This window comes from Pteropus medius, unplaced genomic scaffold (genome assembly GCF_902729225.1).
Source record: "Pteropus medius unplaced genomic scaffold, Ma_sr-lr_union100, whole genome shotgun sequence".
NCBI classification, from domain to species: domain Eukaryota; kingdom Metazoa; phylum Chordata; class Mammalia; order Chiroptera; family Pteropodidae; genus Pteropus; species Pteropus medius.
This window is the reverse complement of record NW_024344377.1, coordinates 3,252,957-3,373,624: the sequence shown is the minus strand read 5'-3', so window position 1 is coordinate 3,373,624 and position 120,668 is coordinate 3,252,957. Positions and strand designations below refer to the sequence as shown.

Here is a 120,668-nt window from a genome sequence, read left to right as displayed (position 1 = left end):
TCTCTCTCTTTCTTTCTTTCTTTCTTCCTTTCTTTCTCTTTCTTTTCTCTTTCTTTCCTCTTTTTTTTTTGCTTAAGCCAGCTTAAGTTGGTTGCTCTTCCTTGTAACCAAGGAATTCAAATCATATCCAACCTATACATCATTCTCAACTTCTAGTACATAGAGGAAGCTCAAAACTAGGGACTTTTTATTACTAACTGAATTTCCGCTAGTAATATTTTTGTGCTGCTTTTCAAAATTAAAATTGTAGGATGCTGGCATAAAAAGAACCCTGGATCCAGAGTGGAGAAAAAATTTTAATTTGACTTTCTGTAGACCACATATCTAATTCAATCAGCATTTATTAGACAAAGTGCACTGAGCACTAATGATGTGTCAAGAACTGTACGGACTGTGGGGACGAGACATTGGATAAAATTTGGTCTCATTCTAGTTAATGGAAAACATTGTCTTTCCTCTGTTGATTTTAAGTACTTGTTTGACCTATGACCTAAATGTTGGTTATTATTAGATTGTGCTCATGAGGGAAATCAATGAGTAAACCATATTTTTGAGTTGTATAATTTCACTTCCTTTTTTCTTAACACTTTTACTGTTGGTAATACTGTATCAAAATTTCCCTTTTTTTCTTATTTTCCTTATATTTCTCTTTTTTGAAAAATTAAATAATAATGTCACATTTCTCAAACTTTTATGAAATCTTCTACCCAGGAGGGAATGATTCTCAAAAATTTAAAGTACCAGAAAAACTTTTCTAAATCTATACTTGATGACCCTGAGCCTATGATTTTACATAATTGCACAGCACAGAGATCAGTAAACATGGCAGGGATATAAGAATATTTATATAAATGTCGAATTAGTTTTAAAGAAAGAATTGGTGCTGTGTCGAGGTAATCAAGACACTTGGGATCTAGCGCTGGGTCCTCTCACAAATTAAGCAAATTCCTTAAATTCTCTAGACCTTAACCTTTCATCCGGGACAATTAGGAAACTGGAGAAAGAAATGAGAAAATAAAGGAAGAGAAAAATTCCAAAGACAGAGAAGGCAATATAAAATAATTTGAAACAGCAGAAAGTGAAGGAGTAATGTAAAACAAGGTAAAAAGGGGGAAATGGAAGGTTAAATCGTTTCTTGAAATTGCAGTGATAACTCATATGAAATTTTATTTTTAAGCCTAAAGAGAAAGAAGAAATCTGGTTATTTATATTTCTATTGCATTAAGGTGAAATCTTCAGAAGTTATTACGACTTGCCTCTCTAGGATTTAGCAATTCTAGAGAAAAAAAAAGAGCTGATATCTAGAAGATACTTTGAGCTATCAGCTTGTTAAAGCTAGTATATAGTCATTTTTGAGTAAATAAAATGCTTTTAAAGGAGAAAGTGGACAAAGGGTGTTGTGGGTATGATGAGACAATGTGGGGTCACCCACGAACAAATCATTCAACTTCATTGGTTCTCCTCCAGGCTCAGAAAGAATGATTACATTTCATGACTTTCTCCAGCCTCCCAACAAAGCAGGCCGCAGATGTGGAGAATAGTGCTTAGCTCATGACCACTTGACTCACATGACAATGGGCCTCTGTTGTAGGGTGGCTTATTCTGATTCTGTTGGTTGGTCAGAGGCAACATTGCACAAACAGAAAGAGCAGCTCCCCAACAAACCACTGCTTGGTGTAGAAGGGAGGAAGTTTCTATTCTAGGCCTTTCCCACCCCATCCTGTCTCCTCTCTAGTCCCGATTGTCTGGCTCTTGGGGTCAGAAGTAGGGTACATCTGTATGTCGGTTACTCTCTAACCTCTTAGGGCCTATGAGACCTTGGCAAGTTCCTGTGTGCTCTGTCTTTCATCTTCCATATCCCTAAATGGGGACGATCGTGAAGTGTGTTTGTGTTTGTGTTTGTGTGTGTGTGTGTGTGTGTGTGTGTGTGTGTGTGTGTGTGTGATGGGGAGAACGAGCTTGGGTTTCTACAAATTAGGGGGGGAGTGGGGCACCTTGCTTGCTTCCAGAGAATTCTTTGACCAGAAATGGTTGTGGCTAGGTTCCTTCTGAATCACCCAAGGGCGAGCACACCTTATCACATGGAATGGTACATTTCTTCCAAAGACAGCCTAGTCTTATATCGCATGATGAAAATAGTCTCTTCCTATTAATAGTACTTTTGAATCCACTCCTGAAAAATCCATAACCCTAGCGTTATTGAATAAAAGAATTCTTCCTAGCTCTATTTTCACTACAGGGCTCCACACTGACTCGGAATAGCTCTCTCTGAGTCACTTGGGATGAATGGTGCTATCCTTGAACACACTGTTTCCGATCTCTAAATTTATCTCTTGATAGACGTGAGTGAGTGTGTGTGTGTGTGTGTGCGTGCTCATCCAGCTACATGATTGTTAATGAATTAGAGAATTGGAGGAAAGCAGAAAGTATATCTGAGCTTAGAAAGGGAGAAGGGACTAAAATGATACAAGAGAATGATCCAAGAAGGAAGGACATATCGAGAGAAGACAAAAGAGCAGGCTCCAAATTTTCCTAGAATGTGGAAGCACAGAATATTCTTTTATGCTACTGTTGGGAGCAAGGTCTGTGGTGCCTGAAGCTTTTTAAAATATGGAGGGTCTTCGTCTGAAAGAATATGAATAAAGAATGCAGAATTAAATCCAGAGCTTTGGATAAAATGGGAAAGTCCCAAAGCTTAAGCTTCATGTATATAATTTGTTGGGAATCTATAATATATATAATGTTAGGAATCTGTCAAATAACCTGAGATCTAGAGGTGAAAACATAAAGTAGGTTTTTAAAAAATTATAAAATGTAAAATATCTAGAATTTTTTATATTTCTATAACAGTTTATAGTTTAGGACACCCATTCAAAGACTTTATTTCATTTAATCCTGACGAGAACCTTGTGAAGAAATTTTATATTTTATCCCCATTTTACATAAAGGAAACCGACTTTGAAGAGTTAGTGAGATTTGCCCAAGTACCTACCACCTAGGTTAATACAGGAAGTGGTCTAGCACCCAGGGCTCGACACTAGCCAGCACCAAACACTATGGGCAAGCACTTCTGCCTACCAAGGGTGGGGGAGGAGGAAGGGAGGGGACGAGGAGGGGAGCACAGGCCAAGAGAATTCATCTAAACTGCCCGCCTCTTGACACTGATCCCTCCGACCTGTCTTTCTCCATCCCTTTGGATTTCTCAACTCCAAACGTGACAGGCAGAATAGTAAGTAATTTGCTCCAAATAGGCCAGGTTGGCAGAAAACAAAGGACTGGTGACACTTTGGGGAATGCCTTCAGATGCAGAGCTTGTCTGTCTCTGCAGGTGATTACCTGTTTCCAAGCTTACTGTTCTCTGAGCCAGACGCATGAGTTTCAATCATGAAATCACAAGGAAAGAAGAATCCAGATACTAGTCTGTGGCCTTTAGATGTAAGGGCCCCAAATAAATTGTTTACAGGCCACATTTTTTTCCCATTCAAAAATGATCATGATTTTACTGAATCCCAAGGGAGAAACAGGATCCTGCTGAAGTGATGAGGTAGACTTGTTACTGTCTGATTGTTTCCGGCCTGTCCCCTTGTCCCCACAGCTGGAGAGCTTTCTGGCTTTAGCCTCCTGCTATTTCTTCCCTCCCTCCCAGCCTCCAAGGAGGGCAAGGCCTCTCCAAGAGAAATAGCTCTAAGAGGTCACATTTCACAGCAAAGAGTTGGAAAAAAGAAAGGAGGCTGGAGGCCATTTGGAGAGGAGAGGTATGGGCGTATCTGTGCTCTATAAGGACAGTGGTGGGAAGAAAAATAAGATTTTTTTTAAAGCTTAGAGAGCTTTATAGTATTTGAGAAATGCACACAAAAGACTTGCATTTTCTCAAATTAGTTTTCATTGTATAGAATGAATCTTTTTAACACGTCCATGCTGCCCTGGACCAAACCCTTTGGATTGTGGCTTTATACGCATCGCCCTTACAACCTAGAACCTTGGCTTGATTAAATCATAGAACAGCAATAAGAAAAACCATAAGAAATGATACGCCGATGGCAGGCAATTTAAATGTTAGTATCTCACCATATTCGAGAAGCAGCAACAGTGCTCTAATCCTAAAATGAGAGTGAGGGCCAACTTCTGAAAATAAGTGTGTCACCTTTCTGGTTGGTTGCCCATTATGGGCCTTGCTGAAAAAACTGTCTTGGAGACTTTGCAAATGACATTCCACTCTTCACTCCCTCCACCTATGTTCCCCCACTTCCTTTGTCCATCCGGCCCAGAGCAATCCAAACAATCTTCCCCCAGCACCCCCTCTTCCCTGTGCTTCCTTAGCCTCATTAAAGAATTACTGTAAAGTCGAGGGAAAAGGATGGAACAGTATTAGGACAATCCAAACCCTATATTTCCTTGTCACTTAGGGCTGCTCTTATGACATGGTAAAACACTGTGAGCTGTTATTATTTTTCTTTAACCGGGAGAAAAAACAATGGGTTTAAAATCTGGGCAGCTTTTCCAAGGATGTATTAAGTTTCTATTGGAGTAATTCCCCTTCTTTGTTTTTTAGTGCAATATAAACCATTCTTTAAAACATTTCTAACATAATTATCTAATAGAAGGCATTTTGGCCGCTGTTATTGGTTTGCAATGGTACCGACCTCAGCAGGCCATCAGCCTGAGAATTACAATTGGCAGAGAGGAAGAACGAGCTACAGCTACTGCTGTGGTTTAGAAAAGGTGCTAAAGAAAAAAAAAACACTCTGTTCCTTACACTCCATTTAAGAGAGTATACAGTGCAGAAAAATGGCTTTTATACTTAACCTTGACAGTGTTTAAGGTGTTAGGAAAGCTCAAAAATATTAAGCAGCATATGAAGAATGAAAAGAGCTATGCCTTGGACTCCTGAGTTGTCAAGGCAAAAGGTTTTACGTCCTTAGGTAATAAATTACCTAGGAAGACGTTTTTTGTGTGTGGTAGAAGAATGAGTTTTACATACAAACATACAGATACACACACACATACAACTAGATTTTTTCTTTTTTTTTAATTTAAAGCATGGAAAGCACATGGTTATGAAAATAGAAACAGTGTACAGGAACATATAGTGAAATGGAAGTTTCTGCTCTCCTTGGGTTCCTGATTCCCTCCTGCTTCCACATCGCCCTTCCACGTCCGTTCCTCAGAGGTCACCACGTTTCTTTGCATTTTGTTTCAGAATGTTCTGGGCTTATAAAAACATAATATCTCTCTCATTCTCTCCTTTTACAAGTGCAAATGGAATACTTTAAAATACTATTCTCCAGTATGAATTTTTTTCTATTTAACCATATACATTGGACTTTTTCCCCCCAAATTAACTTATTTAGAACTATATAATTTTTTTAACTGTCTTTGTTTTTTTAATTGAAAAGTAAGTGCATAATAGAAAGGAAGTGAGAGACAGCTGGCTTTAGACAAATATGAAATTATCACTGTAAAAGGCTAATTATCTTCCCTCTGGAATGAGATTAGATGCAGAAAACACATTCCATTTTCTCTCCCTCTCTCCTCCCCACCCACACACACAAGAATTATTATCGCTGGTTTAAACAATAACTTAGGTCCTTGACAAATGTATCAGGCCATATAACTGAAAAGCCAGTACTTTTTAACTTCCCAAAGTGTGGAAATCGTTATTAACAAATGTTATCCCAATAAATTTTTCAAAAGGATAAAATGACTAAAAAAAAGTATGCAAATGAGAACAAAGCCATCTCTTTCCTTTAGACCAATGTGATGGTCTCCTGAGTGAGGGACTTTCCCTTTTTGTTCTATGGTGTTTCTCAAATAAATGCTACATAGGTCGAAGTGCTCCAAGGTGGTCATTACAATTTCCAGTTTTCCTTGATGAACTTACTGGCAGACAGATCCATGAGAAATTGGCTAATGATTGGTCAAATGTAAAAATTCGGCTTGTGAGTGTGTCTTGGGCCCCAGCCACTGACCTAGGAAATTAGCAGCCTCCTGGCAGGCAGAATATGTAAAAAACAAAACCAAACAAAACCAAACCTGTCCTTTGGGAGATTTCTCATACACAAGCAAAACTGAAGAAAGTTCTCATAGACAAACAATATACAATACTGTGGTCAACTGTGACCAGAGATGTTAAAACTCAAATTTCACTGGAGGACACTAGAGTCTAACAGACTCCAAAATCTCGGAGATAAATAATAAACTTGACACTGAAGGCCAACTGATAACCAGAGTTGCGTCATTTACTATTATTATTTGTGTAGGTTTAACTATGTGGACTCATTTTCTCACATTCACTGATTTCAGGGCTGGAAGAACCATTACTGATCATGTCTCTTAATAAAGAAACAGACTAAAAGGCTGGGGGACATGATATCCGCCAAGGACAGAATATTTACTTTCGCTCATTCTGCTCAGCCAGAATGAAGCCAGGTGTGCATTTAGAAGGAGAAGGAGAGAGTGTGCATCTGGTCAGATGGATTCCAGGAGCATCTTCAGGTCTTTTCTCTCCTAAAGACTCTGCTCGTTCACTCTGGATTTACCGGTAACCAACACCTCCCCCGCCCCATGGTATTAGTTAATGATTGATTGCTGTTTTCTGCTAAGCTGCTGTCAGGCAGATTTTTCCAATTAATTTCATTTAAAACAATGTCACCTACCCTAGCTGCACAGTAGAATCTCCTGGGGAGCTTTGGGAAAAAAAAAATATATATATATACTGATACCAGAGCCCACCACAATTAAATTCTGGTTTAACCGGTTTGAGATCCAAGAATTGGTAGTTTTGAAAAACTTCCCAGCCCCAGATGATTCTAAAAGGTAGCCAGGGTTGTAACCACTGATTTAAAACATCAGGGAGAGTTTCAATCAACTAATGGATTGTTTCAAAACAATTACAATAACATTGTTTTCTTCACATCTGGCAGTGATTCATTAAAAAGTAATGAAATAATTTGCAGAACACCGTCTTCACAAGACTTTCTCTTTATTCATTTTTTGCTAAGGAAAGTCAACATACGGCCGAATTCAACAAGTCTGAAACGGATAGTTCTCTGAACCTTCTTATCGTCTTTATCTTTTGTGTCCGAGTCACATCACAAAGATTTCACATAGTAATCATTCCTCTAGACCTTTTATGTTGAGGTGTCTGTGTAGCCCAGAAGGCCTGATACTTATCAGGAGATTCCAGGACATTTTTGTCATCATGGTAATACAGTAAAGAGGAACAAGAACTACACAAATTGGACCCTCTCAAGGACCTTCTCTGCAGGCCTAAGGCTTGAGTCTCCAGTCCTGTATCAATGAGACTTTCTGTCTGGAAATTCCAGAGAAAGCAGTGTGGGCTGGAATAATTTATAATTAGACAGCTCAAAGATACCGGGTAGAGCTTCCTCCTTCCACAACAGGTAGTCTAGCCATTCTACCCTTGTCAAACTGTCTTCTCAAACTGATCCGACTTAACTTGGGGCACAATAGCTTCTGAACTTTGCTCCTTCCTCCCACTATTTAGAGCCCTGTGCCGCTAATACTTGGGTATTTCCTATTGTTACACGCTCTATCTTGATGTGCACTTATTGAATGCCTGCTGCTGTGGAACGTCACAAGGTTCTAATTGGAAATACCATTACAGAAGACAGCCCCGCTGGGTGGAGAGCCTGGCTGCGGCCTGACTACCTCCTCCCACAAACAAACAAACAAACAAACAAACAAAAAAACAGCTCCCTGTTTGGGTCTCTGCGGGCAGCTCCTGCCCCCGAGGAGGGAGAGTTTCGAGCTGGATTTAGGGAGTCGGCCTGCATCTTCTCAGGACTGGTGAAAGGAACGAATAACCCCCCGGGATGGGGGAGGGGGAGGCCCCAAGAGTGGGCTTCTGTTCCAGAGGCCACAGGAGAAGGCAGCGGCCAGCCGGGCCCAGCCATGCCGGGGTTCTGCCGGGTTCTGCCCGCGTTCGTCACGGGCAGGAAGGCGGGCCGGCCGGAGGAGGGGCCTGGGAAGAGCAGGAGGAGGGACCGCGGGGACAGAAAAAGGCGGAAGAAGAGCCCAGGAGAAGAGGAGCCTGGAAAGAAACCGCAGAGAAGCTGGGGGAGAAGCCGGCGGGAAAGAGCTGAAAAGAGAAAGAGGGGGAGGGGAGGAGCCTGGGAGTGGTCGGGGGGAGGAGCCAGAGGGGCGGGGCCGGGAGGAGCGGGGCGGAGCCGGACGAGGGGAGGAGCCAGCCGGGGGAGAGGCCTCTAAGGCCACTGCAGCCGTCGCCGCCGCCACCACCGCCTCCGGGCGCGCTCCCCTCCCGCGGGTCCGCAGCCGGGGCGCTCCCTCAGCCGCCGCTCCCCGGGCGCGGGCTCTGGCGGCCCAGTCGACGAGGACGCCCCACGCGCCCCCCTCGGGCCGCCGCCGCCCGGGCTGGGGGGCCGCCGCCTCCCTCGGCGCCCGGGGCCGGCATGGAGCTCTTCCAAGCTAAGGACCACTACATCCTGCAGCAGGGCGAGCGCGCGCTGTGGTGCAGTCGCCGCGATGGCAGCCTCCAGCTCCGACCCGGTGAGGCTGGCGGCGCGGGGTCACGCTGGGCCCGGCCGGGCGGGGCGGGGGGCGAAGAGGGGGCGCGGCCTGGCCCCTCAGTGCGCGGCAGGCGTGCCCGAGCCGCCTGCGCCCCCCGCGGGCGGGCACGAGCGAGGCCGCGCGAGCTGTCAGTCATTATCTCCTGACGGAGGGCGCGCTCGCCTCGCCCCTGCCCCTCCGCGGGGACAAAGGGCCAGCGACCCTCGTCCCTCGAGATCTGCACCGCTGCCCAGGAGAGCAGACCCGAGCTGCCAGCAGTCGAGGTCGGGCCGGCTCCCACCAGAAAGTTCGAGCGAGGTACCCTTGGCCTTAAAGGCCTCTTCCACTCTGGGGTGGCCTCTTACACGTCCTTCGCGACAAGTTCTGGGTTCGAATCCCAAAATCCGGCCATAAGCGACCGGGCTCGTTCCGTAGAATGTCCTGCCGGAGCTTCACTCCCTGTTGACATCTATGTTTCTGGTCACCTTTTAAAGGCGGGACTTCATTCTGGTTACCTCATAGGCACCCGATTTAAAGCACCCTTTCTTTGATGTTCGTATTGCAGTTGAACTCTATTTGTTAAATGTTAAACTTTAAAAAATTTTGTGGGATTCAATATTGTGCGATAACAGAACATATTGTGGACCATGTTTGGGAGTCAGGAAAGCTGTTATGAGATGCCTAAGTGTACCAAGATCAGTTTGTCTTGGGAAAACTGGTTCACAGTGGTGAATTAAACAGAGCTGTTCCTGCCCTCAGAGCGCTGACAGTCCAGGGGGCAGTTTCCGTTATGAGGGGACTCATAACAGCTCTGTCTTTGAAGTTATCAGTCTTTTTTCCTAATGACTTTGGAGATCTTTCACTTTAGAAGTGAGTGAATAGAGTTTTTTAAAAAAGAAATAGAACATTTCAGATTTACTTATAATTCTGGTATGTAATCTAGACAGGAATTACATGGTATGAATTGAAAAGTATAAAAGGTCCAAATGAGCTTTTCATATCACAGTGGCTAACCATTTACAGGATGGTTTCCAAGGGCCTGGTGCTTAATGTATTTATCTCCACAACATCCTTATAAAGCAGGTAGTGGTAGCCTCTTTTTCAGGTGAGGAGGCAGGTGTGAAAGGTTGAGTAACTCACATGAGGTCAACAGAGTAGAGCTGGCCCTCAGAAAACTTTCTGGCAGGTCTCACCTATCTCTTCGAAGGCCTGCTATTTGATTTGCTAGAGCAGTGAAGGAGAACTTATTAATTTTTCCTAGACTCTGGGTGTATTTTCTTGCCATTACATAGTGTTTCCTCTCTTCAGAATGCAGGAGAAACTACAGCACCCAGATAAGGTTCTTGATCTTGGGACAGAAGTTGTTGCAAATAGGCTAATTTTGGCTAGTCTCCAGCCATTCTCATCTGTTTCCTGATTTGACCATTCGCCTGGTTCAACCCCATTCTCCACCCCCAAAGTTTGAGTAAGGCTTCAAGTTTAGCTTGAAGGAAGGTAGGTTGCAAAATCCTCCAGGCTGTCAGAGATGACTTTTTAGATTGACTATTTACAGCTGGATGGAATGTGAGATCATCTCCAACTCATTGGACAGAACACTTTTCTGTGCTTCGTTAATTAAATATGAAGTGAAGGTTGGGCTTTTTGGTCCTTTTACATAATGAAGATTTTTTAAAACAATGCCCGTTTGTTCAGTGTTTGTTCAGTGTACATCTTGGAGGATAGGAATCGACATCGATGTGTTTCATGAAAAACACTCAGGAAATCTCTAGGTAGTCGTATATTTATTTGGGCATTGAATTGAGGTGTGTATAAATAGGGTGAACTGGTTTGTCTCCATTTCAAGGGCCACTCTCTTCTTTCTCTTAGCCTCTAAGATTGACAGATGAACCAAGCTGGTGGAATTACATGGAACAAGGTACAGCACAGGAGTCCTTAATAGGAGGGGTTTTAAGTGAATTTTTCGTCATTCTTTTTGGTTTGTGTTCAGTTCTTGTACATAGGCTCCCCAGTCCTAATAGTTGCTTTGGGGATAAATTACTTTCCTCAGATGAGGTAAGTCAACTCTTCTAGGATGCTGGCTAGTGTCTTACTTTTCTGTGGAAGGATACTTAAACCTATACTTCTGAGCTGGAGAGTCTCAGATGAGCCTCAGGTGTAAGCCTTTAACCCTTTTCTCATTTACAAAAAAAAAAGGGCAGCTCACTGCCAGCATTAATTTAACATCACGCAAAGGAATGCTGCGTTTTCTAGAATTTGATGTTTTCAGCGATCGAGAATTACTATATTTTGTAAGTGGAAATACCACTACTAAAACCAGGGTGCTTTAAATAGAATGATGTCATTTGTTTCCAAAGACTATCGATATACTAGAGCGATGCGAAAATAATAAAAAAGTGAGATATTTCGCGGCAAACTTTGGGGGTAATGTTAGGACTGTAATCCACGAGTCGTCTCGGGGTAAACGCTGCAGCCACAAGTGCTACCAGGCCTTTGAGTATTCCCCTGGCAAACAGGAAATGGTTTAAGGATTATCCACAAGGTATCCTGGGCCTACATTTTGATTAAGCCATGTGGTTTGAGTTAATGTTTATATATCCAAAGTCCACTTCAGAAGGCAAATTAAAAATTTTTTTTCTGGATAAAATGGCTGTAGTCTTTGCTATTACATTTATCTCACTTCTGAGGAGACAGCAGACCACAGACTGAAGTAGACCAAAAATCTAGAGGAAGGAAGAGGCCATTATGCTTCAGAAGTAACAGCCTGTTTTGATCTTGAGGTATTCTAGTATAGTCAGTTAGTAAAGAATCCCATGCACTTGACTTTGCCAAATAGTTTGTCCTATCTAGTACTCAGATTCTTTCTAAAGAATGGCTATGAATAATAGTATTTTAATTTTAATTGGGTAAGTGCTTTTCAGATCTTTTTCTACAGAATCATTTAAAATTCTCTTCATTTTGTTGGACCTTTTCCCTCTGCTTTAATGGCCAGTTTTGCTCTGGTTCCTAACGAAAGCATTTAAAATCTTTCATTGTTCCCTATCAGTTATTCAACCGAATAGATTACTGACCAAGTCCTTTTCTTTCCCAAAGGGCAGTAATATAGGACCTGGTGTCATTGCAGTTTTTGTTTATGGCTATTGAAAAACCTGAAGCCAGATTTTTCATTTTCCTGAAGCTATCAGAAGAATCAATATTAGTATAAAAGGTTAAAACAACCATTTCCTTAGCCCGGAATATTTGTTACTCTCAGCCACTTTTCCTGCCTCATTTGTGCTGTAAGACCCAGCTCGGATGCTACTTTTACCTTGAGCTCACCCTAGCCCATATTCCTGGGGCAGAATTATTGTCACAGTAAGCACATTATCGTGCTTCTGGGTGCTATACACTTAGTACACACTTTGGTTATAGCTCTTACTGTGTCGTGTAATAAGTTTCTTTCTTTTTCCTCAGGGGACAGTGCAATCCCCAAGGAAAGGACCATACTGCACTCATCTTGATATCTCTGGACTTTAGAGTGCTTAGGAGGCAGAAGACATTTTTGGTTGAGTTGAGCTGAGTTAAATTTAAGTCCACGTTTTCTCTTAGTAATATCACTGCCATAAAAATAAGCATGTCGTGTTATGCTTATTACTCATTTTAGGCCCGGTTTAAAATATCTTCTAATTGGGGCGGAAAATCTCTGTCCAGCTGGGTGAGGATCACTTAGCATCACTTTTTTTTTTTTTAAAATCTTTAGGTATATTCCTTATTTTCTTGTTAAAATTTCAATTTTTCTTCTAGCTAAACAGCTGAGTATTGTTTTTTCTATTTTTTTTTTAAATTTATTTTTTAGATGAGGCAATCTTCGGTTGACCTCACAGATTGCAAGGACCTTTCAACCTACAATCCCTTATTTTTTTTTTTTTTAGACCTACAGCACCTGGTCTTCCTAGGTGGTCTCCCATCCAAGTACTAACTAGGCCCGACCCTGCTTAGCGTCCGAGATCAGGATCAGGCTTGTTCAGGGTGGCATGGCTGTAGACATGTTTCCATTTTTTTTTTAGGGATAGTGAGTAGTCTGTAGCACCGCTTTTCTGCAAGGTAATGACCACCGGAGAAAAAAATGTAGATTGTTTTATTTTCTACCAGGGAAAATGACAAAGCACTGTATAAACATTTAATAATCTCCTGAGAGTGGAGTTTTACTGTCTGAGAATAAAGGTTGTAATTTAAAGACTTAAAAAAGAATATAATATGATGTTAAGTCTTAGTCTTAAAATTGCTTCTACTAGTCTTTCTGATATGGTGTTATATAATGGACTGCTGCCTATTGCTTCATTCTATTTGGAGACTGACCACGAAAAGATAAGGCATCTGTCATACATATAACATTAGTAAGCATGCAAACTATATATAGAGAGATGATACTCTGATGAATACCAGTGAACATTTTTTGGAGGGGATACTAGCTATCAGAATTCACAGAAACATAAAAATATTTCTATTCTTACAGCTATTTTTGATAATGAAATTATTTTTAGTATGTCATATGAAGTTAACTTTTTTGAATGAGAAATTATAGTTATGGAATTGAAATCCACATAAAACTTTTCTCTTTTAGGAACATATTTTATGAAACTATTCAGTGTATTTAAAGTTTTGTCATTTAATACTTACTTTGAAAAAAAATTTTAAACTTAAAAAATGTTTGTTATATTCACAAATCTCCATGACAAAATAGTACTTTTTAGTAGTGCTTTAATTTAAAAATTAATTATTAAGTATATTGTAAAAAATCTTTGTTTTTGTTATTGAATAACCTTTTTTTCCTAGTATTTTTAGCCTTCAGTTTTTTAAAATGGTTTACTACTTTTATACCCTGAGCTACTTTTTACCCCATATTTCTAACTCTAGTGGTTGAACAGGTGTGTACGTTTATTTTTATAAACTTTTTTATGCATGCAAAATAGAAGAGACTCATCTTTCCAAAGTTCTTTCCTCCCTTTGGCTTTAAAAGAGGAAGAAAGACAGAGTCTAAGGGGGCTGATAAAAATTTTTGGAATCAGGTTTACAGATCGAGGGAAGTTTTTGTACATATTTTGTTGTCTGTGTCGTCAACTGAGATTAATAGTAGCTAAATAGAGCTTTCATTTATTGAGCATTTTTCTCAACCAGACACTGTTCTAAGCCCTTTGTATGTACTATTGCATGTCTTCTCACAATAAACCTCAGGAGGAGGATTTTATTATTATCCTCATTTTACTGGTAAGGAGACTGAGACACAGAGAATTTGTCCAAGTTCACAGAGTAAGGAGGAGACAGGCTTCTAACCCAGTATGTGACTCCAAAGCCAGATTTTCTTCAATATTGACAAAATGTTTTATAAACCTTTCTGCCTTTTTGACTACAAAGTTGTAGGATTTATATTTTTAAGGATAATATCTGAAATGTTCTTTAGTTATCATAATCATTATAATATAGCCTATGTAGAGAATAAAATAGCCTCTCAAATGTGAAAGCACATACACTGAGGAAGAATCTATATAGAATGAAAAGGTTTTTACTGGGACTACTGGTCGGTTCTTTGACCCTACACCTGCCTTGACCACTTTTTGCAAAATTAGTTTATCTAGTTACAGGCAATGCTTTTGTATAATAGATTGATTAGTTGTTTTTCCAGTTACAGTCAGTTTCTCAGGTTTCTTTTCTTAAGTTTTTAGAACATCTGCAGTTTGGGAAGGGAATAGATATAGGCTAGATCTTTGTGCAGAAACATTGATATGCACTGGATGAGAACTATATCAGCCATGACGATAGCAACCTGAAGCCTTTCTCAGTGTACCTTTGCAAGAGTCCTAGGTCCAATTTCACAGGCAACCTTTCAGAGCATATATAGCAGAGAGGGAATAGTGGAGAAAAGGTCTGGAGGGCAACTACCTTCGAAGAGGGGAGGAACCTTTATAGAATCGCTGCTTTCCAGATGCTGTGCTCTGACCCCGGCATAGCCAGCAGAGGCCAGGACTTGCCAGAGGCTCTTTGGAAGAGAGGTGGTGTCAAGGCCTTTTAGAATAGAGCATGCAGGTGCCAGAAACCAGGGTGCCCTGACAGCTTGGCTGCATTGGTGCTGCTCCAGGGGCCCAGCAGCATGGCTTCTCCTTGTCCTACCTGCCCAGCCTAACTCATCCCAAGCAAGGAGGAGGAGATGTAGATTCATCACCATATCCCCAGCACGTAGCCCATAGCAGGTCATCTGTAAAAATTGTGTTGAATGAATTGAAATAATTCTAGACCTTGGTCAACCTGCTGTACTTTGAGCAGCAAAGAGGTCGTTGGGAGGATTCAATGGAGAATATAAGAACAGAAGGCTAGAACACTGCCTCTCTTGCCAACTGAAAAAAAAAAGTGCTAATTTCTTATTGCCATTTTATTCACTAAAGGCAGGACTCTAACTTTTTAAGTCTGGAGTGCAATAAATTTGTTCTCTTTTTCAATCAAATAAAGGGGACCCAAAGACATTTTTATTTTTCTCAAATTGGCCCTTATGCAAGAAAAAGGTTGCTTGTTGCTGATTTTAGTCCTTGTGATTTATGACAAAATGAACTGTTGTTTTCAGATAGATACTAGACTATTGGAAAAATCAAACTAGCTCTGATATTGGTTCAGTGAATTCTGAGAGCCATAGTCTAACCTTGGTGTGGTTTTACGGTGATTTAAATGTGTTAGATCTTTATAAGTTGTATTACGATCTCTGTATCTTTTTGTAAACTGTTCTATTCCTGTTCAAATGTGTTTTAAAATATCACCTTTTAAAATCTAGTCTTGCAAACACAAGTCTAGGAAGTAACGGCACTGACATAGAACCTCTAACAAATAATTACTCGTTAGCTGGTCTGTCATAATCATTATGTGTCAACTGACCATAAACGAGCTGAGAAAAAGATTTACATTAGAATATGTTTAACTAACTAGAGGAATGATATTTTTTTGTTATCAGTAGCTGTTGATAATCAGTTAAGTAAAAATGTATAAAGAGTATTTTAAAAGTGATGATAAACACTGAACATTTAGTATCATAGTACTCTCACAGCATGTACTGCTTGCATCTTAATGAAATCCCATGCTCTGTTCTGATGACTCACTTTCTGGTTGCTGTGAGACCCTTAAAGGAACTGCTCTCATTCACAAAAAAAAGAGCATCCTCTCCTGCCCACTCTCTTTGGTTAGGCTGGTTGAGTGCAATGCAGATTGATTTTAAGTCAGTGTCCTATGGTAGTTTTTCTTTTAAGTTACTGCATTTTAATTTCAAGTTCTTTCAAGTTTAACCTTGCATTTCGTTAACTTGACAGTGGGAGATTTCAAAGTCATTCGTTTTCTTTATAAATCTTATTCTTCGACGCAGCTTGTTTACTTCCATTGAACTTCAAATTCCACAGTTTCTGCAATGGTCAATATATACAATTCGAAACAATGGTAACATCTAATTGAAATGTTAGGAAATTTTAAACATGCCATAATGCTTTTAATTTTAGTAGTTTGCATGGGTAATACTGATTCTTCACAGTATCATTCATTATGTGATACAATGCTCAGTGCTCTTATGCCATTTATAAACACTCTTTTCCCCTGATGAACAGCTGTGGCGGGCAGACCAGAGCTCAGCAGTCAAGTTTGCTCATCTCCCTGCTGGGCAGCTGTGCTTCTTCTGGCATTTGTCTCTTCTCTGTTGCATTTGTACCCCTGTGCCCCTTTCAAATACTCCCTCCCTTTTTTCAAAGAAGCAGCCCCACCCCCTCCATTTAACTAATTTAGTATTCTATTTCTCCTTCCAATATTAAGTCTGAGTTTCTGCGAAGTCATTTATTCTTTCAACAAACATTTATTAAAGGCCCGTCTGCTGGGCATTGTGCAAAAGTGAAAAAAGATGGATCAAACACTGCCTCTGCCCTAGCCGAGGATGTGGTCCAATGGGGGAGTGACATACACAGGATTCTAGAGGGACAGATACTGTGATAGAGCTAGAAGAGAGTTTTGTAGGAGATTTGAGCTGGGTCTTGAAGTTCGAAGTTTGTTTTTTTCAAGCTGGTGGAAAGCTATATTTCTTTGTAATGAAGAAAACGGGGAGAAAAGTACTCTTTCATTTGATTCTGTGAAGTTTCTTCCAGCTCTAAGTAGTCTGTAATTGTTTCTGTAAGAGTGGAAAGCCCTGGAAGAAACTGCTTCTATGCACTTATGGACTTCTATGGACTTTTTTTTTTTTGTCTTGCAGGAAATAACTCTTTACATGCACAATGCCTTTGTTCTAATTAGATACTAAAAAAGAAAAGTTTTGTGAGACTGAATAGTGCTTAACTGGCCAGAACTGAAATAGTACAGGTTCTCCCCCTGCCCCCACCCCACAAGACACTCCCCAGTGGGCCTTGTCCTTTGATCTAGAAGTAGTTCTTCAATTGAGGCCAATTAAAATGCAAATCCTGGACCTGCCTGATGGTAGGTTTGAAGGTACAGCAGCAGAATAACTATACAAACAATCCTAGATGGAAAAGAGCAAGTTATTTTTGAACAAAGTTTTCAGGAAAAGCTAGGAAATTATTTAAACACCAGCTGCGAGAAAAGTTGCATCTATTTAATGTTCAAAGTACTAATTTTATGCATCTTGTTTTGAGAGCTCTAAAACGAGGAAAGGAAAATGCCAATTGCTAGTTCACCTATGCTCTGATTTATCTCTTAAATCCCTATTTCTGAAAGTTATATCAAAGGACAGCTTTCGGGAGAGCAGAAAATGAGAGGTATGTCCCAACACATTGCTATGTCTCTTGGGTGATGCATTATGAATTTATTACTCAAGGATTTATGTAATCCTTTGAACTGGTTGTATTTTCAGCCACTTTAGGTCATGTTTGAAGGTTGTGATTTAAGCTGTACTTCCTTTCATTTATTTTAAAACCATGTCTTTTAAACATGTGTCTCCTTTTCTGGTATTCAGAATGTACTATGAAATCCACACATCTCATAATTTCATACATATCCATCACATTTTCCCAGGACCTAACATTGTCGACCTTTCATGCAACTTTAATTGTCGTCTTCTTTTTTGAGTTGCATTGGGTCTTTATTGAAATAACAATTAGGACTTTATGCTTCAGATAGAGAATCAACAGTTTTTCGTGTGGCTGTTGTGGAGTTTAAAAACCAATTTCTAATCTCTTTCATGATCATGATCAAAACTCTCTGTCCCCCTTGCTGCATTGTAATTAGATCCCTTTTTTAAAATAGAAAAGTCTAGAAATTCTTAAGATCCTTTTCCTCGATAGTATCTCTCATCTTTTAAGTATTCTTAGGGTTATTTTTTGAAATGTATATCTTTATACTAGCTTAGACCAGCTTTTATGCCAACTCACTATAGTATGAGATCTTTATGCAATTTGTGGTACTTTACTACACGGAAGAGTATAAAGTTATACATGACACAGGCATGGTCTTTGAATCAGACTGATAGGATAACACTAAGCTGCTTATACAGGTTCCACCCACTAACCAGCAATCACTTACATCAATACAGAGGTCTCCCCTCACCTGAGATTTTGTTTTCCAGTTTCAGTTATCTGCAGTCAAATGGAAAATTCCAGAAATAAACAATTCCTAGGTTTTAAACTGCATGCCATTGAGTAGCATGATGAACGCTCATGCTGTCCCGCCTGGTCCCTCTCGGGAGTGGATTGTCCTCTGTCCAGTGTCTCCACAGTGTATACGCTCCCCGCCCGTTAGTCTCTACCTAGCCCTCTTGGTTATCAGATCGACTGTGTTGGTATGACGGTGGTTATGTTTAGATAACCCTTATTTTACTTAATGGCCACAAAGCACGGGAGTAGTGATCCTGGGAATTCAGATATGCTAAAGAAGCTGTAAGTAGCTTGCTTTAAGGGAAAAAGGTAAAAGTTCACCTAATAAGAAAAAAATTCATATGCTGAGGTTGCTGAGATCTGTGGTAAGAACACATCTTCTGTGTATAAATTGCCTAATTTATAAATTAAACTTTATCATAAGTATGTATGTGTAAGAAAAATATAGTAAATATAGGGTTCAATACTATCTGTGGTTTCAGGCATCCACTGGGGGGTCTTCCAGCCTTCCCATCCCCCACCCCACCTCGCAGGTAAGGGGAGACTACTGTAATTTTCAACCTGGCTGTACATTAGAATCATCTGGAGGAGCTTTACAAAAGACCCGTGTCAGAGCCCCACCCTAAGCACCTGAGTCAGACTGTCTGCAGGGAGGGCCGGGCATCAGGATTTTATACGGCTACGGGATGATGATGGTGAGCAGCCAGGGTGAGCAACCACGGAGCTGGAGTTCACACTGGGGCATCACCAGCTGCTAGAATTTCTTAGCTGGATTAGCTCTTCAGCTTGCCAAATGCTCAAAAATCATCATTAGATAGTTCAAAGAAACGTGTATCAAATTTTTGCATTTGAACAATCAAATTGTTCCTTAACCTGTTTTCCTGGCCTGATCCTGAGAACTGAAGCATAGATGAGCTAACAATTGGAACTTTTCGGTTCTTCTTTTTAGAACACTTTTCCTCATGTTTAACTGGTGATTGTCTTTTCAGACCTTTGTTCTTAGCAGGAAATGAAACTTAGGTCTGATGATTTCTGCATACCCTGGCACCTTTTTTTTTTTTTTCTTTTGAGACAACTGAAACTGCCCATAAACTTCAGCAGCCGTGTAAAACGCAGGCTTGTTCTTGGCCTGAGGGAGTGCCCGTCACTCTGGGCTGTTGCAGTGAGTGACTCATGCTCTCTCCAGGCACATGTACTTAATCACTTGTTTTCTGTGTACCAGGAAGAGGAGGGCGTATGAAAATAGAAGCCATGTACTGCCAAATGGATCTGAAATAAGGGGGGAAATGTTGACCTAATGGGTCAGACAATTGAACTTATAACAAAATACTTATGTCTTTTGGTGTATATTTAATTATTTCACTGGTTAAAATTTGGCATTTCTTAAATGCTATACTTTTGTAATTTGTAAGCAACTCTACTCTTTACTAGATAACATTGGTAGTCCTAAATTTTAAAACTTCTATGCACATTTCAAATGTTTCTCTTTTGAATTTTCTGCCACATTGGATTAAACTTGTTGAAAGGAAGATTAGAAAGCAATAAATTGTTGGAGCAGATTGATTACATGGCTGTTCTTTGCAGAAGGGTGGTATAAGCCCATGGGCCATTTTCTTTGCCATCCCAGTGTCCTCTGCCTCCAGAGTAGCCACTAATATTGGTGACAGTGTCCATTACTGAGTATAGTTGTTGCATGCACTTAGACTGATACTATCTACACATGTCCTCTGTACACTCAGGTTCTGCTAATGCCAACTTTTTTTATTTCCTTAGTAAAAAAGTCACAGATTAAAAACTACACTCCCGTCCCCCACATCCCCTTCTCTCCCACCCCCACATATATTTTGAAGCGTCTGCTGTGTGCCAGGCAACAAAGTCATAGCAGTTCAAAAAGACCCACTGAGCTGCTCATCTCGTGTCAGTTACATCGCCTGCTGCAGGCCTTCCTCTGTCGTCTTGTGTCTCTCGTCTCTGTGTTGGTGTGAGAAACCATGGGTACCAACTAGACATTTTAAGGTAGTTTCCCCAAACGTTTAGGTAAGTCTTTCATTGTGAGAAATCACATGTTTTTCATTTATTATATTTATTGAAAAATAAGTGTTTTTATTAAAAGTGCTCGTATAGCAAAGACTGGTGTTTTGGGGCTTCCTTTAAAAACAATAACAACTTAAGATGTTAGTCTTATTAAAAGTTAATGAAAATAAGCGATTGGTAGGAGGAATCCATTTTCTGATTCGTTCTTTCACACTTGCTTTTACTCATTTATTCATTCATTTGGTTCACTTACTATTGAATGAGTGCCTGCTATGCATCAAACGCTGTGCTAGGCCACAGGTATACAGTGGTAAACAAAATAGGAATAGAATTAAATAAATTGATGGAGGGGTTGAGGCTTAATAGTCTTTTAACTGGTTAGCTGAAACTTTACATTTATTATAATTAATATATTAGAAGTTATTTCTACCTTTTATTCATGTTTTCCATTTACTGTGTTTTTTCTTTTTTTCCTACCACCTTTTTCTATCTTCCATTGGAATTTTTGTCAGGTGTCGGTTGATGATGAAAAGTTACACATTTTATTTATATTCTTCTATGGTTTCTCAAGATTCAGGACCCAGTATTTATTCTCACATATATTACTAAAATTTACCAATATTCATGTCTTTTTCCCAAGCATAATTTTACTTCCCTTTAGACTCTGTCTCTTCTAGATGGGCCTTCTTTCCCATGTGGCGGGGAGGGGAGATCGCTGGCAGTCATGCTTGACTTGCCATGTGGACTTGCACTGGGTTGCTGGGGCTGAGACTGGATGCCGAGTTTTGAGCTGCATTGAGCTGTAGATCTGTTTCATATTATGAAAAAGAAAATTCTGGGGGCATATCTATGCTCTGAGATTTTCATAAAACATTTATTACCCTGAGAAGGCTTTCAAGAATTACACCCCTACCATAATACTTAATAAGTAAAAAAATCTCGAAGTTGGTTTTTTTTCTTCTTTATACTTTCCTTTTTTAAAAAGCCACATGTATACTCTTGAAATAAAAATCTATGGAGAGATTTATTGAGCGGTAGGAACCTGGAATTTTAAATACATATACATTTCCCGCTTGAGCTAAAAGTTATTGAACATTTATGTACCAGACATTGTGCTGGATACTTTTATATAATTCTCTCACTTAATCCTCATAAAACCCCTTATAAAAATAAGTTACATAGAATTCCCATTTACAAAAGATGAAATGGAAGCTGAGAGGGGTTCAGAGCCTGTAGTAGAGCGGGGACTCTTCACCAGGGACACGAAACACAAGCTGTGCCCACATCACGCCTGCACCTCTAGACTCTGTCCAGGCTTCCAGTTCCACAGTCAGCTCCAGGCTGCCCCTGTACACACCCTTGTCTGGATCTCTGCCCCCTCGTGTCCATCCTCCACACACTCGCCCTCATGTTCAGTCTCAAATGCAGATCTGCCCTGTCTGGAGGAAACTGCTCCTGACTTCACTCTCCGTCATCTTCTCGAGTTGTTGGTCCCCGTGTAGTTCTTCAGCCTCGTTCTCAGCTCCCTGCCTTCTGCTTTAGGGCCCACGGAACCAAACAGTCTAGAGTCCTGCTTACATTCAATAAATACTTGAGGGTCTGTTACGTGTTAAGCAGCCTGCTAGATACAGAGCTGACAAGAGCTTTTTTAGTGATCCAGATCGGAGTGGTCTTGGCTCTGGGCAAAAATAGTGACAGAGGAATGGAGAGAGAGAAGCATTCATCAGATGTTGAGGAGATAGAATCAATAGGACTTGTGAGGAAGAAAAGCATTTTGGGTGTCTCCCAGGTTCTGGCTTGTGCTGCTGGAATGATGGCCGTGAGCTGAAAGCCCCCCACAAAACTGAAATGAATATCATGCCCGAGAACATTTGGTAGGGAAACTCATGGTGTTGGAGATGTTAGAAAAATCCCTGGGCTGACAGTGGGAAATGGCGTTTTGATTTTGACAAGCTGTGTAGTCGTAGACAGTCACTTTGTCAGCCCTGCTGCCTTTATCTGAAATAGACTAGATGACTTTAACTTTGCCACTTTAAATAGTCAACCCTTCTAACGTAATTCACTGTAAATTATCTGATTTCACCAGTGCCTTTGCATTCTGTGTCATACTTTGTTCCTGTAGCATTTTGGAGCCTGCTGTGTGTCATGCCCTGGGGACCAGCTCTTAATGAGCTTCCTGTTCTTGATGAGCTTCCTGCTCAGTCAAGGAGACAGGCAAGTCAATAATTAGGTACATTATACTAAAATAAGGTGTCATGATGGATATATGACCAGGGTTGGGAGGGAGGGGTCACAAAAGAGGTCCTGATCGGTTCTCCTGGGTGGGTGGAGTGGGGAATGTGTCAGGGAACTCCAGTGACCCTTGTTCTGAGTCTGGAATGAAGAACAGGCAGAAGTGGGTGGGGAGCAGCATTCCATGCCCAGTCTGTGTACATTTCTGGGTGATTGGAGGAAGACCAGGATGCTTGGGGTGGGCAGGTGGGAGGCAGGAGGAGGGTGGACGGGACGAGCCCATGCAGGGCCCTACAAGCCTTTCCAAGGAATTTGGACTTGTTTCTAAAGTTCTGGGGAGAAGTGATACGATTGATTCGCAGTTCATATTTATCCTTCTTTTGCCTAATGTATTTCCAATACTAATGTTAGACAAGTCAGACTTTAGGGCAAAGAGCATTTGAAATAAAGGCAGTCATTACATCCTGATAAACAGAGTTCACAAGGAAGAACATAATAATCCAGAATCTGTATATACCTGACAACATAGTCTCAAAAAATATATAGTAAAAATTAAGGAAAAATGGAAAAAATACTAAGTGCGAGATTGAAAAAAAAAATAAGCCCTCTCTCAATAACTATTAGATTAAGCAGTCAGAAAATTAGCATAGACAGAGGGGAGTTGAACAAAATAATCAATAAAGTTGATATAATGAGCCCTAGCCCCAAAGTTTAAGTGTGTTCAAATGTTTGAGATCTTAGTAAGAAATATTTTTAAAATCATGAGCTGGTGAACACACATACATATTTATATACCAGAAACAGAAATTTCATGAAATGTTCTCCTCTCACGGTGCAACTGTTCTGTTTTCTGTTATATTCTGTTTCATTGCTGTTAATGCTGATCTCATTATACAAAATTGATTTCTTGACCTACTAATGGATTGATACCCTTTTTCTTGAAAACACTAAGTTAAAACTATATGTGCTTTTCAAGCACACATAGAACATTTACAGATTGACTTGCTGGACCCCCTTCATGCCAAGCCTGCGCTGCCCCTCTCTCCCTCTGTCCTTCCCCCCGCTAAAGCAAAGGTGACTTGGACTCCTGTTTTTACTGCGTCAGGGCCATCCAATACATTCATCTGCTTCTCCATTTCTATTTTTAGCCTTTTATCTTTGCTTTCAGACATAGAAAAAAGTAGTATCCTTCCTTTTCAAGGTTAACTTTTATACCTGTGCTTTTAATATCATCTTCTCTTTTCCTCCTTTAAAATCTCTCCTTCTTACATCTCGACATTTCTCCTTCATTCCACCATGAACTCAATCTTAACGGGTTTAACTCGTTCTCTCTCTGGACCTCAGATTATCGGTAACTTTATTTTTGTCTTTAGACCACAAAACGTGGTCATCTTTTCTAGTTTTATAAAGCTAAATTTTTATTTTGTTGGATGGCTGATGTGTTTACATGGTTCAAAATGCCAAAGATGCAAAAGGATATGGAGTCAGGAGGTTCGCTCCCAGCTTTCCTCCCAGGGCCGTGTACCCTGTCCTTTCGGTCCTGTTCCCTCTTACTCTTCTCGTCCATGTCCTCATCTTCTCCCCCCTCAGGAGAGAACAGATGTCTCAATGTCATCTTCGATTTATTCTCTTCCTGTCCTTCATACAGCCTCCTCTGAGATGTTTTATGTTAACCTCCTTTGCATTTTCACCTATTCTTCACCGCTAAGGTAGCTCTGTGTCTTTTCAAGCCAAGACTTACAATAACCTTCTAGCTCAGAGGTCCCCAATCCCCAGGCTGTGGACCGGTACTGGTCTGTGGCCTGTTAGGAACCAGGATGCACAGCAGGAAGTGAGCTGTCGGTGAGCAAGCAAAGCTTCATCTGTATTTGCAGCCACTCCCCAGCTCTAGCATCACCGCCTCAGCTCTACCTCAGGTCATCAGGCGTTAGATTCTCATAGGAGCACCTGTCCCTGGTGCCAAAAAGGTTGGGGACCACTGTTCTAGCTCCTTTCCCTACTCTCAGCCTCCACCCCCTTTCAATGCTGTCGGCTAACTGCTGGCTACAATCTTGTTTTACTTATATTATCTGCCTGCCCTGGTCTCCAGGAAACGCAGGCTCATTAGTCTTTTATTCAAGCCTCTCCACAATTGGCCTCAGATTACTTTTTCCAGTCTTATCAGTTCACATCTCCACCATACCCATTGGTTTCCTGTTCTAGACTGTTTGCTCCTTTATATCTTTTTAGTCTGGTTCCTGGCAGGTACCTACCTGATAAGTGTTTTCCCAATGAAGGGGACACGTTCTGAAACAAAACTTGCATTTTCTTTCCTCTGTATTTTTCTTGCTGCTTTCCTTATGCTTGAAGTTCCACTTCTTCTGTACCACGGTTCTGGACTGCTTTAGTTCTAACTTTTCTTCCTCCTCTATATCCCTAGAGCCCATTTGGTACTCAAGGGCTCTCTATATAACTGTAGTCTGTTTATCTGAGGTCCGAGTGCAGGGTAATGGGTGACTGGAGCTCTTTCCTTAGCCAGGAGCATTTGTGTTGGAAGATGTCACTTGGTCTGCCCGATACAGGGATTCTGGCTCACAATTTGAAAAGAAATCAGTATTTTTAGTCTGTATACCAACATGAATTCCAGTAGAGTTAGATTTTTTTAAATTAACAGATAAAAGTAATAAATATTTAATCGATACTGGGGAAGGAACAACTTTCAAGCATTAAAGATAATGAAAAGATGATAGATTAAAAACTGAAAATATTTGCAAACATGTCAAAGTGGATGTCCTTACAAAAAACTCAATAAGGAATATAAATAAAATATCGTTAGAGGATATGAACAAGAAAATCATAGTGGAAGAAACATAAACAGTCCATTTTGTAATGTTTCACCTACCAGCAATGACAAGAAAATAAACATGTTAGGCAACGGATACCATCAAATCAGCAAAATTAAAAAAGATATTCTAAATAATAGAGTATTTTAAAACAAGCATTTTTATATGTTTCTGGCATAAATCTAACTTGGTATGTAACCTTTTTAGAAAGCAATTTGATTTGAAAGCTTTAAATTTTTGTGTTTTTACCTACTAATTTCATTCCTAGGAATCTGTCCTGAACCTATTGATTATAGAGGCAAATAAAATGTTTGCATACCACTCATCATTTATCACAAAATTTTTTATAATAGAGAAAAGCTGGAAATCACTTAAATGTCCAAGAGTGAGGAAGTGCTTCCTTAAGTGGAAAATTATGCAGGCATTGAAATTATAATTTTGAAGGAGATTTTAAAGACGTGAGACAATACTCATGAAATGTCATAAGAAAAAATTAGTATGTAGTGCTGTATTCACAGTATTGCAGTTAGACGTACACACAAACGTATGACTTGAAGTGCAGCAAAATAATAAATTATCTCTGGGTGATGGGATAGGAGTGATAAAATATTTTTTCTAACTTTATGCAGTATCACTTTTATAATAAGAATGCACGTTATTTAAAATGTAAATATTGTCTTATTGATTAGATCCACGAATAGGTTCTGAGGAAGGCAAGATGGTCAAGAGCTTAGGCCATGAGTTATACAGATTGGGCTTTGAAGTACAGCTCTGCCCTTGACCCGTTGTGTAATGTGGCCAGGTGACTTTTCTAAGGTTCCATTTCCTCATCTGTAAAATGGGACTCCTAATCCCTAACTCACAGAGTTGTTGGGATTAGAAGCGATAATGTATATAACAACCTTTAAAAAATTAATTCCTTATTTTACTTTAATTCTTGAATAAAAACAGAGAAGTCAACTTTCTTGCTTCCCATCGAATATGTCATTAACAAGATGTTCAAGATACAGTAGTCAAAACTCAAAAGAATTTGGAGACTAAACTAAGCATGTAGTTATCCCTGACTGATTATAAATTTCACTAAAATAAAATTTAAATGGTAATTAGTAAAATGTAATTCTAATCTTCTGCCAAGAGGAGTATCGTTTTCATTCTTGCTAATCTTTTCCAGCAATTGAACTACCACTAATGTTACATTTACCTCCGTGTATATAATGGCCTTTTGCAACCTGGGCTCCACGAAAATTAAGCTCTATTATCCTCAGGCAGTCATCGTGTGCAATGAATTAGCTTCTGTCCTCTGCGTCTAGAATGGCACCAGTTATTTGCCATTTTGGGGAGAATTGAGAAAACAGTCACCCAAATCATTGTTTTGTTGCCGAGATGAGGAGCCCTGATTGGGATGTCTGTCACACAGTAGGCACTCAATAAATGGAAGCAGTTCCTATTGTTTTTGCTCTCGAAGTCACATAAGAGAGCGCTGGCCTTTGGGATTTCTTTGCTTGGTGTAAGCTTCTTTGGGAAAGTGTGTTTTCCAGACTGTGATCCAGTAAGTGGCCATCTCTATGGTGGCGTCTCAGGCCTTGCCTTCGGATCTGAGACTGGCTACGGACTGCGGACAACTCCTTTCTTTGCTGTCTTGTGATGTATCAGCCTCTTTCCTCCACTGCAGGGCGCCAGAGTACTGCTTCTCATCTGAGCAGTTTCAGAATGTCAGTTCTTTGCCATAACTGTCCTTATATCAGGCCTTGGGTTTAATGCTTTTTCAAAAATTGTTTGATAGTAATGTATTCAGTTCTGGGTGTTCGTAACTGTTCTTTCGGGATGTTTGTCATTTTTTAATATACTGCAAAGATACAGTTTTAATATGTTTTCTGATGAATATTCTCTCATGACTGTTTCTTATTTTTTTTTAAGCTACCGATCTACTTCTTGCCTGGAATCCCATCTGTTTGGGGTTAGTCGAAGGTGTTATTGGAAAAATTCAGCTTCATACAGGTATGTTTCTGTAAACAACTTAAACTAGTTAAATTTAATATGGCATTCTATGACGTTTTCTTCTTTGATGATAAATGTGGATTCTGTTATGGCTTTGATTCCTTTGCCTTTATTTTGGGTCTGCCCAAAGTGGGTGTATTTCTATATAAGTTCCATGAAATAAAGTTTTAGAGAAATGGAGGCGTAATATTGCAATCTTTTCTTCATCTTAAAAAAAACATCCAATTTATCAAATGCCTACTATGTGTCAGGAATTGTGCTAGTTGGTAAACACTATAGTAAGCAAAAACTGACCCACTTCCCACCCTCATGAACTTAGAGTTCAAGAGAGAAGACAAACACCAGAGAGTAAACACTGAAATCAGTGTATAATTACTTGATAATTGTGGTAGGCGCTCTGATGGAAAGATAAACCAACTGCACTGATTTCAAGGGAGATGATAATAGGAATAAGGCTGAGAGGCAGGCAGGTGGCAGACCATGACTGCTGGCTTTGGGTCAGCTGTCCATTCCTGATACAGTCAACTCCGGCCAGGAAAGAGTGTGAGTCTCTTAATATGGAGTGTAGTCCTTTGCAGGAGCCCTACCCAGGTCAGGCAAATTGATGGAAAGTCTAGGTCAGTCACCGGGTCCTCTCTTGAAAGGACAGGTACCTGTGTCCTGGATTCAGAGGGAATTTTGTTCATGAGAAAATAGATGTTATATAGGTGGGTCCCAAAAAGTCTTGAAAAATACTATATGAAATATTTTAAGTACTAAATTTAAATATCTAGTTTTCCTTTGGTGTCGATTTTTATGAGCTATTGGAGGCTTTACCGTTCTTCCTGTGTCATTGGGACTATAGCTACCTCTGTAGTATGCCTTTTCTTTATTGTAAAATAAAATGATTGAGTACTTGGGACCTCGGTTGATTTCTGGGTATTATAAAGCACATACTGCCAGAGAATCTAATTTTCCTTCGGTAGAGTCTTTGGTTGTTTTTAAAAATTTGTTTTCATTATGAAACATATTTTAGATACAAAAGCTGTTTATCATAGGCATATGGCATAAGTTGTTGTAAAACAAACAGATTTATCAGCCACCCAGCTTAAGAAATGAAACATGACCACTGTCTGTGGAGCCCTCACCGTGCCCCCTCCAAGGATATCCTGCTTCCTTCCCTGCCAAAAACCTGCCGTTTTGAATTTTGTACTTATTCCCTTGATTTTCATTATTGCTTTTATGTAGTATCCTTGAACAATATTTTGCCAAGGTTCGTATTTTGGGGATTTTTTATTAAATGGTATTAGGCCACTTGTGTTCTTTCATTTCTTTTTTTCCCCCACTCAACTTTATATTTTTTAGATTTATCCATGTCGATGTATGAGACTTTAGCTCCTTGTTTATACTGTTGTATGAATATACCATGATTTGTCTTTTTTCCTGTCGCTGGGTAACTGTTTTTTTTTCTTTTTTCTTTTTGCAATTAGAAATAATATTGCTATGAACATTGTTGTATATTCTGCCTTTTGTAGTTGTTTAATTCTTTCTATACAGAAGAAAAAAGTATTTAGACATTGTGTAACCATGCTCAGTATTTTAGTAACACTCTCCTACCTATCCGCATTTACATACATATATTTTTAATTCATTTATATGCTGACAGGATAATTTCACAGCTGAGTGTTCTGAGCCTAAAATTCATTTTCTATTGTTTAAATGAAGTGTTTGAAACTTTTGAGTTATTTTTCTTCAATTTGAGTCACATCCTGGAGCAATGAATAAATCACTGAAATCAATCAGAAGACCTGGATTCAAGCTTTATTTTTTAGCTTTGAGATGTAAGAGAAGTTACTTAGCATCCATCCATTTCATTTATCCATTGCTGTGTAATAAGCCACCCCAAAGTTAATGCCCTAAAACAGCGGGGTATAATATCTCATGAGTCTATGGATTGACCAAGAAGCTCTTCTGCTCTTTGGCTGGGGTCATTCACACGGAAGCATTGAGTGGAGGGTTTTTCTGTGGTGTCTCAGTTTTCCTTCACGTGGCATCTCTTTTCGCATATCTTGTCTCACATGGCCTCTCTGTGGGTCTTCTCTCTGCTGGATACCCGGATAGCCTTTCAGAGCGGCTAGAAGTGGCTAGAAGACAGATTCCCATGTGCAAGGGCTTATCGATATCCCTGAGCATGCTAATATCCCATTGGCCAAAGAAGGGCACATAGCCAAGCCCAGAGCCAGCGTGGGAGGAGATGTCACAAGGGTGAGAATCCCAGGAGGCCAGTTTATTGTGGCTATAACATCCCTGAGCCTCTCCTTCATCAACAGTAAAATAAGAATAAAAATAACTGCCCTCTTTTCACCTAGGGTATTATGAGTGTCCAGTGAGATAACAACCTGAAGGTGCTTAATAAATTATAAATCACTATTTCAGCAAGACTCTTTCGGTTGCGAATCCAAGCCCATTAGCTTATGCAAAAAAAAAAATAAGTAAAAAGAAAAAAGGAAAACAGAAAGAAAAGAAAACCCCACAGATTTTTATAAGGAACCTAAGGGATCAAAACCAAGAAGTGGGCGTTCTATAAGATCCAAGATTACTTTTTTCCGGGGTACGTGGTCTCTGACCATCGCTTCCCCTCTCCCTCTCATTCGTCGTTCTCTTCCTCTGGCTTTCTCTGTGTCTGTGTATGCAGGACACAAAATGTGTGCCTTACATGGTACACAAACCAACCTCATCCCTTCAACCAACCAACATCTGATGCTTCCTACAACCACTGGAGACTGACAAGCCATCAAGGATCGAGTAGGGAGTCTAGTTCAGACCCGTTCAGACTCTGTTTGGCTTACTAGGACAAGGGCCACAAAATTCAGACGTGCTCCAGATGTCCACTCCTCTAGGCAGGAGGGGTATTCAGAGCAGAGGGGTTTGGACTTGGCAGGCAAACCAAACCCTTATCTCCTGTAAGCAATGTACAGATGTGTTAATGGTTGATGAGTTTATGATGCTGCGAAGTGTGGTGATTAGGAGGTGGTGAGGTATGGCCATCTCCTGTGGTCAGCCCCTATTTACATGTACCTCCCCTCCTTGTACCACTTGCCTTTCTTTGGACCAAAGACAAATGGTTGGTAGGCAGTGGAGGAGCCTGTTACGTAGGATATTTTGGAAGAGGGAGAGATGGGGGAATAGGGTGAACTGGAGAAAAAATATTTAAAACAAAGACAGAAACTGTCTCAATTTTTCACTTTCCTAATCTCTGCCTTTTATTTTTTCTAGTCACATCACTTTCAGGGTTTGGCTGTTAAGAAAGGGAGTGGGGAGGAAACAAAGGAGAATCTTTCCTGGCCGCCCTGCTGCTCTTCTCCCACGAGAGAATTGCAGCCCCACCCTGTGTGTCATTCCACCCCCAGCTCCTCGCTTTTAAGCCTTCACCTCACTCTTTTCTTCTCTTTCCTCATCCTCTCTGGGGTTCCTCACCCCTCCTTTCCCCTCCCCATGCCCCGCTGAATCCCTTGCTCTGGCCACCGTCAGCTTGGCCAATGGGAGGGGTGCCTCTGATACGTGTTAGAACCAAGATAACCACTGGGGGTGCGTTCTCCCAGGAGAGCATCTTACCTCCCAGGGGGAGAGGATGCGGAGAATAAAACATCTGTACTTAAACTCTTTCTCCTGTTTTCCTCCTACTTAACTCTCTACATATTAATGCACGAATTTTTGTTCTTGCCTGCTGAGATGCAGATGTCACTGACAGTCTAAAAACAGCGTGGGTGAGCCATGCCGCTGTTCGTGACTGTCACTGAACTCTGAGCTCTGTGCAGTGTCAGCAGGCATGGCTTAGGAACCGTGGTAGTTTGCTTGGGCTGCCGTAGCAAAGTTCTGCAAACTTGGTGGCTTAAATAACAAATTTCCTCACAATTCCGGAGGCTGGAAGTCTGAGATCAAGTTGTCATCAGGGTTGGTTTCTTCTGAGGCTGCTCTCCTTGGCTTGTAGGTGACCGTGTCTTCACATCTTCTTTGCGCATTTGTGTCCAGATTTCCTCTTATAAGTACACCAGTCGTATTGGATCAGGGTCGACCCTAATGACTTAATTTGAACATTAACTTAATTACCTCTTTAAAGATCCTATTTCTTTCCAGTGGGGTCATATTCTGAGGTACTAGAGGTTAGGACTCCAGCATAAGAATTTCGAAGGGACATAGTTCAGCCCCTAACAGGAAACTGATGTCCACTGGAATGCTTGTTACGAAAGCACATCAGAGAGAATTGCCCTGTATTTCACAGTGAGATAGGCTGTTCCCCCAGATGGCTTTGACTGGGCACTTGCCCCAGAGGTGGAGTAATCTCGGAGGTCACACTGTGGCCTTGGGTCAGGTTATTTCATCTGAGCCTCAGTGGCTGACTCTAAGACAAGGACGATCACACCTCCTTGATACAGATATTATAAGATTTAATAAAACATGGTTTTATTTAATTAAAGCATGGTTCCTGATAATGGTAAGCATTTGATAGAGTTAGGCTATTATTTTTTCCCTTAGTTTTAAAGGTGACTTAGAAATGTCACATATTCTACTAGAGAACATCTTAAGTTCTAGCTATATAGTTTTGAACAAATTTTAAACTTGAACTGTTTTTTTTCCCCAATAATGTTATTTGCTGAAATTACAATGATATTAACATGTCTCTACTACATGGAGATTATAAAAAGTAATGTATTTAGTAGTAAAATATTAGTAGCATTGGTGAAGGTTCTATTTCATGTGCCCCTTTTAAAAAATGTATGGCGAAAGAATTTTAAAGTATTATTTGGTTGTGGTATCCTTTGCTGCTAATTGCTGTTTCTTTTAGCCAGCTCTGCCAGAAACGTCGTTCTGTTAACCTTGGTGCCTAGAAACTACCTATTTAGAACTGCTCCTCTTTCTTCAGTCTGGAAAGGCTCTTCCCCAGACATTTGCAGGCAGGTGGCCTTTCAGCCTGGGTGCCGTGTGGTCTGTCTCTGACAAGTTGAACGTCTCTAACTTTGGTTGGATCAGCCGGGATTTATTAATATGAGGAACAGTAAGTAGAAGGGACATGCTAAAGAGATGAAAGAAAAGTAAAGCTTCATGAAAAATCAACATTTTTTAATTCCTTGTAGTGTCCAGGAGAAAGTAAGAATGATAGTTAAATTCTTAGCATAGTGGTAGTTACACATGGATTTTTGGATTTCTTTTTTGTCTGCCCCTGCTGGAGGATCAGCTACAAGACAGGGGCTGTGTCTGTTTTGTTCAGTGCAGTCTCTTCCTGTACAGGGACTATTCAAAAATATTCAGCAAATATTTACTGAGTGCCAAGGCCTGCAGTCGGTGCTGGGGCTGCAGGGTGAAAAAACTCAAACTTCCGGGAGCGTAGACTTGAATCCAAGAGATGGACATTAATTACCTGACCACACAGTTTTATCGTTAGACTTAAACTTCTGAAGAAAAAACCTGGGATATTGTGAAACTCGGGCCTGACTGGTGGGTCTGGGGGTCCTGGGTGGAGGTCATCCCCAAAGAAGGGATGTCTAAGTCGCTGCCTGAAAAATGAGTCTGATGAACTGGACAGGGCCACGTGAGGGGTGGGGTTTGAGAGGAGACATGGTTCTTGGCAGAGTAAGCAGCTGGGCAAAAGGCCCACATGGTCTTTCTGTATGTTTTCTCTCTTCATTTTCTGTGTAATGTCTGGGAGATAGCTCTATCTTCACACAGATATCCATGGAAAGATTGCTTTAGGTTGCAGACTTTAAATGGATCCCAAAAGCTTTTTAAATCAAAATCTCTTTTGCAGATCGAGACTAGGATAAGCTCAGTTAGGGTAACAAATATCAGAATATAGAGAGCAAAAATATATAGACAATGTGGATATTGACAGTTCTTAGGAATGAGCCTTCCTAGTGCTGTGAGACCACATTATCTGACCAAAAGGTTGGTCATTGATGCATTCTTGGATTGATTTATGACCAAAAGGGGAAACCGTGGCTTCCCAAAAAGGGGTTCTATGAAAAGTAACCTCACAGGGTGATCTGATCATAAATTCCCATCTGGGCAAGTCATGAGAGGTAGTCACACCCCAGGCCTACAACTTCTTCAGTGAGAGGTTCTAAGCCAGCCCTGTCCATTGTTCTTGTGTGTCTAGATTAACTCACCTAGATGATTTTGACCCTCAAGAGAGCACATAACCTTAACTGTCCTGTAATCCAATCCCTGCCTCGCTTTCTCCAATCTTCTTTACATATTGTCCTTAAGTTCAAATGCTTAAAAGAAGCTGCAAATCTGTTGTCCTCGAGAGCATTTGAGATCTTGCTCCCCGACATGTGTCATCAGTTTGGCTCAAGAAAGCTTTTATAAAAATTCTCAAACAAACAAAAAAAAGGTGCAAGAGTATATATTCCATGCTATATTCAGGAATAGTCTGAAGAGAGAAGTGTCAGGAACCTTGATTCATTTGGCGATAGAGGATCTCGGTTTAGCAATGACGTGCCTTGCTACTCGTATTGAACGCCGCAGACAGTTGACCCAAGTGGCCCTCAGTCACCAGTGCAGTGCTCGCCATCTGCTCTTCCTCCACTTTCGAAGCGGTGAAGATGTCTCCATCAGTAAAATGGTAAAATGTATATACATAGGATTTTAAGTGCGTGATTTTAGTCCGCTGCTGTCTATGGACACGTTCATGCTACGACACTAACGACGTGAAATATTTTATATATTTTACCGATGAATGAATGGAGTGTCACTGGCATTGCTCTGGTACTTTCCTAAAGAGCCAGTAGCAGACCCACTCCTTGAGGGCACTGGGGGAAAGCGAGAGGAGCCTGGCGGGGCCCTACAGAGCTCTCGGCCTCCGCGCGAGGCCCGATCTCGGCTCGTGCCTTCGGATGCTGCTGCTGTGTAAATCCGAGTCATGTTGTCTGTGTACAGGTGCATTGTGAGAGGAGATCATCTTATTGTCTGCTGACAGCTCACATTATTAAAAACATTTAAGGATTGCGATGGTGATTGTACAACTCTATACATTTATTAAAATCATTGAGTTGTATACTTACAGTGGGTTGAATTTTATGGGATAAGACACCATTATGCTACATGGTATATGAAGCTGTTAAAAACATTTTAAGTCAGAAGATAACTTGTGGTAGCCTATTGTTTTTACTTCTGATTTTATCTTAATTAAAAATATATTGATCTTTTGGTAACGGATAGATGATTTTTTTCATGTACTGAAGTTGCTTTGAGGGAAGTATCCTAAAGAAATAGCATTGAAATGACATAACATTTCTACCAAAATAGGAATGATTTAAAATGTAATTCAGACACAGTCATTTTATATTCATTTTGTCATTCATGAGGATCTCAGAATTTTTGTTTTGGAGATAAGATTTTCATTGGTGACTAGGTTCCTGGTCAAATTGCTCTTTAAGAGATTGGTTAATTATAGTTTAGTGGACCTATTTGATTCATGGCTTTGGGTCTCAGAAGCAGGCTGCTAAGTGGCGTGAGAGAGTCCTTTGTTAGGCATCTTCTCATCGCTCTTTCTTGCTTCCTTCCTCTTTTACTTCTCCCCTCGGTGCTGAATGGCCCTTACCTCTCCTCTTTGCTCCCCTCATCCTGTTTCATCACTTTATGCTTTAGAGTTTTCCATCACCTCCCTTGTCCCTAATCTGAGCTCTAGTCTCCTTGGTGCAGATGGTCCCACCTCCCTGGTATCAGCAGTGCTTGAACTAGACGCGCGAATGTGACCCACAGCTCTCAGTTCTCCCAAGGGTCTTCAGATAAGCATGCTTCGTATTTCTGAGCGCATCTTTAAGTTTAAGGGACAGATTTTTATATTTTCAGGCAGAGAGATATTTAGAGGTAGGCCAGCTTGATTCTTATGTTATTCTTATGTTATTCTGCTATCATTCCCTTTTCTAGTTATCAGCCCATTTGTTGTAAAATTTTAGTTGTTTTCCTCAGTGATTCCTCTGCAGTGGTAGTAAAAGTTCTTAGCTTCATAAAGAGGAGAGGATTGTTAAGAGTGACTGTATGTACGGGCCACCTACAAAGGCGCTGTCCATATCTTCTCATTTATAGCCTTGAGCTTTTCATTTTATTGAACATTTTGAAGTGATTACAATCAAATTGTCAGGTCTAATTGTGTTTAAAAGAGAAGATTCTTGATCAATATAGCATGTTTTCACTTGCTTAGACGTGGCCAGCCAGTATCAGCCATCCAGAGCAGAAGGCGAAGGTTATTCATTTGATTGATTTGTCTATCAGGTCTGTTACAGCTCGTGGGCTTGAGTCCCTCCACGCAGGGGCCAATCACCTCTACCCTTAAAATGTACTTATGTCATGCCTCAAAGCAGTAATTTATGTTCATGACGATAAACCTTTCTCATGAATAAGAATCCCAAATTATATGTAGTATGCTGGGGTTTAAGAGGTAGGAGAGTATGTAATATAAAAGTTTAAAATAAACATGTAAGAAAACATCTTGGCACTTTAGGGAGGATAAGCTATAGTCATCTGGAAAATATACTCATATAGAAATTTATTTGGCCCATTTATACTTTATAAGTTTGAGTTTCTAGTTTATTATAGATAGAGAAAACTTTATATTTTTATAGAGTATAATATAGATTGCTTTACTTTATGGCAAGTCATTATTAGGGATTTTATTATTAGAATGAATTTAAATTCATTGTAGGCTTCATAGGCTAAGCTGAATATGCTCCTGATTGCAAATTCTATTTGGTACTTTTGGTACTTTTAATGGAGCCTATTAAGAGGGCCTCTTGCCCTAGATGCTCTCCTTATGAGTCACTGTCGATGTCTATAAACCCAGACTTAGGAAACCTTAGTAGGCTACAGAGCGTCAGTTAAGAAACATTGAGTAGCTTCTGTATTTGGAAGATGAACAAATTAATAATTGGCTCTTGAGTCCCTGAGAGTACTAGAAGCCCAATATGTTGTACTTTTGACTACGGGTATCTGACAGGGAAAATAACAGTGCTGGTGTGGTGGTAGTAGTATTTGTAATTCCACTTACTTGATGCATGATGCTCCCCGAAGTCTAATTTAGGGACGTATTAGTGCTCTGTTTCCAGTAGGAAAACAAGCATTTTTCTTAATTTGTTTAAAAAAAAATGGACATGGCTTTAAATATAAAGCAAAAAGTTAAACATACCAGGAATTAATAGCTTTCGTAGAAATTTAAATTTTTGTTTGTATAAAACCTACTTTATGGACTTATGCTCATGGCCATTTAAAAGTGCTAAATGGCCAATTGATAGCTTATGCAGTGGGTATCAATAAAGTAGATTTTATGCATACGTTGAACTGAATTTAAATTCCTACCAAATATTTGTTTAAAAACAGGATTCTTTTAATTGGAACATACTTTATCTTGAGATATAAACCATTAAGATATTATCCCAATTATTGGATTCTCTTAAACTATATAACGTATTAGTATATAATAGATCATTTAAAGATAATTCATACATTTGAGAAAATGAGATCAAGAGAAACTGTTTTAGTATATAATAGATCATTTAAAGATAATTCATACATTTGAGAAAATGAGATCAAGAGAAACTAGTCAGAAATTTTGTTTCTGACAGCAGCAGACTAGCAGTATTTTAAGAGATAATAGCCAAGAATTTTCCAAAACCTACTATATATACAAGTGACAGTTTGAACAAGTACTTTGAACCACAGGGGAAAAAATATATAAAGAAAACCACACTTTGGTAACTCATAGTAAAACTGATGAGAAAACATCCCGAAGCAGCCAAAGAAAAAATATACATTAAATTCAAAGGCATGCAGTAAGCCTTGATAGAAAAAATGGAATCCAGAAGATAATAGGATATCTTCAAAGTGCCCCTCTAGAATCTTATACCTTCAGAAATTAAGGGAAATACGTTTTGAAACAAACAGAAATGGAGAGAATTCATCACTCGCAGTATCTGCACTAAGAGAAACACGAAAGTTCTTCAGGCAAAAAGAAAATGAAAGTGTGGAGACGTAAGAAGGAAGGAAGGTCACAGGAAAGGGTCAATAATGTTGGTAAATTTAAATGAGTTTGACTTCGTATATGGTTTAAAATTAATGTAGAATTAAAAGATACAACAGTAACAACAAAGAGTTACAAGGGCTGGTATTCTAAGGTCCTTTCTGTCCTTACTGCCCAATAGCTGGTAAAAGTACTAGTTTTCATTAGGTTTTCGTAAGTTAGGGATCATGTTATTCCCTGTGATATACCCACCCAATGCATAGAATAATAAAAGACTGTAAAAATTAATAAAGGGGGGAATGGGAATAATATGAATTTAAAAACGACCTGAAAGATGGAAAGAAAAGAAAGGTATAATAGAACAGGTGGGACAAATAGTTAAGATGGTAGACTGGTTCCCAAATACAACAGTAATTACATTACATATGAATGGACTTAATACTGAATAAAATAACGCTTTTTATCCTGGTAAAACAATAAAATCTTTCTACAAGCTGCTTCCAAGACAGACACCTTAGGTATATGTATACAGAGCAACCAAAAGTAAAGGGATAGAAGATAAACCATGCAAATGCTGACCTCCCGCAAACCGATGCCACTATCCTAACACCAACGCTGACTTTAAGGCAAGAAGCATAGAGAGATGTACATTTAAAAATTAACAAAAGGTTTAAGTCACCAGAAACAACAATTTTAAACTTGGATGCATCTCTTGTACTTCATAACCTCAAAATATATAAATAGCAGTGATTCATTTGGCTTAAGTTTATTAGTTCAGACTGTCGATTTGAAATGACAGAGAAACATAATTATTCTTATTGTTAGCCTGACAGAAGAAAGGAAAGGTGAGCCAACTACAATCCCCTTTTTTCTTTTTCCTTTACCAACACATCTACATCTTCTGACATAACCGGTACAAATGCAGACTCTTCTGTGGCTGTTTGGGGCATAATCTACACAAGCCCTTCAAGACTTTAAATATTTGCATTTGAATATTATGTCACAAATAACTTTGGAGTCCACAGTATCCACTTGGGTTGGTATAACTGGCATGCGCGTGTGATTATGAATTCTGCTGTGCCGGCTCCTCCATTCACAGTGGTTGTGGGCGTTCAGGCAGCCGATGCCTCCGCTGTTCCCCGGCCCCTCCTCCATGGATGCTCCAGGAGCTGTGGACCTAGGAGAGGTGAAGAGAGTGCTTTGTCCTCAGGAACGTGGTCTATAGGATTGGGACAAGCTAAAGGAGGCAAACGAGTGAGAGTCGTTAGTGGACCCACTTTCTCTTTTTATTTTTACCTTTGGTCATCACATGAATGTTTATAGAGAGATACAGAGAAACTGCAAAGTGTCTCAAAAAGCAGTAAATGCAGAATCTACAAAATGAGTTTTGACAGTAGCTACAAAAATACGTTTTTTCTTAAAAGAAATTCTGTTGAACCAGTTCAAATCGTTCAAATTCCAGTCTTTGGAAAAAGTGAGCCAGAAAAAAACCATCAGAAAAGCAAAATCATTTCCACACAAATATTTCATTCACTTCAAGTGTCTGGCACATAAGAATATGTACTGCATATGTATTTCTGTCAGTTGGAGCTCTTTTAATTGAATCTTACGCAACTGATTTCCCAGCTTAACCCGCAAGCCCCACTGACTCTGCAAAGCCTTTAGCTGGCTGCATTCGATACTCTGAGGGCTGGCAGAGGCTGGGTAGGAAGCACACTCTCATTCTGGGGATCATGGGTTGTGTTTGTTCCTGAGCCTGTTTCTACCTGTTTTATTCACTACTGTAATTACATAATTAAATATTAAATATTAAATAAGCCCATCAACTATAAGTGCAAAACAAAAGACTTCTTGTTTCTATAAAAGCTAAATTGAATGCTTTGGAAAGACTAGATAAAGCTATGTTGCCTTAAAAGATAACACCGAATACCCATCAGTGGCTCATTTTCAATGGAAAATTTCTAATCAATGTATGTTTGAATGTTTCATATGAAAAATAAAAATATGTGTTTTTTAAGAAATTCATTTTTAGGCTCTCAAGTAAGAGTAAAAGGACTAATGCCAAGAATGGTAGGCTCTCCATCTCTGGTAGTCTCCTTACAGGAGAAAACTCACAGTGTATTTTGGGTTAGATTTGAATAATTTCTATGGGGTAGGGAATAATGGTCGAAGGGAACTTTAGTTTTATCTGTAATATTTACATTTGTAAACAAATGGAATATATTCATATATTCCCTATATAATTAACATTAATAAAAATAAAAAGGATTGCCAGATACTTGTTGAATGAAATGCTTATCTTTTCTATAAGTTGGTAGATGCATAGCTATGTCAAGAAATATGTAGATGCAATACTTCTTAGAGGAGAGGTCATGAATAGAAAACATTTTTTTCTAAAATTAGATGAAAAATTTTTTTAAAAAACAATGTTTATTGCCGCGGTCCAGCCACGACAGGATCCAGGGGGCCCCGAAGGTGGGCAAGGCGTCGGCGCGGGAGACAGTCGACTACACAACTCAGAGGCGGTGTGACACTGTTCCGTTTTATTGTGATTTGAGTACAACTTTTATACTTTTTATTTTGGCATTTGATTATTCTTTGTGGTTAAGGTAGCACGGAGTTAAATTTCTGTGGTTAGGCGAAGCAGAAAATCTTATAGAGTATATTATTATTAATATTCATGATTAACTAGTACATTTTTCTCTCAATCATAAGAACAGAACTACCTGATGGAACAATCTAAACTTTTAATTCTTATATCTATTACGTAAGATACAGTTTGATTTAAGTAAAGGTGATATAGATAGATGTATTCACAACAGCAAGCATTGGCTTGTGGGCAGACATTGTTCTTCTTTCTGCCTGAAGAAATCTTTTAAATGCTCTTTGATTTATGCTATATCTAAAGTTCAAGCTGAACCTTTCTCATAGCTGTTCAAAAGTTTCCTTGGTGCAGTACTAAGGAAAATATTTATAAAAATCAGTTTTACAAAGCTGCTTTCATAAGCTAAGTTTCTGTTCCTTTGTTTTTTAAGCACCAAGGAGGTCCTGACCTTGCTAGCCTTTCTATGAAACTTAAGCTACTATAAGGCACATGAATTCCATCTTTATTCACTATACGTATACTATCTTTATTATAAGCTCCTGTATAAGGCAAAAGAAGATCAGGTAATCTTTTCATATTATTAGCCCCGCTAGGTGGATACCAGAGTTTTCCATTTATCCAGTAGGCCACAAAAGGAGGCCCTTCCATAGTAGGCACAGGTTTATGAGTAAATTTCTTATCCTTTACTAATTTTTCTACTAACTGCGTGGGAACAGGAGTATAAACTGGTTCTAGTAATTCAGCTTGTTATAATTTATTCGTAACATCTTTAAGAGGCACGTCAAAAGGAATTTCTCTTAATAATTGTTCAAATAAAGGGTTTACGCATTCTGGACACGTCAGGGTGACTAGAGCTGATTCCATACGCGGGGAATTTACTATGTTTTCCTCAGAGCCAATTTTGAGGAAATCCATTTGTTCAGCGTTTACACTTACTAGAATTTGTGCTACTCAAATTCCCCATATTAATAGGATCATTTCTAAAAAACCAGTTATCCCTAAACACATGCCATGTCCTCGTTCTTGATGATGCATTCTTTGAAGCCTCTGTCCCCATCTCTGGACCTTGTCACGCAGTAGGGTAGAAAGAGGACGCGGCAGTTTATCCCACAATTGCTTATCCCCCTTGAAAAGGGCAAGCAATTGAACATTTTCCAGGACTATTGTTTTAGCTTGCCCTGCTGGTCATGCTTTTCAAAATAATCACATCCTAATCAGTTTTCTTATCTTGCTGGGGAAGTCAGATTTCCTTGTCTGACTTTTCTTGGAGAGCCAGAATTGCAAAATTGATGTTTTCCTCATTTTAATATGTTTAAAATATTGAAAAAAAATTTCTTTATGTTAAAGGATGTTGCTAGACTAAATTTTCTTTGACTTTTGGTTACACCGCATATCCAGATCTCAATGTGGAAGCTTTAACGGAGCCAAGTTTCTTTTCTTGGTGAGTGATCTAAATTAATACAATAGCCTGCATTGGTGCTTTCAAAAATTATTACAAAATTATACCTGATGTTGTACAGCAAAGGAACCATCAACAAAATAAAAAGACAACCGACCATTTGAGAGAAGATATTCGCTAATGATACATCTAAATAAGGGATTAATATCCAAAATTTATAAAGAACTTATACAACTCAACAACAAACAAACATTCCAATTAAAAAAAATGGGCAGAAGACCTGAACTTCTCCAAAGAGGAAATACAGATGGCTAACAGACATGAAAAGATACTCAAGGTCGCTAATCATCAGAGAAATGCAAATTAAAACCACAATGAGATATTACCTCACACCTGTCAGAATGGTTATCATCAATAAATCAAAAAACAGCAAGTGTTGGCGAGGATGCGGAGAAAAGGGAACTCTCATACATTGTTGGTGGGATTGCAAATTGGTACAGCAGCTATGGAAAACAGTATGGAGGTTCCTCAAAAAATTAAAAATAGATATACCTTTTGACCTAGCAGTTGCACTTCTGGGTATTTATCCAAAGAAAACCAAAACAATAATTCATAAAGATCTATGCTCTCCAATATTCATGGCAGCACAATTTACAATAGCCAAGATATGGAAGCAACCTAAATGCCCATCAACAGATGATTGGATAAAGAAATCATAGTTTATATATACAGTGGAATATTAGCCATTAAAAAAAGTGAAATTCTACTATTTGCAATGACATGGATGGACCTAGAGGTTACTATGCTGAGTGAAATAAATCAGAGAAAGAAAAATACCATATGATTTCACTTACATGTGGTATCTAAGGAACAAAAAGAACAAACTAATAAAAAACAGACTCACAAATATAGTGGACAGTTTGGTGACTGACAGAGGGGAGGGGGTTTGGGGAGCTGAGAGAATGGGGCAAAAGGTTAAAGAAGTACAAATTAGTAGTTGATAGTTGGGCACGGGGATGGGGAGCACCCAGAAGGAATGCAGTTAGCATTAATATGATGGCCAGGGGAGGGAGGGAGCAATTGGGGGGATCGTTTTATGAACAATATAGATGTCTAACCAATGTACTGTGTACTTGAAACTAACTTAAATAAATAAATTATATAATTAAAAAAAGGAAAAAAATGGTTTGGATGGACATATAGACAGATGGGTTGATGGACAGGTGGTTGAAAGAATGAACAGAAGAATAGACAGATGGGTTTCCCCTCCTCCCCCAAAATAAAATAAGAAATAAATGTAAAAAAATATATATATATACCTGATAGATACTGGGATTGCTAAACAATAATGATGCTATACTTCCACATTTTTCTTGTCCTAAATCTCAAATTATAAAAATTGTATTTAGACCATTTAACCTTGTAACTGCCATGCTCATTTTTGAAGGACTTTTCAGACTTTTGGATGTTTTGTTTCACCTAAGGCTAAATAATTACAGAAAGAGAGATCGCTGTTATTTCCTGCAAGGCTTTTTGTTTTGCTTTGTTTTTAAGATCAGTGATTTTGCCTGGAAATATCTCAGTGTTCAATTCAAAATTTTCATTTTCTTACTGTTGTGATAATTTATTCTTTCCAATGCTAATCCAAACAGCTACATCTTTTTAGTAATGTCGATGCATTTCAAGAATTAATAGGCCATCCTAGCTTAACCTGTCTTTGGCAGAAAATACCCTTTTTAGTTTTTCCTTCTCTGCTCTGATTGGTGAGATTTCTAACAACTGTCTTTTGTTCTTTAGAAGGAGCTTTTTTTTTTTTTAATTGAGATGTAACTAACATATCATAAAAGAACCTTTTAAAAGTATACAATTCAGTTTTCAGTATATTGGCAGGATTGTGCAACCATCACTACTATGTAATTTCAGAACATTTTCATCTTCTCAACTTAGGATGTAACTGGTAGATATCTATTTCCTTATCAATTTTACTGTTAAGTTTTTCTTTTTGATAGATGTGTGAGACTGAAAACAGTAAAACAGGAAACTATAGATTAAAAGACTTGAGACATATCAGCCCAATGTAATTTGTAGATCCGATCAGAAGTGAGGTATAAAAAGCCATTTTTTATTCATGGGCTCCATCCTCCCAGCTGCTAAATTATTTCAAAGCAGATTCCAGATAACATATTTATCTGCAAACACGTGTGTATTTCAACACCATTTATTGATACCATTCTTTCTCCTTCTTTATTATCATTTGCTAGAGGCCCATATTTATATGGGTCTGTGTCTGCTCTCTTCTGTTCTAATATTCATTTGTCCAATTCTCTACCGGGTCCACATTTGTTTTATTTACTATAGCTATGTAATATGTTTTGCTGTCTGGCAAACATTAGCTGTTAGTATTAATAACATGAATTATAAAAATCATCATGGCTACTCTCTGAAGTAGGCAGTTTTACCCCATTCCATGGATGAGAAAACAAGGAATTGGAGCAGTTAAATATTGTGCGACAGAGTATATGGGGCAAATAAGCGATGGGCTAAAGTTGGAGTCCGAGCTCCGACCTCACAGTCTGGAACATTGATGCCTCCTTGTAAAGAGAAGGCTGCTACTTACAAAATTCCTTCTCTGTTGTTTGAGATTATTTATATATTCTTCGATTTAATCTTTATCATTACTCCCCAAGTGTACTGAATTTTGGTCTGTAATAGTTTTTAAAAGAAGCACCTTAATTTTTCAGATTTATGCTGTATGAGTAGCTAACTAAACTCTAAAAATATGCATATTTTATTTTAAAATGTATTTGAGTTTATAAGTTGAATTTCAGTATTGGGAATACCGATGCTTTTGTGGCAAAGGAATGCCTTTTGGTTTCTCGAGTTTATGTATGGGGTAAAACCTCTGTGTTCGAAAGTTAATATTTTTCTCTTTTAGCATTATACCATTAGATGGTTTATTCAAAAGACATCTCTTATATTTGATTATGCACATGGTGTTTGTCATTGCCGTAATTTACTAAGATCACAATTTACAATGTTAACATAAAATGAATCCAAAAGAAATTGCAGCAAGAAGGCATAAACTTAGAAGAGAGCTTCCTGCTGCTGGCTTGTCTGGTCATCTGCCAACACTCTAAATTGTTCTCAGCCTCACACAAATTACTCCTGTGAGATTAAGAAACCTGTGGTAAGGTTTCTTTTTATTCACCAAAATGTGTTGACATTCAACAATACCTTATGCATTGTGTGCTTTATTTATTATGTGGTAGGTTTATTACGTGTTAGGTGCTCAGTAACCTTGACCCATGCTAACCTTGACCCATGCCCGACATACTTTCCGGCACGTGGTAGGTCCTTGGTTAATGTTTAATGATAATGAATAATGAAATGACCTGTAAAAGCCTTGAAACTTTGGAGTAAATTTCCACCCTACTTTATAAAGAATTACGAAACGCTTCCAAACTCTTGCATTTATGAAATGCCTATGCCCATCTTCAAAATGTTATCCCTAAAATGAGAGATGTTTAATATTGGGGGAAAATCAAAATACTACATATCTCTTAAAAAGTTTTTTCCTATGGGAAATATATACCTCTTGTGTTATTTTTCTATAATAAATTCCTGAAACAGCATTTCAATTATTTTTAATTTTGGTGCTAATTAGGTGGTACAGTATTTTTTTTTAAGGGTGTAACCTCAAACGAAAAGTGCTTTTTCATAGACTATTTCTCATTTAATTAAACATGTTTTGTAAGATTTGAAAGCTTGTGAGAAGTAACCGTTGGACCTCTGGGTGTTTTCTTCTTTCTCCTGTATTTATAAGAGAGTTCTTTCATTTGTTTTACCATCTTCTTCCCCTCCTCTCCCTTCTCCTCCATATATTTACTGATTCGCTCAGTCCCAGTGTACACACAAAGTAGTTTTGGAATTGCTAAGCCAGCCCTTCTGAAAAACAAATTCACTAAGCAGAGTGCAGTATTCTGTACAGTTCTTTTTGTCTGTATCCTTACAAAATACTGTTTTCCCAAGTTATTTAGATTAGTTTTTTCTTCCCTGCCTCCTACAATGTAGTTACATTTCCCATTTGTAGCAGGGTTGGGTTACTATTTGCATTTCATTTTAGGATTCCTCCAATTCTGGTTGATTTGAACTATTTATTTTTGCGGTTACTTGAAACATTACCTTCGGTTCTAAGAGTCAGAACAATACAAATGCACTCAGAGGACTGTTATTTCCCCAATCCCTTTGATCATTCCATTTCCCCTTCTTCCATCCCATTTCTGCCTACTCCCTGTAGGTGGCTAATCTCATTAATTTCTCATTTATTTTGCCCCCTGTTTTTATGTACAAATGAGCAGATATATGCATATTTTATCTTATATAAAGAATGGCACACTCTAGATAGATACTCTTTTAGACTTTAATAATATAACATATTATTATATTAGATCCTTATTATATATATTAATCCAATTTATTCACTTAATATATATAGAAATCACTCCCGATCAGTTCATAGAATGCTTTTAATTCTTTCATACAACTGCATAGTACTCCACTGAGTGTGTGTGTCACATTTTATTCAACCATTTTGTGTCTGAGCAGTTGTTTTCAGTATTTTGCAATTAAAAACTGCTGTAATGAATAGACTCATGTATATACTTGTGTATTCTTGTGTATCTTCAGGGTAAAATCACAAGAGTGGGGTTTCTAGGTTGAAAGGTAAGAGTATATGTTTTATTGTTAAGAATCACTAAATTTTCCTCTAGAAGAAAATGTATCTGTTTGCAGTCCAGACAGATACAAACAGCACTGTATGAGAATGCCTGTTTCCCCACAGCCTTGCCAGTGAACGTGCTGTCATACTTTTTTATTTCCCCTAATCTGGTGGGTGAGAATGTTATCACTCTAATTATGAGTGAGATTGAACATCTTTTCACATGTTTAAGGGCCATTTTTATATCTTTGTTGTGTGCTTTACTTGAAAGGGTTATATCTAATGCACATATTTGTTGTCATTAGATTATTCACTTGTGGCTTGCCAGGACAGTAGCACTTTTCAGATACTAGGCATTAATATGACGTTTCTCTTTCAGATCTTCCGTGGTGGCTTATTTTAATTCGGCAGAAAGCACTGGTGGGCAAACTTCCAGGAGACCATGAGGTCTGTAAAGTTACCAAAATTGCTGTGCTGTCACTTTCTGAAATGGAACCTCAGGATCTTGAGCTAGAGGTAAGGCATCGTCTCAGGAAATTTTATGGAAACTCGATGAAAATATAATAGCAGTTATGAGGATTTGGTTTAATAGACCAGAATCGTACAATTTTAGAGCTGAATAATGTCTTTAAAATAACTTAACCTTGTGGCTTTCAAACTTCATTTTAGTAGTGGAACCTTTGTTCCAAACTGTGAAATGCAGTGTGCGAGACGCATAAAAGCAGGGCTGCTGTGGTCAAGGCGGTGATGGGGTACAGGGAATCGGTGGGACCCTGCCCACTGGACTTTCCTGGAAGGCCACCTTCTGTTTCCAGGGAGCCCTAGGACTCTGCACAGCACAGTTTGAAAACTCCCGATTTGGGGGACGGGGGGAGTCAAGAAGCTGAGATGTAACTTTTACTATATCCTCTTTTATCTATACTTCTAAAAATTTTTCTAAGCATTGTTTTTTATAATTTTTTAAAAGTTTTTTTTTTTTTGAAGAAAGAAAATCATTGATCTGGTGTGATCTTTACATTTTCCATGAGAAAACCAAGTCCACAATAGACTGACTTAAAGCTCAATTAGTTAGCCAGGAGATTGCCCAGGGCCAGTGTTTTTCACCATACTGTGCTGCTGCCTGGTAGAAGTAATCTACAAAAGCATTTGTATCATGTCTAGCAGTGCGGGGATGTGGCATCTAGGGATGTCATCACTCTGCCACAGTCCTAGCGAATTTTGATCACTGCGTGATGTGCCAGGCAGGTCTGGAGGGTAACTTGGGTTATCATATTTCATCCCTTGGACCACTTTATAAAGGAGACACTGTTATGATCTATGTTGTATGGATGAAAGGAGGCTTGGCAAGGGTTAAGTCACACAGCTGTCATGTGGTTGGGTCTGGACTTAGATTCGGGCCATCTGGTCCTGTATCACTCTGCTGGGCTGCCACCCTGTTACCTGACCAGCAGGTAACAAGTAACGTAGACCCACCGCCCCACAACTCAGTGTTTTTTTAGACTGCATTCTTGGGGAGGAAGTTTGGGAACAGGGTGAAATTGTTTAAAAAAATAAGTACAAAATCTAATGATTTTTATGCTTCAGATTCTACTGGAAGTTTGACAATCTTATTTTAAGAAATCAACATTAAATTTGAAAATAAAATAAAGTAAATTTGACATGACCCTGATATTCCGTTTGTTACAGGAATCAAAAAATGATTAGAGTACTTCTTATTCTACTTTATTGAGACTAAAGCTAGGACACTATGATTGCCAAGCCAGAGACAAGTAACTTAGTTGGCAGTTAGGTATATTAAAATAATCTGTTTGCAGTTTTTGTTTCCACTTTATTTTGGGGAAGAGCAGCCAGACTAACAAAAACTGTATTAAGCCAATAAATTTGTCATCAGTGTCTTTTGGATGGCTTTGCTGACAAATTGAAAGATTGGCCTGGCTTTCTGTCACTGACCTTGGCCTTGAGGGTGAGCACCCCTTGGGCTGCCATTCTGGTTTGAGCATTAAGCCTGGGGGCCCTGGCAGTTAGATGTAGAGCAGGGGACTGTCTCACCTGGCACCTTGTCCGCCTGTTGGTCATCAGTTTACATGTTGGGCTCTGCTGGCCCTGGGGAAATGAACTGTTACTCCTCATCCAGAGAAGCTGGGGACCCTTGTTGGACTTTTCAGCCACAGTCTGTAAAATGTTTGAGACTAGTAGCTGACTATTGTATAAATTTGAGGGGATGGTGGTAAGCTTTAGGCAATAACATTTACATGAAATTTTTAAACTCAAAAATGTAAATATTATGAAAGCTTTAAGACTTTTTTTATTCAGATTTTTCCTTTTCTCTCTCTTGATACTCATACTCTCAAATGAAGGAGATTATCTTCAAATAAAAATTAAAATGAGATCTCCCCCCACCCCCCAATGAGATACTTGAGTATTTGTACAATACTGTTGGACTCTGTAAGCTATGGTCCTTACCAGGGGCATTGAAGATATGGCCCATGTTAAATGCTGAAAATGTGTAATGACCCTTGTTAATTAGGGATAAGGTGATGATGGAGAAAGTATTTCCAGATCCTACTTTAGTGAATAGTTTGATACACCTTTCTCTCAAGAGAATATAATTTTAGAAATTTGCACTTTCTGGCATGTCGATTTAAATCTTTGGTATTCCTAGTAACTGCATTTAATAGGCATTTCATTATATTGGTATTCCATATAACTGCATTTAGAAAGAACTTTTAAAAGATGAATAATTTTATTTTATTTTTGATTGTATAGTAAATTATAAGTGAGGAGAATAAAAAAGCCCACCACTTAGAAATAATCATTGTCAGTATTCCGATTAGTTTTAAGGGTTGTTTCCATTTGCCCTAAGCTCTTTAGAGGAGCAATATTACTTTCAAATTTTCAGAATAGTTTAATTTTTGCATTTTTACATATTTTTCCTACTTAACTCATTACTTTTAATTACTTTTTATGCACATAAAAAGACTTTTAAAATAAAACTGATTCTTACATCACCTTAGTATGTCTTTCTAATCTGAATGCCTGTCGATTGCTTTGAATATCCCCTGTTCTTAGCCTTTCCCAGCAGGACCCGTAGGCTGTTAAGTGTGGTCACTGTTCTCAGATTCACTAAGGCCTAATCTGTCTTCGGTAATCAGAGCAGAAACAGTTTTATTTCAGAGTCTGAATTTAATAGAATTTCTAGTTTTCTGAACAATTGCCTTTTACCTCAAGTATATGGCTTATTTGTTTGCCTTTTTTTAGTCACACACTATAAAGTTCACTCATTTATAACATATAATGCAGTTGTTTTTAGTATATTGTTTTGTGACCATCACACAATCAACTTCAGAACATATCATCACCCTGCAAAAAAAAAAACCCCTGTGCTCATTAGCAGTCGCTCCTCATTTTCCTCCGAACTCCAGCTTCGCCAGTCCTAGGCAACCACTAATTCATTTTCTGACTCTATAAATTTATATTTCTTATAAATGGAGTCATACAGTAAGTGGCCTTTTGTGACTGGCTTCTTCTTAGTTAGCACAGTGTTTTTGAGGTTCTTACCTAAGTAATATCAGTACTGGTTCCTTTACATTTAATTGTATAGATATGAAAGCAAAAACTGCATGGATAAAACACTTTATTTATCCGTTCATCAGTTGATAGACATTTGGGTTTTCACTTTTTGGCTATTATTCATACTGCTGCTATGAACATTTGTGTACAAGTTTTTTGGCGGACATTTCTTTCCCCTTGGGTGTTTGCCTAGGAATGGAATTATTGAGTCCTATAGTAACTTCATGTTTAACCTTTTGAGGAATTGCCACACCGTTTTTCAAAGCAGTGTGCCATTAAAAAAAAAAAAAATCTATACAAGGGTATGAAGAATCTGGGGGGTTCAAATAAATAAGAACATAGATATTCTTTGTTTCGAAAAAGCATTCTTTAAAAAGTTTTATAGGTTTATGTTCCATGTCTGCATATCTTACTTGCTGTATCTCATTGCCTTAATAGATAACTGCATCATTTTCCATATTTAGTTTTCCATTAGACATCTGTTTAAAATTTTAACTCTAGACAGACAGACATAGATATCAACTTTTAAAGTAAAATCATTTATTTTTATTTTCTTAAATAGCAGCAACATCAGCCCTTAATCTTGGTTGTGAGTTATAAGTTGCTAGAGTAACAGATAAACTTGGGGAGCTCCGTGGGGTTAGGGTGGCTCCTTTTTTTTTTTTTTTTTTGAGACCATGTGTATCAACGTTGTGATAAGAGCCTAAGCACATATAGCACAGAACTGGCTGGGCCTCTAGAAAAGGGAAGATGATCCCTCTCTCCATACTGTGTGTTGTAAACCCAAGAACTCTGTTTAAACAAAGCATTTTAGGACTGGAAGGGATCCCAAGAAGTAATTTTCTCTACCCTATTTGGTGGTAGGAATGAATTTAACCTTTTAAAAAAGGTAGTGATCTATACTTTCGTTTCTAAAGGTGATTATATGGATGATTCTAAAACATTGGAAATGTTTATAGTCAAAGTAATTTTAATTTTTTATTAAGAAAAATCAGTTTTAAGAGGTAGAGATAGACTTCTGGAGAAGATGGTGTAGGTAGTTTGTGCTATACAGATCACAATGCTTATCTGAAACCTCTGGGGCCATATTTGTTCTAGAATTCAAGTTTTTGAGGGGCTATTCAAAAGATTATTCCATGTATTCCATGTATATACCAATGAGTCTGGGGCATTATTCCAAAATATAACACATTAATATTTCTTAAAAAATCATGGTAAAGGATGACATCATTAGCCTCATATCAGTTCAGGGTATATTTTGGTGAATTTTAAATGAGTTGTAACAGACTTAAAAAACAAACTTTCAGGTGTCAGAATTTTTTGAATTTTGGAGTTGTTGAAAAGGAAGTTAAGGGTTACTGGGCATATATCAATTCTGTTTCAAGGCCAGGAAGAGGATAGGTTAAAAAGAAAGAGAAAAACATAGAAGATATAGCTAGGCCTAGAGAGAAGTAGCATCTCTAAGGACCGTGAACAGAACAGAAGTTTGAACTGAGGCCATAGTCCTCCTGGACTCTGGATCCAGAAGCAGGCAGAACAGGTGGAGATTTGGCCCCTACACAGTAAAAAGAACAAAAGGGGTTACACGGGAGATGGGAGCCTGGAGCCATGCTCAGTAACTGAGACCTGACACTGGAATGGCTTGAAAGGAGGCTATTAGGTCTGCACGAAGTGGGATAATTGTGCATTAAGAATTTTCCTGTCTGTTAAGCTGGTAGCACTTCTGTTGAGAACTAGTAGTCTGGGCAAAAGATAATCTGAATGAACACAATAGCAATCAGCAAGAAGTAGTGGGGTTGATGGGAAAGACTTTAGGAAGGAGACTAATGGAAGATAACTCCTGAGTTTCTTGCGTAAGTGATCCAGTGGGTGATGTGATCACTGCCTGAGAGGGGGTGTACCAGGGAAGGAACAAGGTCTGGGAAACAGACGTTGATCAGTTTTGGAGATGCTGAATTCGAGGGACTAGTACGTCAGTAGCGGGGAGATGTTATATTTTTGGGTCTTGAGCTCAGAGCAAAAGAGTGGAGTTAGAAATGCGGAGTTAAACATGGGGGTAGTTAAAATGAGGAAGGAGGATGACATTTTCTAGATAGAGCTTGAAGAGTAGGCAGAGAGTTAGGATAGAACATTGGGAACCACCATCATCTTCAGAGACCGCAAGGAATGCCAGCAAAGGGGACTAAGAAGGTGGGGAAGAACCCAAAGAGATTGGTGTCACAGGGACCAAAGGAAGAGACGGCAGGGAGTGATCGTTGGTGTCACATCCTTAGTGGAAAAGGTCTTTCCTTTCAGAGTGAGCGATGTCACTGAGCCTTTGTGCCCACCCACCGCGATAAGCCTGCAGCCCTCACAGTTTCAGTGGCTGTGGCACAGCTTGTACCCTGCCGACTCACAGAGGGTATTCCACAGTGAGGAATGGATTAAAAAACAGTAAACATTAAAAACAAAAACTTAAATATTAAAAAGTTGAACATTCTAGTAAACTTGAACAATGTCGACAGGTGGTAGGAGAGGGTCTAAGAGAGAGGTTAGAACAAAGGAGCGAGGATGGGTGACAGGGCAAGGCCCTGACCCTGGAGGAGACACAGCAGGAAACCAACCTTGACGAGAAAAACGACTCCTGTGCTTCAGAGGGCGAGGAAAGGGGGTGTGTGGACCAGCTGTGCTGCTAAGGGATTATTTCCAAACTGTCAGATCTTTAGAATCATCTTTGATGTATTCCTGGGTGGGGGAAGTTTGCTGGCTTGAATACTCTTGAGGATAACTGTGTCTGATGAATTCATAATATCCTGTGCTGAATATTAAAATTGCAATAATCTATAACTAGATTCGGGGCATGTTTTCAGATTAATTTGAAGAAAGTATTATTAATATGACTAGATAATTACTAACATTCTGTTAACAATTGCTTACCAACGATTGCTCAGTGCTACAAGCAATTAGTGGCAGCAGCAGAGGACTAAGGGAGAGTTTTTAAAGCCGCTTCTCTGCTGCCCCAATGATTCTGCACGAAGGAAGGTGGGGTGTGTGTTGTATGTTCACAGAAGAAGGGGAGCGATGGTTTTCCCAGGACTACTTGTATGCCCCACGTGTGAATCTGGAGGTTACCACTTAATGTGTATAACATCAGAGCCCATTCATTCATTTAACACATATTTATTGAGATCTCTTAATGCCCGATACTGCTAAGATACTGGAGATATGAGTCAACAGAACAAAGATCCCGGCCATTATGGAGCTTATAGTGTGTGTGTCTGGGAGGGGGGCGGGCATTACACATCAGCATAATAATTAATATGTTGTGCGTTAGAAGGTAGTAAATGCTATGGAAGTATAGTTGAGCGAGTAAGCGTGGTGGAAGGGGCGTCCAGGGGTGGAGAGTGTGGTGAGGTATCTGGGCAGAGAGAACAGCTAGAACAAAGACCCTGAGGTGGGAGCATTCCTGACGTTGAGGAACAGCAAGGAGGCTGACGTGGGCGGTGGAGTACGCACGGGGAGGAGAGTAGTAGGAGATGAAGGCAGTAGCGGCCGGACGAGAGTCTCGTTGTGTTTGAGATGCCTGGTGGAAATCCAAGTGCATTTGGGAGCTAGAAATACACATTTGGGAGAGAGGGGTTGGCATACAGATGGTATGTGAATCCGTGAGACTGGATGAAATCACAGAAGGAGTGACTGCAAATAGAGAAGGGGTCAAGGACTGAACCTTGGGGTGCTAAGATATTAAGAAGTCAAATGGTTGGAAAGGAACCAGTAAAAGTTAAAGAAAGAGTGGCCAGTGGAAGTTAAGTGAAGACAGTCTAGCAAAGGGGGCGAGGGAGTGACGAACTGTCAGAGCTACTGAGAGGTTAAGGCAAGGACCAAGAGTCCACCCTTGGGTTTAGCCAAGCAGAGGTCCCTGGTCACACTGAAGATAGCAGTTTAGGTGGAGCGGTATGGGGCCAAAGCCAAACTGGAGTGGGCCATGGGAGGAGATGGGGAAAGAGGAATTGGAGGCAGTGAGGAGTCTAAAGAAATAGGACACTAGCTGGCAGAGGAGGAGACTTCAGGTGAAGGTGTTAGAGGAGAGATGTCTGTCTGTCTGTATGTTGATGGGGATGACCCAGCGCAAGAGAGGGGCGAGGAGAGAATTGCTGGAGTGGTGTCCGTCCACTTAGTCTGTCCTTCCCCATCAGCTCAAGCTCTTGTTAGTTCTGCTTGTTGGAAGGGAAGTTAGCTCAGTGCTGGCAGGCGGGACCGTATAAATCTCTCCCACCTCATCGTTAGTTCTCTTATCTTTAATGGTAGGGCAGGAACAGTGTAAATTGCAATCATGTTATGAAACCCATGTGAATAGAGTTTTTGATAGATTTAATTTTGAAAAGCCATAAAATCTATGAGTTCATTACATCTGAAAACTTGGTCCAGTTGTTGGCCTCCGCTTCAAATTTTTCTCCCAGCTGTTTTGAGGTATCAATTGACAAATACAATCATTCATTTCCAAATTTGTTAAAACAGAGATGGTCCCGCCTTTTAAAAAATGTATAATCGAAGCTCGAACTGACTTTTGTACTCATTATGTTTTTCTTCATCCTGTGTATCTAGTAGTAGTTATTTTGTAAGACACTAATAAGCGTTTATAATTATCAGCTCTTAACAGGAGTCTACTACTTGGTGTAGGAATAAAACGAGTGTGTTGAAAAAATGAAATTAGTCTGCACCTGGTTAATAGAATTCTCGTGTACCTTTCCGAATATTTGCCTTGTGTGCCGAGCCACACAGAATTGTATGTAAAACCCTTGACTTTAACCATGACTCGCCTTTCCAACCTCTGTGCCTTGTCTGGTCTCACCGCGTTCCTACCCTCTCTCACCTTTGTCAGTTGGGCAGCGCGTTTCCTGCAGCCCCTACTTACTGCTTCTTCAAATTTAACTAATCTCTGAACCCAAAGAATATGTTTTTATGTCGATTTCATTAGTGCGTGTGAGGATAGGCGAGGAAAAGTTTGAAACGTTCAGATTCCCAGTGGAGCACACTTGACATCTTCTAAGCCAACACACTCAGTTAACCAGCAGGAATGACTATTTTGCACAGATAGATGTAAAGTAATGCCCCAAAGCATAGCAAATGTATATTTTAAATTTTAGATGCCAATTTTTAAAGCATTAATAAACCTCAACTGGAGCATTTTATTCTTCAGTTATATTAGATAAGAGCTTACTATAATTACGATTGTAACCTGAATTTTCCACCCCTAAATCCTAAGTAGATCCTGTCTCGTATCCTCTGCTCATCCTCTACTGTGGCTTTCTAATCACTGAAGCACAGCTGCGTTTCCTGGCATCAGTGGTCCACTTGGCGCATTTTGCTATCTCTTGAGGTTTACTTTTAACCACAGTGCATATGCGGTAGCATTCATTTCCGCGCTTGTACTTGAACATTTAACAAGCAGATATTGATAATAATGAATTCTCTTTCTCTCCCTAATTATTTAGCTCTGCAAGAAGCATCATTTTGGAATTAACAAACCAGAGAAGATTATACCGTCTCCTGATGACTCAAAGTTCCTACTGAAGACCTTTACGCATATTAAATCCAATGTGTCGGCTCCTAATAAAAAGAAAGTAAGAGTTTAATCGATATGGGCTTGGACTTCCTTTTTAATGAGTCTTAAAGTTGAAGGGTGATTTTCCTACCACTAAACTCTTATTTGCAAATCATGCGTCGTATTCCAGCACTGTCTCTGCATGTCTTTGAGATTATTTTTCCTTCTTTCCTAGAAAGATGTGTACTATCCACGTAATGCTTTACATTTAATTCCTGCAGTCATAGTAGATTCGTTTCTTACAGGTTAAGGAAAGTAAAGAAAAGGAGAAGCTGGAGAGGAGATTACTCGAGGAGCTGCTGAAGATGTTCATGGACTCAGAATCCTTTTACTATAGCTTGACCTATGACCTGACCAATTCTGTGCAGAGGCAAAGCGCTGCCGAGAGCGACCCCCGGCCCCTCTGGCAGAAGGTACCTCTCGCAGCTCAGAGCAGGGTTTGCCCTCTGGAACAATTCGTGGGCCCGTCTGGCTTTCCAGGGAACCGATCTTGTCTCTGAACTGTGTGTTCTCTGGCCTCTTCCAGGTGGATGACCGGTTTTTTTGGAATAAATATATGATGCAAGATCTTACTGCGATTGGTGTGAGTAGTTGTTTCTAAAATATCCAGAGGTAGTTATAGTTGTTAAGCAGATATTTTTAAATTGTATTAAAATAAACTTAAAATCTTACTATAATGTTTTCCCCTAGAGCAGTGGTCCCTAACCTTTCTGGCACCAGGGACCGGTGCTCCTATGAGCATCTAATGCCTGATGACCTGAGGTGGAGCCAAGGAGGTGTTGCTAGTGCTGGGGAGCGGCTGCAGATACACTCGCTGGCCCGCCGCTTACCTCCTGCTGTGCGGCCTGCTTCCTGATAGGCCACGGACCAGTTCTCGTCCATGGCCCGGGGTTTGGGGACCCCTTCCCTATAGAATAAGAATCGTTTAGCTAGGGAAAACCAAGGCACCAAGGCGTTGTTTTAAGGCAGTTCACAATTTCCCACTGCATAGCCAGAGGCCTGTCTCTTCTCTGTCTAGCAGGTTCCCATGGAATAGTAGTAATTTAAGGCTGGGAAGTACTGTCCACAGAGTTCCTGTAAAAGAGGTATCTTGTTTACTCACTGGAAATGTGGAAGCCCAGTTTTCCTTTAATGATACCAAGTTATTTAACTTTCCTGTTTCCTCCCCTGGGAATTGGAGTAGACAAAGCTCTAAGAATAGTCCAGCAATGCCAGTATTTGAATCCAGGAAGACTGGTTATGTGATGAGATTATCACATGAGATTTCTCTGGTTTGGTGCTTACTTTCTTCATTTATTCTGTCCCATATGTTGGAGAATTATGACTGTTCAAGGACAGTTAATTCATTTATTCAGTCAATCAACAGATAATTCCGGAAGGCCTGCGATGTGCCAGTTAAACTGTTTTGGACACAGAGTAGGCAAATGACTGAATAGGGTCGCATACTATCTTTTCTTATTAACCTTTCACAAATTTCAACCTTTTTTTCTTCTGTTTCTTCCACTTGCTGGTGGTTAGTGTAAATGATTTTGACTAGCTAGTGGTGCCTGCCACTAGATATCTCTCTTGCTTCTATCGGGAATGAGGCATGAAAATGCTCTCACCTCTCTTTATGATGCTGAAACTGTAACCAGAACTCTATGATGTCAATAAAAATAAGGGTGTCTATGATAAGCATTGGCCTCGTTTGCTGACATATTGAATTCTAATATGTTTTGCAGAGTTTTTGTCAGACACTTTGCATTGCTATTTAAAACCGATGACTTGCAATACAGGTGGCATTTGGCAACATACGTTTCTTTGTTCCTATCAAGAGTTTTGCATTTATTACTAGAACAAAAATACAAATAACGAGAGTAGTGATAAGAATAATGCAGGTAGATCCTTCCCTTTTTTAAAATCTAACCACCTTCCTAAGATCCTATCTGCAGGCTCCATAACACAAGACAAAACTGTGAGATAGGACCTGGAATATATGGTTATGGGAGAAGAGGTGGAGTTGAAGTTGATGCTGAGAGTCAGGCTCAATAGAGGTGTGGAGATGAGATAGACAGGGACTAGAACAGCTCTCCAGAGCACTGTTTACTCTTCAGTTGAGAGACCTGAGTATTCTCAGTGTGAAAGACGCAGAAATCTCTAACTGTAATTAATCCTCTCCTAATTATGTTAGATGACTTTTTAAAATAAGATATTTGTGGAAAGGAATTTTGGGGGGTTCACTTACTACTTGGACTTCAACTTGGCGAAGCAAGTTTTTTTTTTTTTTAAACTAGAAAACAGAGTAGACCTCTGTGTTTCCTAATAAAGCGATCAGAGTTGGTTGTATTTTATTAAAGGATTAATACAACTGGGAATTGAAAATCAGTTTTTAAGCTGTATTTTTTTTCCATACCAACAGGTATAATCATAATTGCTACAATTTGTGAAATAGTTACCATAAGGCAGGCACTATGCCAAATACTTTTACTCATTTAATCTTCACAACAACCTTACGGGGCAGTAGTTTTTTCTGAAAGCTGAATGTCCAGGCATTGTTCAGGTCCAGTGATTCACCTGGGTGAGGTAGTAAGTTGTGGAGCTTGAATCTGTACCCCAGCTGTGCTATGGCCCCTCTCAGGCAGCTCTTTCCTGAACGATTCTTACAAAGAAAAGGAAAGGCTCTCCACCCACACGCCCCTTCCTCCCTCCATTCCCCAATGTTCTCCAATAAGCAGAAAACATGGTTAAAGAATGAAGGGTTTCTGCCTCTAGTCAACTGACGGATAGCTGCCAGCTAATCTTTGGGTTTAAGAAAGTAGCGGTGTGTACAAAATTGAAGCAACATGATGTTCCTCTTATTTTCAGACACCGGATGTGGACTTCTGGATTATCCCCATTATTCAAGGTTTTGTGCAGATTGAAGAACTTGTGGTTAATTATAATGAATCATCTGACGATGAGAAAAGCAGCCCAGAGACCCCACCTCAGGAGTCCACCTGCGTAGATGATATTCACCCGCGATTTCTGGTGGCTCTCATTTCACGCCGCAGTAGGCACAGAGCAGGTGAGTAGGGGGCCGTAAGAGCGTGCAGATCAAGTCCGGGCGATTGTGGCGACTCTGCAGAGGTGTTGAAATGCTGATGACAATAATGGATTTGGAAACATAGTTGGCTTCAAAGTGCTCAGTGACTCTGTGCGATTGAGGACCAATTACTGGAGAGAGGCGAATGGGGGAGAGTTAACAAGAGGAGGAAGGAAGGAGGTATATATATATGGAGAAGAGAAGAAAGTCACTTGGGGTGTGCTTCTAAAATACCATTGTTCCCACTGACAGCCTGTATCACCAAAATAAACCCTTCCTGAGTGCTCGCACCTTTGGGAAAACCCTTCTCCCTCCCTTCACAAGAGCTATCTTAGCTTCAACATTGAAAGAAGCAATGACGCGTGCGTGCAGTTATGATTTGGGGAAAGCTGATATAGTTCTGCCTGGCAGTTGCACGTTAGTTCCCCAGGGCAATCCTGAAAAACACAGATTTGGTTAAGAAGTATAATCTAGTGAGACTAAATAATCGTTATTAAGTGTTGTTGTTTTCTGTTTTAATTGTCTTTTAGGAATGCGCTATAAACGAAGGGGAGTGGATAAAAATGGAAATGTTGCAAATTACGTGGAGACTGAGCAGTTAGTTCATGTTCATAATCATACCTTGTCATTTATTCAGACACGAGGCTCCGTGCCTGTCTTTTGGAGCCAGGTTGGGTATCGCTATAATCCAAGACCTCGGCTGGACAAAAGTAAGCACGTCGGTTACGTGGTTGGTGGATGATGACTTCAGAGAGAATGTTTTTTAAAATATTAGCTAGTCTGTAGATTTGATTTGCTTTGCCTGATACGTCATTCAAAACAAAAGCCCATACAGTGAAATTTAATGGGAAGTGATATCATAAAACACAAGAGTAATAATGATTGTTGACAATTTAAGTAGTTTAACAATAAAAAATTCCCCAACAATAGAGAAAAATAGCTTGTTTCAGATTTTAAATTATTGTTTCTTTGAGGACTACTTTCCTGGATTTTTAAATTTGGAAAAGGGTAATTGTAGCCGTTATTTGTAGAAGCAGGAAATAACAAGATGACATCTACAGATAAAATGTCTTTACTCAAATGTCTCACTGTGAAAGATTTGTTCTTGTTATTTTAAATATCGAGGATTTAATTTCTTCCAGTATTTTAACTTTAGCATTGGTATAACTAAGTCATGTCAACCTAATTAGAATACTGAATGAGGTTGATTTTTAATATTGTTTACAGAATATTTTTCAAAACTTAATTTATATTTCTGAGAATACAGTAAAACTTCAGTTTTTAATATCCTTGTTTTAGAGGGGTTTTTATTATAAACCATATGAAACCTTTTCTGACAAGTAGGCCAGCTATACAAATAATAAATGTTATAATTTCACAATTTGTGCTTTTAATATGTTTCGATTTAGTCTAATTGGGAAAAAGAAATCAGATCTTTGGCTTAGCATTTCATTTAAAAATACTGGTTATAGAAAATCTTAGTTACATTTGGCCTGTCAATAAACTATATAAAAGTAAGAGTAAAGATGGACTGGACACTAATTTCTGTCTTAAACATGGGAAGGAAAAATAGATTTTGTATCACTTCTTTGTAGGTGAAAAGGAAACTGTTGCCTATTTCTGTGCCCATTTCGAAGAACAACTGAAAATTTACAAAAAACAGGTGGGCTTTGATCTGTAGTAGTAAAATGTTCCTTCATATATAGAAATGACTGTGTATCTGTTTCTTTAAATTTCATGAAAATAACAATGTCTACTTTTCATAATTAAGCGAAATGGCATTTGTCATGAAGTTAATGAATACACATAAGCTACAAGTATTGTTAATATTTTTGAAGAAATATAATTGCCAGCTACTTTAGACTGTTTTTAGGTAAGAGATTAGTTTACGGTCAGTTATTACAATCTAAGAAGTATCTAGATTAAGAAATGAAAGTTATCTCTCAGTACCAGCCATATAGTTCCATTCTCCTAGAAATAACAATTTGTCTTTCAATAACATGTGTCTTTCAATATCTTTTTTCTCTGCCCACCTTTGTTATGTATTCCTACAGTCATGTAGGAATATGATCATATAAACCAAAATCAATTGAAAACTGTTAGGTGAGATACAGGTTCAATAAATGACCAGATTTCAGATAATGAGATTAATATCGTCAGTAACTTTCTTCTCTATTAGCAGTGGCCAGTCTGAGTGTGTAATGCCATAGGATGAGTTTTTCTGACAGCAACAAAAATAAAATAGGAAGAAATAACCTAAAATCTAATAAACATACAAAAAAGATACTTGAGGTGGGTGCGTGGAAATTGCTGAAGAGCACAAATAAAATCTGAATAAATGGAGAGAAAAATACCATGTTCCTGGAAGGAAAAACTCAATCTTGAATAGATTGCAGTTTTTCCAAAATTAATATGTAAATTCTGTGCAATCCCAAAGAAAATCCCAGCAGGGAAATAAAAAACAAACTCTTAGATGGAAAAAAACTATAAGGTTGGATAATAAGAGATAAAGGCAGGTACGTGGGGAAGTGAGAACTCTCACACATGACTGGAGGGATCATAGTTGGCACAGCCATTTTGAGTGGTATCAGTCAAAATAAAATATGTTTATACTGTTAACCCATTAATTTTGCTTTTTGATATCTATCCTATATACCATGTACAAAAATCAGTTCAAGATGGATATAGATCTAAATAGGTAAACAAAAACCTTTTAGAGGAAAATATAGAACATCTCTTTGACCTCGGGTCTTAAACAGGACTTCAGAAGCACTAACCATAATGAAAAAAATGACAAAATTGACTTATTAAATTTTTTATTTTAAAATTTTTATCATTTACTATTTATTAAAACTTTATCACAAATATTGAAATACTATTACAGATGTTTTAAATATGATTTATTAAAGCTATTAAAATGAAATAGGCCTTTAAAATCACCAAATATAATGAAAAATTGATACATGTGACTTTACTAAAATAACTTGATTATTAAAAGGCATTGCATCATTAAGGGAATGGAAAGGCAGTTCTCAAAGTGCAGGAAGATATATATGACAAAGGACTCACATCTAGAGTATATTAAAAACTCCTATAAATCCATAAAAAAGATGTACAACCCCCCAAAAAACTGGACAAAAGACTTGAGCGGACTACATAAAACAGAAAATCCAAAAGGCCGATAAACATACGAAAAAGTGCTCCACTTCATTAATCATCAGGACAATGCAGCTAAAACCACCACATACACACTAGAATGGCTAAAAGGAAACAGATGAGAAGTATCAAGTTTTGTCAAGCTTGTGGAACAACTGGACTCTAACGTAAAGCTTTTTAAATCTCCCTGAGAGAAATGTGTTCAGTCGGAGAGACATGTACAAGAGCATTCGCTGCAGCATAAAAACAACCTACCTGGTCATTCAGCAGGAGGGCAGTGGGCAAATAAGCATGGCACATCTGAAATGTCAAACACAGGTGCTTAAAAGTGATAAGGCAGATCTGTGTGTGCTAACACGGAAGAATCTTAAAGTCACATCACGGAGCAAGAAGAGAAAACTAATAGCATATGGTATATTACCTCTTAAAACCCACAAAACAGAATCATGTCATTTATATATGTGGAATTCTCTTCCATATATATGTATGTTCTCACACACACCTGGCAATCATTAATATAGGAGTGCATTTATGTGGACTGAAAGGGTACACGTCAGACTGTTAATAGGAGTTACCTCCAGGAGGGCCCGTGAGACTGGGTTGTGGTCGGAAGGATTTGACCTTTATCACATTTTAGTTTTTACAATGTGAATATATTCATATATTAGCAATATGTGTAATTATAAATAGCATTACAAGGAATAAATCACAATTTAAATGTAACATAATCATTGTAAAGATTGAAGCAATACCGTGTATAAAGGAAGCAGAAGAAATAACTTCCTCACCACCCTCATCCCTGCTCCCTGTTGACTTTCAGGACCCGTTTGTAGACATCAATTTTATGGGCGTACATTTTGAGCAGACTTCCTCTTTTCTAACGGCACACAACAATGTCGGCTTATCCTCCTTCCTCCCCTGGGTAATTGCTCCCCGGGAGGTGGGCCCACGGTTGGTCTGACTCAGTCATGGTGGCACCACCGTTGCCATTGCCAGTTGTTTTAGGCGTGGGCCTGTGTATATTCATTGGCAGTTGGGCCTGTGAGGTCTGGTGGGAAGGGAAGTCTGCCGGGAGGCTTCTGGGAAAGATTTCCTGCTCTAATAAAAAGAGATGCAGGAACCAGCAGTCCTTCTGTGGTTGCTGTGTCTGGATTTGATGCGGTACTGCTGTAGTTATGTCAAGACCATAAGCGAACCAGCCTGAGGGTTGACCAGTGTGCTGAGGATGGTGAAGCAAAAAGATGGAAAAGAACTGGTATTGGTCACCACTGAATTAAGCAATTCTGGAGCCAAGCAATCACCAGACTTTTTGTTCTGAGATCTGAGTCAGTGATTTGTCCTTTGCAGCAAAACACATCTTGATACATGCGTAGATACACATTCAAAATTTAAATCAAAAGAGGGCTATCTCTCATACATTGGTCTACAGCTGTTTTCATTTACTATCTCATGGCTGTTATTTAACCATTTCTTCCTTGTCAGACCTTTAGGGTGTAGTGTTTGCTATTATAAAAATTCTCCAGAAATCATCTTTTATATGTTCTGTATGCTTTATAGAATAAATTTCTAGAAGTGAGATGGCTGGATCAGAAGGTGTGTATTCAAAGTTGATACCTACCACTCTGTTGCTCCCCAAAGCCTCACGCCAGTTTACCTTCTCAGCAGCAACGGAAGCCAGTGCCTGGTTCCCGTGTATTCACCGATGCTTCTATATTTAGTATTCAGTTTTTGCCTTGTATAGGTGAAAACTAGTTTGCTGTTCTAAAATTTGCAGTTCTTTGATTATTAACAAAATTGTAGTCTCATGTTTGTCGGCTATCTATATGTTTTCTCTTGTGAATATCCTCTGTATCCTTTACCCATTTTTTTCTTACTAAATTTATGTGGTTCATTTTTATATTGCAGATATATTGCCCTAGGTAGTCCTTTTCTTTGTTGTCATTACAATTGCTTGTAATTGTAATAGCGTTACAATTACATTTGGTTCACAGAGGTTTTAAATTTTTACATTGTCAAATCTGTCCATCTTTTTATGCCCTCTGTTTTTTATGTTATGCTTAGAAAGTCATGTCCTATCTTACAATTATGGGAATATCATCCCAGATTCTGTTCTAGCTTTTTTATAACTTGAAAGGAAATATTTAAGTCAATGCATCTAGAATTTATTTTGTGCGTAATAAGATAGAAGGAGCTAATGTGTTTTTTCCCTCCCTATGTAGAATTATCCCAATACCATTTGTAGAGTAGTCCATATTTCTCCCAGAATATTATCAAATCTTGGGTTTCTCAATGTGCCTAGGCCTATCTGTAGGCCACCTGTCCTGTTCTGTTGAATCATCTATTTCTACACTAGCACCACAGTTTTAATTGTTATAGATTTAAGAGTACATTTTGCTCTCTAATGGCACAAGACCTCTTTTATTATTAAGAGCTTTCAAAAATTTTTTGACATATTTACTCTTCTAGATGAACTTTAGAATTAAGTTTTCAAGTCCATAGAAAGATCCTGATTGATTTTTGACTGGGATTGTTGAGTATATACATTAATCTGGGGAGACCTGACATCCTTACAATATTGTATCTTGCCGTCTGCACCATGGTACGTCTCCATTTATTCAGGTTTTCTTATATGTAGCTCAGCAAAGTTATAAAGTGTCTAGTGTGTAGGTTTTGTATATTTCTTTTAAAAGTATTTGAGATATTTTAAATATTTGCTATTATAAAGGACCATGTTTTCATTATATATTCTAGTTGGCTGTTGCAAATATATAATGTAGAGAAAAACAATGCCAGAGACTTAAGCAATTCTTATAAACCTAAATGTAACAAATGAAAATCTAATTTTATGGGAAAAAAATTGATGCTTGAGTGGATTCATTTCTAAGCATGATTATAAAATATTTTGAAAACATAATTCCAAACAAATCACATTATGATTCTAACATCTGATTAAACTGGATTTTTTTTTCTTTATTCTAACAGGTTATTATTAACTTGGTAGACCAGGCAGGAAGAGAGAAAATTATTGGCGACGCTTACCTGAAGCAGGTGTTGCTCTTTAACAACTCACACCTCACTTACGTGTCGTTTGACTTCCATGAGCACTGGTAAGGTGGCTGCCTGAGATGAGTGTTTGTGTTAGATGCAGTATCGTTTATTTACTTAGTTTTAATCTTCATATGGGTTTTATTTTGGCTAAAAATTTAAGTTAATTGTTCCTGAAATATTTCTAGTCTCTCTAGAGGTTCCAAAATGACTTAGAGACTTAAGAGTTCTATTTTTCCTTTTATCATTCAGTCAAAAAACTTCTGGAGCTTTTCCTTTCTGCTTGAGTCTGAGCCTGGCAGAAGGAATAGAGTTCCCTTCCTGAAAGATCACCCTTCAAGCTTGTTTTCATACTCCGTTAGTAATACTTCTTTCCTTATGGATAAACATCACTAGAATTTGCTCTGGAAAACATTTTGATGGTAACTTTAACTTGTGTATATTCTGGAAGCAAGGTTCTTTGTCATAGTCCTGGCTCTACCCACATTCACCTAGGTGTTGAAAATTTGATAGGGAGAGAAGCTTTTGATACCTTTGATATGTTTTAGTGTGTTCTTGAGTATATTATCTTCCGCAATGCAGATTAGCTGTAAACATTTATATAATTGCCTACATAAGTTACAATAGTGTTAACTTCATGTACTTAGAGTAATAATTTTCTTTCATTTTTCCAAGCTACCTTAAATATCGTATCTTAAGTTTAAAAAAAAAAAAAACCAACTTATTAAAGATTTTTCTTTTCTTTCTTTTTTTTTGGCACATATTTTAGCCGAGGAATGAAGTTTGAGAATGTTCAAACACTAACAGATGCCATTTATGACATTATTCTTGACATGAAGTGGTGTTGGTAGGTATTTCTTATTTCATAAGAAGTCAGTTTGGCAAACTCTTGGTCCGTGAAATTACATGTATTTGTGTGGTGCTGCTAAGCATTAAAATAATAGCAGTGTTAGCTTTGAATAGGGAAAAGGTGCCAGATGGTCAGGCAACATTGAATGAAGTGCTCTATGATGATTATTTAATTCCTTCTAACGCTTCATGGCCTACATATCCTCTCTGTCTTTCTCATCATCCCTAACATGGGAAGGAAGGCTTAGGGATGGTTGGTCTCAGTTTCCAGGCATTTCACAATGATCAGAGAAGGACGATGATTCTCAGACTGCAGGAGGGTGATGTAGGAAGAAGAAATTGGTGTAAAAGGACAGGAAAGGATGAGACTTAAGAGTAGAAATGATTTCTCTTAGGAAAACTTAGTTCCGACTGCTAGATTTTTAAAGCCTTTCTTTGTGCCATTTTAGATACAAAACAAATCATGGGAAAGTGCTTATTTGTGTGGAACTTTTTAAATAATTTTTTTTTCAGTCTCTTGAGAACATTGTAGGCTGATGTTTAAAACTTAACGCTTTGCTTTGGGAGAATAGAACCTTTCATCTGAAGCTAGATTCTCTGATTCTTCCAGGCATCATAGCTCATTCGTTCTGTTCCTGTCACCCCAACTTGGCATGAGTGGGTTGAATTCATCCTTCTACCACAGTGTTCTGAACATGGCTGAAGCATTAAAAACTTAATTATGTTTAGCATTTCATAGAGCAAAATGAACGGAAAGCATTTGGCTGAATCTAAAGACCTGCAGTCTGATTTTTCATTGTGGTTTACCCAACCAGAGTAGCGGTCCACACTTTAAATTATTCAGTAAATAGGCAATTAAAAGATAAATAAATAAAAGGACCAGAGGAGACTTTGAATTAGACTTTCAGATCATGGGCAGCCAGAGAAGTCAGATGAGCAAGGCATGCTTCCCGGCTCGCCACTGGGTGGTAAAGTGAATTAGTCCATCCAGGCTCGTTTAGATGCATTTCTACTTGGAATGAGAAAGAGACAGGATGGTGTTTTAAAGTGCCTCTGGTTTTAAATGTGCAGAAAAGCTTACTTTAGGGATGTGTCAGCTCTGCCTAGTAGTTGTATGACTTTGGGCAAGTCGCTTTTCGGCACCTCAGTTGTGTTTTTCTTTTCAGTCTGGGGACGATATTATTTTCTTTGTAAAGTTATTGTGTACATTAGCAGCAGCATCTACAAAGGACTCAGTCACACCTGCCACAGAATAATATTCCAAGCAAATTAATAACCAACATTGCCATTCTTATTGTTTTAAAGAATTATGGTTTTTTGAAAAATGTTTCAAAGTATTTCATATTGTAAAACTATCCCGTACTGTTTTTAAAGGGTTGATCAAGCTGGGGTGATATGTAAACAAGAAGGGATTTTCCGAGTTAATTGCATGGACTGCCTGGATCGCACCAACGTGGTCCAAGCTGCCATCGCTCGAGCGGTCATGGAACAGCAGGTAACTCGGCATCCGTCGCGTCGCAAATATTTCATGTTTAATTGTTTTCTTGTGTAAACAAATAACTGAAATCTTTTTTCTATAGAACTTTTATAGTGTGCAAACATCCTTGTCGCATGAAAGCTGGACAGCACAACCTCCACTTGAAATAAATCGAATCAAGTGGCATTTTCTTGAGTAATCATGTCAAAAATGTGAGGCCCAACATTTTCAAATTTATTGGGTGGCACTATATGGTTATTTACCTTTTTCCTCTCGTTTCTAAACCTTCCCTTCGGTATTTGGAGCCAGGAGGCTGCACGTTGCATTTCTGCTCGGCCAGCTGGCTCCATGTCAGGCTCTGCCAATAGCAGGCACCAAAGGAGACCGTGAGGCTGGAGGAGGAAAAAGGGACAGGCTTCGCCTGTGTTATGTGCCTGTCAGCAGCGCCATCTCTGGGGCTGTCATTTGCTTTGGCACCGCAGAACCAGCCTCTTGCCTTTATATTCCAGTTGGTGGCAACTGCTTCCTGCAGTCATTGTATCTATTCCTCAGTGACCCCTTTTAGACCTCGCAGCCCTCCAGCACCTGAGTAACAAATTCCCAAGGTGGAAGCTCCTAGCCCAGTTTCTAGGTGTTTTGGGTGGAACCTAGTGACTGTCCTTTGAGGACGTGAGTCTGTTCTTTCTAGCGTTGCTGGAGCAGCCAGGCCTTTGCATCTAAGCCCTGGCCCCACCACGTGATAGGTGTTGATCACGTGCAAAGAGTGCAGCCTCACCAAACTCCTCTCTCATCTTTAGATGGAGGTACGAAGAGTATTGATGGCATAGGGTTATTAGGAGTAAATGAGGTAATTATTTTAAAAAGCTCTTGGAACCCTAGCCCTAGCACAAAGTTAATGTTTATTGGGCAATTATTGCTCTGCTTCTATTAATATTTCTGTTGCAGTGTGCTGCTTTGATAGTTTCATTTCATAGGCAAATTTCAAACAAAGACAAAATATGAGCCTAGACATTGAAAATTACACCAAAACAGGGTAAATATTCCATTCTGCTCTTTCACCTGTAGCAATCCATAAAATTACCTCTCAGGGGGTACTTTATTTTGTAAAAGTTTGAAAATAGCATTTCTTTAAGGGTTCTGAATTCCATGTTAACACAATTCTTTTTTTCTGCAGCATACATTTTACGCTGTGGTCTTCTGGCTTATATGTAATTAATCCACCACTGTGTTAATTTCAGCTGAAAAAATTAGGTGTGATGCCCCCGGAGCAGCCACTACCAGTGAAGTGCAATCGGATCTATCAGATAATGTGGGCCAACAACGGGGACTCCATTAGCAGGCAGTACGCTGGAACAGCTGCTCTGAAGGTGAGTACCTGCAGCAGCCTTTTGCGGGTCATTCTGTGGGACCCCGAACGTGGTTTAAAACCATCTTTGTCTTTGAGAGAAAGGTATGTGGGCAACAGGTGATAGGTTTGTGTAGTCGATTCCTTTTGGGAGTGTTTGGCTAAGGCAGGGGTCACACATTCATACTCCTTCTGGGGCCCGGTCATGTCACTCCATCAGGCCACCCACCAGGTTAAAGGGAGGAGTGGGGCTGTGTGGACCTAAGGAAGAGCACTTGTTGTCCCAGGAGGGCACTGTTCCTCTGCTTCCTTACGGGGATGAAGGTGCAGCGATGCTAAGTCTTCCCCGTTTTCAAGGGAGTTTGGAAATCTGGAATTTTATGTGAAATAGTTGGTTTTTAAAATGTTATTGAGACAAAATGAACATGTCTGATGATGTGATTTGGTCCCTATTGTGATAATTTGCTTCCTCTAAATTTGAATCCCACTGCTGTCTCTTACTAGCTCTGTGACTTAAGGCAAGTCATTTAACCTTTCTCTTAACAGCAGCAGAATACACGTTTTTCAGAAGCGCACACAGAACACTTTCCAGTATGGATCATATGTTAGGCCACAAAAGAAATCTCAACAAGTTCAAGAAGATAGAAATTATATCATGTATTTTTTTGACCCACGGTGTTATGAAATTAGAAATCAGTAACAGGAGGAAAATTGGAAAATTCACAAATATGCGAAATTAAACGACACTCCTGAATAGTTAATGAGTCAAAGAAGAAATAAAAAATATCTTGAAACAAATGAAAATGGAAACACAACATACCAAAACTTATGGAATGCAGCAAAAGCAGTCCTAAGAGGAAAATTTATAGCTATAAATGCCTGTATAGAGGAAAAAACTCAACCTAACATTACACCTCAAAGAACCAGAGAAAGAAGAAGAAAGTTAGCCCCAAGTTAGCAGAAGGAAGGAAATAATAAAGATTAGAGTAGAAATATATGAAATAGAGAATAGGAAAACAAAAGATCAGCAAAACTGAGTTGATTTTTTGAAGAGATAAACAAAATTGACAAACTTTTAGCTAGACTAACCAAGAGAAAAAGAATTTATAAATAAAGTAGACAACTGATACCACAGAAATGCATAGGATCATAAAAGACTATTCTGAACAATTATAAGCCAAAAAATTGGACATTTAGAAGGAATGGATAAATTCCTAGAAATATAACCTACCAGGAATGAATCATGAAGAAATAGAAAACCGAGCAGACCAGGGAGTAAGGAGTTGATTGGTGGTTACCAGGGGTTGGGGAGAATGGGGAGATGTTGGTCAAAAGGTACCAACTTTCAGTTATAAGGTGAATAAGTTCTAGGGATCTAATGTACAGCATGGCGATTGCATTTAAGAATACTATATTGTATACTTGAAATTTGCTGAGAATAGATCCTAAACGTTCTTACCACACACACACAAAAGAGCATTATGTGAGGTGATAGATGTGTTAACTAAACTTAATATAATCATTCACTACACATGCGTGCATGCGCACACATACCACGTGGTCACATGGTATATCTTAAACTTACATGATGCTGTTTGTCGATTATATCTCAATAAATCTGGAAAAATATTTTTTTTCCTTTGATAAGAATCTTCTTTGGACTCGGCATTTATGTCTTTCTCTTTTGTAATAGATTCTTCTTTAATATTTCCTGTGATTGACTTAACTGTCAGTATGTTCTTCCTAAATTGTCAGTTTTAGGCCTGTTTCTGAGATTGTCTTGGATAGAAGGAATAGGGGTTGAGATGGAGAAAAAAGAGACTATGTTTTTTCCTTGCCTTAAGTTTCAGTCACTGCCTCTCTAGGGACTTGCTCTGACACCTTTGTTGTGAAAAGCAAGAGAAACAGTTGGCTCGTTCCACAGGGATTGTAATGTGCAGTAAGGTATGGGAACCCTTGCTCTCTGTATATACACATATCCACATACAAAGATCAGGTCTCTTGTAATAAACTCTGGGGAGCTGTCCTCATTTTCTCATATGAGAAATCTGTGGTTTTTGAATATACCAGTTTGAGGCTTGAAAATCTTTGTTTGCTTTGTCGTTGGTTATATAATAAGTTTTAACCTGTAAATTCTCAAAATTCTGTAGATTGCCAAGAATGGCTTTACGTCTAACTGTGAAGACTTGTTGCTACGAATATCATGTTCAATTATTTGACATGCTTGGGTCAGAGTCAAATACTAGTAGATAACTAGTAGATATTTTAAGTACTTTATTTAAGAATTATAAAAGCGTAAAGAAAAGTCCGGTTTTGAATTGAAAGCCCACATTGACTTTGGGAACATTCTTGTGTTTGAATAAATTGTCAAAATAGCTTTTTTAAAATTTTTTGACAGGGTGACTTTACAAGGACAGGAGAGAGGAAGTTAGCAGGAGTTATGAAAGATGGTGTTAACTCGGCAAATAGGTATTACCTGAATCGATTTAAGGATGCTTATAGGCAAGCTGTTATAGGTAAGGAACATAAATGCTTTTCTTTAAGATTTGTTGTTGTTCCTTCTGTGACTAATGTTTATAGAAACTGACTTTATTAACATAGTTATACTTGTGTTTTAGTTTTGAGCATCTTACCCAATCAATCGAATTCAAATTTTTAGAAGATTAGAATTTGACAATATTTTAAGGCTGGAGCAACAAAAGAAACCACTCATTTCCATATGTATTTGTCAGTTTGCCATTCATGTAACAGAAGGCAGAGTTGAGGCTCCTGGAGTATGGAGTAAGGTACCCTAAAACCTCATCAGCTGAAAAGCCCACATTCTATTTGTTTTTCCATTACTGAAGGCTTTGAGATGTAACAAGATGATTTTCTTTCTCTCCATGTTATTTATTGTGTGTTCTTGCTGTGGAAAGATACACCATCCTTTCCATAAGCATGATTTAAGAGGATATTAGGGTATCAGATTTAGAGATTATCCTAACCAGTTCTTAATCATTTTTTAGAAGAGGAAATGGAAGGTAGATTACCCAGTGGGACACATGCCTTGGCATGTTTTAAATTTAATTTTCACTAAAATGTTACTTTATAGGATTAAAATAAATGTAGAGTGTTCTGGATGAGAACCAAGTGTAATAGCTTGTCCTTTGATCACTAAGAATATTTTTTAAATCCTATTTTTTAACCTGATTATTTATTACACATGAAATAGTAGGGCCTAGACACAGGCCAGTTAGGATTTTGAGAAGTCTGGTATAAAAAGGTTTGGTTCATTCGCCATAGATAGGTCGTGTGTTGACTGGAAAATTGGGTTTTAGCAGTTTATTTAAGGAAAAATAGATAACTTCTGCTGGTATAGTGACTCAGATATGTCCTGGAGGAGTCAGGCTTTGTCTTTCTCTCAGTTCGACCATCCATAGCATCAGCTTCATCTTAATCCTTAAGCTGGATCTCTTCAAGGTTGAGAGGGAGAGAGGCCAGTAGCAGTCTGGGATCATTGCTTCCCCTTGTGGGGCAGGTCTCTCTCCAAAGCCTCCTCCAGTCTCATTGTCCCAAATAACTATAGGGAATGCGGTTATAATGACTCATTAAAGCTTGAGCAACATGCCACACTAGGAAGAAGTTAGCTTGTCTATTTGGATCCTTTACCTATTTTTAAATGGGCTTATTTGTCTTTTTATTGAGTTGTAGGAATATTTTATAATCAGACGATTTGTAAATATTCTCTTCCATTTTGTGGATTGTCTTCACTTTCATGATATTGCCCTTAGAAATATGAAAGTTTTTAATTTGGATGATGTCCAGTTTGTCTTTTTTTTTTTTCTTTTGTAGCTTGTGATTTTAGTGTCCTATCTTAAAAACAAACTAACAAAACATGTCTAATCCAGGGTCCCAAAGATTTATGCCTATATTTTCCTATAAGAGTTTTATGGTTTTACATCTACATTGTTTTTAAAAAACATATTAATTAGTAAACCAAGATGATGATAGATATTAACACTTTCTACTCTAGATTTGATGCAAGGAATTCCAGTGACAGAAGATCTTTATTCCATATTTAACAAGGAGAAAGAACATGAAGCTTTGCATAAGGAAAATCAAAGAAGTCACCAGGAACTAATTAGCCAGCTCTTACAAAGTTACATGAAGTTACTGCTGCCTGATAATGAAAAGTTCCATGGGGGCTGGGCCCTTATTGACTGTGACCCCAGGTGAGTTGGAGTAGTATTGTGGTAACTAACGTGCTTACATTTCTGATGTTAAGTTTTCTTAATTAATGCTAGCAGTTGTCCATAAAGCTGTGGGCACGGATGCATGGTGCATGGCGGTTTTCACATCCATGGCTGGTACCAAGGCAAGCTGACTCGCCTTGGGGGTATAATTAAGGGGGCACTAAAAATCTCAGTAATGAAGAGAAATATTTTAATGCAATATTTTATATAAAAAACAAATTGTAAAACTATGGCTTGCAGCTGGCTGCATGAGTTTTCCTCCCCCAGAATCTAGGTTTATTAACGCATATAACAGGGCAGCAAGGGGTACAGTGATGCTAGTTACCTTGGTTGTAAAGTGGTCCTGACCTTTCATAAAATAAACAGGCCAACTAATGCTTAACATTTTTTAAACAAAACCATCCAATTATAATTTTCAATGTTATGAATTAAAAACATTTTAGAAAATTCTAGACCATGCTCTGAGAATAAAAGGCTATTTAGATTTTGTCTTATTTTACATTTCATGTATTTTTAATAAAAGGGGCATAAAACAAGCTTGAAAGAACAATTGAATGCATATATTAAAATGAATTTTAAAAAATATTGACTGTAAGCTCATAGGGAAACCTTCCATGACTTTATTTTCATGGATTATTTTGTTTTGGTAGTCAATACTGTATGTGTGGATGCAATTTGCAGACTTTTAAAGTAAGAGACGAGGTTTTTCTCACACAATTTAGCAGAAAATTTCTGTGCTTTTATAATCCATTTGGTAAAAATTTTTTGATTCACGTACTTTAGTTTTTTTAACGGCAGTCCAACCTAATGCAGCACCAAAAAAAAAAAAAAAAAAAATAGTACTTTTAATTCCCATTCAGAAATAGCTGCAGCTATCATGCCTGATTTTCAACTTCAATTTTTTAAAGCTGTCACGATTGTCAATATCATCTTTAGATCAAGTATTTTTATTGCTCCTTTGGAGATAATTGAAAAAAAGACCAAAAAGGTTTATTTCTAAAGCTGAGCACCATTTTGTAAGGTCACAGTACATCTGATTTGATTTGATTTCCAGTCTTGTAATTCTTATGTAAAGTTAGTAACCTGGGTTAGGAGTATAAAAAAATGTAAAGTGTATTTAGCTATGCTATTAAAGTTTGCAACAAAATTTGGGTATGCTTGCTAAGAGTCAGTAGAAGTCTCTTGCATTTAAATCCTTTGCACATTTTAAAAATTGGGTTGTGTCTATTTATTGAGTTGGGCCACGTGTTTTTTAAGTACCGTTTTACAGGGACCAGGGCTGGGATTAGGGGAAGCAAGTGAGATGGGATTGTACAAGTGCAGGGTCAGATCCTGTCTTTATTTAAAATCTTGGTTTATTCATCATGGTATTTTTGCATTAATTTTGAATTTTAAAAATATTGCACTAAAAATTATCTCGATGGCTTTTTTTTTTCATACCTCCTTAAACATTGCGCCTCACTGCCTGTTTAAATATCTGTCAGAAAAAGTTATGGCAGTTTACAAATAGCCCTGTACTGGGCAGCGGGAATGGCTGCCGTGGCTTTTCTTAACCTCCCCGCACCGCAGCTGGAGCTGTCCAGCACAGCCCGGCGCCGGTTGCTTGGTTCCCGCTCTCCTTTGAGCATCTCCTTGGAGCATACCCAGTGCCCAATCCCGGCCCCGGGCCTTTTTCTGTTTATTCCCCGTATACAACCTGTGGCGCCGTACAGGTCAGACCTGCGCCCTTCCCCTTCGGCTTCCTGCGCCCCCAGTTGCTGCAGGAAAAGCTCTGACTTGAATGACGGCGGATCAGAGCCTGGGGGTTTGCCGCGGGCGGGAGGGTCTTAAATGTGCGGGGAGATCGGCGTGCTGTCCAAGTGCCCTTCAGTGCCATGCAGCCCGCTCTTTATTCTGTCCAACGCTATTTAACTCGCTTTTTCTACACCGAGAGTAGATGATCACTTCTCTACTCGTTTTAGTGGAGTAGCGAAGCGACCACTTTCTTAGGCATGTGACAGTGCGGAGAACAGAGGCTTGGTCATGGTGCGGCAGGCCGCCTGCCAGGGCCCCCTGAGCAGTGGGGACAGCCCTTGATTTACTAAGGTGCCTGTGCACTCCTGCAGGACCGGGCGGGGGCCGTCTCGGCGCCCCTCCTTGCGGGGCTGCAGTTCGTACCCTCTCCGAGCGCGCTCGCTGCGCCGGGGCAGCCGCGCATGCGCAGTGGGCGCGGGCCGCGGCGGAAGTGGGCGGTCGGGAGCGAGACGCGTCCCTGGGCGTGACTTGGCGCGGCAGCGCTGCAGTTGCCGCAGTCACTGCAGTCGCTGCCGGCGTGAGGTCGGGTGCAGGTGGCTCTCACTGAGCTTTGACCGTCGTCGACGGACAGACGGACAGACGGACTGACGAGATGCCGCGCTCCCACAGGCCTCCGCCGACCGCCCAGCGGTCCGCCAGCGCCGCAGGCAGCGCCGCTGAGCCCAAGCCTGAAGGCGGCAGCCTGGCAACAACTTTCAAGATTTTCCTCCTTTTTGCAGGACTCATGGTTAAAGTTCCCGTGGGGTTATATTTTTCTTGCAAGCTCCTCCTTTTCCAAAGTCTCCTGTTAATGTCCCCTGACGACAGTGGCTTTTACGCCACCATTGTCGCAGTGGTTGGGCTGCATGTCGTACTGTCGGTTTTTGTCTTCGTCGTGTGGAAGGAGGGCTTGCCCGATTGGCGGGAAAAAAACGAGTAGAGCAGTTTTTCCTTTAGAGCTGCAAACGCAGGGGGTGGGGCGGACCTCAAGGGGTTTTATTTATTTTCTTGTCCGTGGTTTTTTTTAAAAAGTGTCTTTTTTCGTTTGTTTAGGGGGAGGAGGTGGTTGGGGAGAGGGAAATTAAGTATTTACTGCAGCTAAAACTTCAGTGAAAATGCGGGCGGGGGGAGGGCTGACATCTTTTTCGACTGCCTGTTACGTGCCAAGTGCTTTTCTTTAAGGACATAATGATTTTGACTGAGGATCGTGTCTGACCGATGTAAATATAAATGCCAAAACAGGAAACTAGGATCAAGTAACACTAATTAATAGGGTATTTTTCATATTAAAATGTGTTGCGATGTGAATTTTATGGCTTGGCCCCAGCAACAATTTCCAGAGTGCATGTAAGTATCAGCGCGCAAAACGAAATCACATCCTTACAGGGCTACTATGTATTCTGGATGAAGCTGCCAGGATATTTGAATTTATGCTTTTTCCCATTGATAATTGGTATATTATCAGGTTCTGGCATCTTATTTATTGTATTTTGGGGCATATTTTAGGTGAGAATTGAGAATTTATTTTAGATTAAGACAGTTATGCTACAACAAGGTGCTGTTGATGTAAAGTACCTCAGTTTAAGATTTTGGTAAATTTTTCTCTGCGATACTGATTAAATAAACAATGACCTCATTTTTATGCACCTTCATCATATGTTTAATTTCCATCTACAAATGATTTTTTCCCCTACTGTTTGTTTTTCAGTAGCATTCTGTTGTCTTGGCTAATAGTTACATAAGTCTAATGCAGATTAATTTCCACCTTTTGTTTGGAAAGGCTGTTATTAATATTACATGAATATTAGATTAAACGTTTTGAGTTCAGATTCTGCCCGTTACGTGGTTTGTAGATTCTATAAACTGACCATTTTCTTATTTGTAATCTTACAAAGATGTACATTTTACTCTATTTCGGGGTTTAGTGGTTCACCAACACTCAAGTTTCTAACCTTCATTTTGATATTTTAGAATGGCAAAACGGACTTATAGTAAGGAAATATTTGCTTGTTCTTTAAAAGCCAAGTAAATTAATCTGTAGTAAGAAAAATGCAAAGTAGCTTGGGCTTAGTTCCAGTTTTCCACATAAATGTTATATTTATGTCAAATTCTTTCAAAGGATGCATTACACACAAGTGTGAAAATACTCTAAATGTGCAGTCATTTCAAAGGTTAGGTCACATGCGATAATCTAGACAATTTCTCCCTTCTCGATCTCACATTTTTCTTCCCAATTGCTTCCCCTTTACCATTGTCCAATCCCCGTTCCCCGTTCCCCATTTCCCCCTTCTCCTTGGCTGCCTCTCTGAGAAGACCTCTCTTGAGCCCCAGTCCTTCCACCTCCTCCCCCGCTTCCTAAACTGGATTCATTTTTCTTTTAAATTTCCAAAAGGGTAGATTGTATACATTTACAGAAGTAGGACTCACTGATTATTTGATTTTCTTTCTCCTCAATCTTTTATAAGTGGCTCCCCTGTAAAAATAAGCTTGGCAAAAATGTAGATGAAAATAAAAACATTTTATTGTCTGTCATGTTTAGCCTCATCGATGCTACTCACAGAGACGTGGATGTGCTGTTACTGCTTTCTAACTCCGCCTACTATGTAGCCTAGTAAGTTTCTTATTGATTTAAAGCTTTTAATTTTGTTTTTAAATGAGTAAATTTCCTTTTTAGAATCTATAACAAAAAAAATTAATCTGGTTTTGTTACTTATTTTAAGAAATGTACTGAATGAACCCCTTTACCTTCCCTTTACCTTATGGAAGGAACTGTCAGTATAAATTGCATTCTTTTAGCATTTAGTATTATTTCCTGTCTCTCTCCCAATTTTTGATGTACTCAACATATTTTTATTGTTAAGGACTGTTTGTCATTGTTTTTATTTCTATACCATAGTTAAATGTTTCCCCATCATTAGGCATTGAAATAATTCTCCATTTTTTTGCTGCTGTGAATGATACAGCTGCCTGTGCAGATAATTTTGCCTGTGCACATTTGCACTTCTCTTTGGTTACAAGGTTATTATTTTGGATACATCATTTGGTTACAGTGATGAATTATGTGACTTTTGTGGTTTATTGTCAGATTGATCTTCAGAAAGATTACCAATTAACAATGCCACAGGAAAAATACAAGTACTTCCTCACAGCCTTGTTGGATTCGAGTTTTTTTTTTTCTAATATATATTTTTTGGTCTATGTGAACTGTCGTTTTTCAGTCATTGGCCCAGGTGCCAGTTGGTATTGATCACATAGATTTTTCCTTTTTGATTTGGCTATCAGATTCAACTGCTGTATTATTCAGTATATTTTTTTTTGTTTTTTTTTGGGGGCGGTGCCTGCCTTTTAGGTTAAATTTTTGGTTTGTTGGATTTTGTTTTGTGAAAGTTTATAAAAATGAAATTATTTTTCTTTGTAATTGATTTAGTTCAAGATCTATAAAGTGATTTTCCTCTAGCTATTGAACTATATATATGGAAGATTTTAATTGCATAGTAGTTGCTACAGTTCTCAGCTGACAAGCCAAATATGCCTTTGATTTTTTCCTGCCTTTCTCTACATCTAGTTATGATGATGAAGTTGATAAAGTAAACCAGTATCAACGACTAAGCCTAGAAGACCTGGAAAAAATAGAAATAGGTAAGTTTTAACATACTAACCAAATCATAGAAAGCAAACACTTTTCTTCAAATTATTCATTCAGCTGGTATAACATTTTATTAGAACCAGAAAGAGATATTCCAAGAAGTCTATTTCTTAGGATTCTGTTCTATTATTTACAGATTAGTGAATGATATTGTCGAATAATAACAATATTTCTTTTATTACTTACCTTGTGAAGATTAACCCAGGGATTAAGAAAGTTTAAATATGAGATCGAAGAAGAGTATTTATAGTCTTATCAAACCAAATTGTCACAATAAGCTTTTGTGTGCTCTTGTTTAGATTATGAAGAGAAATATACTAAATACCTGATCAATGTGTTGGTCTTTTGAAGATAGAGGGAAAAAAGTATACGTTATATAAAAGATTAACACGTATGCATTTGGGTCTTTAGGTCCTGAACCCACTCTTTTTGGTAAGCCAAAGTTCTCCTGCATGCGACTGCACTACAGGTACAAAGAAGCAAGTGGTTATTTCCACACCCTGAGAGCTGTAATGCGTAATCCAGAAGAGGATGGAAAAGGTAATGAAGAGATGAAATTAATGAGTGATAACTTTTTATCTGCTTACAAGCCCAAGTGAGATTGGGGGCAGTACATACCGTTACCAACTGAATCATCCAGAGAAATAGCTTTGTGATTTGAGACCTTGAAATAGCAACTTTGTTCCCAACAATGCAGGGAGATTATTCAAACTAATGATGTCGAACTAATGATGTCATTTGTGGCAAGGGAATCTTTAATGGGAATTCAATGTGTGTGGCCATATGGATGCCAGGGCTTTTCCTGCCACATACACCTCTCGAGGATAGTAGTCAGGGACCACACCTGTCTTGTTCACAGCTGCTGCGTTGCCTCTAGCAATATTTGCACACACGAGTTAGAATAAACTTTTAATTCCAATTGATATGGTTCTTTTGCTCTTTATTTACTTTCCTGTTAAAATTGGTTTTAGAACACTCTGAATTAGTGGAGGGAATAATGAATAAGTAGCTGTTGTCTGTAAATTGTAGCAAGTAAATTTGTATTTAATTGTAAGGCCACAAATTTCATTTAGGTTCTGAGTTAGAACTGCTGTTTTTTTAGTATATTTAGGGAGAAACTGACAACTAGTTGTATTTGGGTTTCAGATACCCTTCAGTGCATTGCAGAGATGCTGCAGATCACCAAGCAAGCCATGGGATTAGATGTACCCATAATCGAGAAAAAACTTGAGAGGTAAGTACACTGATTTTCTCTCAAGAATAAAGACATTATCCAAAGCCTTATTTCTTTCAAAGAATTGCAAAGAGTTCAGGTGGGTGGGTGGGTGTGATCACATTGTAATGATGAGTTGGAATTTAGAGAAGGAAGTATCAAATTTCCATGGATCAAAAAGTAAAACATTTTATTAAAATTATGGTCACAAGTGATATATTTTAAACCTATATACTCGAGAGGGCACATTCAAATTTAAATAACTTTGTAGAGAACATAGACAGTTTTAAACACTAGATTTCTGAATTTGAGAAAAGAATGCCTGTAAATGTTATTTTGCATTTAAATTTGTGGATTTTCTGTCTAATGAGGTTTCTTGGGCCACATTCCACCAGCGAAGAGGGCTATTTGGTCATCTAGTGAAAAACTGTTCAGTCTTTTATTGGTAGAATTCTTTCAGTAGGTCTTTAGCATAATTTTTACGAAGTAGTCTCAAGACCGGCTATCCCGCATGACTCAAGTTGTACTGAGATGTGTGGCGAATAGCAGATTTTTTTTCTTATTTATAGCTATCATGAGGAATACCAGAGAAAACACTAAGTTATGTTAAATGTCCCAAACCTCTTAAAATAAATTCAGGTATCCCATAGAACACGTAAGGAAACAGAATCCTTCCTCCTACTCTACCTGAATTCAGCCAAATTGGATATGTGTAGACAGCTTCAGTTAAGGTGCTGTGGATTCCCATTTACAGCCACTGTTGCCTTTGCTGGTGGTTTAGATTGTAGGTGTGGTGGACCTGTGCTGCCACACATGGTTGCTACTCACCACATGTGGACGTGGAGCCTTTGAAATGACACTAGTCTGAATTTTGGGCGTGGGGTTTTTGGAGTTTTAGAAAGAAATTCTCAGAATGCACAAAAACACAGGCTGAGGCCACCGTTGCGGGGGAACCCCTCCCTTCTTCCACTGTCTCCTCTCTGCATGTTTGGGAGAATACTGTTGAAGGAAATACGTAATAACGATCAACTCTGAAGACAAATGTTTGGTCCAAAAGCATCCAACATAATTAATCCACTTACCAGGAAGAGCTTCACTGAGTAGGATTAAGATGTTGCAGATATAGTAGTCGCTTCACTAGGTGGCTCTTCAGTGCACCTGGTGGCCTGCTTGAGGAAGATGAGGACAGCACATGAAGACGTCTGTGGCCTGCTTGGTGGCCTGTACTTGGTGTAAAAGTCACATAGTCGGGCCACCCGTTCCCACCAGTACCTGGGAACAACTCATCAGTGTTTACCAAGGCTTCTGCTGCCCTTGTAAAACACTACAGTGTTTAAAAGACTTAGTCTGAAAAATGTCTCATCTTTTAATGTCAATTCTATGCTGAAGTGACAATATTTCATATATACTGGGTTAAGTAAAATACTTTAAAAATTCATTTCACATTTTTAATGCGGCTGCTAGAAAATTTTAAATTACATCTGCAGCTCACATCTCTGTTGCACAATACTGTTCTTGTGTCAGCTCCAAGGGGTTCTGAGTTTATCAATCAGCAGTGTACTGTTTTCAAGAAATTGAGGCCAATTTAAATAAGAATTTTCACTTAAATAACTGGAACTGGTATGTTGAATTCTATGGGGAATTAACTTTGTTGTCTTCTAATTTGTAGGAAGAGCAGTAAACCGCATGAAGACATCATTGGCATCAGATCTCAAAATCAAGGCTCTCTGGCCCAGGGGAAAAATTTTTTAATGAGCAAATTTTCATCTCTAAATCAAAAAGTCAAACAGACCAAATCCAATGTAAATATCAGCAATCTACGAAAACTAGGAAACTTTACAAAACCTGAAATGAAAGTTAACTTTCTAAAACCAAACTTAAAAGTCAATCTTTGGAAATCAGACAGTAGTCTTGAAACCATGGAAAACACAAGTGTGATGGATAGTAAAGTCCAGGCAGAGTCTGACGGGGAAGCGTCCTCAGATAATGACTCGTACCGTTCTGATGAATTCCTTACAAATTCCAAGTCTGATGAAGATAGGCAGCTAGCTGATTCTTTAGAGAGCGTAGGGCCAGTAGACTATGTTCTTCCTAGTTGTGGTATTATTGCTTCAGCACCTCGATTAAGCAGTCGATCCCAGTCTATTAGCAGCACTGATATCAGCATTCATGCTCCTTCGGAGATTACTATCACTCGTGGAAGTGACCTTGGAAAAGGCTGTGAGTCTCCTTTGAAAAAAAGTCCTTCTGCTGACAACATACACATCTTGACTGGCTTTGCCAAGCCTGTGGATATTTACTGCCACAGATTTGTACAAGATGCACAAAACAAAACGACCAAGCTATCAGAAACCAGATCTGTTTCTCAGCAGGCTAGTGAGGAAGGAAATCAAATGAGCAATCAAGTTTCTAATGAAGAAACCCAATCTGAATCATTGGAACAGATACCTTCTAGACCATCTCAGTTAGATGTGTCTTCTGCAACAGGCCCACAGTTTTTGTCTGTTGAACCAGCCATATCTCAAAATACTCTCGGCTCTGGATCCAGTGTGCTTGAACTTGAGACAGGGCTTCATGTGACTCCTTCTCCTTCAGAGAGCAGCAGCAGAGCAGTCTCTCCCTTTGCAAAGATTCGAAGCTCCATGGTCCAGGTTGCTAGCATTACCCAAGCTGGGTTAACCCAGGGGATAAACTTTGCAGTGGCAAAGGTTCAGAAGAGCCCTGCCGAACCTGAAGTGGTCCATGAAGTCCAGCAAAACGAACTTAAAAGTATGTTTACGCAGTGCCAGACACGAATAATTCAGATTTAGTTTGTAGCCACAAGAATCCTGTGGCTTTTATTTAATCCAAAAAAAAAAAAAAAAAAAAAAAAGGTTTCACATATTAGGCTCTTTTAACCTGTATTGTCTTTGAATCTAGGTCACAGATTCTAATTGTTTATTGGGAAAGGTTTTAAACGGAGTGTGAACCTGAACAGATTTCCAGATTTGAGGGTCAGGACGACCGAAGTGCATCGTCCTAGAGTGTGTGGACCTGAGTAGCTTGTACACTACAGAGCAGTTTGTCTCTCTGAAAGTAATTCAGGGATAGGTCACTTTGGGACGCGATAACCTGAAACTTTTTTGGAGGTGGGTGGGTGCATAAAGGATAGTCATGGATACATTTAGGGGATTAGCATTTTTTATAATTTGTTTTTGTCGGTCATTTGTGTATTACCTCTACAAGGTAAATATATTTAGTTTTTAGTGACTTTAGTGTTACTAGTATGGCGAAGCATTTGAATATTAAAAACCGTTATTTTAGTTTTAAAGATGGCTTCATCATTCCCTATGAAGGGTTGAGGGTTATTGGCAATACAGTCAAGAAATACATGCCCATTTGATCCTAATTTTCCCTCTATTCTACTTAAATTTTAAGTTTTCTACCACCCTATACACCCCAAAGTCTAGAAGTGTTAAGACTCGTCAGTCCTAAAAGCTGAGACATCAGATGTGAATACCAGCATCTATTAATCTTGCTGTTTTCAGGTAAGAATGTACATTTACTGGATATTGGTTATTCTTGAAAGAAGTCTTCAAATTTTAATTTCTCTTGGGGGCATTCCTTAACATCTTGTGTAGATTATTGCAACTATTGAAAACTTAGTCTGAAGCACAACTGTGCTAAAATTGGCTGTGTACTGTAACCCTGACCACATGGAACTGGGGCCTCTTCTATCAGCCCCGACACATAATCCTAACGAGGAGCAGTTTGTCTGGTTTGTTCAGAGCCTTACTGTTGAGGTGATTCTCAGCTAAGCATTATGTCTGTTGTAACTTTGATGAGTATTTCCACTTTTGTTATTTATTAGTGATATCTTTTTCCTGTGTGTGTGAATTGTCAAATCTTGTGACTATTTAAAAATAAAATACTATTGTAATTTAAAGTGATAATGTATGAGAATTCCTTGAATAACATTTTAAAGATAATGGTTTGATTTTTGAATCAAATTAAATTAAATTTCTTTGGTAATTCATAAGTAAGGTAAGTTTGCTTTTCCAAATGTTTTACCCCTTTGAAGTGTTTTCATGACTTTAAAAATGATGAAATGGATCAGAGACCAACAAATTTTAAAACCCAAGTACTGAAATGGAATGTTTTATCCTGCTCTTAACCAACTTTTCTTGAAAATATTAACTGTTCCACAACATGAGAAAATATAAGCAAAGTCTTGTGATAATATGCATTTTAAACTCCACAGAAGTTAGTTCCAAAGAGATTTTTGAGAACTAAAGGCGATGTTTCGTTCCAGTTTCCTGGTGATTCAAAATAGGATTAACACTGCGTTAGACTAACAGACTTTAACGTCCACGTGCGTAGCAAGAGAAGGGTTTCTGAAGCCCAGAATTCTCTTCCTACCTGAGTGGTGGACACCATGCTGCACCACTCCCCATACTAAGTGTACCTCAGGGGATGGGCTTCCATCAAGAGGACACAGCATCTCTTCAACACATCACATGGGATGAGTTTTATTTCTTTGAAAGAAGGTTTTCCTTTGAAGGGAACTTTTCTACAAGACCAAGCAAGTTACGTACTTTTCTTTGGTAAATTACAATTCACATTGGCACAATAAACACACAGTAACTATTCTACGCTGATGAATTTTATTCTCACAAATTCAGTTGAGCTTTCACTTCTAAAAGTTTAAGGAAGTTCTAGTCTACCAGTTATAAAAATGAAAACCAGTTAGAATTCTAAATATAAACATATCATTTACATTAGTTTATAAAAATAGCTTTGAGTTTAGGAAAAGTGTCACAACTTTTTTTAGTAATTTTCACTTCAGTTCGTTAGGCATAATAAATTCCTCGCTTTTCAAGGCTGACCCTGCTTCCTGGTTAGCAATGTCAATTTAGGGGAGTGTGGAATTTGAGGAATCATTTTAAGCAATATCTAATGTTTCCAATTAGGTAACTTACCGACTTAAATTAATCTTTATAAACAACCACTGGTAGCTTATGTAATGTTCTAACCTTTCCAAATATTCTTGATGTCACACTTATACTATAGTATTAATCTGCTTTCTAGCTATGGATATTTTTGTTCCTTTAAAAAGTTTTATGTTAAAACTAATCGGTCTGGGGAAAACCTACCTACAGTTTTATCAGGGCTTTCCTAGACTAGCAGATGTTAGTTGATCTAATATCTGGAACTAACAGATACTAACACAGTCATCAAAGCAATTAAACCACATTTATTAAAAGAATTAAAAACCTTTTTCCTAAAGAAGGCATTTTCAAAAAGTTAACTACTTGGCTCATTATGTGGGCAAAATAACTTCATAGGGCAAGAATTTCCTTAAGTGAGTCCCAAAAAACAGTGGTTCCCAAATGCACTGGGGTTAAATGAGGAAAATAAGGACAATGGAGTGTTTTTTCAAAAAGCTACATTTATTTCATTTAAAGGACCATCTCTTCCTGAGATTGTCCTCTTATGAAAAAAAATGGTGATAATACAACGATTTCTTTCAGATAGCTTGGCAAAATAAATTGGCAACCTTGTCCATCTCCAAAATTTTTGGATATATTACTGGTCCATGAACTCCAAAAGTCTGGGAACCACTGCCATGTTAAAGACTAGTATTGCAGGTTAACAACCGTTAGATGAAAAAAAGCTTCTGTGGTCAAATGTCTGGGAAATGATACTACAGAATTTCACATGGTTATGTGAATTACTGGCAAGTATGCCCCATTCCCCAAACTGGGACCGCTAAACACATTCAGACCCCGTTAATTAGAAAGACGAAAAAACCTTAAGTGAACAAGTCCTAACTTTGGAATTTCAACAATTTTCTTCAAATGAAGTTGATGTTAGCATTTCAACAGAATCTGGCCTATGACTTTGCTGAAGCTTAAGGAAATGGTATAATCAACATTATCAATATTAAACTTTTATATCAAATACAATTTTTGTACATTGTTACTGATTTATATAATTATAAAACAAACTTCAAAAGCTCCATAAAATCAGTAAGGTAAAAGCCCTTACTGAATATTATATAAACTTAAGATGTTACCAGGCTTGATTTCGGGAAAAGTCACTGGTTTTTGATACAAATTATCTACAAAACAATGTGGTATAAATGGTATTTGAATTTTACAATAATGTGGCTACAATTTGCCCATTACTCTTTCATAGGTATCAGATCTTAAAGTTCATTTCCATTCACACATTTCTGCTGCTGAAGCCTGGTTCTCCTCAAAGACTCTAGCTGCTTTGCTCTTAGCCATCGTTCTCTGGACAGCGTCGTCTGACCAGCACTGAGAGACAGAAACCTGGTTCGAAACACAAACAAATTTAAGTCGAGACCTAGGATGATCCCTTTTTTTTCTTAAGACCCAGGAGTTCTGGGTTAGGAGAAAGGATCTCTGGTAGCGACACAAACAAGGGCCAACTCAGATTTCTACAAAGGAATCCCTTAAGTCAAATCTGGAGGATGACTTGCTTTCAGAAGCTTAGAGAACAAGAAGCACGCCTGGTTCCAATGAAGTGATCAATGGCCAAACAATTCCACTCTGCGAGGTGTTTTTACAAGGGGAAAGTTCGGTTCTATTTTTAGAAGTCTGCCTCAGTTATCAGTAAATCAGGAGTCAGACACAGCCGACTGAGGGAGCAACGGGGACGCGCACCACTCACCGCGCTACGATGAGCAACTGGTGGAGATCATCCGCCGTGATGCTCTGAGGGTCGTTCTTACGCATCTCCACAAAGTCGTCTTCAACTGCCTTTAACAAAAGAGTAAAGAGACTTTAAAACTGTTCCACAGGAAAGAACGACATTTGCATTTAATAGGGCGAGGAAAGTGACCTGGCTCCTTGACTGATGTGAAAATAAGGCAGGCAGCCCTGCCTCTTAGACAAATGAGACTGTGAGTGAAAGGAGTGAGAACCAAACTTTACACAGACAAATGATGCTATCGGTGAAGGTATTCCAAACGGAATACAACTCAGATTCACTTGAGAAGACAAAGCAGACAGAAGCCAGCAACTTGCATAGCAAATGATGCCTTTAAACACAGGGTAGAAAGATGTCAGCAGAAATGGCAGAGTGAGGACCTCTGAAAACTTATCTCCACATTAAAAGGAATAAGGACACTAGCAAAAAAACGGAACAGCTTCTTCAAAACTCTGGAAGGTAACCAACCAGATGCTTATAGCAATCTGAGCAGCATTTATTCAAAGACAATGAGCTTTGAGGCATTTGAACTTACCCTATTCCGCACCCCCACCCCACCTGAAAATGGACAGCCTGGCGACCACTGAAAGGGTAGTGAGGCTGGAGCCTTTCAAAGCACCATTCCCAGAGAACCATCATCATTCGTTTGGTAGTTCCCTGGAAAATCCATTTGCAAGGCTGTCCTTTTTCTCCTGCCTTGGAGCCTGCCCAGGGGGAACAAGCCTCTTCCTCCCAGGGCATTTATCAGAAACAACCCAAGGAATTATTGGTCACCTTGGCTGCCTCAGGTATTGGGTAATAGTTGGGGCAAACAGCAGGCTAACCAAAACCCTTAAAAGGAAAAATAGAGAATGAGATGTCCACAGGGGCTTTGAAAACTGTGTATGTGTACATGTATGTATGTATATGTGTGTGTGTGTGTGTACACACACACACACACACACACACACAAATCCCTAGGCATTTAGAATGCCACGTGCATGCACAGGCCTAAGCTCTCATCTCTGGATAACCTCAAGGCTAGGGCCGAGCTGTAAGCTGCATGGCTCTGTTGAAGGCTGGCTCCAACATAGACACAGCCCCTTGGCTTAGACAGGAGACAAACTGCTTCCAGGCATCTAAGGAAATTAAATTCCTATCCAATTACAGACTGACCACTAAGCTAACAGCAGAGACTTCAGTGCCCATACACAACAAAGAACACAGATTTTATAGAATTCAGAAAAGTCATCAACAGCAAACCCTGGGGGGGCGGGGGGAGGAGAAACTCAGCAGAGTTGCCACATTGTATTATTTAAAATGTCAGATTTTCCACACAAAAATTAGAAGACATACAAAGAAACAAGAATGTATGACCATTCATTAAGAAAAAAGTCAACAGAAACCAACCTTGAAGAAACACAAATATTAGACTTTAAATCATCTACTTTAAATATATTCAAAGGAAACCATGTATAAAGAACTACAAGAAAATATGAGAATGTTTTACCAAATAAAAAATATCAACAAATTATTTAAAAAGCAAATTCTAAAGTTGAAAAATATAACATTAAAAAATCACTAGAGAGGCTCAACGGCAGATGTGAGCAGGCAGAAGAATTGGCAAACTTTCAGCCAGGTCAACTGAGATTATCCAGTCTTTGGAACAGAAAGGAAAAAGAATGAGAAAATACGAACACAGCCTCAAATCAAAGTCTAGGGGGACACCATCAAGTGTGCCAACATACGTACATCGGCGTGCCAGGGGAAGGAGAGAAAAAGGGGCAGAAAGACATTTAAAGAAATATGGTCGAAACTTACCCAATTTCTTAAAAACTTCCCCCAAAATGTGCATTAATCTGCACATCCAAGAAGCTCCATAAACTCCAAAAGTAGGAAAATTCAGAGATCCGTACCTAGCCACGTTGCAGTTAAACCGTCGAAAGCCAAAGAGAATCATGAAAAAACAAGAACCATGATGCGCTGTGCATAAGGATCTCCTCACCAGAAGCCAGGAGGCTTCTGCGGGACACAGCTGGTGGAGGGAGGTTCTGCTTTGGAGGACATACTGCTTTTTAAATAACTTCAAAGTGCTGAGAGAAAAGGCCTATACACCAAGAATTCTACATCCAGCAAAACTAGTCTTCAAAAATGAAGGAGAAATTAAGGCGTTTCCAGATAAGCAAAACCTTAAGAGAATTTGTCATAAGCAGATCTGCCCTATAAGAAACACTAAAGAGAGTTCTTCAGGTTGAAATGAAAGGAGACAGCAAAGTAGCTCGAATCCATATAAAGATCACTGGCAAAGGGAACTACACAGGGAAATACAAAAAGCTGTATAAATGTCTTTAACTTTTTTCCTCTGATTTAAAGCAATATTATAAATGTGTTGATGAACGTAACAATGTAATAAAGATGTAATCTGTAAAGCACCAAGGAAGGGAGAAGGAAATTATAAAGGAGCAAAGTTTTTGTATACTATTGTGATTAAATTGGCATTAATCCCAAATCTATGGTCACAGTTATTAATTGTAGCCCCCAGAGCAACTACTAAGAAGAAAAATTGTACAAGACATGGAAATTAATAGAAAATAACAAAATTTCCTTATCAATAAGTATAATAAATGTAAATTGATTACACATTCCAATTCGACACCGGGAAATCCTTTATTTTAACCCAAACATACCTTGGTTATTTCATCAGATATGCTATAGTCCAGGAACCTCAGGAGGGTGAGGTAAACACGGAACTTGTTCAGCACGGAGGGCAGCACGGCCGCGAGGAGGCTGCTCATGTGCTCCTCCATGTTGGGAGGCGTCAGCTGGGGCTGCAGGTGGACCTGGCAGTCTGCCTAAAAGGAGAAGTAGCACAGAGTATTCTCCAAGTTCCTAAATTAATCTGAGGTTTCAGGAGGATGGATGCATCATCTCTACTGGCCGCACAGGGAATTAGAAAAGATTATTTATTATTGGGTGGAAGTCCCTTTTTAAAAAATTAATTTACATAAATATAACTACCTCAGCAATAATTTAAAAAGTTAAAAGACTTTTCTTATGTTTCCTCAATGGTATCAGCAAACATGTAAAAAGGTAGCCGGCCTCTAAAAAGCAGCTAATTAAAATGTTCTAGATGTTTCCTTAATTGTGGAATATATATTTATCTTAATCAGACTTTCTCATAGAAAACTTACAAATGGGCTGTTTCATTCGTTCACAGGCAGTTTTCTCGTAAATCACAGTGAACGCTATTATATAGAGAAACTAGATACCTTCTAAACGACTAGGCTTATTTCTCATCAGTCACTCTGATGATTTACCAGTCATCAGGGACCCTTTAAAAGGATCTCTAAAATCTCTCTCACAGGAGACTGGCGAAAAACAATGGGATAGAGACAGCAGAAGCGAAGGTCTGAGGCTACCCGGTCAAGCTACAGACAGCTTCTACTTCCTATGCCTAGATGGGGGCGTTACTGCTTCCATCTGCTTCCTTTGCTTGTGTGATATGCTGGTACCTGGTTCTTTGTAAATAGGCAACAACGAAATAATCAATTCCCATATTTATAATCAGCAGCCACAATTTAAAAACAAGTTTCACTTATTAGTAATAAGCAGTACCAAGAAATAAAACAAAAATATAGGTATCTTTCCAGTGTAGCCTCCCTCCGCTTAAAAATGACTCATCATACCGGTAGGAGCGATCTCCCCTCTGAAGTAATGAAAACGTTAATGTTGCAGGGGAATTCCATCTGGTGGTAACTAAAGTCATAATCTACCTTCTGCCAAGTTATCAGGTTGCTCAGGGCAGTCACATTATGAACACCTAGAAAAAGCAAAAATTTCAGTTACTGGATTTTAATCACCTAAACAAGTTTTGCTGACATTGATTATGAGACATGAGGTTTCTACTGCTTTCAGAAAGTGTATGAGGCACTGTCCAATTTACTAAGCTCAGTGTTCATTAGGTAAACATCCCACGTAATATTTGTCAAACTAGACAAATATATTTCGGGGGCCAAGATCCCCCAAAATCTAATACCTAGTATAGCATCTGGTATGCAATCAAACAAAAAAAGAGGTTCCCAGTAAGTATTTTTTCTGGGGTGTGTTCAACAGGGCTAAAATATTAGAACTAAAATATTTATCCACAGAGATAAAGTTACTGAATTTTACAAATTTGCTACTCACTTTTGCCTTAAATGTACCCAGTCTATAGTTTTTAATTCTACTTCTTCATCTTGACCTTATCACCAGCAAAGTGACTTCTTAATTCTTATTTGAGCAGATAATGCAATCTGCGTTCCTGTAATTTTATGTTCCATAACTGAAATTAGTTCAAACCATCTAATCTACTAAATATTTCTTTTAGATAGTCTTCGAAAAAAATTTTAAAACTTCTTTGTTTTACTAGATCTTGTCTATACTTTTTTTTTGAGGTAATAATATGACTAAAGGCAAAACTTCTTCCCTTTTCAGCCTTTGAAAAGCTATTAGTTACTTGTACTATCATTGTACCATTTTCATAAAACTGACAAAAGATAGTTGATGTACACAATTCAGAATACACACTTCAATTAAATTCACATGGTAAGCCTTTCTGCATTTGTCTCTATTCACAGTTATTCTTTTAAGAAGCCATGATCAGATGTGGCTTTAGGGAGGTTAGAAACGGAAATACCCACGAACCGACCTGGGGTGTCGAGCTGCCCCTGCTCCAGGAGCGTCTCATCAATTACAAGGGAAGTATTGCTGGGCAGCTGCAGGAGCCCACTGACCAAGCGGTTGGCTGTGTAGTCTTTGTGAGGGATGAATTTCAGATGGTTCATGTTCTCTATAGTCATCTGGAGACGAAAAGACTGCAAAAAGAAGTTTTTTGATGAGCAAGGAACTAAGTTTCCGGTTTTAAGAAAACATATATTTGGAGTTAAACACTATTTTATATAGAAAGAAGGACCTTATCAATTCCTCAGGCAGTAGTCTCATGGTCTCTTGAGCAAAAATAATAGCTCTATCCTAAATAAGAGTTTCACTGAGCTGCTTTATTCTCAACTGTCTCGTTCAGTATTCTTAAAGGTTAATTTTTATTTTACCAGTGAGGCAGACACAAATGATAGACAGCTGAGATGTTACATATAGCAAATATCCAAAAGCTTAACTTCTTTAACCTACCACAGGGCAGCAAAACAGAAAATGTTCGTTTACTCATCACCGTGGGAGAAAAGCCTAATTCTCCTCTATGCTTCCCTGAATTCAAATCAGACCCATTCATCACAGACTGCTGCGGGCTCCTGAACAAACTGTTCCAAGATCCGACAGCAGGGCACACGTGCTGGCTAGGCGCCGTGCGTCTGGAGCTCGCACCACCTGGCTGTGTGGCCCTCCTCGCCCAGTCGTAGGAGCCGAGACCCCGTTCAACCCGCCGCGCCACCTCCTCCGGTCTCTTGGAGCTGGCGCCCCCACAGCCTGCACCCTGCTCCACGCTCCAGTCGGCTCTTCTGCTGCGTTAGCCTCTACAGGAGTGTGTGCGCTCGGGCTGGAGACGGGGTGCGTGCGTGCGTGTGTGCGCAGGAGAAGCATGTCGGGGCGGACGTGAGGTGTATTTTCCAAATTCAGAGAATTTTTGTGTTTTGGCTCCGCTGAAGTCAAAGACAATGGAGGGCACTTTATAGATACAAGCGAGCCCCACCTGAAGAAGGAGCTTGTTGCATCAAAAGATGCCACGAGCAGGGTCTGGCCGCATGTAAGCGAAAGCATGTCACTCACACTCTAATCTGTTGCGAAAACTACAAGACATTGAAGAGGCGAGTGTTCGGCTGTGCACGACACAAGCCAACCCGCATCGCCCGAGAGTACAACCGTAAGGGAGTTCCTGCAGTCGGGCTCATCGTTAGAGAAACTTCTGCCAAGGTAATGAAAGAGAAGCGGAAGGTTTAGGGGAAAGTACATTGTGAATTATGGACCGTGGCAGGCTTTGTTTCCCTGTAATGACGTCTATTAAAATCTCAAAGTTAAATATTTGGGTTGAAGTAAAGACAACTGGCTGGATTTTAAAGTGTGCTTAATTTATAATACATATTTGTATTGATCTTACTGCTGGAACAAGATGCTGAATAATTCGATATAAGTGTTCTGTGAAGGTGCTATTCCGCGGGCAACCACTCAAGTTAACTGTAAATTTTCCTAGTGGAAGAACGTCTCTTCTTGTGTATCTAGAAAAAAAAAAATATCCATCAATAAGAAACTCAGGTGACTTCTTGATCTTCGTCAAAAAGCAAACGTGGAAAAATTAGCTTAATATAGTATCATTAAAAATAGATTAATATTTTTAATCAGAATAACAGCAATAAAAAGCAGCCAATATTTAAGTGAAGTCTTATCATGTGCCAGAGACTGTTCTGAATGCTTACATGCTTTCTCATTTAATCCCCAAACCCTCTGAGGTTGGTAGGATTATCTTCATTTTACGGATGAGAAATCTGAGGCACAGAAAGTTTGGGGAACATGACCGAGTTCACATAGCCAGCTTGGGTTTGAACACAAGTAGTTTGGTTTTGGAGTCTGTGCTCATAACCATCATGTACTACTGTGTCAAATCCTATTTAAACAAAGATTTATAGTACAAAGACGGTTACTGCATCTCTGTACCATATAATGAACTAGGAAAATCTAGCATTTAGGGAAAGGGTACAACTGTCTACAATGAAATACTGTGCACTCACTCATCAAAAAGTTCATCAAGAGTCATGATGGGATAATGTTTAATACATATTAAATGATAATGCAAGACGTGGATCTGCATTTAGGGCATATCGAGACCTACATAGGGATGTACATGTATGCAAACAAAAAGATGGCGTGAACATGTACCAAACGTGTTAACCGAGAGCATCTCTAAGTGGTGACTACAGATGATTTCCACCTCTGCTTCATGCTCTTGGAACTTGCCGAAGGCACGCATGTTGCTTTCGAAATCAGAAACCAACTACGGTGAGACGGAGGGAGGGGTGCTCACATCCATTTATAAGTCAGATGAGCACACGACCGACCTCGTTGACTGTTTCTAGATAATGAGCCGTGGGCTGGATAAACAGAGAATTCAGAATGCAAAAAGGATAAAAGAGCTCATTTTACTCATCAGACAGGCCCTTTTATCTGATTTTGACTCTTAAATTTAAAGAGACATAATCGAAATGCTAAATGTGAAACTGGGAAAAGGTCAAAACAGGAGTCTGGCTGTGACTTGGTGCAACACTTGTTACACTGGACCAATGAAAACCAGTCGACGATGAAGCGCACAGATTACCGGAGAAACCTTCCCGCTCTTTTCCACTTTCAAAAAACTCCTTAATTCCCGCCAGGAATTGAGCACTTACACTGTCGAGATGAGATGCAGTATAAGGTATTCGGCAGCCAAGCCATCTCCCAGGAGGGCATGCGTGAGGAACCCAAGCAGTTCTGCTCTGATTGGAGATAATTCGGACATGAAACTTGAAACAACTGGAGAAGGAAGGGAGACCTGATTCAGAATAACGCACTCGAATAAGACATCTGAGAGGAACTCGAGGTTAAAAAAAGAAACTGGAACAAAAGCACTACAGGTCGATAGATGACGAGGACAGACTTGCCAACATTAGTCAGTAAGAGGCGCCAATCTTCAAGCTACAAGACAGCTGTGTACCCTCCCCCCATTAACAAAGAGGATAAACATAAAGGACAATGGGGCAAAGAAACAGTGATTATTCTGACAAAGGAGGACCTGACGGACTCAGCTATGCCATGAGCACCCGTCACAGGCAGCTCCACACACGCTGGGGATGAAGTGTGGGTCGCGAGGCTCGAGCTCTTACACTTACAGGTTTTGCTCTGCTCTTGGTTAAGGCAAGCCGGCAGTAACGGATTGATGTGCTGCAGCTTCTGTGCCAGCACCACGTGGATTCTCGGCACTAAGGAAGCGGGAGGGCTGTGCACTCTCTGCTCCTCGGCTGTGTCCGTGCACTCCATCGGGTCCAGGAGCGAGGCGTCCCTGCGGGGAGGAGCAAAGCTTCAGTACACAGATGACGTCAGCTGCGCTGACTGAACAAAGAATGAGAACTCAAGCCACCTGTGCATCGTCTCAGAAAACAGCGCCTCATTTGTTACCTTACGCAGGTTCTAGGCTAGCTGGATGTTATACTGTATTCCATTCTTCCAGAGCGATGTTTGTGTTCAGGATGCTGTCACTGAGCTAAATGGGATATAGTATGTCTACTCATTAGGTGATTTCAAAACACAAATACTCTTTCTTGAGCTATCAGCGAGACAGCAAATGTCACGGAATGTCTCGAAAACAGGGTCTTTTTTCTAGAAAGCTATCAGGTATCCTTTATTCAGTGTGTGGAAAATCCATTCATCTGTCTTGCTAACTGTTTTTCCTAAGTTTTATTCTGTGATATCTCTCTCGAATAGTTGGTATACCAGCAATGAAAATAAAGTGAGTTTTTCAGATTTGCTAAATAAATTAGCAGATGATAGATTTTTGATGGAAACAAATGAGTAAAATGTTTTTAGAGCTTCAGACCTTACAGACTGCAGAGTAATCAATTCATACTACCATCTTCCGTCAACATGAGAACGGGAATCAGCCTTTACACAGTGTGTACCCCGAGCTGGGCGATGTTCTTCACTTCGCACACACACACTCACTACAGCCTCACCACCACCCTCGTTTCCGACGAGGAAACCAAGCTGCTGCAGCCGCGAAGCCCAAGGTCACGCAGTCATGACGGCCACACCAGGACTCTGACCCAGGCCAGCGGGCTCGGTCCGCACACTAAACCACCTCGATAAATGAAGTGACCAAAGCAAGAAAATCATCATAGCAAGAAACAGCCAAGACAAGCCATTATGTGTCCTATTCTTAAGGAACGTTAAGTTTATTTAAAGTTTCTGTTTTGCATCATTTTACTATGGAAAAAAATTAGGTTCTTCCTATGGAAACACTAAAATGAATGTCCGCTATTCGACAAGAAAACTCTGTGTGTGTGTAGGAGGCAGATGTGATTCCTTTCTTTTGGCAACCACAAAACAAAAACAAAAACAAAAACAAAAAGGAGGAAGAGCTGGCTTTTCAGGATATATTGTTAGGTAGGAAAAGCAGAAAAGCGCACATCCTACGCCTCTTCTTCTAGAATAAAATATACATGTATCTACTTATTTTTGCAAGAAAGAAACACAGGAAGAACAGAAACTGAAGCTGGTTCTGCAGGAAGGATGAATGGGAAGAGAGCGAAGCCATGGGGAATGACACTCTTGCATTCTTTTTGCAGTTTTGATTTTGGCAACAGTGTTAATGTTTTCTACACTTAAAAAAATCAAAATAATAAAAATGGAGGAAAAATTCTGAAATGAAACACTCTGAGAACAAATGAACCTAACTCTGTAAAATGAATAATGAAAAGCAGAACTGCACCGAGCGGGGAGAAAAGGACACACCCAAGTAACTTGGGAACACAACACTCCGACCAGAACCTACCCTCATCCTGAAATAAAAAGAACCGGGAACAGACACTGTACTCGGGTTACCAGGGCTGTCTTTTGCAGGGCTATGTATGGGTCCCCGATCCTGAAACTACCCTCTCCATACTGTAGAGCTGAGCAAACGAGTATATTAAGAATGATGGGAGTCAGGGTTCTGTTAGAGAAGGGAGCTGGAAATCTGGACAGGAAACTGGAATGACAGCTGTGGTGTTGGGCTGACCAGGAATCCAGGTGAACTCGCTTTCTGAGACACAGACTTGGAAATAGAGACCTATGTGTATTGTGTGTGTGTGTGTGTGTGTGTGTGTACATATTTCCTAGCTCTGTCCATTAAGTGGGCATAGAAGCAATGCCAACCCAGTACTAGTGAGCACACGAGCACCCAGATCTTGATTTTAAAATATAATTCCTGTTCATTGGAAAAATGGCTGATATTGGGGCCAGAACATGAGAAGTACAAAATGAAGCTGAAATAGCTTAATGTGTCAGAAAATACATGTTCCAAATGATAAAGTCTTGTCAAAAAGGACCCAGAGACTGCTTAAGATGGCTCCCACTAGCCAAATATGGGAAAACTGGAATCTCAAAATAAATAACAGATTAACATCCACAATGACAAAAAAAATCAACTCAATAAGTGGGGAGAAAGGAAATCTCTTCTGCAGAATGCCAACAAATAAATGTAAAAGGAATGACTGAGACAGAAAATTATTGACATAGTAAGTATTGGTTCAAGCAAGAATCACCAACAGATACCAAAGTAAGCTGGTGAAAGTTAAATGAGAAACTAGGTATTTACATACTCTCACTATGTCTCGCAGTAAGTTACCTGTTAAGTACAAAGTGAAAAACAGTAACTTTATAGGACAGCAACCTGGTAGGCACCACCTTAACCAAGTGATCAAAATGAACACACCAGTCATGGGACAAAGTGACATCATATGCCTCCTGATGTCATACACTGAAAAGGATGCATCATTTCTGTGGTATTTCTGCCCAAAATGCATAATCTGAACTAATGAGGAGGAAACATAAGTCAAACTCAAGCTGAGAGACACCCTACAAAACAACTGGCTTTGACACTTCAAAGGTGTCAAGGCTTTCTGCTGTCTGCCACATGAAGACACGAGAAGACAGCCATCTGCAAACCAGGACACCAGCCCTCGCTAGACTCTGGATTTGCTGGGGCCTTAATCCTGGACTTCCCAGTCTCCAGGACTGTGAGAAATTCACTTTTTTTAAGCTAAAGTCTTTGATCTTAGGAAATATGGACTCAAGCATTTAGGGTATTATATATGCAACTTACTATCAAATGTTTCATAAAAATGTACATATTTATAAAAAATGTGTGTACATAAGATTAGAGCACAAATGATAAAGCAAATGGGGCACAAGTGTTGACAACTGATAAATCTGGGTAAAGGAATAAAGAGTTCTTTGTAATTATCCTCTGACTTCTGAAAGTTAGAAATAATATCAAAATAAAGTTACCCAAAAAAAGAGCAAAAAGACCCACCTTTCGTCGTTGTTCAGTACACTCAGCACGGGGTCCACGGAGAGGATGCCGTACAGCTCAAGAACATCGTTGACTTTGAAACAATCCCAGTCTTCATAGACCTGACAAGACACCACACGAAATCATGTTGTTAGCACTAAATAACCCCCAAAAAGCGTAAGCTATTTAGACCTGAAGTAGAGTAATAACACCTTAGAATTTTAGATCAGGAATGCATCTTAAAGCAACTCCTTTAGTTCATAAATTGAGGCCAGGAGAGGTAAAGTACAGGTCATTCTGCTTGCTAGCACAGACGCTAACAACCAAAACACAGGACTCGACTCTCGGGCTAACGTCTGTTTTCAACACACCACACTGCTTTGAGAGGGGAAGGCTTTCCTGAAGGATGATGGTCAGCTCAAACCAGAAACGTGCATTATCTCACAGTCTATTAACACTGAGAAAAGGGGGAAACCCCCAGGATTATGAACTCTGGGCTTACAAACTATGCAATATTGGGAAGGCTAACACAAAACTCAGAGTGGACGTGAGGTTTTGCACAACAAAAAACAAACTTTCACAGTTGCCTGTCATGATGGACTTTAATAACTGTCAAAGCCTCCTACTGGTGAGACCCAACATAAGCATGGCAGGACAAACATTGTTAACAAATATTGTTAACTTTAGAAGTGCTGTTTAAGTTAAAACCACAAATAAGAACAGAAATTCTCGATGATCATTTCTGAAACTGGTATCACTTGTTCATCTATCAGGATTAAAAAACAAGAATAAGCAAGATAGGAGAACTATAAGTAGAATTTTTTTCTTCCATTTTATTTTAAATACAAATGAGAAACTTTCTGATAAGAGAATGGCGAAAACGAAGTAGCTATCAGAAAGTTAGAAATAATATAGAAAGGAAGTAGACATGAATTAAAAAATTGCTCCATTGCTGCGACTGAAATATTCTTTAATTCTTTAAGAATGCTATGGGCAGACAGAAAAATGGCCTCCCAAAGATATCCACATCCTAATTCCTAAATTCTGTGAATATGTTACTTTAAAAAGCAACAGTGACTTGCATAAATTGAGGACCCTGAGATGGGAAATTATCCTGGACTATGTGGTGGGCCTAATCTAATCACATGGGCCCTTAAAATTGGAGACTCTTTCCTACCTCTGGTCAGAGGGAGTTGTGTCTGAAAAAAATGGCCATAAAGATGCACTGTTGCTGGCTATGAAGATGGAGGAAGGGGCCATGGGCCAAGGAAGGGGGGCACTTCTAGAAACTGGAAAAGGCAAAAAAACAGATTTTCCCCAGGAACTTTCAGAAAGGAACACGGCCCTGCCGACACCTTGATTTTACCCCCAGGAAGAGCCACGTCAGACTTCTGACCTAAAGCCTATAAGAGGAAATGTTTTTGTTTTAAGCCACTAAGTCTGGGGTGATTTGTTACAGCAGCAATAGAAAACTAACACAAATGCCGACTTCCTCATTTTAATTTCTGAAACACACAGCACGTCTGCCAGGGCCGGGTCTGTGAAAGGTTCATCACCTTCACAAGGCACGCAGGGCCCTTCTCTCCTGGCAGTGGGAAGTTTAGGTCGAAGGGAGAAGAGAGGCTGAGGGAGTTCAGTTGTTGCCCAGAAGACGCTTCAGTTTCCAAACGCTTTGGCTCTCCACACCACTGAAGACCACCGACGCCTCCTAAAATCAAAGGAGAGCACTGTACTTAGCCATTTCCAAGGCCTTCTGGAGACAAAGAGCCCTCCCTTAGGAGCCTTTCAAGTTTAACATAAACGATGCTTCTGAGCTCCCAAACTTCAAGTTGTTATAGTTTTTAAGGAAATAACACATACTAACAAAACCCCTTGTCGGACCTATAAAGAGAGCAAAGATTATGATGATGATCTGAAAAATTTAATCACTGTTCTTCCTACGATAAAATAGGAACAAATTTCCCCCCCATCAAGTCTCAAGTATAAGTACTTTTAAAAGTTAACTGCCTTGGTATAACATACCTTTTGCTACTTAGTAAGCAGAATAAAACTATACAGCAATAAATTCACTTACCAAATATTTATTAACATCTGCTATGTGCCAGGAATCAGACTAGTTGTTGGGGATACAAAGATGATTAAAAGATAGCCCCTACCCCTGAAGTCGTCACAGTTCAGGGCTGATTACTAATCAGAATCAATATCTAGCCTGCCGTACCACAGAATGTTGCTCAGTAACACAAAGGAACAAACTGTTGACGCCTGCAACGACCTGGATCTCAGGGGAATTTGGGTGAATGAAAAATGCCAATCCGCAAAGTTTACATACTATAAGATTTCATTTACATAACATTCTTGAAATAACAAAATCATAGAGATGGAGGCAAGATGAGTGGTTATCAGGGTTGGAGACTTGGAGAAAGAAAGGGGAGGGGCAGGAGAGGGGGGTATGATTCTAAAAGGGCAACGTGAAAAAACAAGTAATGAACTGCTCTGTATCTTGTCTGTACTAGTGGTCACGTGACATCTACGTGAGTGATGAAGCTGCATAAGCTAAATACACATAAATAGGTGCACGTAAAAAAATGTGCATTCTGAACAAGATCATGGATTGTATCTCTGCCCGTTTCCTAGCTATGATATTCTGCTGAACTTATACAACATGTAACCACTGGGGGAAACTGGGTCAAGGGTACACAGGATCTCTCTTTATTATTTCTCTATTTCTTTATTATTGTATGTGAATCTATTATCTCAAAAAAAATTTTACGAATATTGATAGCCTGAGAGATTGCCTAGAAATCAATGAAACAAGTTAAACTTTACATAAATAATGTACTCAAATAAAAACTTAAAAAGAACAAGAAATAGAAAGGAGCATCGAATTTTTTTTAAGTAAAAAGAAAGAACTACAATATGACCTGGATTTGGTCACTTATTGTTACACCATTAATTTTCATAAACATTTGAGGTGGATGAAAAAAGAAAGAATACTACCATGTTTGTATATAATTACTGTAAAACATTCCAACTTTAAAAACATTAAAATATGCCTCAGCATTAAATACAGTAACACGAACTTATAAAGTAGACTAATATATGGTTAAATGTAACTCACTATTCCTTATCACTGTTATGTTTGCCCTCCAAACCCGATTTAAGAGACCAATTAACTAATTTGTTCTACCTCCTTCCCCTTTAACTTGCCCTGTGATTAAAGGTGCTAAAGAGAAATGACTGAATATAAAAGGAGAAATAAAGACAAACGTATCTACCTGCCATAATAAAAAAAAATTCACTGCACGTAAAGAAGTGTGACTGGTGAAACTGATAACGATATATACCCATCCTGAAATTCCCTCATGCTCTTAGCAAATTTCAACTTTGGCCTCCTCGTTTCAATTAGAATTAGTTGTGTTTTAAGCATGTTTCAAGGTATCGGCCACTACAAACGTATGTAAACAGAACAGAACTGCGACTGTTCTAAGGGTGATCTGCTTTAGAGTTTAAGAATAAGTAATCTAGTATATAACACTTTCATGTTTTTCCGCTGATGTTTTCAGTCTTACTAAATTAAAGTGCCACTATTCCGAAGAGAAAACAAAAAGGATGTTTTCAGATATAAATCAATCATTCTTAGGCTAAAGGACTATGCTTCTATATCACTTAAGAGCTGAGATGAAAATAAAGAGAAAAGACCTTTTTCAGCTAACTATTTGACAGAGCAGCCACTTCTGATTCCTAATTGCTCAGTTATGAAGCACGACTGAGCAGAGTTCTCTAAAAACTCTCAACACTGCCTATAATTCTGATTACCATGAAAACAAGGTTGTCGAATTACTGCCAGTTCCTAAAATGAGAGCTGTATCATATAACAATTAATTTTGCAAACAAAACTAATGAGAGAGAGCCGAAGGCTGAAGAAAGCCTGTTGGCACACCTACCTGTCTGCCTGGCACCCGCATGTTGGTCTTTCTGTTTATTAGGCTGCAGGTCCATATCTTCATCATCTTCGTAACTCCTCTTGTGCCGACTGGGAGTATAGGATGTTGAAGGGCTGACTCGAGCTTGGTTTGCATTAACATAGGCGTTAAATGAAGGGTTAAGAAAAGACTACCATGAACTGAGGATGATCTGAAGTTACGCTAATTACATGACTGATAAAAGGTTATTAACTTGGCAGTTTGGTTAAAACAAGAATGTACTTTTAAAAGGCTGGACTTCCAGTTTTGGTTAGGAGAATAATAGCTCAGGATTATGCCCCCCACCCCAGCTAGTGTAAAGAGCTGTATAACTGGACAAAAGACATGAAGCAACTGTTTTGTCATCAGACAACAGGGAGCATAAGGTTATGATCCTCCAATAAGGAGTAACGCACTGAGTAACTCCACTCTGTCCCCAGCTTTCTCTCAGGGCCATTTTCTAAACTACAACAAAGAGCAGTGGAGGCCCTGCTCTTGCTGGGCAGAGAGAACACGGCACACAGTTCAGGACAGCTGAAGCAATGAGAATGTGCAGGACGGTCCCGGAAGGGGAAGGGTGCCCCTCTAGGAGAGAGAAGATGACCAGAAATCTGTGCGGTCCCACCTGGGTCTTGGGCCAAACACAAGGCCGTGGATGCACGTCAAGATTCCTTGAGTCCAAGCAGAGAACAGCTGCTGGTTGGCAGGAGCTACATGGAGATTCTGGAAATTACACAGCACTTAGAATTGGACTCTGCTGAACATCCTGGGCACTCAGGTGAGACCCAGAAACTGTCTACCTCACGAGTAAGGACCATGTCCCAGGTAGCAGGGGTTGCTCCATACCAACCTTAACAAAGCGCAAAACCAAACCTTGACAAGGTTAAAGTGAACCACGTAAATCACCTGCCCATCAGAACAAAGTGTGACATTCTTGAAATGAAGGCAAAAACCAAACTTGCAAGGTTGTACATCGGCAAACAATAACATACTATCAGTTATATAGGGAAAAGCAGAAAAATATGACCTATAACCAGAATTAAAAATAGTCAACAGAAACAAACCCAAAGAAGACCTGGATATTGATTGAAATTGGCAGACATTAAAAAGCAATTATAACAATTACAATTTTAAAAGTGAGTCAAAGATGAAATATATTAGCAGAGAAATAGACACCATGAAAAAGAACCAACTGAAAAATCTACAACTGAAAAATAAAATACCTGAAATGAAAAAAAAAAAAGAAAAAGAATAAGAATTGAGTCTCAGTCACCTGGAGTACAATAACAAGTAGTCTAACCATCATGTGACTGGAGTCCCCAAAAAAACAAGACACTGAGAGACTGGGACAGAAAAATATTTGAAGAAATAAAGGCTGAACTCTTCCGAAAAAAATGTCAATCCATAGATTCAAAAGCTCAAACCAAACCAAACCAAAACAAAAACCTCAAGCAAGAAAAACACAAAGAAACCCACACCCAGGCACATCATAATCACACTGATGAAAACTACAGAAAAACAGAACATTAGAAGCAGCCAGAAGAAAATTAAACACATTATATACAGGGGAATAATGATATGACTAACCCTTTCATCAAAAAACAACGAAGGCCAAAAAACACTGGATCAATACCACCGAAGTGCTGGAGAAAGTGACTGTCAATCAAGAATTCTACAGCTAATAAAAATGCCTTCAAAAATAAGGGTAAATGAAGACGTTTTCAGTTAAACCAAAGCTGAGAGAATTCCTCACCAACAGATTTGTACTTTAACAAAAAAAAAAGAAAAAAAGCTTAGTGAAAGGATTCCAGAGTAAAAAAACAAAGAGAGCTGTAAATGATAGATATGTACACGAACATGTAAAAGATGTTTTTTTCTTCATTTCTTAATTTACGTAAAAGACAACTGTTTAAAGCAAAAATAACAATATCTTGGGCTCTATAATTTAAGAACAAGTGTAGGACAACAACAGCACAAAAACGGGAGGGAGGGGCACAAGTGGAAATGCACTGCCGTCCAGATCAAAGAGGAATTCACGGGGGAAACTAGAAAATATTTTGAAATGAGTGATAATAAAAACAACAAATCGAAATTTGTGGAATGCAACTAACACACTGATCAGAGAGAAATTTATAGACTTAAATGCTATTAGAAAAGAAGGAAGATTTGAAATTAATGATCTAAGCATCTACTTTGAGAAGCTGGAGAAAGAAATTAAAATAAAACCAAAGAGCAGAAATTGATGAAACAGAAAAAAGTTAAAGTTGGTTCTTTGACAAATCACTGGCAACACTGATCAAGAATAAAAGAGAAAAACCAACAATATTGGAAATGAAAGAGATCACTGATAGCTATCCCCTCGACATTAAAAGAAAAATAAGAAAATACTATGAAAAGCTTCACGTTACCGACAAATTTAAAACATTTTAAACAATTCCTTGTAAGACACAACTTATCATAAGTAACAACAATAACAAAAAAAACTTAAAAAAATCGAACTGAAAATCTTACAAAGAAAATGCCAGGCCCCGAACTCGAAACAACCTCAATGCTCACCAAGTGGAGACAATAAACAAATACCATCAGCAATAAAAAAAATGAACTAACATATGCAGGGGTGAATCTCAAATGCATTGTGCGGAACAAGACATCAGACACAACAGACTCTGTGCTACATGATTCCATTTGTATGACAGGCACAAGCAGGAAAACTGAAGCCACGGTGGAAGAAATCGAGACAGTGGCTGGAAGGGAGGGGAGCGGTGACTCGAAAGAAGGCAGAAAGGAACTTCTGGCACGAGTTCTTTACTTTGGGCTGCAAATCTCTAAAGTATGCCCTTAAAATCCATGCAGTTCTGTGTATATAAACTTTGCCTAAAAGAATTACGAACTAAAAAAATTAAATAGACAAGAAGATGAAGATGTTTCCACATGCTCCGTTCAAAAGAATCAACATATTGTTTTCTCTTAAGAAAATTAGAATTAGTTGTTAATTTGAATTTTTTTCTTAATTATTGTGGTATTCTCTTTTTCAATTATCTTTAAATTTCCTCAATTCTTTTTAACAGTATTTCACTATAAGAATGTACCATAACTTTATCTAATTTCTTGTTGATGAATACTTAGGTTGTTTTATACAGTTTTTTTCCTGTTAAGCTTCGCTGTGGTAAGAAGACTTAAGTTTTTAAAAACTGAAAATCTAAATTTCGTTTTTTTTTTTCCATTTAAGAAAATATCAAGAACCATTCAACAAATAAGAAAACCCAAAGGATATTTCTTTTACCCACGCAGATTCCCCAGGCACTGGGACACAATAGAAAGTCTGCCTTTCCAAAGTGGTAGTTCGTGGAGAGTTTAAATCAACTTCTTGTTGAGGCTGTGATGTACACGAAAAGTATTTTTAGAATTTTACTTAAAAAAATTTAAAAATTAGCAACCACATTTTCATGTTATTTATAAAACCATAGTAAATATTTCACATTATGAGTTAATTAACAAGCAACTACTAAATTCAAACTATTATTTTTCAAAAGAAAACATAAAATCATTTTGTAAGCAATAATCAATATACTTCCTTCCTTCAATCCGTAATACACAGCACCCTATGTTACAAAATTCAATCCTTTTTAATAAACAGGATGCTTTATTTTTTTCAAAGACAAAGCACATAGTAATCCCACTGTTTCTTTCACAGCGAAGCATCAGAATCAGCCTATAAAATAAGAATTTAATAAAATATTCATTACAAGGTAGCTCTGAGATGAAACTTAAGTCTCAGCTACTATTCTCTAGAAAAAGCATATTCTTAGCAAATGCTAAGAATAGGAAAGGACCCATGATACAATATTGAAAAATTACTTTAATAAACATTAATTTTGTAGTACAAAAAAATCTTACAAGTAAATAAGATGTATATTCCATTTTGTAGGGGAGAGAAAAAAAAAGACCCAGGAGACATCAAATTTGAGCCCGAGATAATATGTATAAGCTGAGATTTGTTTCTTTCCAGGCCCAAAGTCCCGTTTTCTTGGTATGGTGCTTTTATTTATGACTCTTAGCAACATAGTACAAGTTGTCTTCTCTTTGGAAGTGTCACAGATAAATATTTTCCTATTTACAGACGCTGACGTTACTGAGCTATAGTGACACTATACTACTTGGTACTAGAGAAGGTTGTGTATTCACATATTTGCCTTAGGCTCCTCGAACAGGGATCCAGTAAGCATTTAAAAGTTGATTCATTAGATGGCACATTTTATCTTACGGAAACACTCTAAAAGAAAAAAGACATTGGGAGACCTTAAGGTCAGCATGTGTTAGATTAAATAAATCCATCTTTCGCGAGTCCATTACTGTAAATAATTGTAGGAAGTTACGTTTCTGTTTAATAAAACCTTTTTGACAATCTTCCAAATTAGGGTTGTTTTTCTGTCCAGATTGTCCCATTGAATTAGAACACTCTGGTCAATGAGGAACAACTTCTGTGACTTAATGGGCTGGTTTTAGGGTTTATAAATCAATCTCTTGAGATTTGAGTAGCAGGAGCCAGACTCCCAGGACATAAAAAGCCCCAGAGAGCCTGATTAAACTGAGCTTGTGGATCTGTAGGGAACCACGCCCAGAAAGGAGGGAACCCCACTCTCCCCACTGAGGTCCCACCTTCCTATGGAGGCTTCCCCCTACTTGGTTAATCCCCACCTGTAATACCCGTTTTCGTTCCAAAAATTGACAATTCTCATTTGTTTTGATAGAATCACATTAAAAAAACACACAAAAAAACAAAATATGGGAGACATTTTCGGAACGAAATTTTTGGACATTTTTGGACATGCTAATTTTTTTTTTTTACAATTAAACCATTAGACTTTAAACTTTCCCCAGTGACAACGCCAGGAATGTTGAACAGGTGTCTGAATAAAATTAAATTTCATTCTGCGTGTTGTTCATTTATTATCAGAAAATCTGTTTTAAAAAAATGCAGATGTACTGTGGTTCCTCTCTAACTGCTTTTCTAGTAAGTTTCTATCTCAACTGTCCCTTTTATACCCACTGTTCTGCCTCCTTCCCTCTTCCATCATTGATGTGTTAGAGAGCTGCTATTATTTCCTTTTATCAAAGAGAGCTTATTAAAAACTTTTCTCTCAGGAAAAGAAGGAAGAATATAATTAAATTTAATTAAGCAAGTGTTAAGCCCTAAGTTAATCTTCCACTTTCATTTTTAAAGAATTAGAACCCGTAATTTTTTAAACCAAGTATACAGACATTGAGGAAAGGAATTTATAATATTGTCATTTACGATATTCCACCTAAGAGATTTTTAAAGATCAAAATATATCATAGAAACAAAGGCAAAGAAAACATTCCACATGACTTCTTAGACCTTATTCATACACAAAGTAATTAAATTTAAGATCAACCAAAGGAAAGTAATAAATTCTCTGCTTAGAACAAATTCTTATTAAAAATGTCTTATATATCTTAAGGATACATACCCCACACTCTGCTACATCTCTATATTTTCCAAAATGAAGAACCTGTGACCCAAACAAAGGATAACAGTATCAGTATACCTGAATCAAAACTACCATAAACAACACAAGGACAAAATTAATACCACTAATTATAAAGAGACAAGTTCCATGAAAGAAAGAAATACATACACGTGCTTTTGTGTTTCGGTTAACCGTTTCATAAACTCCCATGTAAAACTCAGGGTCAAACATATCCTGAATCATGCAGCGAAACTTCACAAAACTGTTAGGTTTCAAATAATGAAGGGGAACCTCATTCAGTGATGGTACCTTAAAGGAAAACAAGCAATTGAGGTAATAAAATATTCTGTCTATAAAACATTAAGCTCATACACATCCACAGACTTTATATCCAGATCCAAACCGCAACACACATGCACAAAATCCTCCCCTTTAGGGAGCCGATAATCTCACAGTCGACATAACATAATTGCTGGACAAAAGTACTTCTGGGTTCTTGCAAGTTTGTATAAAGACATTTGACTACAATGTAAAAAGATGCTTTTCCTTCAGAACACTTTTCAAGCAGCAGAAAGGCATTTGCTTTATTGAGTTCTCTTAACTAGTACACGCTAGTTTTTTTTAAATAAAGGTAGTCATCGAAGCTCTCACAACTACGGACAGTTACTGCCACCTAGAGGTACCAATACAGACACACTTAATTGCTTGAATTTAAGTTGAAGTTGCAAGAGACCAAAATCTTTTAATACATATGCACTTAAAGCAGAAGCAGTACACATTAATTTATATATTTTTAAATCATATGTGGATTACTACTCTGAGAAAATGGAAGTCAGCCCCACCCTCTCTTCCCCTCCAAAACTAGCAATAAACTTACCCATTTAGGAGCATTATTTTCCTTCAGCTTTTCTTTAAAATATTCAATTACTTTCTTCTCCCAGTCAGGATTAACTCCATTTTGGGCTGAAAGACAAATATACTTCATAAAGTTAAAGGTACAATATGTAACAACAGACTGTTCAGGTGAGTCACACATTCGTGTGAAGCATTCATTGCACAAGACACGAAAGCAGCTGCCCCACTGGCAGGTTGGGTGTTACAAATCAGGGCGATGCTGACCTCCCGCAGGTTCTCGGGAGCTAACGCCACCCACGGAATGAGACATGACGGGACCCAGACAAAGCAGCGGTTGAATCGTCATTTGTAGAGTGCATTGCTCTTTGAAAACATTTTTATATATTTTTAAAAAATGTTATAACTACCCTGAGCAGAAGTTTGTTTTTTGTTTTTAATATTTTTATTTTGGAATAATTTTTCCAAAGTTGCATAAATAGTACAAAGAACACCCATATCTTTCCTTCACTTGCTTTTTCATTTGCTTGCTCTCTCTCATATTTTTCTGACCCGTTAAGAGATTAAGCTACACACATCATGTATTTTTACCTTTAAGTATTTTGACGTGTATTTCCTAAGAATAAAGAGATTATCTCACATGACCGCAGTACTGTTTATCAACCTCAGGAAATTCAAAATTGACACAATACTTTTAATCTAATCTACCACCCACATTCCGGTTTGTCACTTGACCCAATGCTTTGTCTCCTTCAGTACAAGACTCTGCCTAGCATCACTTATTGCTTTTAGTTATCATGTATCTTTAATCACCTTTAAGCTGGAACAGTTTCTTAATCTTTATCTTTTATAGACATTCATATTTAAGAATACACGCCCTTAAAAAATAGAATGCTCCTCATTTTAGGTTTCTCTGATGTTTCCTTGATTAATTGCAGTTATGTATTATCAGTCAGACCACCACATAAGTGATGCTGTGTCCTTGCAATGGTACCATCTGGAGATCAGATGTCTGTCTTCCTGTCGATGATGTTAAATGTGATAACCCGGTCAGTGATTTCGCTTCTCCACTTCATAGGGACTTTCCCCCCTTTGAAATTAATAGGTAATCTGAGGGAAACATTTCAAGACCATGCAAATAATTTTCATGAAAACTCATTGCCCCCAATCTAGATTTACCATCATCGATGATTCTTACTGCGAAATGACAAGAAAGGTGTTTTTAATGTCACGTTAAAGATAAGAAAACCGAAGCTTTGAAAAATGAGAGGAACTGGCTATGACCAAAGAGTGAATTATCGACAGAATCGGGAATACCTATTTTGGGGAATAAGAACCACCGAACTACACAGCTGGCCAATACTTTCACCATTTATATTCATCACACAGGTGCTATGGAGATGTGAAGTAAAGAAATTTTGTCTATATTTGTTATGGAGCCAATGCTGTCAGAAATACTCATAAAATCCTGCTAACACCAGGCCTGAGTAGGGCCTCCAAAGGCTTTACTTAACTGAGCGAAGGCTAGTTCTGAAAAAGGAGTCGGGGAAAAAACTCTTAAGCGATTCTGATGTGCGACGCAGTTTAAATCTGCTGGCAAATTGGTCCCAAGGCCTGGTTCTGACCACTAGCATCAGCATCACCGGAGTAGTTGTTAAAAATACAAAATTTTCAGCTCATCCCACACCTACTGAATCAGAAACTCTGGAGGTCCAGCAATTCATTTGTTAAAATGCCCTCTAAGTGACTCCTGAGAACCACTGTTCTTGATGAGTGCCAAAAATGATTACTGAATTGGATAAAAAGAATGAGTTTTGCTTCTAGACAAAACGATTGTTTAAAGACTTACATGCAGCCATGACTCCCATACCATTGCTGCTATTCTGACTCCTTTTGTGTAAGAAACATGAATATGCCACATAACAGGTGATGAAGCTTCCTCAAAGAGTGACTAGGAAGTGGTAAGTTACTTTTAAGTAACTAACACGTACACAAATGATATTCTTAAGTAAAAGCCAGCTAGCTGACACATATCTGGAACTGCCTGACAAAGGACTGCAACAGGTAGGTCCAAAAAACTCAAGCACGCAATAACTGCCCATTATTTATTAAGCCTACTGTGTGCCCAGCTCTCTATCAGGTTCTACAAGGATCTTGGAGCTGAAGGAACTTAAAGCAAAGATAATATATGCGTGGATAAAACAACAGCCAAAAGCAAAAAAGAAAAACTTTGCAGGTCAAAGAATCTCAGAAAGGCCTCTGATGGCGGAAGCATGTGAGCTGGGTGAAGCAGAAGTGAAACATGCTGAAGGGCCTGGGACTGGCATATTCTAGATACAGAGCAAGGAAAAGGATGAACACTACCAGAAATTCAAGTTCCTGGAGCGCTCTGTGCCTGGAAGCTGCGTGTGGCCGAGTTCTGCCTGGAAACTGAACCATCCCAGAGGAAAACAGAAAGGTAGACTCTCGTAGACACAGACAGTTCAACTCTTTGGCTGTGACTGAGCCTGACACACCAGCCCACTCATGAATTCTGTTGCTATGTATTATTAGTCTTTTCTGGTTTAAGTGGGACCAAGCTTGGTCATTTGCAAACAAGAGTCCTGTTTAGCACACATGTACCACTCCATCATATTTCCTATGAATTCTTGGCCATCTGAATTTGAGCACCACTGCACTCAATCTTGCTCTAGTTTAGGGGGTCAAGAGAACTGAGGCATTAACTCTGTGTATTCTAGATGTCTGTCTTTTGTCACATATGTGTAGGGCCAATATTTTCTCCCAATCTGTAGCCTTCTTGACATTCTTAGTGGTGTCTTTTGATGAGAAGTTTTTCACTCCGATGAAGCCCAATTTATCAATTTTTTTCTTTAATGGTTATTAACCCCAAGGTCATGAAGATATAATCCTGTTTTTTATTTTTCACATTTAGGTCTGTAATCCATATTATTTCCCCCCCAAAAGATTATACTTGTTCCAGCATTATTTAACTTTCTAGCACTAAATTGTTGTCACACTTTTGTCAAAAATCAATCCACTGTATTTGTTAGTCTACTTCTAGATTCTATGTTACATTACAGTAATCCATTCGTCTATATCCTATGCCAATACCACGCTGTCGTAATCACTATAACTCAATAGTAAGTCTTAAAATCAGGTAGCTAAGTTTGTCTTGATTATTCTAATTCGCAACATTTCTACATAATTTTGAAAACCAACTTGTCGACTTCTGTGTAGAGTCTGCTGGAAAATGACAAGGAAACAGATCCTCCCGCTGAGCCTCCAGAAAGGACACAGTCCTGTGGCCTTGATTTTATCCTAGTGAGACACACATTATTCCAGCCTCCAGAACTGAGATAATAAATTTATACTGTTTTAAGCCACTAAATTCATGGTGCTTTGTTACAACATAAATGGGAAACTAATAATGTTTTTTCAGGATTTGGTCTGTTTCCTCTAAGTTGTTTAATCAACACTCACAGAGCTGGTTTTTCGTACTGTCCTCTTCACTCCATCCATTCTATGGCGATAGCTCCTCTTTCATTCCTGATGTCAGTAATTTGTATCTTCTTTTTTACTTTTTATTCCTTGCTAGTCTGGCTATAAGCTTATGGCTTTTATTGATCTTTTTCATTAAAAAAAGAAAAGCAGCTTTAGGTTTCACTGATTTTTCTTTTTTTCTTGTTTTCAATTTGATTCACTTCTGCTCTTTATTATCTCCTTTCTTCTGTATGACTTGGGTTCGTTTTGCTCTTTATTTCTAGCTTCATACAGTAGAAGCTTATATTATTGAGACATCTTTTGCTGATAAATGTACTCAATGCCTCTTAGCACATCTTTGGCTGTAGCCCACAAATTGTGATGTGCTGTGTTTTCATTTTCATATAGTTCAAAACATTTTAAAATTTCCCTGGAGACTTTTTGATCCATGGATTGTTTATACGTGTTATTTCCACGAGTTTGAATTTTGTCATCTTCTGTTACTTATTTCTAATCTAATTTTATAATGGTGAGAGAACATACTTGAGGATTTCAATTCTTTTAAGTTTAATTTTTGTTTTTATGACTCAGGATGTAGTTTATCCTGCATGATCCATGTACACTTGAAAAGTGTGTATTCTCGTTGTTGGGTGGTGTTCCACAAACGTCGATTACAACTGCTGTGCAGTTCTTCTACATCATTGCTGATTTTCTATCCCCTAGAGTTCTGCAGAGTCCCAAGAGAAGAGCAGTAAAATCTCCAATTATAATTGCAGATCTGTTTATGTCTCTGTTCAATTCTGTTGGTTTCTACTTCATGCATTTTGAAGCTCAGTCGTTGGGTGCATTTACATTTATATCTTCTCTTATGATGATGGATAAATGTTATATACATTTGTTCAAAACTGAAGAATGTACACTGCTAAGAATAAACCCTAACATAACTATGAACTTTGGGTGATAATAATGTGTCAATGCAGGTTCATCAATTCTGACAAACACATCATTCTGGTGGGAGATGCTGATCATGGCGGAGGGTGATATATGGGAAATCTCTGTATCTTGCACTCAATTTTGCTGTCAATCTAAAGCAGCTCTAAAAAAACAGTTTTCAAAAACCGGAATGGGAGAAAAGTAACAGAGATGCAAAAAGAGGTAAAATATATCTTTTTAGGATGATTATAAATTATAACAAAGTAACAGTAGCTAATGTCTAATGACCTCTTGAGACTATGCCAGACACTATTCTAAGCACTTTACATGCATTTTCTCATCGAATCCTTACAACAGACCTATGGAATCTTATTCCCATTCTACAGATAATGACATTGTGGTAGAAAAAAATAGTAATTAATTTTGACATGTTCACACTCAAAAGTTAGGAAGAGGGGCCAAATAGCAGCCTACCAAAGAAGTGACACAGTTGTGTGCCCCAGGTGCCAGCAATAAGGAGATGCATTTCCTGCAGAAAACTTAAAAATAATAAAAACTAAAAGTCTGTTTTTATTATCGCCACTCATTTGCAATTCTAAATAATATCAGTGATAAAATATTCTTCCTTGGAAAATCTTTTGTTGGACTAAATCCTAAACGACTGTTCTTACTTCTGAGTTCTAATATATATGGAAGTGTCAAATTAGCATTTTTACCACTCGCCCTGTAATAAACATTGCATTCTACATGTAGACTAATTCAGTTACACAGTAGTTCCCAGCACAGACTCTGCTCCGTGCCTTGGTCTGGACAGTAGAGCTCTCAGTGATCCAACAGCCTAAACTTGCTTAGGGAATGGTTTGTGCCCCAGCCCCTGTGGCACTCGAGAGTCCTATAAGTACACAACAGAGTGAAGTAAACCATAACCAGTGACTATAAAGACGAAGAAACTGAACTTGTGTTACTTTAATTCTATTTTCTATGAGACAACTTAGAGTTTTTGTGTTTAATATTTAAAACAGTTAAAACAGTGTGAAATGAAGTGTAGTAGGTGCAATCCGGCTCACATGTGAAATATTTTGCTGAATTTGAATACTATCTTTAATACTGAAATGCATTCTTCTTAAACTGTTATTTGCCTTAAAACTAAAGAATGAATAAAGAAAATGCATCAATAACATCAGTGGTAGGACTTGGTAATTACATTAGTTACCAGATAATTGTTTATATAAAATATTATTATATCAAACTATAACCGAAAGACCAAAATTCAAACTATTAATAGCTATAATACTTCTGAGAAAAGAATTGAGCTCTTTTTGTCTTGCAGGAACTTGGGCAGTTATTCTTAATTCAAAAAATTAACTATACAATTAAAATTATTCAAATCTGGTGTACGGCCATGCCACTCTGAACGTGCCCGATCTTGTCTGATCTTGGAAGCTAAGCAGGGTCGGGCCTGGTTAGTACTTGGATGGGGGACCACCTAGGAAGACCAGGTGCTGTAGGTGTTAAAAAAAAAAAAAAATTAAATCTGAGGTGTGATATCCATGCAACATGAAATGACACCAACACAGCAGAACTCAAAAAACAAACAAACAAACAAAAAAACAAAATAGGGTTGGGGGGGAGAAGACGGAGAAACACTGATGTCTGGATTGATTGTGAAACACGTAATAACCTTCAGCATTGCGCATAGCTTCAATTCATGATTATTACTGAAAGTAATTCTTAAGTAAAAAGAAGGGAGCTGTTAAAAAATCACCCACCTACGCAGCCAAATACTCAGGGTATAGTCCCGGAGTTAAGCAGTTGGCTCTAGAATCTACAACCTAAACTTTCTCTATTATCAAAAGTCCTAAAAGCACTAGAGATTCAATGCCATCTTTATCAAAATGCTAACTGCCTTGCCCCGCGCCCCCCCCCACCGGAAACGGACAATCTGATTCTGAATTCACATGGAAATGCAGGAGACTCTGAAGAGCTAAAACTATCCAAAAGGAACAAAGTTGGAGGACTCACATGTCCCGATTTCAAAAACTTAACTATACAGCTGCAGCAATCAAGACAACATGGTACTGGCATAAGACTAAACACAGAGACCAATGGAATGGACTTGAGAGCTCAGTAATAAAGCTACACATCCACAGTCAAGTGAGTTTTTTGGACAAAGGTGTCAAAACCACTCAGTGGGGAAAGAACAGTCTTTTCAACACATGGTGCTGCGGAGCTTCTGGTGAATGTACCAATATGCTGGGAGGGCAGCACATCCCAGTTCCCTGGAGACAGAAGCTCCTGCACCAAGGACCCTTCCAGACCTCACCTACGTACCTCTTCATCTGGCTGTCCATCTACACACTTTATATCGGGGTCCCCAACCCCCAAGCCATGGACTGACACTGGGCCACACAGCAGGAGTGAGCGGCGAGCGAGCCCAGCTTCACCTGTATTTGCGGCCACTCCCCAGCGCTAGCATCACCGCCTCGGCTCCACCTCAGATCATCAGGCGTTAGATTCTCACAGGAGCACTGGTCCCTGGGGCCAGAAAGGCTGGGGACTGCTGCTTTATACCCTTTATATCAAACTGGAAAATGTAAAAAAATAAACCGAAAACAAACGGTGCTGGGACAATTGGATATTCACATGCAAAAGAATGAATCTAAACCCCTACCTCATATCGTGTAGAAAAATTAATTCGAAACGGGTCAAAGACCTAAGTGTAGGAGCCCAAACTACAAGACTCTCAGAACATAAGTGTAAATCTTTGCAACCTCACATCAGACAACGGAGTTCCTAAACACGGCACCATGTGCGGACCAAAGGGGACCAAAGGGAAAACAGGTTAAGGAGGCTTAAGCGAAATTAAAAACTTTCATGAAAAGACACTATCAAGAAAAGACAATCTACCAAAAGGAGGAAATATTTGCAAATCATATATCTGATAAGGGTCTAGCATGCATGCGAGTATATAAAGAACTCTTGCAATTCGACAATAAAGACAAAAATCCAATTAAAAATTTTGCAAAAGATCTGACTAGACATTTCCCCAGACAAGATATACAAACAGCCAATATACATATTAAAAGATGCTATTACCATTAATTAGAAAAATGCGAATCAAAACCACAAGATACCACTTCACACCCACTAGGATAGCTGTGACTAATAAAACGACAGAAAATATCATTCGGAGAAAATGTAAGGAAGGAAACCTCTCAAATTGCAGGCAGAAATGTAAAAGGGTGCTGCCACTTTGGAAAACAATTTGGCGGCGCCTCAAAAAGTTAAACAGGAAATCATCCTATGACCCAGCAATCTCATTCCTAGGTATATATTCCCCAGAGAACTGAAAACATTCACACAAAAAACTTATACACGAATGTTTATAGCAGCACTATTCACAACAGCCAAGAAGTAGAAACATGTGTCCATTCATGGATGAGTGGATAAAGAAAATGTGGTACGTCCATACAGTGGAGTACTTTCATGCAACAACACAGATAAATCTTGAAAACAGTATGCCAAGTGAAAGAAGCCAGGCAAAAAAAGGCCACATGTTGTATGATTCCATTTATAGGAAGTGTCCAGAACAGGTGAATCAAAATAGATTAGTGATTGCCAGAAGATGGGGAGGGGGCAACTGGGAATGACTGCTAACAGGTGTAGGGCTTCTTTTTGGGGTGATGGAAATGACAGTGGTGATGGTTGTACACCATTGTGAATATACTAAAATCCAATGACTAGTAAATTTTAAAATGGTGAATTTTATCTTCCATTAGTTATATCTCTATGAAAAATCCTGCGAAGAAAAAAAAAGAACTAAAAGCAAAAAGTTAAAAGTGGTTATCTCGGTGAGGGATGGCCATCCTTTTACTCTTCAGGTTGTTTTTCTGTAACCATGTACAAGTCATCATTTAATGATTTGAAATTTCATATGTACATATTTGTGCCTTTTGCCCCAGCTACCCAATCCATTCTCCTCTGAGAACTTGCTCCGCCCGCTGTCGGGGTATGGGCCTCAACAGTTGTGTCCTGGCCATGGCTGACTAGTGCCACGAGTGGACTCCTGACTCCATGTTGGCCGATCAGATTCCCTAACTGGTGTGGGCTGGAACTGAGAACAAGTGAATTTGAGAGCTGTGGAGTCGAGATAGGTAGAGTGGCTTGGATTTCTGCTAGCTTTCCAGTTCTGATCCACTCAGTGTCTCAGGATACCAAGCTGCCCACCCTGCCTTTGGGTTCTACAGCCCTGTAACAAACTGCTTTTCAGTGACCTACCAAGGACAGGATGGCAGGAGAAATCCGAGGTGGGCACAGACAAAACATGATTCTGCTTAGAATCATGGTGACAATAAAGCAGGCCAACTTTTAGTCAATTTTCTTGCTGCTCTAAATTCTCTAAAATGCTAGAAAATACTCCTCCCTGCCCTCCTCCACATACCACTGCTCTTTTTTTGCATGAGATACTCTACTTCTAGTTTTGTCAGATTACAACCTAATTACTTCGAATATAACCAAAAATAGTGATCTTGACCCACCAACAATCTAAAGAAAAAACAGTAAAAGAAATCAGAGTTGATAAACATTCCCACTTCTGAAATTAACAGCAGTTATTAATTGAGTCATTAATTCAAGTAAAGAAACTTTTTAAAAAAAATTCCTGCCTTTGCTTAAGGGAAGCAATTTGATATGGGTCACTAAACGAGCAATCACTGTGGGGACTGGCTCATTAGCCTTATGCTCATAATAAAGCCCTACAGAGCTCTGCTGAACCAAAGTATTCCTAATCTTAATTTAAGCCTATAAAATCTTTTTGAAATTGGAATTGAAACATTATAAGCATTTTATCAAGGCTTACAGAAAAAAATTACATATGAGTAATTGTAATACAGCAGATACAAACTCAAAACACAGACTGGTTCACAAAGATGCACGGACTCATAATTATGATTAGCCACACACAGAATTTCAGTTCCTTATCCGAACCAATAAAAAGGAATCAGGATTTGTACGTGAAAGTAACTCACACCGGGTATGATCGTGAATTCCCCGAATCAATGTAAGATCTGTCAACACTGTCCTAAGTTTAACATTGGTCACAATAACCATCCCAATTTATACCACTTCTGATTGGTAAATCAGTCTTTTTCCACTGCCTCTGTTCAACAGATGTTCACAGAGCACTTTTGGTGTACAAGGTGTATTCTAGGCAATGAGGATATACCGTGCATAAGGCAGATACAAGCCAAGAATTCCCAGAGTCAAAATCCAGCAAAGGAATCCAAGAAACAAGTAATTTCAACAATGTGCTTTACTTCCTCATTTTCAGGACACATAGGATCGTGGAGTAAAATGGAGCGGAGTACCTAGCTTAAGTTCCCAAAGGAAGAGTAAGATCTATTAGCCAGGTTAAGCGGAAGTGAGGTGGAAAGGGGGGACTAGGGAAAGGAAAGAGCTGATGCAGAAGGCCTAGAGGCAAGGCTCAAAGTCAAAGAGCTGAAAGGGGGTTCAGTATGAGGGGAAACGTAGTGATGAGGTCTGAGCTAGGCACAGGTGGAAAGGCATCATAAAGCACAACAGACATGCATTACTTTTATGTCTGGGTAGGAAACAGATTTAAAACAATTTCCTACTAAATCAAAACAAGCCCACAGGTTTGAGAGGCTTCTCACACAAACATACCCATGTAATGGTATTCAATATATTCAGTGACAGGAACATGCTGCAAAAATATGTAATATACTTCAGAACAGCTTCTACAAAAAATCATGACTACAAGACAGTATTAGTTTCCACAAGGTCCAGATCCACACATTTCACAAAATTTACAAACTACTATAAAGTCTGTATTTTATATTCAAATTATATCCTTTTTGTATTATGGGTCACATACTTAGCAGACAAAATGTTAGAAAAATAGATTAAAATCTATATCAAATATAAAAATCATCTCATCTATCTAGCACAACTAGGATATGGGGGTATTTTTCATGAATAAATTTTCTAAATATCAGTAACTGGAACTTCACCCTTTACGCATTAAAACTTTTTACTTTTGAAGGATTTTCGTATAAAGTATCTATGCGTCTGCACCCCCGGAAACCAACTGTGCAATTTAATTTTCATTCCACCTTTCGGGACCATTATTTTGGACATCGGTTATGGGTTCCAGTATTCACTATCAACGTCAATTACTAGGATTTAGTGGAGGGTTATCTGCCCCTTCCTCAAAGCACACGTGGATGGATATACAATGATTTTTTTGTTTTTTTGCCCTTCCCCCTTTAACATATAGTTTATTTCTTCTGTCAGTGTTCACTGGCAACAATCAGGATGCCCATCTAGATCTTCTAATTTGCTGCCTCTAGTTTAAGCCTGGGAAACCAGATAACTAAAGTAGTTCAAATTATAGAGAAAATGAATAAAGTTGCTCAGTCCCTCCTACAAGAAATACACACATTTTACGACACCACTTTTGACGACGGGACTACTTAGCTTCTTATTGGGCGTTCTTACTATTATCCCACGATGCTCTTAATGAACTAAGGCCACTCTACAGTTCTAAGTTACGTCCACCCAAGTCAGGTGCCCCGGATCTGACAGTGATTTTTTTCGTTGGGTTTCCCTCCACCACTCCTCATTGCAAAAAGACGTGAGTGAGGTGTCCAAATGCCCAGCGTACGCTTAGCAGAAAAGTAGTATAACAATACAACCGTAACTAAAATGAACTAAGCTTGTCCGCAGCATTCTAAGCTCTTTCTAGACTGTAGGAACTCGTTTGAGTAGTTCATTTCTGGCTAGCTCTGGCATATGAGGAGCTGTATACGAGGCAGGTTTTAAAATCACCCTCAGAGAAAAATTAAGCTGTTACACCAAATCTTATCTCGAAAAGAGAGGATGTGTGTAGCAGCAGTTAGAGCCAACTTCTGCTGCGAGCGAGCGAGCACGCACTCCCCCGACACACCGGAAGTTTTGAAATACCCTGCAGGCTTCCCCCAGGCAAAGTGCCTTTCCTTCTCCCCATCTCTGCGGGCCCTCGCAACGGCTCGGGGACCTCGCCGCGTCCTGCCGCACGCGGGGCTCGGGCCCCCGGGGGAGCCACCGCAGGGGCAGCGCGGCCGTCAATCACGGCCGGCCGCCCGCTCCGCGCGCCGTAACCTTGGCCGCCAGGGAATCGCGAGTCGGGCAGGTGGGAGGCACCTGCGACCGGGCCCGGGAGAGGGGTGTCGCGGCGCCGGCCGGCGCAGGCCCGGCTGCCGTCTCGGCCGCGCGAGCCCCCGAGGCAGCCCCGCGTGGGGCCCGGCCCCGGCTCGGCAAACTCGGCGGCCCGCCCGGCCCGCCCCCAGCGCCGCCACTCACCGAAGAAGCCCTGCACGATTCCGAGCGGCTGGCTGAGCCAGTCCTCCCCGCAGGGCATCTCGCCGACGGGCCGGGGCCAACACGGCCGGGCGTCCAGCGCCGCGGCTCCTCCTCGGGGGGCCCGGCAGCTCCTCGCCCGCGCCCTCCCACGCAGGGCGAGCCTCGCGGCGCGGGCCGCCCGGCCTCAGGGAACAGCGGCTGTGGCGGCGGCGGCCGGGGAGCTGCAGGAGACCGGCAGGCTGCGCGCGCGGGCCCCCAGCCTCCACTTCGCACAATGGCGGGAAATAGGCGCCGCCGACCGCGCTGCCTGCGACCTGGGTGGAGCTCGCGCGGGAGGGGCGGCGGGAGCGCGCCGCGCGGCCCCGCGGGCGGGGAGGAGGGGCGGGCCGTCCCCCCGGGGGCGGGCCGGGCCGGGCCGGGGCGGGGCCGCGACGCGGCGGCGACGCGCCGCCATCTTGGAGATGGGCAAGAGGGTGGGCACGGCGGCCTCGGGGAGGCTGCGGCGCGTGGGGCCGGGCGTCGCGGGCCGAGGCGCGTGTTGCGGTTTGGTACCGCGTGCGAGGGTGAAGGGCGAAACTGCCGGAGTCCGCCTCGGTAGTGCCTGGTGCGAGGCCTTGCGCGGGTCGGAAGCCACGGCAGCACAAAAAGCACAAGCCCACGCACCTCAGAGCCATCTCTGGGCCAAATTAATGGGTGAAGCAGCCTTTGGTGTGAGCCCACCTCTCGGGGAGTGTGTGTGTGCGCGCGTGCGTGTGTGTGTGTTTGCTGGTGGCGACTCTTTGCTGGTGGCGACTCTTCTCTGGCGCCCTGCCTGAAACCCTATTTCGTGACTTTCCCTTAGCGGGATAAAGTCCCTCACAGACGAGCCGGTACACATTCGGATGAGGGGGGCTTTGAAAGATCCCAGGCTACTTTGGCTGTCGTCCCAGGCATTGTGGTAGAGGAGAGGGACTAGTTCCTATTTGACAGGTAAACTCATAATTGCGAAAACACATGCTAGTCTGCATCCGCCTAGAAACCGGAAACAGCCAGGAAGCTTTGGCAAGATTCTTGCAGAATGTGGATCAAGATACCCTCAGAATAAAGATGGTGGCATGGGCACACGCAAAACATCAAATCTATAGTAATCTTTTAATGAGGAAATTTGGGAAATATCCAAGTTCAGCAAAGGCAGAATGTTCTCCCTAGGCCTGGAATGTGCTTGAGAAAACTTCCTCTCACCAGCTGAAAGTAGAGCATGTTGACAGAAGGAGGATGATCTGAATAGGTCTAAAAGTGGGGAGCTAAGAAATAAGAACTGAACTCATCCTAAGCCTCTTTAGGGCAAAGGAGGGTAATTGGTGTTTCTCATTTTGAACTAATTAACTGGCATACTGGATTATACATCTGGCTTGTGTGAGTTGTTTAAGCCAAGATACCTGAGTTGCAAAAAAGGGCATTGACCACTTTTCTCACTCATTCATTTAGCAGAGAGGGGTGCAAGTCCCTGGTATTAGATAGATAAATTCCATATTTTAGCTTCGTGGCCAGTAATATGCAAATTACAGTTGACCTTTGAACATGGGTTTGAACTGCTCACACATATACTCGGGTTTGTTTTTTTTTCAATACTTAGCCCTCTGTATCTCAGGACTTTGCATCCTGGGTTCAACTGCAATTGAAAAGTTATTTTTGATCTGGTTGGAAATCTACAAAAGGGCCAACTTTATGCATTGTTCTATGCCTTTTTATATAAGGGACTTGAGCATCTGTGGATTTTAATTTGGTGTGGGCAGGGTCCTAGAACCAATTCCCCGCAGATACCCAGGGACAGCTGAAATTTGGGGGTAACCAAAAGTTATGCACAGATTTTCAACAGGGTCAGCACCCTTAATTCTAAATGTATGACATGAAAATGTTCAAAGCTCAACTGTAAATGTATGATATGAAAAATGCTTTTAAGTAATTTCAGATGTTTTATATAAAACGGCAGCTGGATGTCAATTTGGCAGTGGCTAGGAACACTTAAG

At 39.2% G+C, this 120,668-nt stretch overlaps 2 protein-coding genes and 2 pseudogenes across 3 annotated transcripts; 2 read left to right on the top strand and 2 right to left on the bottom strand.

The window, feature by feature from the left end:
- The first annotated feature begins 8,243 nt into the window (after positions 1-8,243).
- Positions 8,244-81,766, top strand: INPP5F (inositol polyphosphate-5-phosphatase F). 2 transcript variants are annotated; one of them, XM_039870851.1, is made up of 20 exons: positions 8,244-8,529; positions 27,134-27,214; positions 46,309-46,445; positions 54,974-55,102; positions 55,329-55,496; positions 55,610-55,666; positions 57,928-58,126; positions 58,675-58,854; positions 59,740-59,807; positions 64,283-64,407; positions 65,115-65,192; positions 66,569-66,689; positions 67,910-68,038; positions 70,415-70,532; positions 72,029-72,227; positions 76,561-76,632; positions 77,587-77,660; positions 78,079-78,207; positions 78,814-78,901; positions 80,550-81,766. In XM_039870851.1, the coding sequence occupies exons 1-20, from the start codon at positions 8,433-8,435 to the stop codon at positions 81,688-81,690; spliced, it is 3,390 nt and encodes a 1,129-aa protein (XP_039726785.1). In that variant the 5' UTR covers positions 8,244-8,432; the 3' UTR covers positions 81,691-81,766. The 2 variants fall into 2 exon arrangements, with proteins under 2 accessions (XP_039726785.1, XP_039726786.1); XM_039870852.1 differs by lacking the exons at positions 8,244-8,529; positions 27,134-27,214; positions 46,309-46,445; ... (10 more) ...; positions 70,415-70,532; positions 72,029-72,227 and adding an exon at positions 75,153-75,368.
- Positions 12,437-12,551, bottom strand: LOC120608912 (uncharacterized; annotated as a pseudogene).
- Positions 81,767-84,093: 2,327 nt separating the features above from the next.
- MCMBP (minichromosome maintenance complex binding protein) lies at positions 84,094-118,974 on the bottom strand. Its single transcript, XM_039870853.1, has 16 exons — positions 118,660-118,974; positions 106,913-106,998; positions 106,204-106,344; positions 106,036-106,077; positions 103,818-103,919; positions 100,526-100,670; positions 98,138-98,289; positions 96,603-96,703; positions 93,424-93,593; positions 92,944-93,067; positions 91,662-91,779; positions 90,261-90,426; positions 89,260-89,393; positions 88,261-88,425; positions 85,556-85,644; positions 84,094-85,194 (listed from the first exon to the last, which is right to left on the bottom strand). The coding sequence occupies exons 1-16, from the start codon at positions 118,715-118,717 to the stop codon at positions 85,068-85,070; spliced, it is 1,920 nt and encodes a 639-aa protein (XP_039726787.1). The 5' UTR covers positions 118,718-118,974; the 3' UTR covers positions 84,094-85,067.
- Positions 112,693-112,811, top strand: LOC120608906 (uncharacterized; annotated as a pseudogene).
- Positions 118,975-120,668: the final 1,694 nt, after the last annotated feature.

What these genes read in the sequence shown, in the direction of transcription:
- INPP5F (XM_039870851.1), top strand. Translation starts at nt 8,433, where the DNA reads ATGGAGCTCTTCCAAGCTAAGGACCACTACATCCTGCAGCAGGGCGAG. An exon ending in AAGATCTTACTGCGATTGGT is followed by an intron (nt 55,667 to 57,927) that starts GTGAGTAGTTGT and finishes TCTTATTTTCAG; the next exon opens with ACACCGGATGTGGACTTCTG. An exon ending in TCCGCCTACTATGTAGCCTA is followed by an intron (nt 76,633 to 77,586) that starts GTAAGTTTCTTA and finishes CTCTACATCTAG; the next exon opens with TTATGATGATGAAGTTGATA.
- MCMBP (XM_039870853.1), bottom strand. Translation starts at nt 118,717, where the DNA reads ATGCCCTGCGGGGAGGACTGGCTCAGCCAGCCGCTCGGAATCGTGCAG. An exon ending in GTACTGAACAACGACGAAAG is followed by an intron (nt 93,594 to 96,602) that starts GTGGGTCTTTTT and finishes TCCTCCCCGCAG; the next exon opens with GGACGCCTCGCTCCTGGACC. An exon ending in CCAAGAGCAGAGCAAAACCT is followed by an intron (nt 93,068 to 93,423) that starts GTAAGTGTAAGA and finishes TTCCTTCTCCAG; the next exon opens with TTGTTTCAAGTTTCATGTCC.